The following is a 141,939-nucleotide window of genomic DNA, read 5'->3' as shown; positions in this document are numbered from 1 at the left end:
ACCACATAATAGGATAAATTTTAATAATAAAAGGTTAAAATTGGATTCAAAAAATGATAAAAATGCAAGTCAAATTCACCTGAAAGATATTTTTTCTAAACAATAACTTTTATGACTCATGTTTATGAAAATAAAATTTAATGTTCCATGTAGCAGACAACAATATTTAAATGTCGCTAGACCTAAAGTTATAAATATACTGTCGTGTGTTAATAAAACTGTGATATTGATTTCTAAAAATCATTTTGAGCGACATAAATCCGTAACAAATTCACGGCTTGGTACACATATATAGACAGTCCAACATCAATTCTGTTTTACAAGTATCACAAAAGTTATCTTCAAATAAGGAAAAAACAACAATATTAATATACATACAATTCCTGCACACGCATTCCTTTTACAAGAACATACATGAAGCACTACAAGTTACAACTCATTGATTGTAATATAATGATTCTGTCATTCTCTTTAACAATATTAGTCTTATAAGGAAGAAATTTAAACGTCGTTGTCCTACAGAAATATCCACAGAAATATTTTGTTCAAAAAATGTCGACCATTTATTATCTATCAATTAACTCGGGATCTTTCAACTAGTCGTCGCTGTGGTTTCCTCGTTTCGACATGACATTGCGAGAAAAAAAATAGCTTCCTTTAACCCCTAAACAAGTAGAAATTACAGCATCTGGGAAAATGTCAGACATGCTGTTTTGTGTGCAAACACTCATTTAGACTATTATCAGCTGATCGGCCAAATTAATTAGAATTCACATTCAAGTCTCGCTGATCCACTCAAAGCCATTTCCAAAATTGCGAGTACGTGTAAAAATGCAAGAGTTTTTAGCACGGCTTTTTAATTCCTTCAACTGGCGACTGAACTGAATTTTCGTGTTTCTTTGAAAATGAAATGAATCGAATCAACACGAAGAAATCGACTCAAATTTCATTTTGTCGAGATGGCGGTTGAGGTTATGTTGACGCTTTGGGTGTTAACTCTACATTAATGTAATCTTAAGCTTATTTTACATCCACAAAAACGTTCTTAGGATTCATGTCTTTCTGTACAAAACTGTGGAATGTAATTAAGAGCGCAATCTCCAGAAAATTTACAGCAGTCGATTCATTACCAGCCGTTGAACACAAATTGAAAACAAACATTCCGACGTACGGTTGATTTGTAGACGAGTGGAGCGGCTGAAGATTTCTCTTGAGATAACTTGTATTACTACGAAACCGCGAGAGAAAACAGTGAAAATAAAAACAGTGAAACAAATAATATAGATTTACAGTGGAAACTTTCAGTAAATTTAACAGCAGCATGCCATTTTAATACAGAAGCGACAACAGAACACATGAAATCGCATACCTTTTGACCAATGACTTCGCGGACTTTCGCCGCCTGCTCCCGAAATTTCTCGAGTTGGTTTTCCAAATATTTACATCTTTGTTTGTAGTCAATCTCATTTTCGCCGCCGACATCTGTAGAAAACACTTCTGGACCGTTACTTCTCGACGAATTATCCATCCTTCGCAAAGCTTCAAAACCAGAAGTCGTGGTCGAAGAACATTTAGTTCACTTTCCTGGGCGCGAGGGAAGACGTTTTCTGTTTCACGAAATAATTGCGCTTAATGACTGAACCTTCCTATTTCCAAGTCCGTTTTTAAATCCTCTTCCAATGATGAGAATGTTAAGCATTTTGTTTGCCCATCATATGATGGACAAACGGAACTATAAAATAATTCACACCGCGTTGTGTCAGTTCCGAATACAAGATCGAAAAGTGTGTTGACTTCTTGACCCCACTCGTTCTCGCCAGTCGGGCTGTGATGTCATCTGCTCGTATTCGGCGTGACAAAAATGTCTTTTAATCCTTTTAACAACTTCCAAAACAAGTGGGCCTATTCTTTTAAGACAAAAGAAAGAAGGTGCGTCTATGAATACACAATAGAACAAAAATAATAAAATAATACCAGATAAAAGACATGAAACTGATTGCTCGTCAAGTCACGAACTTTTACGAAGAACACACGAGTTTTCACAGACGCTTAGTCGGTGACTTCGTTAACAACGTTACTTCCGGTTATGTGGGCGCGCAATATCCATGGCTTTAGGCTATTTCCGCTTGGCGGCATTGTTTGGGGCTTTGGATCAGACACTTGTTTGCGAGTACGTGACCACAGCTTCTTTATTTAACTTGTAAATGCAGCCATTTGGTGACTTTGGAAAAAGCTATTTCCGCCCATTAACCTCATTTTAATGCTACGAAAAGTCTCGAAGGAAAAGACCCGGGAAAAATCGACTTCAAAAATTCACCCAGTACTGACTCCTCAAGCACTTTGCTATGACTCGAAACAAAGCTCTCTTAGTTAAATTATTCTATGCTTTTATACAAAAAGTATTTTGAAAAGTTTGTAAATAATCATTATCAAAAGCAGATGTCTCTGTAAATTGTAAATCAACGCAGATGTTTATAATCTCTCTAGCAATTGTTATGTGCTTCCTTCTCAATTTAAAGTTACTTAAACCTTGTAATAGACATCAGTCGCCTTTGTTCAGATTATCAGCACATCCTTGCATAATTAATTATAACAGCCAAATGTCTGACTACAAAGACCTCAAACGCACCAAAGACCACCCATGAATACAATATTGCTGACTACTTTTCACAGTAGTGAAAATGAATTAACATACAGAGAAATGTTTTCAAACTGCACCAGGCTTCTAAACTTGGTACAAGACATGTACAAGAGAAATCTCGAGAAATTGAAACCTTTTAGCTTTTTTATTCAAATACCGGTACTGCTGAAATATAGAAACCAGTCATGTGAAAACAGGTTCATCGAAGAAAAAGACGAATAACATGAAACGACTCAAATTTTACATGTAGAAGTGGGAAGCCTGTAGAATAAATACGGGTTTCAGTTTTTTCGATAATCGCGTGTTTGTTGTTGTTGTTGTTTTTTTTTTTGCAAAAAAATGAAATCAAATAATTAAGTTTTCAACTGAAATAATTGCATCAATTGAATTATTCAAATATTTCTCACTATTCTTCCTTAGTCACTGACCCGAAAATCCCTCTTTCGACTTCACATTTAACTAAGAACACAGAGTTTGTACAATTTCTTTACTCCTATCATCAATTTTCCCTCCCCTTTCCCCCCTTTTTTTTTTTTTTTTTCTTTTTTTTACCCCAATTCTTAAAATTGAAATTCACTGCGATGATCATTTATCACTTTGATCATTTATCACTTTTATTATCAATACTATTGTCTGAATTTTTTTTCTTGTCTTCAGTTCCTGTGATGACATAAGTCAAATTATCAAAATAAGCATCAAGGGAAAATGGTTGTCAATTAACAATTTGGCGCCACTTTGACTCGCCTAACACTTAGTTTTACAGATTTTACTCTCGGTTGTCCCGATGCAGTTAGAGGGGTGTCGAATGGTAAATGCGAGACTTTGCGAGACGGCGAGACTGATATCTTTTCTGCGAGCCCGAGACCTTTTTAGCCTTGTAAAGGAATCGAGACTCCGAGAGGCGTCAAAGAAAACGGGACGGACCCCTGAAATAGCTAAAATTTTGCGAGACAGGGATGTTTTGAAGGACCATTCACCACCCCTAGTTAGATGTCATCACTTGAAAATTCGACGCGAAAGCAAACCCAAATGGTTCTTTTGTTGACTTTTCGGCCTGTGCTGATTTTTCTGGGGCATGGACATGTTTCGACAGAGACTTCTAGAGAAAAGAAGAAGCAGTGAGCTATAAAAAGAGTTAAAAATCTACAAAACAAGCCCGACATCTGTTGTCAGTTGCACCCTCCTTGGCCAAAACGGATGAGGTTATTAAGATTATTAAACACACCTTCAGTCGTTTTGGCAAACGACGAGGTCGTACATGTCTTCCCGGTTTTCTCTCCTCCTTTCTTTGGTGGAGGATCAACACATATATTTTGAAAATCTATTCGTTTTTTTTTTCCAAAAAAAGGTAAAAAACAACAACAGCAGAAACAAAATCCCACTGTATATCCTTCTCCTAGTAGTAGCACAATGAGATTACAAGGTAAGTCTCTTCGCGAAAAAGCCGCTGCCGCGCGTGTTGTTGTTGAGGGCGGGCGCGACTCTTACGAGCATTGATTGACCCTCATGTGCGGCGCTTATTTGAAGGCCTAGAGGCGCTTTATCGCGAGAGGCACTTTTTTTCGAGTAAATAAAAGCCATTACAACAAAAGTGGGTTTAACCTAAGAGAAGCTATCTTCAAGGGCAAAATCAGGAGCCATAAGAGGGGATCCGATTATGGCTACTGGCAAAAATCCATTTGGCGTTCAGTCTGAATTTTTTAACCAACGTTTACTTATCATCAAGAGATCTGAAGGACGAGACATGCTTGACACCCCGAGACCTTATTACGGCTGACGGTCCCTGGTGTCTTCAGCTGCGAGTAAAGCGATTTATTCTTACTTAGGTAAGATTCTGGTTAAAAATTCGCCTTACTAAGGGAAATACGACATATACTACAGGTGCTTGACATCATAACCTGTATCTCGCTGTTGCTATGACAACGTTTCGCCCCCGCCCCCTCGCGGGGGCCCGCGCGCGCTCAAATTTAATCGAGCCCGAGTCACTCATGCCAACGATCGAGAATAGCGATGATGATGTAACGCAATACATTATCATCATGTGATTTTTAAAAAAAATATATTATCATACTCTGGGAATTTTCCCTTTGATTGAGGTCACGCTTGATTGGGGTAAAGTATTATATGGACCAGAAACGATATGTAAAATCGAAGGAAAATTTGCGTAGGCTTCCGACTTCAAGGCGTAGCTGATACTGGAAAAAGGAAAGATGTCTCCATTGACCATGTTGCAGGGGATATTTCTTGTGCTTCTCGTTCTGCAAGAGGTATGCGCCTGTCCAAACCACCAACACGACTTTCGTGAAGAAGGCTTCGGTGTTGTAGCAATCTCTGTGTACAGCTCGGTCAAATGGGTGACCGTAGACAAGAGCAGACTTCTTGGAATAACCGTTTCCTCAAGCAAAGATCAAGGCGCAGTCGAGATCTCCAGACGACTTTTTATCAAAAGTTCTGTTACAGTGTGTTCCAAGTGTCGAATGGCGACGGGGATGGTGTTTATGACACTCGAACAACTTAGACAAGTTGCTGCGTTACAGCCAGCATTAGAACCGCTTCTTTCAAAGGCAATTGCTACACAGTAACAAAATAATCAGTCTGAGATATGAAAGCCTTGGAAATCCCTCTCAAGACACCCAAGAAAGTATATTTCGTACGTTTTCGTGGCGTCTCTACACTTGGGGCTTGGGCTCCATACCCATGAACCGGAGGGACAAATACTAGAAGGGCAGAGCCCCTTTTCTCGACGCATTCTTTAATATTAGGGAGCTTGCAAGTTTGCAGTCGTCTGAAAGATTAATACCGTGAGATCGTTTTTTAAAGAAGAGACTCAGGTCGATCGTAATTTTGGAAAAGGGAGAAGACGTGAAAATCTGCGTAAATCCATGAACTGTTCATCGAGTTGATTTACAAGGCAAACATAATTTTGAACGACTAATCGTCACTAATTGTGTGCGAGGGCTGGATAGAATGTCACTTAAATATATGTAATATTTGTAAAAGCTTCTGAACATATTTGTAAAATACAATTGCACACAAACTTATAAAAATCTTTAAAAATTAAAAATAAATATTGAGCCAAAACTTGCAGAATTTGTTTTTTTTATTTATAATCTTATTCACCCTTTCAAGCGTCGACCGCGTACGAACATTTATAAACGTGAACAAATTCCCCCCAAATCTGGGTGTAGGCCAATAATCTACCGAAGCCTTTGTTAATATCAGTACTTAGTCATAATAATTTTTCTAGGAAATCTGTACCGCGATCGTCTTGGATCGAGAAAATCAGTGAAGGGAATCTTTTCTTAGCTACACAACTAAACAAAACCTTCACATCTTGCGATGGCGGAGCCGGGGTGGTTAAACAAATATCAATCCTTTAAAATGATTAAAAGATGAAACGTCTAGTTATTAGTTTAGTGAGTAACTATAAGATACACGACTACAAGATATTCAGCACTAAACAACCTGGAGGCTCTAGGGATCACTAATTTACAAAGTTTTTTTTTTTTTTCCTCCGGGCGGGGTATAAAAAATTTTTTTTTTATATAAAGGGTGTTGTTATTTTTTTTTTTTTTCTTTTTCCCCCCCAAGTTTTATTTTAATATTTAATTACTACAGTTGTCTTTAAAAATAAAATGTCTTCTTGAAAATTGTCCGTCTGGGATGGGGACTTTTTCCACTTGATAAGAACTTCCGTAAAAGACTCGGAAAACACTCTTCTTGAACCTCTGTAGGTCTTGCGGACTCTCTTGAGTCCTACAGCTCTCAGTACAGATTTGACCGGCTTCTCAACTACTTCTTTGAAGACTTTCTTCACTGGTTTGACGACTTTTCGAACTGCTTTCTCGACTTTCTTTAGGGCTCTGCGAAGGCGAAACCCGGAGCTTCTCTCTGGGACAGCAACAAGAAACACAAGGCAGACGACAGCTAAAAGGACACAAGTAGTTCTCCTCATCGTGCGGTAATTTTCACTGAACAGATCAGTGTCTTGTGGACGAGGAAGGGGTTTTAAAATTTATACTTCATTTTTTGGGAAAATCCCCTTCACTGGTGGGGGAATTTAATTTCCTGTATATGTTATGTCACACAACAAAATAGAACAGTATCTTAAACAACGTCAACTCCCAAAATACTTTTCTCAATCACAGCTTTCAAACACATTTCCGAGAATGGCCTCCGTTTTGCCTCCCGAAAACCGTTTGTTCAAAATGCTTGCTATTCTGTCTATACTAAGTTTGGCGAAACTGTCTTCTTGTGAGCTAGTTCCTGCAATGTTCGATCCAGAAACGAAGCAAGTGATTTACAATCCGAATGCCCCGTCACAGGTGAACGGTGCAAACAAAGATTTGGTCGTCACCATTGCACAAGACGTGAAGACAGAGGCCAGCAGTCGAGAGAGCAAATCTGAAAGCTTTGGATTAAACCTCGGGTTTGAAGGCACAGGGCTAGGAATCAATTATCAAAAGGTGAAAATTCGTGAACAGAAACAAGAAACCCATCATCAAGTGAACATCGCTATAAATGTACCCGGTGATTGCAACGAGGGCTGCAAGGAACAGGCGGATAAAGCGTTCCAATTGGCAAACAATGCTCTACACAGCGGTTCACATCAGAAGCGAGTTAACTGAGCACCTAACAGAGAAGGGAAAGACGGAACACTGTTTAATCTTGCAGTAAAGGAAACAAAATTCACAATGACTTTGCCGTGAGAAATTTGGAACAGCTTTTATAGAGAAAACTTTATTCAGAAATGAGAGAGAGCAGGTTTCACGCTAGCTTGTACATTGGGAAAGCAGGGAGCACATTCAGACCGTTTTGCTTTTAAGAGAAAGAGTTCGTCAATGTCCCAATCTATACAGTGGAACTAATTTTAGCTATCTCTTTTCGCTTCTGGAAATTGATATCTGGTTTCTTGTCATTTCCGGTCCAAGGTAAACTACATCCAGACGCATGATCCTTTTTTGACGGTTGAGCTCTAGAGGCAAATTAAACCGGCAGTGTTCTCAAATATAGCAAAAGTTTTAATTACGTATACTCTAGTTATAGTAATTTTACACCGGGTTAGAGCCCTGAAGCTTTAAATAGAGATTTGAATTGAAGCAGCAGAGAAAAGTCGGAATTATAACCGTAAAACAGTTTCACTTTCATTTCCTAGTAAGTTGAACCACCGATCACGCGTTCGTTGTCACGAAAAGCGATTTGCAAAATAAAGACATGAAATCGTCTGAATGGTACTATTACATCTCCTAGTCCATTACTTTTAGATCGGGATTCTCATTTGCTCGCACTAGCTCGTGACGTCTCTTCCGTTACTACTATACGTCACGCAATGATCAATCGCGTGAGTGCTTGCCTCACTTGCGTGACCTAATGTATCACGCGAACTACACAAATCACGCAAGTACTTCTTTTCGGAAGCTTCAGCTACATTATCACGAGCTTTACCTCTTGCACAGCCTCCTTCTCACCATATTACAGTTCTGTGATTTCACCAGATAGTCTAATAACGCCATTTTACCGCCCAAAAGTGGCTTATGCGCGCCTTTCGTGCCTATGTGCGTTCCAGGCTATTCAGCAAGCTGGACCCTGGAGTCCGAAACTCCTTTGGGACCCTAAATTAAACAAGAACAAATAATAAGCTTTGAAGCCGTGTACATGTTAGCCTGCGTAGCAGGCGCCGTAGTTTCGAGTGCGCGTATGGGAAACGCGAAAGGCGCGAGGGGGCCACAGAATTTTTCCTCGCGCGGCTTTCTCGCGATCGCGCATTCTTTTAAACGCTCTTAAAAAAAGGACGCAGACACCTGCTATGCAGGCTATGTTTTCGGTGTTTGGATATCTCAATGAAACACTGCCTCTCGTGTTTGATATATTACTTGTATTACTTCAAAGTTTAGTGCGCCAGTAATGACCTTGGACAGCAAAGACACGCACGGAGTTACGCGCGCACGGTGCCAATGGGAGCAATTTTTCGAATGTGACAACTTTTATTTGTCACATAATAGCTAACACGTATATAACACGCCAGCTTCTCAGCACGAACAAACACAACCAATCATGTTAAGATGCCTTTACCAAAATATTCCTTTCAGAAATAACATTATGCATTAAATTAACAACTCAACTGCGTGCTTTTTTCGCGACATTTTGCCGAATACTCATTATTCAACGTACAAAAATCTTTCCGAAACTATTCAGATTTAGCTAAGCGCACTTATCGCAACTGAAATGAATTTTTATCGCGTATATAAAGAAGTCTCAAAGGACGCACTGATCATTTTGGTGTTGGTCACCGTTGTATATGCTTTGGAAGCGAACTCTAATCTTCCTCGACGTAGTCTTCAGGTAGGTCTCGGTTTTCTCTTCTCTTAGTTGCTTAACCATCCTGTTGTTTTATTTTTCTTTTCGATTAATAAGCTTTCCAATTTTTGCCGTTTAACTGATAGCCATTCTGTTGTGAAGGTCTCGGCCTGCTTATATCGGTGACGCCCAAACATGTGTTCTCTGATGTTTCATTTCGTTCGGCCAGGCAAAGGAATTCTTACAAATTAATTTAGGTAAAAATGATTTTAACCTTTTAGTTCGTAACTTGAAGCTGTTCTGGTCGGAATGCTGCCGACGACATCTTTTTCTTTCCTAACAACTCACATTCAAATTGTCCAGAGCGCCAAGTGAAGAGGTGTTGAAGTTTATCTTAACAGCTTTGTGGTGAATATGCCAGTATAAATTTCTAAAATTCTTTTACAAAGTTTATTCCGCAAGTTGAGAGAGCAAACGGCTTCTAGGAGCGAGTGTATTACTATAGGCCGTGATTGTGATATGATTTATGTTTGAACTACAAGAAACGAGAGAGAAAATACGAAGCGAGAGTGACATAGAGCGGAAAAAAGAACAATGCAAGAATTCCAAAAAAAATCCATTCACGATTGGTTGTGATCATCGTTCAAACTACGCTGTGTGTTCATTTAGTTTATCTTTTATTCAGTCTCGCGAGATTCGCAACAAGCAACTGAAGCCACCGCCTAGTTTCTGCGTTATTTCCTTACACTGACCCAATGACAGGACTACTTAAAGGTTACTAAATAATCAATAATTGTCGTTTTCCTTGCTGTTTTCCTCAAGAGGTATGTCTAAAGGAATTCAGCGCAGCCATTTTGGAGTGGTCATGTCCAGCTTTGGCGCCAATCGCCAATAGCAAGTGAGACGTTGTTCGTTTCCTCTCGCCCGGTCTCTTCACGTCAAACAGATCGGTATGCTCATTCCGTTGTTTCTTATGGTCTGATTTTGCTATTAAAAGAACTTAAATTACAATGTTTCTGTTAGAGCGGTTTTCACTCGAGAGTCGAAAGGAATTTGCGTTTGCTTTGGTTTAACATTGTTACGCTTTGTGAATGGTTTAAAAATCTCCCACCACTTTCTCAGCCAAACAACTTAAACTAAAACCAATCGTGTCTCGCTCGCACACATTTTCCCGCCCTTCGTCCTTGCCAGCTACACGTATTGCTTCGAGATTTTATTGGTTCACAGGATTGTCTGTGTTCTTTGTTATTGGTCAGAGCGATTACTTTGCTTTTGGTTTTACGACGCTCAGTTGAAAACTGCTCTAATAGTGGCAGATTAAATGATTATCTCACACGCTACTTTTTCTTATGTGTGTAGAAAGTAATTTGTGTTTTGGTTCGCATCACTATGCTTAGTAGTTGTAGCTTGTGCCACTTTCTGAGCCAATCAGAAGTAAAACCAAAACCAATGTTGCACAAATGTTTAGTTTACGTACACTGGACCGGTTATTTGAAAGTTAGTTTGTTAATTTAAAAACTTTATCATGTTTATGGTGATAACAGTGGATCTAAGACATTGAAATTCGGTCTTTTATGGTTACCAAATTGTTCGGTACCCATTTATACACCTGGGTGGAGAGAGGCACTTGAGAGTTAAGTGACTTGCCCAAGAACACAACACAGTGACCCCGGCCAGGGATCGAACCCGGACCGTTCGATCTGGAGTCCGGCGCGCTAACCATTAGGCCACTGCGCCTCCTAAAGCAAAACAATCAAGCTTAATTTGTTGCCTTTTTTTCCAGATTGAATACAGATATGTTGAATGAAAGAGTTGCCATTTAGAATCACCGTGTGTAGCTCTTGGACCTGGTGCAGCTTGACTACTGAAAACATCTTTATACTTCAGGTAATTTGATGTACGGTTTTCTTATTTTTCTATCATTCACTTTTTATTGATTATTTAAGTCCCCTCATTTTCTCTTGTTTAAATCCAAGAGTATCTTTTGACTCATTACTTACAATATTGATACATTGTCAAGTATGCCATGGTAAAAATCGTTCGACTAAGGGACATTGTCTTGATGTAGTACCAATTTCTCACAATCTACGTTTAGAAAAACTAAGGCAATCTAAGGATAATTTATATTTCGATTCTGGGACTGAAAGGGCCCCTTGAATCTTTTGCTATTTTGTTCCCCTGCTCTGAAATCAGCTGAACGAATCTCAAACAACATGACACATGACACTGTCAAATATTTATTGCGGGCCCAAGAGAGGCCCGCAACCCTAATCTTGACAGTGACCAGCGGATTGCGTTTTACGCGTGCGCGCCACGTTAATAAAAGGCAAACAGAAAACGGAAGTTGAAAATTTTGTTCTTCCACTAAGAACGATCGGAATGCGAAAAATGTGTCAATCACGACAGTTTGTCGTAACACCGGAAGAGAAAAATCTGTTCTCCAAGAACGATTGTCACATAAGATCTAGGCTCCTGTCACATGGAAGATTGCAAACATTACAATTTGCAGACTTGTATTACAGGTGTTGCTTTTGAGAAAATTTGCTCTGATTGTATCACACATAAACCACGGCAAAGCGAATGATTCCAACAACGGTTATTCTCGAGAAATTCGTTATAACACTGACAACATAGCGAGTTTATCGACCGAGGAAAATCACATCTCATTTCACACCGCGTGCTCGTCTACACTTCAAAAAAAACTGTCAATCAAAAAACAACTCTGACTGGTTCGCGGCCGGTTCGAGGCAATTAAGCGTGACGCGTTACTCGGAATAATTGTCTTTTGTCCAGTGATTTATCATTAATCGCGCCACGTTAATAAAAGGCGAGCACAACATAGCGAGTTTACCGACTGAGAAAAATCACATCTCAATTCACACCGCGTGCTCGATTACACTTCCCAAAACGATAAAAACATGCATTCCTTGCTTGATGCGTTACTCGGAATAATTGTCTTTTGTCCATTTTATCATTTATTTATCGACACTGCCATCAAAAATTACGTACTCTCGTACCAGTACCTTTTCTAAGTACGTCAAGGCCCGCACTTTCTAACCCGTGGTTACCACTAGTTTTATTTAACTTAAATTATGAGTACATCAGAGCAAACCTGTTCGTAGAAGTTAAAACAAAGGAAAATAGCTTAATTTAATAATGTTTCATCTTTTTTTCTCGAGGTTGAACACAGATGTTTTGGAAGAAAATTGCAGCAATTTTGGATCGCAGTGTGTAGCTCTTGGACTCTGGTGCAAGTTGACTGTTGGAAGCATCTTATTTAAGATACGTTCATCATAAGTTTTCTTATCAATTTTCTGTAGTTTACTCTTCAATCTTATGTCTCTTTACTATATTGACAAATTGTCAAGTTACAATGAAATTTTTTTATTAGAGGGCATTCCCTACACGTATCGCTAAATTCTCACAACAAGCATTGAAAGAAACGTAAGATGATTAGTGTGGAGAATTATGAATTCGACACTGGGAATAAAAGGATTAAGGTTACTCCATACCTTCGTAGCGCTTCATTGGCGAAAAAATAATTTCAATTGATTTATAACTCAATATTTGATCGAACAATGTAAATGTGGTAAATTTTACAACTTAAGGCAAGCAGACAGACCAATCTAGGATCTCGACTGGGACATTCAAATCGTCCTCACCCAGATCTCCGCCCTCGTAGAACACGACCACGATGCCAACATCTGCTTTGAAACAATGTAAAGTTTATTGATTGGGAGTTGCAGTGGTACACAAGCTGGGACAAAGAAGCTTTTCATATAAGATGTCAGCCTAACAACATCAACAGGATAACGTAACTGACATTCCAGAAGGAGGATACCCACAGGCAAGAGACCCAACAACATGAGACTGGTACGAGAACGGACGTCCGAGGAAACAACCTACCGGAACGGTGAGGATCGAAATCCACCAATCACAGAAGACTTTCGTGCTACATATGATGACGTATAACCAGACAACCTCATCGCCTGGTGAAGACAAGCACTAAGCAGTTGAAACGTCGCGATTTACATCCTAAGTGACTACATCACGAAACAAATTATAATGCCTTATTGTTATTTTACCTTACAACCATAAACAACAATAAACTTTTTCACGGAACTCCGAGTTGCTTCTCGAGTGAATGCTTCCTCTTTTTGTTGGTTCACAATACTTTATAGGCAAACTTTAAACCATCCCGTCCTCGGTATTCTCTAGCTACCCTGATGATACGGCTGAAAATCGTTTACTGTAAACCATTTATCAGTAAACGCAGCTAAATCAAAATGACGTCAAACTTTGTTGCCATGGCAACGTCAAAAATGCCAATGATACACTCTTTTGGCTTTTTGACAGTTAAAACAGTTAAAAACTACTCTGTGAAAGGTTTTGTTTTTTTATACCTTTCTTTACAATAGACAAAACAAACATTTCTACAAACTTTAAACAACAGCTGTAGGTGAAAAAAATCTAATTTTTTTTTGTTAAATTCTAAAGTTCTTAAAACAGTTTGTTTGCATATTGACAGTACAACAAAAAAGGTAATTAAGATATAGCAAGAACAAATGACTCCAAAATGGCTGCAAGGAAAACGTCAATAATTAATTATTTAGAAAAATTGAACTATAAACAATTTTTCAACTACTATAAAACTTAAGACTTAATAAAACTATTAAGTCCTTAATAGTCCTATTAAGACTTAATATTAGAGTGAATTCGTGTAACCCGTTTTTTATATGCAAATGCGCCGTGTAATATTTAAATGAGCTGTACAGGAAAACAGAAAATTGCGGACAAATCGTAATAATTTGCATGTGGAAGTCAGGTTAAAATTCAAGCATTTACCAATATGTAAAAACCAAAACAGATAACGGGGCTTAAAATTTATCATGCCTTGAATTGTCTTGCGATTTTAGACAAACATTTTGTATTCAACATCCCGTAAAGAAAAACAAATTAAACTTGACTGTAACACAATTCTGCGCGAGCAATCCAATGGGGAGCTTTAGCAAATCACGATGACAAACAACTTTTGTTTAGCAAACAAAAGGTTTAAGGTCGCGGGGGACACCTTAGGCTCATCATTATGCATTTATTTAAAGCGTATGCACGAAGTGCAACGACTGACATCGACAACTTTACGAGATATTCATGACTGGATAAAAATATGGGTGCGTGCGCGTGATTTCTTTAAAAAAATAAATTCCTGTTTCTTTGATATTTTAACCAATTTAAAACAACACTTGGCGTTATACGTTTATATAGATTGTAGGAAGTCTATGCGCTAATTTTTTTTCAAATTTGAATGTTTCTGCAACTCAGAGTAATCACAATAATATTCGGCATAAACAATCGTGTCCTTCATAAAAACTCATTGTTCTCACCATAAAAGCGTGGAATATTATTACCATAATTACATCTCTCCTTTGGAAAGTGATCGTGTTTTGGTCGGGACACCTTCGGAAATCTCAAAGTTTGGACTTTTCCGACAATTTTGTGGCAGAGAATACAGCGCGGATACAGAACTTCATGACTTGCCACTGCAGATAGGTAAACTATGGATATTGTAGTGTGTCATAACAGAAGCGGAATTTTAAAAGAGCGCTTTAAGAAAGAGGTAGAAGGCATTAAATTCAAATTTGCGCATTTAAACCGCAATAACTTGCTGGTAAATTTTAAATTAAAAAATCTGCTTCTGTTATGACACTCTAGAGATATTGACTGATTAGTTTTTGACAAGATCACAGTGTGCTGTCTCCTACTCGTTCCGCAAACTCTGCCACAAAATCATGTTCTTCCCAATTTGGCACTAACGTGGCTATTACATCGCCGTTAAGTACAATCTACCAAATAAAAGATGACATACATAATCTTTTATCATTTCTTACTGTCTCTGTAAAATTTGAGCTTAATCGCACCCATAACAGCCGAGAAATAAGCGTTTTAAAAGATGCAGGTCAAGCAAAATTTCGCTTCATGAATTTATTCATGCTGTAGGTATCCCCCGCGACCTTAATGAGCAGGAAAATAGCTGTGCACGTGTTCTATTACTCTTGGCAAATTTCTTTCCCATCTTCTGAAAAACAACAATGTGAAATGACTAAATCCTGCGTGATTTGAACCAGACCGCTAATTTTTCGATTTAGGTTGAACATGTTCTTGAAGTGCTTAAAGAAAGACACCTCCTGTTTATACTTATTTTCTGTATAACTATTAAAGTGATTTCTTTGAGGTTTTCTGACCACTCGTGTATTGTTTTATTGTACACGAACATTATTATATTATACGACTCATTAACATATAAAAAACGGGTTACACGAATTCACTCTAATAAAACTATTAGGATCTCAACTTAAGACTTAATAAAACTATAAAGCTTAATAAAACTTATAAAACTATAAACAATTTTTTTTTTCGATTTTTCAAAACCGCGACGGTTTTGCTTTTCTAAAAGTTTCTAAAAAATTTTACAATTTCTTTCGGTGTCAAACATTCTCAAAAAATTCCGTAATTTTGTATTGTTTTTAGGACCTTAGGGATTTTACGTTATGTAGATTCGACATTTGACCAAAGCATTCATTTGGCAGTTAGGAACAAAATTTTGTCACTGATTTGTTTTATTTAAACTACTTTCCTCATTTAACAATTTCTCATTACTATTCTGTCACTTTTTGAGATTTTGATGCTTTGCACGTAATTAACGGCTGTGCAGTTATCTTGCATGAGCGATCGCATTCGAGGACCGATTTATAACTCATTGGAATCCTTATGACAGTCGGTTATTTTAGCGTTTATCCAGTCTTGTGCGCTAAATAGAAAACGACTTATCTTATATTTTCTCAAATTTTACGTGCAATAAGCTTTCTGTTGATATTTAGTTTTGACGATTTTCCTTAGAAACTGCGCGCGTACGATTTTTCAGAAACGCGATGGTATGGAGTAACCTTCACATAGAGTTCGTTATATTCGGGGATCACACGAAACTGACAAATATTGCTCGAATAATTAGCAGAATATTATTATATCGTTTTGATCAGTAAACGAGAACTAAAATTGCTTCTAAAGATTGTACTAAACAAAGAAAAATAGCTGAAGTTAAGGATGTTTCCTTTTTTCCTTTTTTTCCCTGGTTGATCACAGATATATTGAAAGAAATTATACAGCCATTTTGGATTGCAGTGATTAGCTCTTTGACTCTGGCGCAAGCTGACATTGGAAACATCTTATTTAAGGTAAGTTCACCGTAGTTTTCTTGTCTTTTTGTTCTGTTGTTTAATATAAAAAGTTCCAGTACAAGAGTGATCAAAATCTAATATCACCTTACAATATATCTTATGAAGAAAATTAACTAGGCCGTGAAATATTGTCTTGATATACTAGCCCCAATAAAAGGTATAAAGTAGTCAATATGATCGTGAAATGAATGAAATGATCCTCGCAGGGTGTAATTAGTTGCTTTTGTAGCCTCTAGGAAAAGTTCAAGGCTAAAATGGTACTCGAACCCATGGCCTTCGTGCTATCGTTTTTTTTTGGGAGCAGGTCAGTTGTAGGTTCAAGAATTGATATTTCGAGTTGGTTTATGTGAAACTGCCAATATTGCTCACACGATCAGTAAAAGATTAGAGTGCTATTCTTATTGATATTTCTCTGTCGTATTGATCAGTAAACGAGAACTAAAAAATTGTTCCAAAAATAGCTTTTAAAAGTTGACGATGTTTCCTTTTTTCTCCAGGTTGAACGCAGATATATTGGAAGAAAGACAGTACAGCCATTTTGGATTGCTGAGTAACTAGCTCTTGGTCTCTGGTAAATACAAGTTAGCATTGGAAACATCTTCACTGATTTAAGGTACGTTCATCATAGTTTTCTTGTCGTTTACCATGAAAGGTTTCAGTTCAAAAGTGACCAACATTTTCCTTACCATATATCTTGTGAAGTACTTATGAAGAAAATCGTTAACTAGGAAACAGTCTTGATATACTGGCAAAAAAGAGTTACAAAATAATCAGTATGGGCCGTGAAATAAGTAAACATATGATGAAATCGTCGATCCTCGCAGGGTTAAATTAATTGAAGCAATTGCTTTTTGAAGCTTGAAAAAAAATTCAAGGCTTTACCAACTGAGCTATGAAACTTTGACACTTCACGAGCAGGTCATGGTTAATTTGAAAATAGCTGACAAATATTATTCGCACGATAAATAAAATATTAGAGAATGATTCGTATGTCGTATTGATCAGCGAACGGGAACTAAAATCGTTCCTAAACAACGTTCGACTAAACAGAAAAAGTAGCCTAAGTCAATATTGTTTCATTTGTTTCCAGGTTGAATGCAGATGTTTTGAAGGAAAGCGCAGCAATTTTGGACTGCAGTGTGTAGTGGACTCTGGCACAAGTTGACATTGGAAACATCTTCAGTATTCAGATAAGTTTACCATAGTTTCTCTTCTCTTTTTTCGTTTGCCACAAAACGTTTTAGCCCAAGAGTGGTCAAAATCTATTATTTTCTTACCATATCGATACAAAGTCAAGTATCTTATATAAACAAAATCGTTCAGAAAAAGGAAATATTGTCTTGATCTACCGGTAACAAAAGAGATTTAATTAAAGTACTTTGTAAAGATCAAAAACTTCATTTCGATTTGGTTTTGAGGATCAATGTAAAAAAGTCAAATATTGTTGTTTCTAAAAATCAATGCAAAATTGAAATTCTGTTCCAACTAAACAGAACTTGTTCGTAAAAGTTAGACTTAACAAGAAATTTTCAAAAAAGTGGTCGCTTATTTATTTATTTATTTATTATTATTATTATTTTTTTAAGTATTCCAATCATACAGAATACACAAAAAATTTACCCTTTATTTGTGAAACAAACTCGTGATTGGCTTGCATTGAATGGAAATAGAAGTTGACAAAGTAGAAAATAATGGTGCTGTAACTGTTATTAATACCAATGTGACAAGAATTGGGTTTTAGATACCGATTAATTCCAGTTTACGCCGTGCAATACAGTGATCATTACAATCCTTATAAGAGGCCGCAAAACAACGCAGTTTCAAGCTGTGACTGGATTTTCGTAGAAGCATGTATTTTACTGCAAAACGACTACGCAATATGAAGCGACTTTCAAGGATGTTTGAGTGAATTTCCCTAACATGTCACTATAATAACGCCTACAACATATTCGCTTTCTGATAACCTTTATTTGGAATGAGACAGAAAGTCTATTTTCTCCTTGCATGATTTATGCATTCTACAAAACCGGTAGGTGAAGATAAGGGAGAAAATAGTCAACTACTGAATATTGTCTTGATGTAGCGTTAAATTCTCAAGTGCAACATTTTTTTAAAAAAAAATATGGCAATTAAATTTAAAATAAATTGTCTTCCAAGGACATTTTCAAAGATCGATTTCACTGACATGTCGATAATAACAGTGCCTATAACAAGTTTGGATAACCTAGAATCGAGATGAGGCGAAAAGTCTATTTTCTCCTTACAATATCCAATCATTATCCAAAAACAGGTTATGAAAAGAAAGAAAATCTTCAACTAGAAGATATTGTTTTGACGCAGCTTTAAATTTTCAAATCTAATTTTTAGGACAACATGGCAATTTGATAGTATGGAGAATTGAAAGAAACAATCGCGTTAGTTGTAGTCTGTCGTGTGACCAGATATGATGAAATTGTTTTCATTGCATGGCATAGGGTAGGGAGAACACAATTTGATAAGATTGAAACCTTACAGAATTCTTCCATCTTTTAATATAAGTTCACTGAGACAGATCTGCAACATGGAGCAATCGGAGCAATCAATTGAAACTAAATCTCAGTGATCAAAATCATAAAATCGCCATCTTTACCATCGATGCATTGTCAAGTATCGTGAAGAAAATCATTAACTAGGAAATATCGTCTTGATGTACCAGCAATATTAAAATAGATAAAGAAATCAGTAAGGATCGAGAATTAATATTTGAGCGGTTAGCATTATTTCATTGGTGAATTTTGAAATCAATGTGAAGCACTTTATTAAGTATGCAAATTGTCAAACATAGTTTTTTTTCTCTAACATTAAGTAAAAATTAAGAGTACTTTTTGTATGATGTATTTGATCGATAACTCAGAACCAAACGTTCATTTAATATGAAGGGGGAGGGGTGTGGGGGGTATGAGGGGGAGGGGAGGGGAGAGATGCAGTATCATTAACCTGCGTCCCTTTCACGCTGCCACTGCTTTTTTAAAGCCTTCTCACAAACAACATTACTGAATTGCCATAGTCACGCTAGCTAAACCGCACACAAACAAATTATTATAAGTGCCATACGGTAATTAGAGGCGGATAGAATTGTTATCATTAAAAAGTATGATTCGAATCATACACCTACAAACTTGCTTTCATAACAACATAGTTTAGGAACAGTTGAAATACTGATTAGGCAAATCAGTTCTTTACAATGCTGTGCAATTTATACATAAAAATACTAAGTAGTCATTTCATTCGGGATGGCTGCTGTTGAAGAAAGGAAAGAGTCAAGACAAGAAAGAAAGAGCAAAGGAGAAAAACGTTAACGGAAGAACGATATGGAAAGAAAACAACGATACAAATTACAAGCCCATGGTGAAGAACGCGCAAATACTGTCTTGCGAGGAGATGTCAACCAAAAATTGTGCGACAAAAGCCATATCCCAAGGTTTCACATCAAAACTCTGGAATATCTTATCCAAGCAGATCTGATGGATGACGTGAAGCAAGCCACAGTATGTTTAGAACTGCTAAGAACAAGGAAACTGGTAGACGGCAAAAAAGACAAATCAGACGTTTTCAATGATCAAGAGGCAGACTGACCCAGAATCCTCTGAAAAAACCAGTGGAGATGCCAGTGATGTAAATGACAAAGATCAAGAGGATTTCACTGAAGTGTCAGAAATGATTTAATAAAACATAAAAGCTCAAATTTTAAATAGAGTTTTTGTGTTAAGGTTATGAACTGAAAATTTGTAAAGTCATTATCTATAAAAAATAAAATTAAAACTCATGTGTTGATATCAAGAAAAAAACTTTGCGCCTGCCCCCCCCCCCCCCCCTTGTGACCCCATTATTGTTCCCCTGCCCCCCTTCACACAACCAAACAATTTCAGGGTCCCCGCTCAACCCACCCACCGCCTCTCTCCACTTTTCATATTAAATGAACGTTTTCCTACAAAACTTTTTCACAAAATTCCAGTAGTTTATTTTGGAACAGTTTACTAATTATAAAGCAATGCTGATTGAAAATGCGAGAAACACAATTTTTCTAAATAGCGGCAAAAAATCTCTTAGCGTGACTAAATTTTCTGACAACAATGTGCCAGTAACTTACAGTGATTTCGGCCAGTAACATGTTAACACAGCGCCTGTAACATATGTTCACTTTCCGATAACCTGGGGTAAGATGAGTTTCAAAGCCTATTATCTTGCAAAAATTCATTTATAGCTAAAAGCCATTTCCTTATAACTAATGTAATTGGGGGACCATCATGGTACGCTCAAAAGAAAACAATGTATTTCAGTTTCATTTTTTACTCAAAACAACAGCTAGTAGAGATAAATGCTAATTTACGATCACAGTACAGTTACACACTGTATCATCACTCCGTCAGCGTTGATGTGATCAATGGTGAGACGGCGGTAACACTTAAAAAGTTTCTTGGTCTCAGTTTTTTTGTTTTCCAATACTATTCTGAGAAACATGGTATAAACATAACGATCACTAGTATAGCAAGCAAAAATGATTGTGCCTTTATGCAAGTTTAAATTGTTTAGCGTGTGCACTGCGGTTAAATGTGTTAACAGCATGTTTTTTTGGTTTAACGATTTCTATTGATATAACGCCTGATGTTTATCTTAATTTTGTTTCTTGCCAGGTTAAAAAATTGCCATTGCTCGAAAAAAAAGATTTTGATCACTCTGACTTGGGCATAACATAAAACTATAACAATAAAACTATGTTTTACTTTAATATAAGCAAACAGCAATGAAATATATGAAAAAATATGAAAACAAAAGCAACACTATACAAGACGCCCGGTCCATTCGACTAGCTGTCTACATTAAAGATAAATTCTTACATCAATAACGTTTATTTCATAGTCGTATTCTAATACATTGTCAATGTTTGATCCTCTCGTCAGGTACTCAGAGATTGAACAGTCGAGAAAATGAACAATAACACTCAGCGCCTGAGTGAATTGAAGACAAGTACATGAACATTTGCAGACGTTTCTTATTCGTGGAGCGGCCATTTAAAATAGTTTGTAATTTCTAAGTAATGATACAAATACTGAGTGTAAATAAAGAAACGTTACAAATACTTCATGTGTATGTACATTATAGAAAATTGTTTAACGCATGGATCATTATTACTATTTAAAACGATGTATAAAGAAAAAAATGATTCTAATCGAATGCAAAATCAATCAGAAAAAAAACAGGAAAAATTACACAGAGAAAGATGTTCCAGTAGACCCTTGCACACTAGGGCAAGTATGATGTATATGGATAAATAAATTTAAATAAGAAAACGTTTCATTGTACTCGGAGTCGTTCTCAATTCTCACATTTATCTGTAATCACTCTAAAAAGAGAGACAAGGAAAATTTAGTTAACTTCACTGAAAAAAATAGATGCTAAGAGCAAATTAAAGGCTAGACCCAAATGCTCTTAAAACCTTTCTATAATATAACATTACTTAGTAACGAAAAAGAAAGAAGGATATAAAAATGCCGCAGCACTTGAAAAGTGTATGGGGTGAATCTTGTGTCGTTGTCCTCACTTTTACATTTAAGTTTGGTTTACTTCCATAAACAATTCCTCCTTTAATAGTAAAAAAAGGGATACCTCCCAGGGATATCTACGGCCACCGTGGGGGAAGTCTTTCTTTCCTTGGGGACCCTTGGGGAAGATTATGGAAGGGAATTTACTTTAAACCATAATCTTCCAGCTTTCCAGAGGAGAAGATTGTGTGTTAAAGTTTAACTCTCTGCCGCAATCTTCCACCCTCCTAGAAGTGAAGATTATAGGAGGAGTTTTACTCCAATCCACAATCCTACACTCTCCCAGAGAAGACTTTTAATAACTTCCACCATCAATCTTCGTTCTCCTGGAAGAGAATATTGTGAGAGTGTTTTACTCCCATTCACTGTCTTCCACTCTCCCAGAGAAAAAATGTGAAGAAAGAGTTCATCCCCATCCACATTCTCGACTCTCCTCAAAGTAAGAGAGAAGTGGATTGGACTGCACTCCTTTCCAACTTATTTTCTTCAGGGGCAGTGAAGGACGCCGGATGGGAATAAAACTCGCTCTCCCAATCTTTTAATCTAGGAGAGGGGAAGATTGTGGATGGAATTAAAGTTTTTCCAACAGTCTTCTATTCTGGGAAAGAGGAGGATTGTGGGCAGGTGTGAAAGTCTCTCCAATAATCTTCACATCCAGGTGGTTGGATGATTGTGTATGGGAATTAAATTTTAATGTGCAATCATCTCCCGGAGGAGGTTGGAGGATTTTGGATAAAAGTAAAATTTCCTTCTACCATCTCCCTGCTCAGGGAACGTTTGAGAATTTGAGATGGAAGTAAGGCACACTACCACTGTCGCAGTAAATGTCTACGGGAGACAATCCGTCTCTAGCAAGGAGGAATGCAAATAGGAAGCAAACGAAATTTAATGTAAAAGTATAAAACACGAGACACTAACATAACACCTCACCCCAATCTGAGGTGACACCCAGGGTAGGGTGTGTGGGAGTACCTCCCCCTCGCTCTCTCCTTCTCCTCCGGAGGGGGAGTAGGGTGTGTGGGAGTACCTCCCCCTCGCTCTCTCCTTCTCCTCCGGAGGGGGAGTAGGGTGTGTGGGAGTACCTCCCCCTCGCTCTCTCCTTCTCCTCCGGAGGGGGAGTAGGGTGTGTGGGAGTACCTCCCCCTCGCTCTCTCCTTCTCCTCCGGAGGGGGAGTAGGGTGTGTGGGAGTACCTCCCCCTCGCTCTCTCCTTCTCCTCCGGAGGGGGAGTAGGGTGTGTGGGAGTACCTCCCCCTCGCTCTCTCCTTCTCCTCCGGAGGGGGAGTAGGGTGTGTGGGAGTACCTCCCCCTCGCTCTCTCCTTCTCCTCCGGAGGGGGAGTAGGGTGTGTGGGAGTACCTCCCCCTCGCTCTCTCCTTCTCCTCCGGAGGGGGAGTAGGGTGTGTGGGAGTACCTCCCCCTCGCTCTCTCCTTCTCCTCCGGAGGGGGAGTAGGGTGTGTGGGAGTACCTCCCCCTCGCTCTCTCCTTCTCCTCCGGAGGGGGAGTAGGGTGTGTGGGAGTACCTCCCCCTCGCTCTCTCCTTCTCCTCCGGAGGGGGAGTAGGGTGTGTGGGAGTACCTCCCCCTCGCTCTCTCCTTCTCCTCCGGAGGGGGAGTAGGGTGTGTGGGAGTACCTCCCCCTCGCTCTCTCCTTCTCCTCCGGAGGGGGAGTAGGGTGTGTGGGAGTACCTCCCCCTCGCTCTCTCCTTCTCCTCCGGAGGGGGAGTAGGGTGTGTGGGAGTACCTCCCCCTCGCTCTCTCCTTCTCCTCCGGAGGGGGAGTAGGGTGTGTGGGAGTACCTCCCCCTCGCTCTCTCCTTCTCCTCCGGAGGGGGAGTAGGGTGTGTGGGAGTACCTCCCCCTCGCTCTCTCCTTCTCCTCCGGAGGGGGAGTAGGGTGTGTGGGAGTACCTCCCCCTCGCTCTCTCCTTCTCCTCCGGAGGGGGAGTAGGGTGTGTGGGAGTACCTCCCCCTCGCTCTCTCCTTCTCCTCCGGAGGGGGAGTAGGGTGTGTGGGAGTACCTCCCCCTCGCTCTCTCCTTCTCCTCCGGAGGGGGAGTAGGGTGTGTGGGAGTACCTCCCCCTCGCTCTCTCCTTCTCCTCCGGAGGGGGAGTAGGGTGTGTGGGAGTACCTCCCCCTCGCTCTCTCCTTCTCCTCCGGAGGGGGAGTAGGGTGTGTGGGAGTACCTCCCCCTCGCTCTCTCCTTCTCCTCCGGAGGGGGAGTAGGGTGTGTGGGAGTACCTCCCCCTCGCTCTCTCCTTCTCCTCCGGAGGGGGAGTAGGGTGTGTGGGAGTACCTCCCCCTCGCTCTCTCCTTCTCCTCCGGAGGGGGAGTAGGGTGTGTGGGAGTACCTCCCCCTCGCTCTCTCCTTCTCCTCCGGAGGGGGAGTAGGGTGTGTGGGAGTACCTCCCCCTCGCTCTCTCCTTCTCCTCCGGAGGGGGAGTAGGGTGTGTGGGAGTACCTCCCCCTCGCTCTCTCCTTCTCCTCCGGAGGGGGAGTAGGGTGTGTGGGAGTACCTCCCCCTCGCTCTCTCCTTCTCCTCCGGAGGGGGAGTAGGGTGTGTGGGAGTACCTCCCCCTCGCTCTCTCCTTCTCCTCCGGAGGGGGAGTAGGGTGTGTGGGAGTACCTCCCCCTCGCTCTCTCCTTCTCCCTCCGGAGGGGGAGTAGGGTGTGTGGGAGTACCTCCCCCTCGCTCTCTCCTTCTCCTCCGGAGGGGGAGTAGGGTGTGTGGGAGTACCTCCCCCTCGCTCTCTCCTTCTCCTCCGGAGGGGGAGTAGGGTGTGTGGGAGTACCTCCCCCTCGCTCTCTCCTTCTCCTCCGGAGGGGGAGTAGGGTGTGTGGGAGTACCTCCCCCTCGCTCTCTCCTTCTCCTCCGGAGGGGGAGTAGGGTGTGTGGGAGTACCTCCCCCTCGCTCTCTCCTTCTCCTCCGGAGGGGGAGTAGGGTGTGTGGGAGTACCTCCCCCTCGCTCTCTCCTTCTCCTCCGGAGGGGGAGTAGGGTGTGTGGGAGTACCTCCCCCTCGCTCTCTCCTTCTCCTCCGGAGGGGGAGTAGGGTGTGTGGGAGTACCTCCCCCTCGCTCTCTCCTTCTCCTCCGGAGGGGGGAGTAGGGTGTGTGGGAGTACCTCCCCCTCGCTCTCTCCTTCTCCTCCGGAGGGGGAGTAGGGTGTGTGGGAGTACCTCCCCCTCGCTCTCTCCTTCTCCTCCGGAGGGGGAGTAGGGTGTGTGGGAGTACCTCCCCCTCGCTCTCTCCTTCTCCTCCGGAGGGGGAGTAGGGTGTGTGGGAGTACCTCCCCCTCGCTCTCTCCTTCTCCTCCGGAGGGGGAGTAGGGTGTGTGGGAGTACCTCCCCCTCGCTCTCTCCTTCTCCTCCGGAGGGGGAGTAGGGTGTGTGGGAGTACCTCCCCCTCGCTCTCTCCTTCTCCTCCGGAGGGGGAGTAGGGTGTGTGGGAGTACCTCCCCCTCGCTCTCTCCTTCTCCTCCGGAGGGGGAGTAGGGTGTGTGGGAGTACCTCCCCCTCGCTCTCTCCTTCTCCTCCGGAGGGGGAGTAGGGTGTGTGGGAGTACCTCCCCCTCGCTCTCTCCTTCTCCTCCGGAGGGGGAGTAGGGTGTGTGGGAGTACCTCCCCCTCGCTCTCTCCTTCTCCTCCGGAGGGGGAGTAGGGTGTGTGGGAGTACCTCCCCCTCGCTCTCTCCTTCTCCTCCGGAGGGGGAGTAGGGTGTGTGGGAGTACCTCCCCCTCGCTCTCTCCTTCTCCTCCGGAGGGGGAGTAGGGTGTGTGGGAGTACCTCCCCCTCGCTCTCTCCTTCTCCTCCGGAGGGGGAGTAGGGTGTGTGGGAGTACCTCCCCCTCGCTCTCTCCTTCTCCTCCGGAGGGGGAGTAGGGTGTGTGGGAGTACCTCCCCCTCGCTCTCTCCTTCTCCTCCGGAGGGGGAGTAGGGTGTGTGGGAGTACCTCCCCCTCGCTCTCTCCTTCTCCTCCGGAGGGGGAGTAGGGTGTGTGGGAGTACCTCCCCCTCGCTCTCTCCTTCTCCTCCGGAGGGGGAGTAGGGTGTGTGGGAGTACCTCCCCCTCGCTCTCTCCTTCTCCTCCGGAGGGGGAGTAGGGTGTGTGGGAGTACCTCCCCCTCGCTCTCTCCTTCTCCTCCGGAGGGGGAGTAGGGTGTGTGGGAGTACCTCCCCCTCGCTCTCTCCTTCTCCTCCGGAGGGGGAGTAGGGTGTGTGGGAGTACCTCCCCCTCGCTCTCTCCTTCTCCTCCGGAGGGGGAGTAGGGTGTGTGGGAGTACCTCCCCCTCGCTCTCTCCTTCTCCTCCGGAGGGGGAGTAGGGTGTGTGGGAGTACCTCCCCCTCGCTCTCTCCTTCTCCTCCGGAGGGGGAGTAGGGTGTGTGGGAGTACCTCCCCCTCGCTCTCTCCTTCTCCTCCGGAGGGGGAGTAGGGTGTGTGGGAGTACCTCCCCCTCGCTCTCTCCTTCTCCTCCGGAGGGGGAGTAGGGTGTGTGGGAGTACCTCCCCCTCGCTCTCTCCTTCTCCTCCGGAGGGGGAGTAGGGTGTGTGGGAGTACCTCCCCCTCGCTCTCTCCTTCTCCTCCGGAGGGGGAGTAGGGTGTGTGGGAGTACCTCCCCCTCGCTCTCTCCTTCTCCTCCGGAGGGGGAGTAGGGTGTGTGGGAGTACCTCCCCCTCGCTCTCTCCTTCTCCTCCGGAGGGGGAGTAGGGTGTGTGGGAGTACCTCCCCCTCGCTCTCTCCTTCTCCTCCGGAGGGGGAGTAGGGTGTGTGGGAGTACCTCCCCCTCGCTCTCTCCTTCTCCTCCGGAGGGGGAGTAGGGTGTGTGGGAGTACCTCCCCCTCGCTCTCTCCTTCTCCTCCGGAGGGGGAGTAGGGTGTGTGGGAGTACCTCCCCCTCGCTCTCTCCTTCTCCTCCGGAGGGGGAGTAGGGTGTGTGGGAGTACCTCCCCCTCGCTCTCTCCTTCTCCTCCGGAGGGGGAGTAGGGTGTGTGGGAGTACCTCCCCCTCGCTCTCTCCTTCTCCTCCGGAGGGGGAGTAGGGTGTGTGGGAGTACGTTACCGTCCCCTCTTTTGTTATTATTATAGTAAGTAACATGGACACAGGTTTTTGCCGTGCGTACCTATTAGGCCGTGCGGCTACTTTATTCTTCTCTGTTAAGTTAGTTAGTTATTAAACTTTTTGGAAGAAGGTTTTAAAGAGCCTTAAATTGACGACCTTTAATTCGCTCTTTTCCCCTCTTTTACACAAGTAACGTTTTGAAAATCTTACTTGAAAATGGAACGGATATCTTATCTTTAAGACAGTTCTTGTTGTCCTTTTACGGTTAGTAGCTAACTTCGATGTGACAATGAAGATTGTTTGATACTTTAGAAAACTTAGAAAAGAGTGAAAATTGCAGTTTTTGAAAGTTATTGTTGACGAGCTGCTTACTTCATGATGTTTTCCGCCTGACTTGTTTTTGCAAGTTGAGGCTGTTGTTGTTGTGACGTTTGTCTGTACATTTGTGGTCTTTCATCTCTTTCTTCGTGCCTGTTGACAAAATGAAACAAAGTATACATTGGAAGTCGTATTTAAGAAGTTGAGGATGTTCCAATTTTTTATGAAGAGTTAGCAACTATTTGCTGTAATTGGTAGTAAAAACGGAATCCGCCTTGTCTTCGAGTATAAATTGGACGATGTACCAAAATTATTTACATATTGTTGTAAACGTCTGTGTTGCTGTTGAAAATATCTTGTCAAAAGAAATAATTTCTTACAACACCAAAGCAAATTTCGAAGTTCCACTGAATTTCACTGAATTGCCCAAAAGACCATTTTACAAAATTGCCACACATGAAAAACAAACAAACAAACAAACAAAACAATAAGAAAAATAAAAAAAATTGCCACACTAGATTTTACGTTAAGTTTACATGGCTCTTGTAAAATTTGAAATTAATCGTTTTCTCAGGCTCTGATAAGAAATTGTTGTTTTTGTGTTATCATGTACAGTTACTAAAATCACGCAATAGGATTTAATTTATTAAATTATCCTGATACTCGATTTTTGTCCAACTTAAATTGATATTTCTCGATTTCCTGATGAATTCCATTTAATTTTGTTTGCTTTGTTACATTATTACTATTTTTATCAGTCTTGCTTTAGTTAAGTTTTATGCTTTTGCAATACTATATGTAATTATTGGAATTATAATAACGCAAAATTGGTTCTTGTTGTTTGTGTTTGTAACGTGTTGCGTTTTATTTTACTTCAAAATAAAAACTATACCATATGATCGATTTCCTTATTGGCAAGAAGTTCTGCAAAATTTTAGTAATCAGATCCTTATGAATAAAACGAAATTTTCTGTGCGATTATAGTGCAATTTAATTTTTAAAATGAGCGGATTAATTTTGAATTTTGTTCTAGCTAGGTTAGCAGGTAGAGATGATATGCTCTTTTTTGTTTTGTTCAGATTTTTAACCACAGCTAAGTTGAAAAGGTATTTTAATATAAATTAAGCTATAAACACACTTTATTCGGAAACTTAAGTCATTCTAACGAAGTTGGTTTGTGAATTTGTTCGCAAGTCCCTCTTTTCCTCGTTAATTTTCACTGCTCAGCAGTAATAAAATAACGTGATAACTGATATTCAACAAGATAAATAATTACAAATCCCACCACTTTTGTCAACTTCTGTTTGCATGTCAAGATATGTAAGACAATAATCCTGTGTTCATCCATCGTTGTGATCTGAGCCTAATAGGTGATTATAACACTACAACAAATCGCAATAGTGATTGAAGTCTTGGATTTTTATCATATCCTAGTTCTTAAAGCGGGATTAAGCTAATTTGGAATTCTGGAGTTAGTTCACTTTTATTTTCATTTTTCAGTTATATGGGTAGTATTTTATCTGAATCCTTTTTGCTCTAGAACATAAAATTAGCAGCAATGAACGTAAAGAAACAGCAAAAATATAAACCGTAGATAACTTGTAATCACAGCCTTAATCTGCTCTCGAACAACTTGTTCCTGTCTGCATCGCGGTCATTGAAAATATTTGGTCTTTGTCACATTTGAGAAATGAGCAAGGCTTTCCCAAATTAGAAAAGGCTTAAGTTATCAGTATATCCCAAATGAACATCATGCCTTGGAGCTGCCTTACCGTCTAGTAATTAACGCAAACCCCAGCAAGGTATATATTTTCCGTAAGCTTAGGAATTGCAGATTACGAGATATATTTATTTTAAGTTAAAATATTAATGTTTTCCAAATAGAGCGTGTTATTTCCGAAAGTACCGAGGTTCATAAATCGGGTTCATTTCCGGACACAGTTGAACGGGAAGAAGCGATCAACATCGAATGTTGCTGAATGCGTAACAAAGACAGTTTGTCCGGCCTGTAGATTATCTGTGCAATTCAAATTGAGGCTAATTTAAGAAGTATTAAGTTAATTTGTTGGTGAAAAAAAATGAAATTATACCATGCATTTAAAATGTCTGAATCAGTTGAGAACTATACGGCATGAAGAACATTATGTACAATTTAAGCAAATTTTACTGATTTTTTGACACCGAATTAGCTTTGGTTAAATTTAGTCACATGACTGCAAACAAACTATTGATAGTGTTTTGTGGCGTCATTTTTCAGCCAATCTAAGTGAAAATGAGCTTAGCTATTTGCTATCTTTTCAGTATTTATCCTTTCATATTATATTCATTGATTTTACTGACTCATATATTTCTAGTTGGTGAATCAGAGAACCTAATGATACAACAAGACAATACATACTAGTTATGCAACGCTTTCGAGTGGTATACTATGGAATATCCCACGAGTCACTTGTATTTTCTCGGTATACACGCGAGCCTTTAGGCGAGTGTGTATACCAAGAAAATACAAGTGACAAGTGGGATATTCCATAGTATACCACGAGAAAGTGTTGTGTAACTATTTTATACCATGCCATAGAAAATACGCTTACTAAATTTCGTCGAGAATACAGTCGCAGCGCACTATGGGAAGGTTGGGTTGAATACCGTCGAATATACAACGGCTTTCCTGTATTCTGATTGGCTGTATTTTCTATGGCATGGTATAAATAAAGTTACTTTATGTGTCCTAGTTGAAGATTTTCTTTATTTTTATCACCTGTTGTTTGACAATGTATTCATATTGTAAGGAGAAAATGTATGTTGGTCAGCTTGTTGGTCATCAATCTTGATAATTAAAAACGTTCATTGCTATTAAACTGGCCCACTTGTATTTGTTCACTATCTTTCCGGAAATCTATTCTACAGGTTAATTATCTGAAAGCGAGAGCCTTTAGCATGACTTAGTAATAATAATAATAATTCTGTTGCTTTACAATTAGATCTTGAATTGACCTGGTTTGACATGTTTGAAGTAGCTAGAGCTTCAGCTAAAAAATGATAAATTACTGATAAACTTGAGTAATTCCTGGCGCAAACTGTCTTGTAGGGGTTTACAAACTGGCCATTTTCTTAAAATTCTTGGAGTTGAAAAAATCATATATATTACAAAATAACGAAATGGATTTTTCAGTTATGGATTCCAAGCTCAAATATCAGTTCTATTCTTCTAATTAAATGATTAATATATATGCCTTTCTTTTTATGCTATACTTTATTAAACACACAGAACATACTCTTCAATTTACAAGAAACGCCAACAATATCTTTTATCTGCTGATTTTGATTTGAATTTTGTAAATTGTTCTGGACACTGAACGACCATCACTGCTATTTTCTGAATTTCTTGTTTGGTTGAACAAATTGATTCGTAACTTATGGGAATGAACAAGTTTTTTGTTTACGAGCAAGACACTTATTTTGCACTGAAGATTTACATGTAATACAACAATATTCGACAGTTTTACTTAAACCTCCGAAAATAACGATTTAGATATTTACCTTTCCCCCCCAGGTTTAAAGGGACTATATGTTACGGATTTTAACTGATTTTTGAACAGCCAAAATTTATGTTTGTGTCGTGGGAAATTTAAAAATAATGGTCCATTTTTATTAGCAATTACTATTTTCGAGCAATAAAACTGTTTAAAGCGCGTTTGGCTGCGGATGGCTCGGATGGAAACGGATTGCAATTTGACACGTTAACCAACGTTTTCAAGTTGTTTCCGCGCAACTTCAAAAAAATTGATATTTACAGCCGAAGATTTATTTCTGTCCCCAAATAAAGGTTATATCTTCCGTTAAATGTTCAAAGGTAATGTTTTTCGTAGTAAAATTGTCTAAACGACGAGTTTCTACACAAGATACTTGTCAATTTATCAATATTGAAGAAAAATATTTCATTTTGTTCACTCTGAGTCTGAGATACTGAGATGGCAAATGACAGGAAAAATAAAACTATGATGTACTTATCTGAATCAAGCCCTGAGTGTTTCCAATAGTCAACTTGCGCCAGAGTCCAAGAGCCTCACACATAATCACTTCAATCCAAAATGGTTGCACTCAAGAGTCCATAAACCTTCTTTGATACATCTTTGTCTGTCCTGGAGTAAACAGAGGAAACCTCAATATTAAGCCATTTTTCTTTTTTTTTCTATGTTAAAGTTTGTGTATCTTAATTTCGCGGTTTTTTTTTCCAGATTCCTATGTCGGAAGGACCAGTTTGCGTCGATTGTTCTTTTGTTTGCAATATACGCAGGCACTTGATGGGTCTCTCATTGTGGCTATTTACTTCAGTGGTTTTACAATATCGAAAACTGATCAAAAACTAACCTGAACAAAATGCTGTCTTACCTCGGGTGTGGCTTCACGATATACAAAGTAAAATAAAATAACGAGCCCGTTCCTTGATAATGTATACAACACTTGCCATGTATGGACTTCGAAGGTTCTTTTATCGCCCCCCCCCCCCCCCACTTTTTTGCAGTGATGGGAGTATCCCTCCCTTTGCTAGGCCCCTTTATTGTAGATGTAGATGTAAACAACAGAAAACAAAAAACAAACAAGAAAATCATGATGGACTTACCTAGAAAGAACGGATGCTTCCATTAGTTAACTAGAGGCGACCAGCTCAGGCCAGACTTCGATCGATTCAAGCAGTTGTACTCAAAAATCCAGGCAATTTCTTCAGTACTGATCCCTGGTTAGCCTAGAGAAAACAGAAGAAACGCCATTAGTTACTGTGTATTTTTCAGTTGAGGTATAATTGTAAAAATTCGCTCGACAAACTAATAGAAATTGTGCAGTGACTTTTAAAAGCGCTGCCCACAAAGTAAAATTAATTTAAAAACATACCCCAAGCAATCGACAGGAATATGTTGGTAGTTTTCTGGCCTCACTTAGATCAACGGATTATAAAACAGTTCTCAAACAAACCTCCGAGCTGTATGTCTGAAGCGCAATACCACAAGGAATGTCAATGATCCGTCGACCCCAGCTGAAGCCAAAAACCAGAAAGACATTTCTTCACAACTCACATCCTGTGCTGAAATGAACAACAAACAATTAACAAATTCTAACTTGCTCGCTCTTTTTAAAACAACTCTCGGCTTAGCTTGTAGAATATTTTTTGAACAACTGCTTGCAAGGTTATTAGCCAAATTCAGAATTTATTTCTCTCCATCTCAAAGCAATGCATGGCAATCGAAGAGTTTCGTTTTTATCAAAAGAATGAAAAGTTCACTGAATGTAGCAGCGCTTCGAGGCGAACGACACATACCTCGAACGAACCGAACAAGCCAGCAGGTATGAAAGGTCAACAGTAGGTTAAATAACTTCGTTGTATGCAATCACTGTACTCATAATAATAAAAGTGTTTTGTTGCCCAGTAATTCCAAGAACTTATTAAACTAAATCGTTTTCCGTGGCGTGGCCGATGAGTTCATCGAACTTAACTTCACGGCTAATATCGGACCGTTTAAAGGTCAAAATTGAAAGGCTAGCGAAATTTCAAAACCTAAAGCTACATATGGTAACTAAATGAATAACACTGATACAAGACATACAAAGAAAATAGAAAACGTGGACTTATCTTAAGGAAGCACACGGAGGGAGATGTTCGCAGTTTCGCCTCAACGTACTTCTACGGACTGACCAACAGCAAAATTATGGGTGTGTCGTTTGACACTTCTTTATATACGACATAAAAAATTCATTCCTCGCAGCTATGAGAAATAGTGATTTTATGTAACCCGTGAAACAATATTTAACAATGAGTCTAAAATAGCCAAACTAACCAAAAGAAAACAATGCAATAAGTGTCTAATAGTATCTAATTGTGTAGTAACTATTTCGTGGGTTTGATAAAATCACTCTATGTTTTATTCAAACAGAATCCCGGCATTAAAGAATTTTTCAGAATTTTTTGTGAAGATTTTTATGCTTTGAATCACTTCAACAATGTCGTGAGAAAAGCACGCACTCCAATCATTAATGAGGAATGTTTTTAAAAGTACAAAGTTGTGCGTATTAATTATTTTGTCTTCTTTTATATTAAAAATAAGACCGCTCAGGCCTTATTTCATCCAATGGACAGAGCTGATTGACAGTCTTGACAGTGAAGTGTCAGCCGTCCAAATATGGGATGGTGTGCAGTTGCACCTGAATCCAGGCGAACCGCAATGCTGGGATTTGAGGCATTGATTTCTTTCTTCTTTCTTTCTTTCTGGAAAATTCAAAAGGGGGTGTGGATTGTTCGGAAATTTCTTGGAAAAGTTTGCAAAAAAACCCGAAAATTTCCGAAATGTGAACCATTCAGCCAAAAAATCCGGAAACAAAATCGAATGGAACGGAAAATCTCCGGGTAATTTATTGACGGATATTTCTGAAAATTTTTTATTCAACCCGGTGCAGTCAACCGAACAAAGTTTGGTACATACAACTCTATGAGCACTTGTAATTAGGGCTTTCCACAAGTTGCTCTGCAACTTTTTGGCAACTTTTCATGTTTCGAGCAACTTTTCCCCCTTCGAGCAACTTGTTACATTTTGAGCAATGTCCAAGCCGAATATTTCCGGACATTGTCCGAGTGTTGTCCAAAGGCCATACGAACGTTTCCAAAGATTTACGAAGGTTGCCGAAGATTTTAGAGGAACATCTGAAGACGTTTCAACTTTCGGCTCATTCTGCATTAAAACATTGCGAAACTCGTCAGGAAACATGACGTCATCGATATCTTTACGATTTTTCTCAGTTAAAGAAATCCTTGTTATTTAACAAATTTTCCCCTTAATACGCTATTTAGATACTTCCTTTGCTGTAAAATTGCATAAAACTGCTTAGAAATCTTAACCTCAAAGGGAAATTAGCATATATTTAGAGAAATTCCTTTGATTAGAAGCAGCGTTTTGGATTTTTTGGAGCAACTTTCGAGCAACTTTTATTATCAGAAGAAATTTTTTTGAATTTTTGAAGCAACTTTTGAGCAACTTTTTGAGAAATGACGGGCAACTTCTTGGGAAATCTCTAGCAACTTGTGGAAAGCTCTACTTGTAATCTACGTACGGGGCCCTCAGGTTCCCGAGCGAAAACTGGGGAGAGTGCAAAATGCCCGTGGGTAGGGGTACTGGTAGTCTCCTTCGCAGCCGTTAGTGACATCCCAACTAAAGGCTGCGAAGGACACTAGGGTGCTGGAGCAACTCACTCCGCGAACACGAGACGAACGGATGGAAGATGTTACAGTCGCCCTATTTTTCTGCTTCTCCATCCCCACGCTATAAATACCTTATTAACACCCCGCATCCCCACAACATCCCCACCCACGGGATTTTTGTACTCTCCCCAGTTTTCGCTCCAATCACGAACCAAGATGGCGGCCCGTCGAACTCGGTGACTTTCTTTACTGTGAACAGTCTACGATCGAACGAACTGGTAAGCTTACTCAAGTTTGTACGAATTTTACAGTAAGTTAAGAGTTTTAAGTTTTACTTGTAGTTTGTAACTAACCTGTGAGCACAAGCCGTCTCTTTTATCGCTGCTGGCTGCTTTTGGCGTCCGAAAACTCTGGTTCGAAAGATGCCAAACCAACTCGTAATAATGCACCTATCAATGTTAAGCCCGAGGGGGGGGGGGGGGGTCGGGCTAACCACGGGAATTTGATCGTGAGGTAGGTCCCCAGGGTAGGGATTTTGATCGTACGTGATGGCCCCAGGGTAGGGATTTTCGGGTCGTATATGAAGGTTTGAAGGACATCTGACCACCTTTCATGGGGATTTTGACCAATTATTTTGTCCCGGGAGTGGGGAATTTGACATTTTTTTATAGAAAATGTCAAAATCCCCACCCCTTGCCCGACCCCCCCCCCTCGGGCTTAACATTGATAGGTGCATAAGTTTTCAGCAGTTAAGCTTGTCAAGCTTATGCAACAACTAAAAAGTGAAGTTTTCGAGTTAATCTTGATAGCATTTTAACAGTGGTTGATTAAAACTACAGTACTGTGGTCTGGTAGTTGAAATCTCCGAACGTCTAAATGCACCTATTAATGATTTGCCCCATGGTGGGGGGGGGGGGGCAGGGGGCAACCCCAGGGGAATTTGACATGTTCAGGTTTTCAAATGTCAATTTCCCTACCGTTGGGTCTCGATTGAGAGCCAAATTCCCACCCTTGGCCAGCCCCTCTCCACTTTCCAAGATAGGGACCGAGTCAAGAGTCAAATTTACCAGTGAGGGGGCCGTCGTGGATGTCAAAATCCCTACCCAGGTAGGGTAAAAAGTCTTCTGGCTTGGAGCTGAGTTACTGTACAGTAATGCCTGAATGACTTCCTGAAGTCCCAGAAAGTGTTTGAGCCCACTGTTCAGTCATTTGTACTTGGTTAACTCGAACTCAGATTGTGTGGTTCCAGAAAATATCCATATCCCCCCCACGGATGGTTTTTTGGTTTGCATCCCCCCACCCCTTAGGAATTTCCGTTCCAAAGGGGTCATTGATGACCCCCCCACCCCCCAGGAATTTCCATTATTTTTCAACATGGACTGCTCTACCCCCTGGAAAATCCAAATGGTTTTGTTCTTTTAAAAATGAAAACTACAACTCAGTTACACAAATACGATAGCCTTTAATCAAACTTTATCTCCATTTTAACAACATGATGCGTTGACATCATTCTACGGATACACGTAATCTACAAACTTTAAACATCCTTGCCATCCAGTTTGAAATTACTTCTATGTTGATAAAAATGTGTAAAACTTAGTATTTAAAGTTGAAACCGAGTGTCTTGCATTTTTTCTTTCTTTTCTGTTTTGAGCTGAAGTCTAATTCCCCTCCATCGCAGAAGCATTTCTGGTTTGCTTTCAAAGTAACTCTTGGCGAACTTAATAAAAATCGCAACTTACAGCATTCCTTGCTGTCTTAGCCATTCCTCTAAAATTCTGTCTTGTAGTCTACTAAAGCTTTTCCTTTTAAGATTTCAGCAACTAAAACGGCGCCTTCGATATCGTAAACATGACCAAACATCTTCACGTTCGCGCGTTCGGTTCGGCCGAAGTAATTTTACTGGCTGAGAAGCCGGACCTTCTGAGAGGCACAAGTGGGAGTGTGGGGATGAGTTTCGCCTGTCACGTCCGCCATTTTGACTCGGTCACGAAGAAGAATGTCTTTGGAATTGTAGCGCTAGCAAACGCTAGAAAACTCAAATGAAACACATAAATATTAAAGCTTATGATGTAAACCTCATCTCAATGGAAAGGAGCTTTATTATTTACAAAACAACGTACGTGAGTATGCTTTGGATCGATCGCGTGCTGCTTCAATTTTCTTCATGTTTCTTCACGGTCTTCACCCTCTGGAAAAGAAACCGCCTGTGAACCCCCTCCTCCCCTCGGAAATTTCTGGGTTTAAACCCCCCTCCCCCTTGGAATTTCCAGTGACCATCCGTGGGGGAGGTATGGATATTTTTTGGAACCACACATTACTCGATTTCCCAGCTAACTCAAACTAAATTTTGTTTCCCTTGTTCAAAATTTACCCTGATAACTCAAATTCTGGTTCTTGCAACTCACCACGGATGCCCATTGAAATATCCCATTAGTTCTTCTTGTCATGTTAACACTACAGCAACTTGAATTTAATTTCTTTAACCAACAGATCACATATTTGACAGTCATTTCTTAATCTTATGAGTCATACATACATTCACAGTACTGTATTATTATAAGAATGCATAATTATTGTTTTAAAGTTTCTGAGGAGATAAGTTTAATTTGCACTGTACTGTATACTGAAGTGCTGAAAAAATAATTAGTAAACAATCAATTATTAAGACGGCAAATTGAATATTCAGTTGACCCCAATAAATCGAACCCCCTGCTAATTCGAACTGTTTTTCATTTCGCTTCAGAGTTCGAGTTACCTGGGTTCTACTGCAGTTTAAATAAAACCAATTTGCCAATTAATTGCTAAGCTTTTCAGTAAACAGTTTTGATGATTTCTAATGCTTAAAGAGTTATGTCACAGATAGCACATGTTAAAAACTTTATGTAAAAAAATATTGTTAGCATATAATATTTACATCTAAATGTCTGTTGTTGTTTTCCATCAAAAATACAGGGATTAGACAAGGAACACAAGACAGTGGGTAGCCGTCTTGTAAACACAGGTGGATGTAAACAGCCAGCTGTAAAGGTCCAGGAAGGAAAAGAAGGAATGGAAGGAAAGACGAGGGAGTGGTTGGAGCTGTATTATTCTCCCAGTAGGTGGAGCAAGCGCATGAATGCCGAACAAGTAGTGGAACATCATGTGAAGGTCTGTACTGATTATAGTGAAACCACTCGGCAAGGTTCAAATGGTGAACTAAGCATATGTTATGGTGAGAAAAAAGCCAAGATGGACATATTTTATCCTACCGCAAAGAATGATATTCCTGCTGGGTACAGCTATGAAGACAGTACCGCACCAGTTTTGCTGTTTGTTCATGGTGGATACTGGCAAGAAGGCAGCAGGAAGATGTACAGCTTTGTAAGTAATGCCTGGACACAGGCTGGATGTGTTGCTGTAATTGTGGGCTACAACCTAGCACCAGAAGCCAACTTGGAAGAGATGGTCGCCGAAATCCAAGCTGCAGTGACATACACTGCCAACAGATTTCCTAAATCAAAACTGTTTTTGTGTGGCCATTCTGCAGGAGGGCATTTATGTGCTATGATGATGGTTGCTGATTGGAGTAAAGATCCCTCAACTCCTCAAGCCATTCATGGTATGTTTCTTATATCTGGAGTTTTTGATTTGTTACCTTGTGTTGGCACTTACGTCAATGATGCAATAAATCTTGACGAAGAATCTGCCACAAGAGTCAGTCCCCAAAGGATATTGATGAAGACATCACCAATAATTCGCTGTCCTGTTGTGGTTGTGGTTGAGGAGCATGGGTCTCCAGAGTTTATTCGGCAGTCTAAAGAATTTGCTGAGATCTTGAAAAGCCATGGTGTGCAGAGTTCTTTCCTGATCTTGCCTGGAGTAGATCACTTTGATATAATTGAAAACATGGTGAATCCCGAAGATTGCCTTCGTAAGGAGATTTTAAAAGTTGTCCAAGAGGAACAAGGAAAGAACACAAAAATAGACAAACTACCAAACTCTGGCCTTTGATTTTATGCGTGTGCTTCATTTTTAGTTGTACATTTCTAAGGGATTGTGTTGTAGCATAAACTTTAGTTGGTTTTTGTAGAGGTTCCACTATCAGTAAGGGCTCTATACAAAGTGGGGGGATCTAGGGAGATGCCCAAAGGGCCTGCTTCCCATTTTATTTTTGAAAAGTAAAAGGCCTGAAGGGCCAAAATAATTTAGGATTCTCTCTCCAGAGGTAGACCAGAGGTAAAAAATGCCTACCTGTGGTCTCCCAGCCTTTTTTGGTCACCTCTGGATTCACCACTGCTATGGATACCTATTTAGTATATTTTTTGTTGTGTGTATTTTTTAAAAAAATGATTGATTTAACATATAATTAATAAAACCAAATTCATTTTTTTTTGTCTAAACAGACCTCTGGGTAATACAGACTGTAGAACAATCTCTTTTTCTTGCCGTTTTTCTCTTGACATGTCAAAATGAGACATGGAAGCACCAAGCATCTCTTTCCAGTCCTACTCATATTTTCCAGCTTATTCTAAAATTCTTTTTGAAGCCTTGTTGCACCCAACAAAACTAAGATACGTAACAATATTAGACTTCCAACTCAAGTTTTCTATGAGCAGAGGCGGCGGGTGTTTTGAAACATGGGGGGGCATCCCCCTACTCAATTTTTCAGTTTGTCCGGTGTGTCCGATTTGTGACATGCATTACTAGAAAGTTCCAACAATCCTGTTTCATGGTCCTTTTTGAGTTGTTAATTAGACGACGGAGGGCAAAAAATATACCCTCTGACTGCTCCACAGGTAATGTCAGATACAATCGTAACAAATTGCGGACCTCTCCTGGTACCGTTTTGGGGAAATGAGTTTGTTGAAAGTCCAACACCACATTATGTTAAAACGATTTGTGTTTTGACAAACCAATTTTTTATTCTGCGCTAGCAATACTTTCGACACTTAAAATGTGTGTGTGTGTATGTGTGTGTGGGGGCATTAAACCAGTCATATAAGGCCCCTCCTGAGAAGGTGGGGCCTTATATAGGTGATAATTATTGGGGACAAGGCCAGTGTAGTCACTAAGGCCCACTTTTCTTTGAAAGCCCGCCACAAAGGCATCTGAATCTGATTGGCTGTTGAAAACTTGTTCGTTTCAACACAATTTCCGGCGCACACGCACAATCAAACCGGAACCAGGATTTCCTGTTTCCGGTTTTGGATTTGTCCAGAGCCGTTGAGTTTCCCGACCGCTGGTCAAGAGGAACGCGCAGGCTCTGGGAACAAGATTGGGACTATTGCCCGTTTTTTAAGCATGCACAGAGTGCTAATTTTCGATTATCATCCAAAATAACGTGAATCGCAGACTTTCAAATCGGACTTGGCTAGAGTTCTCGTTCTTGGAACTGACCAAGAATATGGCGGGTTCTGGGGAGAATAGAGATGACAAGGCAAGACAATGAAACACAGGCTGAATAGCAAAAATCAATAGTTACTTTATTCGAATTTTAGCCAAGTAACCATGTGTGTCTACTTATCTCTGTAAGTAATTGAGTAATATAATAAATCTCAGTTTCAGATAGAGTTGAGGTAAATCAGAAACATAAATCATGTTGTTGTTTCCTGCGTGACTGCGTCACTTTCTAGACCTAAGGGACAAAAAAATAAAAGGTTTTAATTTACTCTAGTCGCTTTTTATTGCTAGAATATAGTCTGTCGAGAATTTAAATGAAAACATTATTGAATTTTAAAAGGCTCTGCGTCACTTTGCTGTTTTATAGAGTTAACGCCCCCTGTTAAATATTGAAAAAAAGATTGTTGTTTGTAACAGTTAAGCTAATCCAGAATTAGCGTGTAATTTGATTTCAGTTTTACAACAACTGTCCTCCAGTTTTGATGTGGACCAATCTCGAACTTCACAAAACATTTGCTATGGAATATCCTTTAAAACAAGAGAAATTAAGACATCGATCAACTTTTAATCCTGGACTAGCGTTAATCGCCTTTGGACAACCAAATCTTATACAGGGTTCTGGGCGCAGTTGATGAAAGGGCGGATAACGCTATACACCGGATAAATCACTATCCAGTGGGTAAGTGCTGACAAAACAGCTACGCCATCCACTGGATAGCGTTTTCCAGCCTTTCAACAACTGGGTTCGCTGTTTATATTGTTTATTGGATTATGTTATGGATTGGCAATAAATCTATACGGTATCACCTATGTAACTACAATTTTAGTAAAATTTGTCAGGACATTGTTAATTTTTCGTTTCATCCTCCAAATTATATCGATAGGCATGGCTTGGGCAGAAATTTAAAATAAAGTAACATGAAGTTAATGTGAAATAGTTCTTTTTTTTTCAGCGTATCTTAGGATCCTCACCTTGGGCTTTGGCAAAGTCTCGGCGGCTTCTCACTAAGAAAATCTTTTCCTTCATGCAGTTTCTACAACAAAATCATTACAGTCTTTCAGTGAGTGCCACTTATGGCGAAGTCAGTCAGTCAGTCAGTCAGTCAGTCAGTCACACGGTTGGTCTGCCGGTCTGTTGATCAGTCAGACAGCCAGTAACACAATTAGTCGATCGGTCAGTCAGTCTGTGGTCGATGTTCGGTTGGTCGTTTAGTCCGTCAGACAGTCGTTCAATGAGCATGACGGCTCCTATGACTCAGTTAGACCGGACTAGGTAGAGACGTTATTACGTTCAAAACTTAAGGTTAAAAAGTATATGAATAAGCTTTTACGATAAAACAAACGGCATGGTTGGCATTTAAAAGATATGCAATGAGTGTACAATAAGCGATTTGTCTATCTAAAATACTCACGAAAAGAATGGCCATGAAAGTATCACCAATGCTCTCAGTTTAAAAGAGGGTTTATAGAACACACAGCGGGTCAGTCTGTTTTGATAGCTGTGATAAAGAAAAACAAAAATTAAAAAAACAAGGAGATGAAAACTAACTGATTAAATTAAAGTAAACAGGTTATCAAACTTGTTTCAGAAAGGACTACTTCTTTGGGTGATAAGGTGCAGGTTGAGTAGGGGATGGCCCTGTTGATGTGCTCTTCAGACTAACTTAAAGAAGGAGCTCCTGCTTAAAGCAAGCTTTTGAAGCTTGAGGAGTCCGAGCCCCAATTAAACTTGTTCTTAGGATCTTTTTCAGTCTACTGATCTAGCTGCAGAGATGAAGAAAGTCACTTAGTAGGGAGCTTGAGCAAACCACGACGGCAACACCAACGAGAACGTCGCCGAACAAAAGAGTTAATGAGCATTACTATGGCTTTGCACGTGCGTTATAAATCTTTGTGCATTTCCTTGTCGTCCTCTCAAAACTATTGTGAATTGGTCGAACTCTGCATCTTTTGGAGAACGACAACCACGACGGCCAATTTTTCGAATTTCTATTTGACACAGAACGTTCAGTTTACAAATTCAGTTAGAGCTAGTTCTTAGATTAATAGACAATACAATACAATACAATACAATACAATACAATAGTCGTTTAATGTGTCATACACTTAGCAATAAGGTGTGACATTGCAGAAATGTCACACCAGCTAGTTTACAGGTATTCCACCTAAATTAGTTAAGAAAAAAAAATAAAAATAATGATAATAAGTGAATATTATCATAAGACAAACTGAATAGATCTTGGTAATCAATTAGAGATTCTTGAGTAAAATCAAAAAACCATTAGGGGAAGCCCTAATGGGTTTAATTTCTGGTAAAATATAAATTCACTGCCAGTTTACGCAGTATAAAAAATCCTCTTCATATTGATTGGCATCCCGGCGTGTTTTAATGCTAGTGTTCTTGTGTTTTCAGTTTTATTTTATTGCCTTAAATTTTCACAATAACATCTTACCGGTCTTTTAAAAACTTGTACAATTCAGTGGCCCATTTGCGGGACCGCAGCCGACTTCTCCGCTGTGTCACAGCGTGAACTGTGACGACAAACTTCTCAGTCTTCACTTTTTCTTCAGTAAATTTCTGAACGTACCTGAAAACATCAGAAAGTTTGAGCGAGGCCTGAGCAGAGAACGACTTCGCAAAAGCAAAGCAAAGTATCTCTCCCACCCCCACCTCAGATCAGCCTCAATGCAATAAATCAACCTACAATTTCCTCTAGAAATTCCCTTGAAATTTTGTGAACTTTCGACTAAACATTGTGCTGGTTTTCTTAATTATTCACTAAATCAAATAACTTTAAACCGTGCTTGCAAACTCGACAATGTACGCATGGATCACTGTGAAGCTACGCCACTTGTATGGAGTTTTACCGGTCGAATATACTTATTTCTTATGTCCCTTGAGGCTCTTTGCTCAAATGAAGGAAAAGAGAGGAACTTGAAAACGAGGCTTTGTATGCGCACCTATTCTCTTTTTTGTTGTTTAGAATCTATAGTTTCTTTAATAATACAAGCACCAAACAACATTACGTCTAAACGGAAAAATATGCAAACAAACTTACAAGAACAGACACTCCATGATTTCGTTGTATTCTTTCCTTCCAGTAAATTCCCTTTTACTAGGAATCTTCGATGGATTCAAAACGACAATATCCTCTCCGTCTTTAGTTTTGGCTCCTGTAACATGCAATTAATTTTTACGCAAATATTTGAAAAGTGCGTACACTGTACAACTTAAATTTGGATTTCGACCTTCCTCATTTGAAGTCTTTTCAAAAGAACACTTATCCTAACTTTCATGTAGTGTCTTTGGCAGTTTTGTTGGAGTTATTGGCGCGCGAGCAAGCGGCGAAGCCGCGAGGGAACTAGGGTACTTTGCCGCCCGTTGACGCGGCTTCCCGCTTGCTCGCAAGCGTTTTAACCCCAACAAAACCGCCAGCTACGCGGGCTATGAGTGTCAGTTTTTCAACTTTCAGAAATTTGCCCAACAAATCTAGGACTTCTATTTCTTATACGGGAGAGAGAGAATTAAAGATTTCAGAGCTGTCCCTTTACTTTAGTTCCTATCTTGCCCGGCGTGCATTCTCGTACCTCGAGTAATCGTTTCTTACTGCGCAGGGAACGAAGACCCTGAGGATGGCCCGGCGTGCCTTCCTCAATTTCTTAATCGAGCCTCTATGAAGGAAAGTATTGCCATAAACTTAGTCAAAAACTCTAAATAATAACGTGTTACCTCCAAGCACAATAAATTCTTTCAGAGGCGTTAGTTTATCTTCGTCCACTGCTGTCTGGCAGCGTTCGTCCACAGGTTGACAAGCGCCGTTGGCAAATTCGGATTCCGCTTAAAAATAAAAAAGTCACCTTTGTTAGATTGGACACAACTAGATAATTTTTTCGTTTGGCGATCTTACCTTAATTTTTAAGTATCAACTATAATCAGATTCTGACAAGTTTTCTGACCCTTCTCTTTTGGTTGGCGGCTAGAAAGCATTGAGATACCTTTACTGTAACCTGCTGTTTCATCTGATGATTTCTGCAAATTCAGCATCTTTCGTGCCTCCTTTCTAGCTATAAATGATTTTCGCCGCTTCTTTAATCCAGCCCACTTTTTCTGACCACTCTTAAATGAAATCCTCTTTCGTGATCGAACATCACGTGATGTAACTAAAGACGCCGTCTTTGATTGGTCTGTCGAGCAATTTAAAGTCTCCGCCCCAGTCTCTTCTGTCTCTGTATCGGTTGTCTCTGGAACAATGGAAGCTATCCCGTCAGTCTTTGTTTCCCCTGGAGTGTCTAGCCCACTACTGTCTTGTTTTGAGATTGTGAACTGTTGAAAAAACATTTGATTGATAAGACTTACATTAATGACCAGTCAGTAGAATCATTATGTTATTGAACATTTTCACTGTAACGAAGCAAGCATCTTCAACGGCTAGTTACATTAGTTGAGTCACTTGAAGTCACTAACTGCTGTGTGGCACTCTCTAACCCTAACAGGAGTCATGCATCAAACAAATTAACATTGCCCTAGGTTTATTCTCTGGTGGGTTATTTGCGATACTAAATATAACCATCCAAGCATTCGATTATTCAACCCTGGTAACCTTTCTCCCTAACTACGCAGAACTTAAGCTACAAACTTTTTAAAATCGGGTTTAAAAACTTGATGATTTACTATCCTAACACCAGACGTGTTACAGAAAGGTTGGAGATCTAATTTTCAAAGTCTTTGGGTTTAGTTCTTCGCACACAAAAAATGTCTTAAAGCATTGATCACATTGAGGAGGCAAAGGCAAATCGGTGATGAGTCTGCTTGTTAATTAAGCTGGGGATCTGGACATTGTTTTTATGTTTTTTAGATAATAACATGATCAAAGAGAAAAGAGTAAGCTTAATCTTTAATAACATTATTGTACCTTCTCGTACGGTTCAGTGAAGCTATAAGCCATTAAAATGGTGCCCAGATCCCTTGAACTACTGCTCGGTTCATTAGCCCAACTGGCGCGTCGGACAAAACTTTCGTGGCAACCAATGCGAGCAAACACATCCTGGACGACAGTTTTCGCCATTTCCCGATAAGGATCTTTATCTCTTGAAGATAGCTCTGTAGAACAGGGCGGTAGCTTAACATAGCCACAGATAGAGTTTCCATTGCTAAGTTTTTTAAGACCCTTTTGCTTTGAATGAGATAAGGTTAATGCCGCAGTTTCTGCAACACTATCACATTTGCGATCAAGTGTCTCATTGGCTATCTGCTTGTCAATCATTGTCTCTGCGATGGGTTCTTGTACTTGTAGCTTTTTCTCGTCGTCGGAGCGTTTGATCAGAGCACAACAATCAGATTCATTTTCATCGATCAACGCTTCGCGTTCACTTGACGTCGCTCCTACATTTACTTCACCTTCTCTTGAAGAACTCGTAGAATTGAATTTTGTATTCCCACTTGATTTATTTCTGTGGCTAGAGTCAGGTCTTACGTTTACAGACTCTGCCTAAAATGAAAAAGAAAAAAACAAAAGATGTAAAATATTCATGTTGATGTAATGGCACCATCACTGGAACTTAGACAAGTAAGTATGCTTCAGTAAGTTAGGTTTATGTGCAAATGAAATGTTGAGAACGGGGAATAAAAATTGTTCACGATTTAATGATCTTAGTGCTTTACTGAGTTTTTTTCTGCTCTGTAATCGATTTAAGTCTCGTGCACGTGCGAAACATGCTATAACCAATGTGTGTGACCCAGTGCCCACTACTCCTGTTGGCCTGCCTGAATTTTTAGGCTTGTCCAAATTCATAAGACAGTCGCTAAAATTCGCTGTACACGCTTAGAAAACAATGAATACAATATCTTTCTAAGCTATTTATCAACTTACTTTTTGCGCAGTAGATCGCACTAGTTCCACGATCCTTTCAACTCGTTTCTGTATCTTTTGAACTTGCTCCTGTGGATCGATCGCCGACGACTTTTGCCCATGCACATCATTCGTAGATTCCGGTGAAGTGTCATTAACGAACGGATTATTTTCACTTGAGTCCACTGAATCTTTATCCTCACCAATAACATTAACCGACTGTTTTATAACTTCCATTCTTTCCATAATGCTCTTACAATGTAACTGTACGTTATCAACGAAATCTGTTCCGTTTTTCTGATGGACAGATTCTTGATGATCTCTTGAGAAGCTTGAAGTAGAAGCACATTGCTCAGCGCTGATGTTGTCGTCTGTTCTGTTGGACTGTATAGAGAAAAAAGTTCCAATAGAGGGTTAATTGCTAGTTTAAGATTCTGTCCCTTTATTCTTGGTATTTGAGGGATTCTGACCTTAATTTTGCTTCCTACTTCTCCTTGAATTCGGCAAAGGTCTTATAATGTTAATATATAAGCTTAATGTAAAGTCTGCGGTCATAGAAGGGTCATCTCCAACAATTAAACCAACTGAAATGAAGTCGGCTTGAAAGATGGTATAATTTTTCAATGGAACTCTTCAAACAAATGCAAAAGAAAGAAACAGCTTTGGACACACCTATGTGCTAATCATGTTGTACTGATTCTAGAAAGTAAATTCTCAGACTTCACACGCTAAACGTTTCTGCGAATGTTTTTGAAAACATAAAAGCATTACTGCCATTCAGCTGTTTTCCCGTCTTCAGAACAGAAATATGTTTGGCTTTCAAATCGGTACCTTATCTTGCCAGATCAAAGAACGCTCTATTATTTTCTCATTTCATTGTTTATCACAAGAATCATGTAACGCGTTTTCCGTTGCCAGGTTTCATCCAATAGCGCACGCAAATCACTAATTTGTTGGGACGAAGACTAACGCTTGAAATGCAAGCAAATCCAACTTGAAATTAACACAAATTTAGGCTAATTAGGTTCTTAATAGGTTCTTAATTTCTGAAGAAAAATTTTTAATGTTTTTAAATAGAGATTTTAATGGTATTCAGCCTTTTTCTTGTATAAAATTTGCATTACATTACATCTGGGGTAATAAGGCTTCTAGGTTACGTATCTCCAAAGAGGATCCAGAATGTTGACTTATTATATTTTCCCAAAAGTAAACATATTTAATCAATTTTACAAAATAAGAACCTGTTTTCAAATTTTAGGCTAAATAGGTTCTTATGAAAATGGTATCGTAATTTGCAAATTTTAGCCTAACAGGTTCTTTAATGTTAGGTCCTTACTCGCGGGTTTTTACTGCATTTCACTTGCCCGCCGACGCTATACAACAGCTTCTTTATTAAAAATACTTGTTTTTTTATCTTTACAGTATATCGACTGAGGTTATAAACTAAGTTTTCCTCGGTGAAAGTTTGGATGCCTTGTAAGGACTGACACGTTGTATTATATCTCCGAACCTTTATTTTTGTTACATTATAATACTGACCGTGAAGAAAAACAACTCTGCTAGTTGAAATATTGGCCAATTAATTTTGTCCTTTTGCCGTAGTACCATGCAGTCTTGCAATAAATTTGATTTTATTTAAACTTAGAGTGACGTCTGGTACTAGCATTTCTTGAGCAAGAGATCCGGCAACGGACAAGTCAAGTAGTTTTATTCTTCAATAACTTGTAACTTTTTGCGTGGTCCTCTGCATCCAAACGGTTTTTGTTGTCGTAATTTTACCTAAGCACACTGTTGTACAATTTATCTTTTTATCTTAATACATTAATCATTAAAAAATGTTAAAAAACGGTTTTTTTCTAATTAGGTGTTGTATATTTCGAGGGCGAATTTGACAGCAAAGTAAAACTGTTGCCATGGTTGTCATCGGTAGTCGGCTCTAGGTTATTATTGTTTGAAACTGTTGTGGAAATTCAGAAAAATACAAATATACAAGCTTTAAACGCTAGTTTCTCACCTCCATGCTCTTACGTTTACGCCAGAAGCGCAGTTGTGGTGCTTCCTCTATCACGTGCCAATGTTTTTAGACAAAGCAATTTTTTGTCCAAGCCCAGTCAGTTCGCTTGGACCTGAAACACATACTCAGTTTCGTAACAATTGTTTTGTTCTCTTGCGCGCGCGCCTTCGGATTTCTGTGTTCTAAAAAACGTCCACCTGAATGTTGGGAAGCATGTCTTGATGTTAACCACAATTAGAGGCGTTAAATCTTTATTTCAGTGCTATTCCAAAATCTAACTCCGGAGAGTTGCTGAAACAAAAAGCTCTATTTTTTCCCGTCTTATTTATGGAAGATAATTTTAATCAAATAGAATTCTATTTGGTGCCAGCTAGAATTCTATCCCGCGCCGTTTACAACGGCTATATTTTAGATGTATATAAAAGCAGACTAAAGAGCCAAAATGAAAAAAAGAAAAGAAAATAGCACAATTTTTTAAACAACTTGAGTTAATGTAAAATAATTCTGCATTTTTGGTGTTTGAACAGCACTTGAAGCTACAGTAACAAATTGTTTAATATTGAAGCCTGTTAACGAAATTTAACAAATTAAACTCGAAATAGTACCAGATTTTTGAATGAACATCCACTTCTACGCGCGAAAATTTTTCGTGTAAGTTTGTGTATTTACACCCTCTATATTATAACAATTATCTCAAGTTACAGTAGTTAATTTATCTTACCATAGCCACCATCAGAACCTCACTGATAGAGTGTTAACTAAGCTGCAATGTTTTACGTTGTTCTTGGGCGCCGAGCCGTGGATATTATAAACTCGAATAATATGACCTCCAGTATAATCCTTGTAACATTTAAATCTGTGTCACTGAACAATCATTGCGAGCATTTTTTTCTTCTCTATTGTGATTGGATTTTGTTAAACAAGCGTCCCTGGCGATGTTGATTTTTCAATCCTTGATTACCAACATACCACAGCAGGTAGCCCCACAGGTGACCCAACCTCAAATCCTGGCTGGCGGTCTGCGGTTTCACGCTCTCCCCAGGCGCTACTCGACGTTCGGATTCAAGATAACAAGGCCATTTGAAAAAGCAAAACATGTTTTAGAACCTCTTTTATATTTTTTACCTGTTCTAAAAGAAAAAAAAATTCATACTTTCAAAGAGACAACAAAAAGTTAAAGTAAGTGTTGGGTAAAATTTGAAATCGCAAATTAGTGTTCAACGAAGTTTTCATGACTATTTCGTTTTCCATTTTGAGAGAGGGCAAAAATTAAAACAAAATAAACTTGGGAGTACCCCCTATGGAAGCAAAGCGTTATATTTAGTGTTTGTATATGGGATTTCGATAACGAATATTAAGAATTTTCAAAAGGTCACGATGGCCATATTGAAATTTCTCCCCTGTGGAAAATGAGTTTTACCAATATGACCACTGACGCTGGGTACCCAGAGTTCAGGTTTCATGAACAGTACGTCAGTACAACTTATTCAACATTAGTGCATTTAATCAAATTATTAATCAATTTATTTCAAGTGGTCGTCGATATAAATACATCGATGTAAATACCTAATTTACGGGTACGCCACTGATGGAGAATAATGTAAATAAAAGTTATCGTCACAGATATAAGTTGAGGTTCAATTTTACTCCCATTACAATCTGGTATTTCCCTTTGTTTTAAATTCTTTGTGATATATTACCTCATAGCCCACAGATTAATTTTCCTGCGCGACCAATTCAAAGATGGCCGAGAAGCGAACAACTGTTCATTTTTCAGACAATCTTTTAGCCTAGGGCATTATCCTCTAATTTACCAGTCGCCTGATGGTGTTTATTTACTAAATACACAAGAACAAAGGAAAATACGAAATTGTACAAACCGTAAAACTGAACCACAACACATGTATTGTCCATTAACAAAGAAACATAACTTTATAACCATTTAATACAAAAATGTAAAATAGCACTATTTTTGACGAATGCCTGGAACATCGTCTTTCCTTAGTTACGTTTTACTGTTATCGCAGTAAATTTAATGATTAAATTTCATCTGTACTCGATCTGGCGTTCTCTGTAAACAAACACAAACCAAACATAACAGATAAATAGTAAACTTAATTATTACATTTCACCTGTACATTAATTCAATGGAGTTCATGTCGGTCTGTTGTCGATTGTTAAATCAGACGACCGCGTAGCGGAAGTCTGCTTCTATAATAATTTGTAACATTCGATTAAAATAGAGATTTTCAAACTAAATTACCACACCGTGGTGTTTTTCAGTATTCTTATTATTCAGCGAGCAGATCTGATTTTGCCTTTGATCGTGTATCCTTGTGAAATTTAATTTGTATTAGAGCAACTGCTCGCCCATTTTATTTATATTTTAAAAGTATGATAACTCGCCGCCTAAGATTTGTGTAATTTTTTCTAAAGGTTGCTCGAGTCCTTGTCCGGCTTCTCTGTTTCACTGTCTTTGCTGGTCGACTTATCAGCCCCTTTTTTCTCACCTGCAACAAAAAGAAATAAACGTGTCTTTAGTGGAACAAAAAAGGAAGAAAAAAAATCTCAGTAATTGACGAGCCCGTAGATACAATCCTTGCATATCTGTAATCAAAGTTTGAAAAACAGCTATTTTTTAGGTAACCGAAATATTGCAGCTTTTGATATTACCCGACGATAGTATCCCCTTCTCTTCCATCAGGAAATACAGTAGAACCCCGGTAACTCGAACTCTGAAGGGAAACGAAAAACCGTTCGAGTTAGCAGGGTTTCGAGCTATCGGGGTAGATTGAATATTTAATTTGCCAAGTTAATAATTGATAGTTTACTGATTTTACAGCACTTCAGTAAACAGCACAGTGCAAATTAAACTTATCTCGTCAGAAACTCTAACACGATCATAAATTCTTAGGATAAGAGTGGAAAAGGCTGTCAAATACGTGATCTGTTTTGTTGCTCTAATCAGTGGGCAACCGTGGCGTCTTGCAAGAACCGGAATTCGAGTTACCGGGGTAAATTTGACCCAAATTTTGATCAAGGGAAACGAAATTTTGTTCGAGTTAGCGGGATTTTCGAGTTATCCGAGTTCGAGTTAACCGAGTAAAAATGACTGAAAAGTGAGTTCAAATCCAAGGGAAATGGAAGTTTGTTCGAGTTAGCGGGGTTGTTCGAGTTATCCGAGTTCGAGTTACCGGGGTTCTACTGTAGAACGAATGAAAGCAAGTATCCTTTCAGTTGCCGGCGGTTCCACCGGATTCTCGGCGAAAAAAGTGCCCCGAAGGCCGAAACATTTATATATATTTTTTAGACAAACAAACTACATACTCTACAAAAGATACAAACCGGTAGATTGTGATTCTTGTTCTTTAGCACTGGCTTCATCAATTCTTTTGTGTTCTGTCTCGACATACTTTAACAGTTCGTCCTATAAGAAAAACAAACAAAGAAAAATACACTGACATTTTAAGTGGATTTCCACTGACGCGTAATTTTTTACGTGCGTGAAAAAAATTAGAGACAATGTATGAACGGCTTGCGTTACGTGTACGCAAGTCGTTCATACATTGTCTCTAAAAAATTTTCACGCACGCAAACGCACGCAAAAAAATTACGCGTCAGTGGAAATCCACCTGCACACTCTATGATTTTCACCACTAGTTTCCATCGTGTTATTTTGCCATTAACTCTCCTCAACTTTCGCAGCCATTTAAATGGGTACACACGCACCTTCCATCCTAGAAAGTCAGCCAAAGCTATACAGCCGTCATCTGTAGTACCTTGCCACATGACATCTCTACAAAAAGAAAAACACGCAGCAATATGAGAACAGCCGTAATAAAATTCGCACTGTGACTCCTCAATAGGGATCTTTAAAGCTGATTATTGTGAAAAACCGCGCTGCATCCCGGGGGTTGGGAGAGGGGGGATTCAGATGACAGGGAAACTTGTCGTCTCACTTAGGGGTGCAAATTTCGGATTTTGGTCTCAAAGTCACCTATGGTGTTCCGGGCAAAACGCTAATATTTTTAGCTGCCAAGGTCTCGTTTTAGGTTTCATGTGAAGAAATATAGAAATATAAATTGTATTTTAAGCATTTTGGTATCTTTTAGGGGCCAAAAAAAGCTTGAGCCACACCCAGATTGGTCTCCTTTGGAGGTTTTATTCAAAATATCCAACGAACACCCCCGTCCGCTTCATATGTCCACGATTTGAGCATGAGTTAGAAATGCTGACAAAGATACCTAGACTGCTCCAGGACGACTTGTTTTTTTACCTTGAAAAAGAGTTTTAAAGTGAGTATAAAGTTCCGGCGAGTTTTTGGCGGGAAAGAACTGGAAGTTGCGACGGACGTGTCATGCTATGGCGGGAAATCATCATTGCATACAACTCGTAGGATAGCGTGCGCCAGATACACAAAGCCTTCAAGCCTTTTGACTAGCTGTCGCGTACATGGTATATAATAAAATAACCATACTTGTTTCTTGGTATTCATTACCTGTAGTTATCCTCGCTATCGAATTGGAATCCACTACTACCGCCCATTAACAACCTGAAGAAATCAGGCTGAAAAAAAGCAAAAAACAAGACGTTTTATATTAAATAGTTACACATACAGATGTAAGATTTGAAAAAGAAAAAACTGACAAACTTGGTTAAATTTGGGCAATTCTGCTGCTACATGTATGCCAGATTGTGCTAAAATCTGTTAATATTTTCATTCAGGAGTCCATGTATCAAAGAAGAAATGTTGGCGTTTGTTCACTGGTAACGCAGACAGGGTTGCCATGAGTTGTATGTTAACCTTCAGAGGAATCAGCAACCCTCCAAGTTTATTTTTTTTTCCTTAGTGGCCATTTGGCCACCAACTGTTCAAGTTTGGTCGCCAGTGAAAAATATTAGTCGCTAAATTGAGCTCACGCTTTCAATCCTTCTTCTCAATTTTAGTCGCCAGGCTGGCGACTTCAATTAAAATTTAGTCTCCAGCTCCAAAATTTTAGTCACCATGGCGACTAAAATGGTCTTAACTTGGAGGGTTGGAATGGCAGATCAATGTCTCCTAAAAGTGACGGCAAAAAAATATAAAATTCATTGTACCTGATTTCCACATTTCTCTTTATTTATTAACAATCTTGGAGTTGTCTCTGGAACTCTAAACACAATGCAATCAACAGTTTAAGATAGTCCTATCACGATTAGAAACAAATGCTAAAAAATGTAATTTAATTAAATATACATGAAAAATTTTCGATATGAAGTAATAAAATTTATGTAGCAATGCACTGAGATTCCATACTAATAATGTAGCTCAAGAGAAGTCTATGAAGTGTCTGATTGATGTTAAATCTTCGTGTGCAAATAGAACCAAACCAATAAGACACACGTAATCTCTGTAGAGATTAAGGTCCTTAGTTTCAAGTCATAGACCCTTTCTTAAGTGGGGAAAGAACAGTTAGAGCTCAGTACATGAATAGGGATGTCAGTTTACTCAGCTGGCTAAATGGGCCATATCACTGACAAAATAGGCCAATTTTTAGCACGTTTGTTGTTCATAATCCATCACACGGCATTCATGGAAAGCAGGCATTTCTTTTATTACAATTAATTATCACATCCTTTCTTAATATCATTGTAGACGACTAATGCAATTTAAATTTATTATGTAAAATAGGTATTAAGTAATTTTAAATAAGTAATATGTAGTTTAAGTCCTGATGATTTTACCGTGTTGAAATAAAGGTTAAATAAATTTTAATCTTTCTTCTCTGCAACCTAACCATCCATGTTTATTTTGGATTTATTATTACTTTTCTTTTACCAAAGAAAACCATTATTTTTGAGGTTCGTTCAATTTGAAATTAATTTTTTATGCCAGAAAAAAGACTTAAAATATTGCGACACTGCTCCTTTAAAGTGATTCTCACCTGTCTACTAAGGAAGCAAATGGCTGCACAACCAATGAAGTACCCATCACTATCAGAAGGTCACATTTGGGCATATCCTGGACAGATCAAGAACAAAACATATTCAGGATTGCAAAGCAAACAATAGACAATAATTTTCTTTGAAGGGGGTTATGGTCATGAACTTGCCAGTCTGCGCACTGGGTTTCTTTTATGTGCCAAAAACATGTTCATGATCTATCATCAAACTTGGCAAGAGACAGAGTGCGGTAGGAGCATACATTTTGTTTTCATTGCGAGTCTCTTAGGTTTGTGATTAGTGCCAAAGAAACAATGTTCAGTACTCTACAGAGGCATGTCTTAGGATGCGTTTCTTTGGGAAAAATCCAAATCCGGATTCTTGATCCAAAAACGGATTTTGCGTTTCTTTACCTATATCCGAAAATGGATTAATCTTGGATCAATGATCTGAAGAATCCACACTTCGAGTGGATACATCAGATCATATCTGAATCCGGATTTTTAGGATTCATGATCCGTGCGTTTCTTTGGGAAAGGATTCGAAAAAAGTACCTTGGCCCAGCGGTCTTTGCTGTGAAAATACAGGTTCGCTCTTTGTAAACACTGCCATACGGAAAGTTTTAGGCGGTTATTTCGATCAAAATACAAAAATATTTCACGATAAAAGGAAACGGTAGCTTCAGATAGGTATGTAGTATCATTTTAAACGGGATACAGGTTTTCTAGAACAGCCAGTGTGTGCCTACGGAAGTTGTATCCTTTTGAAATTGTCACGAGTGAAATTTGCACTGATCATTTCGCAATCATTCTTCGCTCTCAGATGCTTTCTCGCCACATTGTGCTTAACACTAAAGAAGATCTACTTCGACGTGTGGTTTTTGTAAAAGATTTTGTATGCTTAAATTATTTTAGCTAGGATACATTCGACGAAAAATAAATTTGTGCTGATATTTTATGTTCTGTGCGAAATGTGTTTACGGGGTTGTCATGGCAAAAAATCCGTTTTCGGATTCTTCGTTTCTTTGGGAGCAAAGTATCCGTGTGATCTGAGATCAATGATCCAATTTTGGATTTTCCCAAAGAAACGCACCCTTAGTACATGCATGATAGAAGTAGTAACTTACTATAAAATAAGAATTAACTGACTAGCATTATAGGTCTGCAATGCATGCAAAGGGCTATGCAGTTGTAGCCCTTTGCATAGATTGCAGGCCTCCGAGCCAAGAGCTAAGAATCTTTAGATATTCATTATGTGCAAATCATACATCACAGGTCTATGTGTGTACAGGTCTTGTATGTTAAATTAAACATCGATAAAACATTTATAACAACAAAAATAACCACCTGAGGAAGGCACTTGTGAAAGACATCTGGCAAGGATTCACCAAAAAATACTATGTCTGTATAAAAGAAATCAAGAATTTAATAAGAATAACAGATGCCAGTGGTAGAGTGGCCTGATGTGTTATTTCTTGGGTGGCTCATGATATAAAGGGTGGAGAATTGTAAATTTGAGACTTGGTGACACCAACATCTTTTCTGCAAGCCTGAGACCTTCTTAGCCTTCCAAAAGAAACAAGACTCTATAGCAGCATTGCATTGGTGGGCGACATGAAATTTGACTAAAATTCTGCAAGACATGTATTTTTTTGAAAGACCTTTTGGCCCCCATGACATGATATAAAACATCAGTCAGAGTTTCCTGCAGCCAGCCAGTGACATGTTTTCAAGTTCTAATCAATCTCAGTGCACTGGTTTCACAATTATTTATAGATTTTGATTCTTCCAACCTGGTTTAACAACTCCTCCACAGTCAGGGCATTCTGGAACCTTGTCTGCAAACACTTCATCTGGAAGCAAAAAATACACAGCAATGTTCTTCAAAGAGAACCAAAAACTAAACAAAATACAGTTAAACTTCTTTAAGCAGCCACCTTTGGGAAAATGGCAAGTGGCTGCTTGATAGCTATTCATCAAAAATTACTGGCAACATAAGGAGCAGTAGAAAATGTCTCATATCTGCATAATTTGGACAATAAATTTATAATTCACTGTGACATCTGAAATTTATCAACTGATAAAGATCAAATATTTTTGATTAAAACGCCTTTTACATTGTTTTTTTTTCTAGCATTATTTAAGGTATTTAAGGGCCTGCCAGGGGGGGGGGGGTCCCATGTTGCTTGACTGTCTAAATTTAAAAATGTCCCATGTTGCTGTTTCATTGCACTTGATCCCGTTGCTGTCGGTTGTTGAATTGAAGGAAAATTGCTTGTCCTCGTCAGAATTTAAGTTTTTACCAAAAGGGTTGTCGTTTGTCGTGACTTTATTTTATGTGCTGTTGCTACTTTCTGGGCCGTGTTGCTTGTTGAAATTTACCCTGGAAGGGCCTCTTATTTTGTGAATAGATTTTTGTTATGATTATAATTCTAATGTGCTTTAGCTTTAACCCATTCATGAGTGTATTCCTTTCTACAGCCCAAACAGTGTGCTGTGTGAAATGATCCATGTGCTTCAACAAGTTTCTCTTCTGGAAGGCCAGCCACACGTTCTAGGGTGTCAATATTCTAAAAATAAAATATTATGATAATGCAAGGGCCGGCATAAGTCAAGCGTGGAATAATACTGACTGGCTCATTAATAGATGTCAATGATTAATTAATTAATTTACAATATCGACAAACAAACAAACAGTCCACTGTAGATTTGTTTCTTGATAATTATTGTTAATTTATTGATTAATGAACAGTTTTTGAGAAACAAACTCCCCTCTGTGTTGTTTTCACCCTGCTACAATACTGACAAAGTTTTTGGTTACAACAATGAGTGAATAAATATTCCCCTAGAGGCCTACATGTAGATGCCTAGATACCTAGCCCAGCCTTGTGCTCTTAGGATCGATAAATTTTAAAAATGTACGTACACTCATATATACGCGCATGGAATCCCTGTGATGGGTGTGGCCTTATTTGGCAACAGGAGTCGCAAAATTCCTTTAAAAAATAATTCCCACTTATTATTGAACTCAGAGCTGATTCAATGCTGGCATAGTTTAATAGTAGAAGTCTTCCTCTACCAACTATGAAGCTGGTTTTTATGATCTACATGTATATTATTATAGATGCCATAACATGCTATACCAGATTTAAGCAAGCAGGTCAATGATTATAAAAATATATTTAATACATATTAATTTTCAATGAATTTATAACATCAGCCATTTTACCTGAGTGTAATTGCGTAGTAATAACCCTTTGTCATTTAAAAACTTGATAAAATAGTGTGTAATTGTAGGCTGTAGGTTAAATGAAAATGTAAAATCATTAAAACTTTGAATTCAAAACACCTCAAATAGTCAGAAGTATTAATTTCTAGCATATTTAATAATAATTATAAAATTATAAATATAAAAATTGTATACAGCATGATAAATTTTTGCATTTAATAGAAACTCAAATAAAAATCCAAGCTCCAAGTGGGATTTGAACCCAAGACCCAGTCTGTGATCTAGTCGGATGCTCTTAGAACCACTGAGCTACTGGAGACTTGATCCATGGTGAGCAAGGGTGAAATGTGGGTCTTGACTAGAACCCCATCACACAGACACATAGTCAAATCAAGACAGGCACGGCATATGACTAATAATTGCATCGCGCAGTCGCATTAAAGCATATCTGAGATGCAACTATCCAACCACCAAGTGAGTGTTTCTGAAGAAATACGGCATGATAATATTTTTCATTAATAGAAACTTGGAAAAAAAAATCCGAGCAACAGGCTACAGATGGGATTTGATCCCATCTGGAGTTTCTATTTAATGCAAAAATTTATCATGCTGTATTTCTTCGGAAAGAGTCAAAAAAGTTTATGTAATGAAAATTAATAAATTGGTTGAAAACTGCAACAGCCCCTTTTTTCTTTGTCTGTCTTTCCTCTCACATTTTTTGTTCACTTCATGCTTCATGGTTTAAGAAAAAAGAGGAGGACATTTATAGTTGAAAACTACATTTTCAGAAAATATTAATAAGATAATTTTAATTCCATTGATATTGGCTCCACTGGTGGGCTTTATTGTACTTACTTTGAATTTTCCAGGGTAAAGCTCCTTAGCTAATGTGAAGAATGGTTCTGGGTTTGACTATTGATTGAACAAAACAACAAATTGATAAACTGTTTATAATAATAAATACATGTCTATTATTTCCAAGAAAGTAAAATAAAGGCAGCTAATGTCAGTGTTTTGTTAATAAACAGACTTGCTTAGCTTACCCTGAAGAAACTGATCTCAAATACTGCCTGGGGACGTGGTAAGTCATATTTTTGCAGGTTGTCATACAGACCAGTGCCCGGAGATCTGAAGTCCGGAATTCCTGCTGCAGTCGAGATGCCTGCTCCAGTCATGACAATGATATTTTTACCTACAGGTTAATAATCAAAGGAGACACAAATATTATGACCAGTGCTATAATGCTATAATCAGTTGCAAAACTGTTTGTGAATATTTTCCCAAAACAATGCGTATCCATACAAAACATGCCCACATTTAAAAAACAACAACTTACTTTGATTTTGACCAAGCAACTATTTGTGAGAAGAAGCATTGGACGTTCGACGGAATGGACGAGTATCACATTGATTGCGATATTCATCAATTCCATCCAGGCCAAATGCAATAATTCAGGCACTTTAAGGAAAAAAATTGACCCAATAGGACACCTATTGAACATGTAGGAAACAAAGAAAGTACATAACAATATAGTACCGGTATGTGTATATGAGATGAAACATTAATCATAGCCTACAAACTAACCAGGTCTAGGTAAAAGGATGTTTAAATTTCTTGTATGCTACTCACACAGTTCATATGCTTCAACCAGTTGAAACTGTTTGAATATTTTCCCAAAACATTCCTCATCCTTACAAAACATGCTCACATTTAAAAAACGACAACATACTTTGATATTGACCAAGCAACTATTTTGGAGAAGAAGCATTGGACGTTCGACGGAATGGACGAGTATAACATTAAATGGGATATTCATCAATTTCGTCCAGGCCAAATGCAATTGCATCCAGGCCAGTTGCAAACAACAACTTACTTTGATTTTGACCAAACAACTACTTGTGAGAAGAAGCATTGGACGTTCGACGGAATGGACGAGTATAACATTAAATGCGATATTCATCAATTCCATCCAGGCCAAATGCAATAATTCCTGACAGGCACTTAAAAGAAAAAAAAAATTGGCCCAGTAGGACACCTACATGTAGTGTACATGTAGGAAACAAAGAAAGTATTGTGTATATGACAATAAAGTGTGTGTATATGAGATGAAACAAAATCATAGCCTACAAACTTACAAGGTCTAGGTAAAAGGATGTTTAATTTTTGGTATGCATATTGCTCAATAAATTACCAGTATTCTTGCCTCCATTAGGGATAACGTTAGGATTTGGTCTAAAACAATTTGACATATTGATGATAACTTCTATAGAAATCAGGGTTGTGTTTTGGGATGGTGTTAATTCAATTTATTCACTTAACAATTATAAGTAACAACCATAAGTACCGGTATGACATTTCTAAGTCCAAAGGTCCTTCAAAACAACCACTTTCGCACCTACAATACTAGAAACTTTCATTTCTTACATCTACCTTATAATTTGTCAAACAAATGTTAAGAAATTTTCTGTTTTTCCAAGGTCCCAAATTCAATAACTCCCTTAACAGCGAAATCACCAACACTAATTCAATATGTTCTTTTAAAAAAGCCCTTAAAATAATAATACAAACTATGAAAAAATTATATTTTCTACATTACTATTTTTACTTATTAAGCAACTTAATCCTATGCTACCAACCAATTTAATTATTTGTTAAGTCAACTTAGTTAACTGAGGAGGCCAAAACATGCATAAGCTTTGTACTAGTTTCTTTTCGGTCTCCCCACCACTTTTTCTTTATAAATTAATTAAATTACTTTATCGTATTCTTCTTTGTTATTACATGTATGGCAAATGAATAAAATAAAACAAAATCTTAGTTGTCTTTCAAGTGGAGGGGGAAATAGGCATACTTTAGTTAAGAGAGATGCCAAAGAGATGTCGCAGGCTACAGACTCCTCCTGATGGCAAATACAATAGGCCTTCCAACTTAATACTCACACTGCCCTTTCTTGATGTAGTTTGCAACTCCTTCAAATGTCACATTCTCTAATAACTGTTCTGGCTTTTCTTTTTCTGGTAAAGTCTCATCACTTGATTGCAGTTTAAACTTGGCCAGTAATTGTTGCAAAAAACCCAGTGAGGCTAAATTTAAATTGAATACAATAGAATTAGTAACAGGTGTAATGTTTTGCTTACTGTTGCCAAGTTAGCATGACTGGCAATGTGCTCACTTGGAAATAATGGAAGAATCAGATTAATAAAGAAGTTAATTGCATAGTGTACCTTTACATGAAATTTTGGCGACACGTTAATTTCGTGAATTTCGCGATTCCAAAAAAATCGCAAAATTAAATTGACGCGAAAAATAAGTGTCGCGAACATAACATGACACGAAAATTAAGTGACTCACATACAATAATCAAGAAAGAATAAGTTTAGTGCCACTGAATGAAGGAATCTTCAATGTAAATGGATGTTGTCGTCAATTGACTCAAGAACAATAACTCATGCACGTACAAGCATGACCTACTTGTAGACATAGTGGGAACTTTGCTGTTGCTATTACTGAGATTTAGTCCCGTCCTTGCGTTTTTGTTAATTTTGACGTTATTGTTCCTTTGATGAAGTCGTTTTATTTAATTCAAGGGCATGTTAAATAATACTGCCACAGAAATGTATATTGTGTCTTACTCAAAAACGCAAAATTAAAGTGATTCAAAGTACAAAATTTCCGCAAAATCACGAAATTTAAGTGTCGAAATATGCACACCTCAAAATCGCGAAATTAACATGTCGTGAAAATTTCATGTAATAAGTTACATGATAATTGTCTAGAAAGGTGTAAGTCTGGCCTATTATGTCACTAGCTACATTAAGCTCTGGATACAGAAATAACATTTGAGCTCTCATTCTGGCCATCAAATACATCTCATTTTTTTTAAGAAACAGACTGTACTCTCATGGTACACTCTGGTCTATGTGTATAATTATAACCTGGGAGGAGGGGGAGAGTGGGGGAGGGGCGGGCCGGAGGGAGGTACTCGGCAGAAAACTGAAAGGGGTGATGGTAACAGACTGGCCATATCAATATTGTGCATAAAGAGATAGGCAAATCTGCTGATCTTTGTTCTTTCAGTTTCTTGGCCAATTCCGTCAATCTGCCAGTATTTTCGTTAAAATCTGAATCCGCATTACTTGAAAACCACATGGTAGATGGATGGATGAATGATGGATGATACTACAGTACTAATCGATACTAACGTCCATCCTCTCCCTGTTTGTCTTCTTCCTGTCCTCCTATGGCTCCATCACTGTTTTCAGGTGGAGGTTTATCTGCAGTTCAAAGAAGTTTTAATTGTATGACATAAGACACCTTGATTGCATGTGAAAAGGAGGAAAAATCTTGTATAGGAAGCACCTGATTATTAAATTCACACACAAATAACCATTCACCTTCTTCGTTGGAAGACATGTCTGACCTCAGGTTTGAAAGATGCTCTGTACTTCAACTTTCGAACACAACAGGCATCTATATAATCCACTATACATAAAAATTTCACGGTTTTTGACTGCACCTGATTTCCGCATGCAACTTCGACAAGGCGTTGCTAAAGAGCGTTCAATGACCGCGTCAAGGACTGGGACGTTCTGTTTACCATATATGGTATATGTTCTGAGATTTGGAAAAATGGCGGATGGAATGTTTTGGTAAAGACAACTGCACATCAAGAAAAGACAAGTACATTTTCTTCTGGGACGTTTACCAATCTGTGTATTTGTCATGTTTTAAGGTAAGAACGTTACTTTGAGAGTATTTTGGTTGCGTGATACATTATGATCGCACGAAGCTGGGCTGGTTGGCCGTGGCAACGGACGCGATCAGTGCTCGTGATGAAATTTATTAAAAGTTTATATTAAATAAAGCTTATATAATCCTGAACTGTTTGTTTATGAAAGTCCTGTAATTATTATGTTAAACTACAAATATGCGGGTTATTGCCGTCCCTTTAATTTGAACCTAAAAAGTAACTCGTAGCAAGCAGAAAGCAAGCTTTCTTGGCGGTTTCTTGTAGGTAGCAACATTGCCCAAACTCAGCTGTTTTTCGATATGCCGGTCACCTCGCCACCAAACAATCTCGCCACCAACCAACTCGCCCCCAAGCGAAGTCACCTCGGCTCATGGATTAAAGAACGAAGAATACACCAGTTTTGGTGGCGCGTTGGTTGGTGGCGAGATTCCCTGGTGGCGAGATGACTGGATACCTTTTTCATATACTTATAAGCATGAATTTTTTCCACAGCCTGTCACAGGTATGACACAATGAAAGCTTCCAGTACAGCTGAAAGACCTGGTTTATTTGATGCTAATTTTGTTTCCCATTTGACTTCTAGCCAGCAAATGTAAGTAAACTCAAAACGTTTCTATGAAGTCTAAAATGTAGCAACTGCAGTACTTGAATACAGTATATTTCGGTCAGCTGTCTGGGACAGTTGTATTGTCCATTAGGTCACAATGCCCCCGGCTCCCACACATTTCTGATTTTGTAAAATCATAACTCTCACATTTTTACTGTACAGCTACATGACTGTATACTTTATACAATTCTGTGCTCTTCACAATGTTTTTTTTTTTATGCAGAAGTAAACTGGAAGCAAATAGGTTAGAAATTCAATGGAAGAAAATTTGTGACCATGAAAAAAGGAGCAAGGAAAGAAACAGAGAGCTGCTTAAAGATTTTGAAAGGGTGGAACAACATGCTGCTTTATTGGCTGTGAAAACAGAAAGGCTTAAGGTCTACAAGGTACCTCCAGACCATCCTATGCCAATTTATGTGTATGTTGTAGTTCAATTTTTACCTTTGGTTTATATTTTTCAAACCAGTTCAGTTTTTTTGAACCAGTTTATTTTTTTAAACCAGTTTATTTATCAACTGTCTGAAAAGGGCTTTCATCTTTTGGGGTGTGGTGAAAAATAGGGGCACTCTTAGTACCTCATCAGCAGTTTTGTTGATAAGTGGTGAAACATAAACATATTTAGTGTGATGATCTATGATGTTCATTGCCCATGTGTGTGGCATTGGCATGGACAGTTTCTGAAATCCATTAAGTCAATCTCCAAAAGAGAAAGAAAACCAGGAGAGTGAAGAGGCTTTTCTACCTTTTTTACACATGTGGTTTCCCAAAAAAGATTCTTTGTGACAATGGAAAGGAGTTCAAAAACAAAAAAATGGAAACATTCTGCCAAGAAAATGGGATCAAGTTAGGACATGGCTCTCCTCGTACTCCAACAACCCAGGACGTTAACGTTGTTGAAAGATCAAACAGGTCATGGAAAGAGGACATGAGGGCGCTAATAATCTCCACAAATAAAGAAACCAGCAAGTGGTGTGAGTCTACCAGGGAAGCTGCCTATGTGAGAAATATTTCCTACCACCGTGCTATCAAGCAGAGTCCTTATGAGGCAGTTTATGGCATTAAGCCACATAGGGAGCAGCTCTCCCCTTCAATGGCACCTGACGAGGAAACTGAAGTTGAAGCCCCAAGTACTACACACATGGAGACAGATGAAACTGCCCAATCATCTAATGAACAGGTCAAAGAAGCGCAAAATGATCAATGAAAGTCAGGAACAATATAACACGAAAATGAAGAAACAAACAAGGCAGCAGAGCTTGCGAAAGAAATCTTTCAAAGTGAATGACATGGTGTCCATAAAGATTGATAAAGTTGATAAGATAACACCCTTGCATCCAAATTTGCTCATTGGAAAAATCACAGCCATCGAAAATAGCCATGCCAAAGTAGTCACTCAATTTGGCCAAATTGAAGGGTATATGGCAACCACTAGACTGGAACCATGCACAGCAACAGGAGTCCAATTAAATTATGATAAAGAAATTACATTTTCAGCTGCTCGTAAGGTGGCACATAATTTCAATTGAAACTTGCTTACTATGGACGCATTATAGACAGAACTCGAATAATTTGAACATTGAAAGTTATTTATTATGAACTCATCTTGAGATAAATATTTATAGACTTAGATGTACTTTGACTTTAATACTTTCTACAAAAAATGGAATTTGTTTTGCATTTTGTTAGCATGTAAAATATTTATGATTTGCATTATTGTTTGAATAAACACAAAAATCAAATGTCTAAACACCTGTTGCTTTTAGTGACTGGCTGAAAAAGCATAGGGTGACTTAAGTGTGTAGTGCCCCTAAACTCAAATAAAAGCTAACCGCAAGCAAACTGAGTGCTTAACCCTAATCACTAAACTGAGTGCTTAACCCTAATCACTAAACTGAGTGCTTAACCCTAATGACTCAAATATTAAGTGGTTAACCCTAATAAGCATATACAACGGCCCTAATGTCAGACACTGCAGAGCCTCAGTCTTGGTAAAGAAGCATTACTGCAAATGTTAACTCTACTGTGTGATAGCCATAGTCATTTGAAAAAATTGAAACCAGTACAAAAAAATGAAACCAGTTTAAAAATTTCAAACTGGTTTGAAAAAATTTAAACCAGAGGTAAAAATTAAACTACAACATGTACATACCATTTAGTACAAATATGTAAATGTTGTAAAATGCAAGTCATCCAATCTAGCAGCTAGGTAACGAAGATTCAAAATTAAACAACGTCTTTAACAATCATTTGCTGTCACTTGCATCGTTATTGTCTTTGTCAGTTTGCTTGCATGAACAAACATGTATATCACTTTCAGATGAATAAAACTGTAAAGTTCATTATAGGGTATGTATTGTTTTTTTTTCTTTTCCTGCAAATGTGGAACTTACAGCAACAATATGAAAATTACATCAATAAGATGTACCCAAGGTGGAATGAGGAGTTGGAGAATTATAGACTAAGTCAAGAGCAAAGCAGAAATGCCCCAACTAGAAGTGTAAGTAATTTAAATTTTTTATTTTACAGTGATGTTTAGCTACTATGGTACAGTACAGTGTAGTGCAGTACAGTACTTGATACTGCCATTTAATATGTTTAATTCTTTGGGTGGCTAAATGTTTAGAAAATTGCATGAACTTATGTGTGAAATTATTAATTTTACATGTAAGCTTACATTTTGTTAACAGTATCTGCAAGTTTTGGCAAAATGGAGTGGCATGTAGTTGGCAACTTTGTTTGTTTGTTTGTTTTTTTTTTTGTTTTACATTGATGGGAAAGAACACCAGTCCTGTAGATTGAAAAAAGATTAAACTTCTAATTTTAAAAATATATGTGTACACATTTACAGCAACTGCATAAAAGTCAATTTATTTTTTTTTTCACAGGTTTACCATCCAATTATTTACAAGTATTTAAAACTTAATATATTCTTTTAGGTATTAGGTGCACCACAGATACCCTCGTCATCCCCTTTGAGAACTGCTAGGCTAGAGCCACACTTTACTGGGAACACCCTGTTGTCAAGCACACCAGCTCACCCTGCTGGCCCAATACCAACAGTGTACAACAGATCTCCTCCACAAGCAGGTTACCCTGTCCATCAACATAAGAGTCATCTTCAGGATCCTTATGGTGAGTTCTCTTACCAGGATTCATCTCACATGTATGGCCACAGTAATATGCCACCATCCGGACATTTGGCTTCTGACAGCAGATGGCAAACTCCTGCTTATTATGACTCACATAGAAATTTTGATGGCAGGCTAAATCAAGGTCAGTTTGAGGCAAGCAGTAGAGAGCCGCAAAATGTCTACTATAGGTCCCCAGATCGTTATACAGCATCACCAGGTGGCCTGTTTTATGATAGAGGACCACATACTGGAGAGTTTCCAAGGAATGCTCCACCAGATTCTAGGTACATGCATCCTGATATTCCTCAGGGAGCAAGACCAGCAGCACCTTATGAACCCAGGACAGAGTTACAAAGGACATACCTCGGCCACAGACAACAACCGGGACCTTATGTTCAGAATGGACACCATGGGCATCATTATGATGGAAGTCACGGTGGTTACAAAGGTTATGAAGATCAGAGGCCAGCTGGGTTTGAACCACACAGAATGGAGAGAGGCATTGTCAATGGCAGGGATGAACCTCATGTTGACAAGGTTTGTTTTCAGTGATACTGACAAATTCATGTATTTTAGAATGTCTGGTTATTGCTTTGGCTCTGTGAATATTTTGGGCAGGCTTTTAGCCAGGTGGGAGTCCAGGAGTCCTATGGAGGGCCACTTTTCAGAGAAAATTAATAAGAATAACTGTATGCAGATGTTTTTCAGCAAATTTGGAAATCTTAAGATATCTTTGCTCTCATAACTGCAGAAAAACACCTTGAATGCCCCTTAGGCCCTCCCATGGGTTCAAAGTCAGACCTTATAAAAATTAATTTTTTGACTCCCACTTTTTAAATCCTGGCTAAAAGCCTGATTTTGAGGATCTTCAAATGACATTCAAAAAATGAATACTTATTGAAGGAAATTATTGCTTGTGTTTTACTTCATTAACATAAATTAGCCCAAATGAAGTTATATGTCCTGATGAAGGTCGGAAATTCATGAATGCAATTGACACAAAAGTTAGCACTTTTTATCATGATGAAAATGGAGCAAAATGGAACAGAGCCATTTCGTTTGATATATGTGGAACAAACAAAGATACTTCTGAAAATGAAGTGAGACTAGAAATCTTGCAAAAGACCAATTTGAAGATTTAAATAAGCAAACGTAGAAATCTGGTGTTAAGGTAAATATCACTAAAGGTTGAATCCAGTGTTGCTAAGAACTAAATACTCAAGTTTATACACACTTTCCTTTGCATGTAAAGCTTTCCACTTTTCTCTGGAGGAGAAGAGTTTTAAAACATACATAGTATTTACTATGTGCCCATCTAAAAGTAATTAAACTAAAACTGATACTAATATAACTTTGATTTGAATAATTTTTTCACTTTATTCAGCAAACTTTTATGAGTGGTTTACCAACAAAACCTGTTATGGCAAATCGCCAGGATACTGCTCAAGATACAAAGCACCTGCCACCAGAAACCTATCCAGCTAATCAACCATTTGCCCCCCCTGAAAAACCTTTGGAAAGAAGCATTCCTATGTCAGGTTTCCCAGATCCTTCGCTATCGTCAACGGTCATTGAGACGTCATTGGGAAGTAACAATGTTGGCAATCAAGATACCAAAGAAGATGAATCTGTTACATCGCCAACAACATCCCATGCCACTCCAAACGCAGTTACAGAGAAACCAGAGAAAGAAAACTTACTGAAACATCAAGGTCTACCAAGCGATGACGTAACTCATACTGAGTTGTCAGAAAAAGCTCGAAAACTTGACCTGGAACCTGCTAAATCAGTGGAGATTCCAGATTATGGAGAAAAAGAGAGGACAGAAGTTGATTTGGAAGATGTAAAGAATGAGAAACTGAAGGATGAAGTGCCACTGGCGCCTCAAGAGTCAAATAAGTTGAAAGAGCTGAGTGATGATGAAGATGAAGAAGAAAGCTTGGATTTAAGTGATCTTAGTCTACCAGATGGCAACGAAAAAGGAGGATTGTCTTATATACCTTCACAGCTTAGTAAACAGGAGAAGGAGAATATCACGGTATTTCGCAGGGATTCAGAAGTTTCCGCTGGTCCCAGTAACCCTGTTGCAGTACCTGATGCTACAAAGAGTGTCACTGAAGACATTAGTGAGGATATCCCAAAGTCTGTCACTTTGGAAGGTGACGAAGATTTTGGTGATGTTCCCATCCGTGATGAAGGCAAAGAGATACTCTCAAGCAGTGGTGAACAAGTTGCAGAACAACACAAGATGTTGGATGTTAGTAACGATGTAAAAGATGAAGCAGAAGAGGATATAGATGAGGTGTTGGCTGAAGATGAAGCAGAGGTATCTACACAGAAGACAGAAAAAGAGAAGGCACCATCAGTGAGTGTAGATGGTTTCTTGTGTCTTCTGCAAGCTGTTGATGCTGATGTTGAGGTGTCCTTTAGTCCAGAGGCTCTGTATCATAGCCCTCGCTGCAGTCCAGACACTCGAGAAGAGATAACCAGGTAAGTCAGTCACATGTAATTGAGTATGAAAAAAACAGTATCACGATCCTCTTCGGCAGTTCAGTATTATGAGAGAGACATCAATATTTCGTGGTGTTTGTTACTGATGAAGGGATTTAGTTGCAACCTATGTATCAACAACTTCCGACAAGAAACATTTCTTAGTTATTATCCAAAAAGCTCATGCACTAAAGGCCGTTAGAATAGTGAAAGATGAATCTGTAGTTTATTATCCACACGAGCCTTTGGACGACTGTGTGCGCAAGGGATGTATTGACGTTTTACCGGGAGAAGGCAGTACGTGATTGCGTTTTCCCTCCCGCCAATTGACGGACGTGGTACCTTTATATGGTGGAAAACCATTGAACTGCCTTTCGTCATATTAATATCCCTGATCCTGATCGATCCTGGGGCCAAAATTATTGTCCGTGCTTAGCTTCGTTTTTTTCTTTTGTAAAGAGCTGCAGAGGTTGGCGATAGTCTTCAGTCCTTTGATCCAAACACGGTGAGCATGATTGCCCTCGATGAGTTGCCACTTTTGGTGTCCAGCTCCCCCGCTGGTTGCCTCATTCCAGACCGAGTGTTTTCAGAAGATGCTTCCTGTGAAACAGAGAAAGAGCTGAGGTGAGAAAACAAGCTTAGAAATACTGTATAAGGCTTTGTAATTAATTTCCGTGTGCGAGTGTGTTTCATTTATCTTTGAAAACATTTCAATTAAATGCACTGGAAACCAAATAAGAGGTTTTAAATTCATGAAAACTATCCGGTAGGGAAGCCGGGAGCCTGGGACTGCAAGTATCTCGATTCCCGCCAAAAGTACCAACTGCGTCTCGGCTCCCGCCAAAAGTGCCACCCGCGTCTAGATCCCTGCCAAAAATTCAGTCTCGGCGAGAATTTTCACCAACACGTCCACCAACACAGTAAACCGATAAAACTACCGATTTTTGAAAAAAACATGTAGTGTAGTAGCTTAAAAAAGGACTTTTCGGTCAAGGCAGAAACAGTGAAAAGATAAGAGACTGTAATGGAAAATATAGGTAAGGTTTGGAATGTCTTTATTCGCAGCCTTTCGGCCGTATGTATCTTATCTACAAGCCTAACCCTTTTCGTCTTTATCCGTTTTGTTTTTTTGCGTTTTCATTTCTTGAAAATATCCTCTCTCTTTCCTTTGTCAGACCCTTTGTTGAACCTTCGCTGATAAAACTGTGGAAGGTGCTCTTTTCCCATCTTGTTAATGTGGTTAAAAACAATGTGATGACTGCAGAACAAGTTGGAAATGTCTTTGGGTCTCTTCTCATCGCACAGTCTTCAAAGCATAGGAAAGAGGTAGGGAAATACTTTTGTTTTCTCAAATTTAAATTCAGCAGTAGGAAATATTTCCTTATCAGATAAAATTACAATCTGACTGAAGTATGTAACGGTGCCGAAGTTATCACGAAAAGTTTCTCATAATTCTCGCGTCATTCTTTTTTTTTAATGCAAAAGTTCCGCCTACAGCCCGTATCAAATTGCAACTTAATTCTTCATTCAAGTTTTTGCTGGCTATCCTATTTTGACGCTTTGAACAAGGTAACAAAATAAAAACGAAACAGCTTTTGCTAGGGAATCCACTTACTATACATGTATCTGTGGAAGTTTTCGCTTACCGCTTTAATTTGCGAAATTTTGATAGCTGTGTGTGAAGTCGATAATCTAGCAAGAAATAATCAAGCAATAAGATTAATCCAGAAAGGAATACGTCTCGCAAGTTGCAAAGACGAAGACTTCTTCCAGCAGATAGCAAGAATATGCCGATTACAACTAAGAAATAGGTAATGTCTCCTCATCTTTCACTTGCACGCATGTTCTTCATTCATTCAGACGCATTGTTTGTGCAAACGAAACACTCCGGCCAATACATATAACGTGTAATTATTTCAGCCTGAGTTGACGATTCATTGACGGGGCTGTAGCTAAGAAAAATGTCGTTCAGGTCAGAAATTTTAAAAATCCAGATGGTGATTTGAGTTTGTGTGTTTAAAATTGTCAAAGACCTTTGTATGCGGGGGTATCATTAAGTAATAAGCTATCCCTCAGTCAGTGACCATTGACCAAGAACATCAGAGAATTATTGCTCTTTTACCATAACTTGAGTGTTAGTATCAATTCAGTGACAGGTAAACTGAAAACCTAAAATCACGCGTAATTCGCAAAATCAGAGATGTAGCAGAACTAATCATCAACAACAATAGCAACAACACTAACATAGCCCCCGTCAACAACAACTGGTAAGAATAAGAGAGGACTAGTAGGTATGTTAATATAGCATTTCTGGCACTACTGTCTGGTGGCCTAAATTGATAAAAACAAGTGTTTTAGTTTAAAATTAATAGCCGCCATCTTGAAAACGTAACAAAAATATCTCTTTGAGATTCCGGAGACACCAGCAGTATCTCTCTCATGGGCAACTTATAGTTTTAATTTACTTTTCACTTTTCTGCAATAGCCGCTCTTCTTGCTGCTGCACATTTTTGCACTTGCCAAATAAAACATTCGATATGATAGTGAGAGAGTGAACCTGACAGAACTGAAGAACGATGGATTGACCTTATACGTTCTTTAATAAGCCGCAAAAAGGCGTTGTTTCAAACGTATTTATAGGTTCTTTAAAATTTATATGCACCGTAGGAAAAGGGTTTAGAGTTGTTTTCCTGTTGTGGTGAATATTCTAGTGTTTATACAGTGTATATGTCACTTGACACACACTACTTAGAAGTTTAGAGATGTGTCCAATTTTATCTTCATTAGTTCGTGGTCGGAAATACTTATAGTGTTTAATAAAACCGCAGGCAGCCAGATTTTTAACGATGAATTCCACCAAATCCTTGCTTAGAAGACTCACATCCTAACTGAATTTCCTTTTTTGCGTTAAGATTTCTGCTCATCTTTCTTATTTTCGGTTTCCTATTACTTATTTTTATAGATAAAAGCATTTCCGATCATTTTCACTTTGGCACGCGTTCACTGCTCAGATGATTGGGAAGTAGGGTAATTGAATAGGTCTGTGCACTTTTTGCGGCTTTTTGCAGGTACTGCAAATCAATCAGTGGTTAAAGATAAACAATGAATAGGTATTTAGTTAGGTATCGATAGGTACAGGCAAGTACATTTGTCAGAAAAGGTACGTTCCGTTGTTATTCGCGAAATGTCACTGTCAGAGTTATCGCTTCATAGGGTAACTAGAAAACTGGAATTTCAATCTTGTTTTATTTTCCACCACATCTGGAACCAGGAGTCTCACGAAAAATGTTCTCAGCCCATAACAGATAGCACCATAAATTTCACGATTTTTGTGTGGTCTCTCCCTTCCCAATTTATTTTAACCTGATTTGTTCTAGACCAAATAAGAAACATAAAGAAACAGCGTCGGTGCCACTGTCATTTATTGTTTTTTCCGTAGTTCTCTTTGCTCTAGAACCTCGTAATGCGCGTTCGTTGATTGATGACATGTTCGAGAAAGCTGATTTATTTTCCAATAATCACTTAACATGCAGAAAGTCTAAAGTGGGTAGTAAATATTTCTGTTGAATTCCATCACGGTTTGAAAACTCGAAGATAATACATCGATCCCCTGGCCAGGGCAATTCAGAGTGTGTGCCATATAAAGAAACTCAAAAAAGTGTGTCGCTAAGTTGAACCCCAAAATAGATCTCTCCTCTGCAAATCTTCAATTGATAAACTAATCCCGCTTTAGCCTTATCATGTACACTCGGTCTAATTAATCTTCATTCGTGACAATTTGCAGATGTAACCAATTTGCAGTTATTATTGGATTAAAAACGATAACTCTTGACCCTGCACATGATATATTTTTCCTAAATTGAATTCTGTTACCCGACAATATAATCCAAGATTAGTAATGGTATAGACACTTTACACCGCTCAGTGATCCATTCATGTATAGTGTGTTGTACTTGTTAAGACATGCCTCTAGCGCAAGTACTGTGTTGTAATAACATTAATACCTAATACCCCACCATAACCCCAGCATTTTGTCAAAATAAGCATGGAACGAAGGGGGTAGAGGGACTGTTCACATGATCACAATCACTGCCTTGATCATTTGCTAAACAGGAAAACGTTTCAGTTTTAAATCCTTTCGGGTCAGCCAAACGGTAAAGATGACCATATGCGGAACTCGGCTGTTCACCTGCCTCATATATATCTCGAACCTTCTCAAAGTTTAGTCGGGGCGCGCAACATAGTTAAAAGAACTTCCGGCTCGAGCCGATTGAAAATTAGACCACTAGAGTTCTCATACCCTTCAGTAAACTTGCAGTGAAACATTTTAGAGTGAACGCAACGTAAAATGACCTACATTTTCTACAGAACCAAAAGAGGATGCATACTTCATTACCCCCCTTCCCGGGGGGTGGGGGGGGGGGGACTTAATCCTCTCTTGACAGAACTAATTCAATCATCAATAGCTTTAATTAACTAAGGTCTTACAGGATCCGGTGTATAAAAGGGTCACCCATTATCATTTAATAGAATGACGGATTGACTATCCGCACCAAAATAGTGTTAACTGTTATTTGCAGCACGACAATTGTAGTTTTACATTGCCCAGAATACGTAATGAAGACTAGCTGTTTCAAAATGCATGGGGTGAATATTGTTGCACAAAATGTCACTTCGCACGTACTTAGTACTTGTTGTTTTTACACTTCTGAAATGCGCTCAATTTTATTTCCATTAGCTCAGTGCCGGAAATAGTTCTAGTTTCTCGGAAAACCGCATCCAACTTAAAACCAACATTGCCATCACCTGACAGTATTCGAAGCAGTTAAAAGTTCCATACCACCTTGTTTCCAAAACTAAAAAAGTAGACATTTAAACAACATTTCAGGATTTAAAAACTAAGGACGTTCAGATTAATCCCAAATAGATCTTCTTATATAAAAAAAAAATGTGCAGCGTCATCAATCATTTTCACCCTGAATTCATAGTTCGCATTCCCATAAAGTCAAATGTTGCTGCAGGCATCCACGCTGGCTGATTTGAAAACAGTAAAATGAGAACCTAAAGAGATGTGGTTTTCGGCAGCCTTTTACTATACTGATCAATCAACAAATTAATGCGAAGGTAAATTGATTTTTAAAGAGGGCACATTCTTGTTTTGTGTGAAAAACGTTGTTTTATTACTTGTTCATGATGAGCAGCTAAAAACAATGCTCTAATCAAAACGGGGATCTTTATTTTTTTTCTTGTTCAAGAGCACAGTGATGCAATTTTTTTTTAAGGACGGAACCAGCAATATCACAAGAAATATATTTTTGTTTTCTCTTCTTCCTGTTTCATGGAAGCTATATTATATGACTCCAAGTGTGTTGAACATTCTAGTGTTAAATGTCACTTTGCACATACTTAGATGTCGCTGTTGTGCATTTGAGAGATGTATTCAGTTTTGTTTTTGATCGTCGCAGCGCCGGAAATAATTACAGTTGTTATAAAACCACAACAAGCCCCTAACGATGGCTTCCATCGAATCCTATTAAATTAAAATGTGTGTGGTGTTGTGTAGAAAGTCCACGAAACATTTCTGATCGCCAGCATTTCACATGGTTTTTGTTAGTAAAAAAGCCTTGAAAATCAAAATGTAAAGTGAAAAATCTATTGTACCATAGTATGGCTTATAAATCTTCTCCTTTTATTTTGTAAAGTGTTGATTATCAATAAAAAAAGGTTGTTGTTTGTGTTCACATTCCAATCATATCGCTGGCAGTCGTCCATGCAATCTACAGCATTATTTTGAGTAACACAGAAGAGGTATAAAATTTTAATGACAGCCAGAATGAGCGTGTTTGTTGACAAACATGTACATGTACTTCAAATCAATCAGTGCATAACGATAAACGTCGAATTGGCAGTTATGCGCAAAGTAAATCGATTTTTAAAAGGCACGTTTCTTTGTTATGTCTAAAGAACTTGAACATATTGAACACGACGCCAGAGTCGAACACCTATAAAGACCACCAGGAAACTTTAATTCTAATTTCCGGAAACAAATTTACTACTTTGCATGTTTTTTATTTTTTGCGGATCATTCAAGAGTGTTTTGTTTTCTGGTATCATTTTTCGTTACAAATTTAATCCGAAACGTTTCCTGTTTTAGTTTTATTTTTTTTTGTTTGGCAAGTTCTTTCTGGCTGTAGAGTGTGCCAGATCATGATAAACGAACTTTGAGCATGCCCGCCCAACGTTTTTTTTTTTTTAAATAAACGAATTTTACACAAAAATTTAACTTAATAAGCTTTTATTTCTCATTGACTTGGTAAATATTTAAGAGCAGTTGAGAAGCTGAGAAGTGAACAGTACAAAAAAAAATGAAGATTAACGCATTGTTTACCTGAAAAAAAAAAAACGCTGCGAGATTCGTCTGTAATAGATAAAGTTATCATTGAGGGGTCTTTACGCCCTATAAGCCGATCCAAGTACCTTTTAAAACTGATATCGAAGCAAGTTGAGATGTGCATGTCACGAGACTAAAGGATGTGGAAAATTGTTTGAACAGAACTTATAACAAGATTATCGCATAGTTCTAACTGCTATATTTGATTTTCATTGCTGCTGGTATCTTCGTCGACTGAGTAATGTGCAGATGCAACCAATTAACCGTTATTAAACTGATTTAAAACGATAATTCTTGACCCGGAATACTTATATTTTTCAATTAACTCCATATGAAACACGAAACAGTTATTTTGCCCCCTGTTTTTTTGTTATGACATGCGCATGGTCTTTTGTTATGTGCCATAGCCGAGTCATAGGATTGCAAATGAGCATCTGTGATTTTTTCAGAAGTTTTTCTCATTAGGATTCACTCCGTAACAAATTCCGGCGATGGTTCTGAATGGAACTTATTACTGCCCATGAATTATGACTTTAATTGGATGTCATCAAGGTGCAAGGCGCATACAAGGTTTACAAGGCATTGTAAATAAGGTTTTCTCTTGTTTCTCGATGATAACACCTTTAATTCGAAGTTTCAAGCAGTTACACATCCAAAAGTGAAGGTCATAACAGTACAATTATGAAGTAAAGGTTTAATTATGTGTTTACCCCAAATATTTTCTTTACATCGAGGCACCTATTCTTAATCTCATTTTTATCGTTTCTTAAGCCATTTATAGCTAAGGATCAGAGACTTCGATAAAAGATTCATGTGTTTTGCGTAAACTCAGCAACTGTTAAGGTTACTATTCTCAAAGTTCAATGTTAACACTTGTCCTTGTTAAAACATTTAAAACCATCTCTGTCTATTGCTGTACAAAATTGTGTCGCAAACTCGTTCTTGATAGTAACAAGACATGTTGATGTCCCCTAGTGATCTGGTTTTTGATGACTAACTATATTACCTATCCTTATAATAAGTACGACGCCCGATAGTTCAGATACTCTAGGTCATCCTGTATCTTTTGTACAGCAAGTTCAACTTCTTATAACTTGCTAGTATTAAAGCAATGTTTTTCAGTCGGTCACAGCCGTAGCCTTAATCTTGAACGCTGTCGGCGGTCCCGTCGCTAGGCCGCAGACTCACTAAGGGCGTAACATGCCATTCAGCCACGAGCGGCGAATGTATTCCTTCATGATGTGCCATGGTGGAATCATCCTGACAACACGCAGGAGACCTTTCACATCAGCCACGCGGTAAAGATGGGCATCTGTGGAGCTCGCGAGCCCAACGATCTCTGAGATGCCCTTGAGGTACTTTCCAATTGCAATAACGAAGATTTGTGTGCCCGTTAGCTTGATCTTAAACGCTTCAAACAAAGTCTTGTGTTTGTGTACATTGGATTGTCCATCTGTGACAATAAGAACACGCTTTCTGTAACCGGGTCGAGCGCCACATTCACGTTTTAAAATCAGCTCCTTTCGGCACATTTCGAGCGCTTCCTGGGTGTTCGTCTTGCCTGCTTCGAAGGGTATCTCTTGCAGCTTTGCTACGGTGTCTCCTCTGTCTGTAAAGTTAAAACGGACAGAAGCATTATACGAGAAGGTGACGGCTGCATATCGTCTGTCTTGTTGAGCTTTTCCAGTCAGAAGCTGCAGGGCTTTGAGTGTTCGTTGGAAGTCTTTAGGTAGTATGGACGCTGAAGAGTCGATGATGAATATAGCATCAAACTGCGCGTATGGTCTGGGCATGGAACTCTCTACAGACCTGCGTTGTCTTCTTTTCATGTATCGCATGACTCGGCTATCAATGCCCAAGAAATACCTCATCAGCTTGTCGGCAGTTTCATGCGCGGGCGGTACCCTCTGGTATCCTGTAATGAAAAGAGAATTCAACTTAGTTAGTTACACCTTGTTTATAAACAAAACCTCGCTTAAAAGTATTTTGAATTGTTTTCCTGAACGTTAAACTATGGCAATTTAATCATCTGGACTTTGCTGTTTCAGAAAATGAGCTCAGAAGGTTAATGACTTTTGCAGTTTTACAGTTTCATGTAAAAATGTAAGTCGGGACAGAAAATGAACTACAGCAAAGTCTAGCTGAGTTGTTTACAGCATCAACACAACTTTGTTTACCCACATAATTGATGTAGGCGATTAAATGCTAATTGCTTTTGTTTAAACGATTTCTTGTGGAATATTTTATTTCTCCTTCGCTAGTTTCTTATGTCTTACCCCCTTTACCCCGCGTTTGCTAGAATCGTGAAATGGAGAGTACTGTTACAATCGGTCTTGCTGCTGTTAAACATGCATTGCACACAAACATAAAAACTTTTCAAAGTTGTTATTTCTACTTACGCGCCCAGGGATCTAATCCTATCCTCTTGGTACGCTCCCAGATATAGGCAGAAGAACGCTTCTCTGCGAAATGCACCGACAGTATCACGGTCAACAACAACTTCCACATTTTGAAAGTGCTTGTTTGGTGTGATGCTCAAGTGATGGGCAGTACGCTCAACTGGCAGAGTATCTGAAGGACCTTAACCTTTGAAGGCCAGCCTACTCCCTTTCGCGATTGATTAACGCTTAGCCTTTTATCTTTTTGTCGACACTTCTGGAAGCACTTAGTGTCAACTTGTTTAAGCAGCAGGTGGGGGTAGCGAAGGCTCGAGGTTGTAGGCGTGGTGTGAGGTGACGTAAATCGTAAAAAGAACCATCTGTTTGTGTTTTTAAAATCTAAGAGTTTGCATGAGTAAGTGCATGTGCTGAAAAGCTATAAAATGAGTAAACTTAGTATTATGTGCAGCTACTTGACAATACCATTTCCCGCATAATTTTTCCTTGTGTAACAATAAACTTTTCTTTGGATTGAAAAACAACTTTCTCTGGTCAGTGAGCTTTTTTTTCTTTGGTGGCATGCTTTCGATGTGGTTGCATCTTTGTCTTCCTTGCTGCTAAAAATCTGCATTCAACCGAGTTGCTGATCGGTCATGCAGGGAGGTCCGGAGACAGTGGGGTTAATCGACATTGGATTCCCTTTTAGCTTAATCTTTTTTACTGTATTAGCATGGTATTTTACTGTGTTTATTTATGTTTATTTGTGTTTCTTTTATCAACATCACGGTCTACATTGTCTTCGTTTTCAAAAGGAAGCAGTTTTCGGGATTCTAGAAACCTCCAAATTTTCTTTCATTATACTTTCTGGTTAGTTACTTGGAGCGGCATGGTATTATGCTGTGTTTATTTATGTTTATTTGTGTTTCTTTTATCCGCATTCGCTCTCTACATTGTCTTCGTTTTCAAAGGCAACTGAGCAGGTATTTTGGATTCTAGAAAGCTCCAATTTTCTCTTTTGTTAAATTTTCCGGTCAGTTACATGGAGCACTAATTAGTTTATTGTGACTGCTCAGTGACTGAAAATCGTCTTTTCCAGTAGGCACAGTCATACTGTGTAAACACGTTCTAGAACTTGACCCTGTTCTATCGACCCTCTTGCCAAACACGTATGCTTAGGAATGTTCCACTCGCTTCGTTTTCATGGTACTTTTGGAAACGATACTATTTAACCCATTTTCAGCCTTTCATCTGGGTGTCATGCTATTTGTCATGCCCTCAATTTATATAATTTACCGCCGACAGTGTGCAAATAGAAAAATAATTTTCACGCTGCGTCGCCGACGTAAATAACAGTTGTAGCCTTGTAGGAAGCGTTGTCGATTGTATTACTATTTCAGATTTGTATCTTAACTACGGAACAAACATCATTTTGGCGGATTAGACAACAAGATCGTCTTTAAATAGCAGCGATCACGTTCTAATCTTATTATCAGCCACTTTTATTTTTATGATTTTATTTGTAATCGACTAGGCCAGCTTCAAGTGATAAGGTTGTGATCAGATCGCGTGGGATTTTGACACTTGAGTGTTTATTACTTGAGTCGCATGCTATATTCTTATCCTGTTAGTGGGCGGCTGATGATAACACAGTAAATAGTCGGATTAAATCAGTTTAGTGTGTCGATACTGATACGGGTACATACAGCGGTTCCAATTCCGTTCTTCGCCTCAGAACGTACGATACAGGCGATACAGCTCGCAAAGGCAACCGCCAGAGATATTAGGTGTCTTTGATCCGCTTTAAAACCGGGCGTAATAATCTTTGGCTGCAGGCAGATGTTTTTGAATGATTTGATGGTGTGTTATTTTTGGACAATCGCTTCTACTTTGCTGTGATCTGAATGAGTGTTTTAAAAGGGGTTTATTTGTTTTTATAAAAGCAAATGGTGGTTGCAGCGGGTTCATATAATTGAACAGTAAGTGTGAGTGAAGTATTCTGACACGTGGTAAATGGTTTTATAAATAGGGTGCCAAAGAAAATACTCGATTTTAAAAAGGACGACCTGTTGAATGCTTTGCAGGGGTAATTAAATGCTATGAAAAACAGGCGTACTGTTTTCAAAAGCAACTTAATATGCTTTTAGTCAGTCACGATGACACATTGGAAAGAAAGTGCGAGAAGTGCTATACATGTGTAATACCATTTACCTCTTAAAAAAAAGATTTCCATTAAAAAAGTAAACTACAACGACTCATGTCCCGATTTGCCTTGCCCGATGTGTCGAGGTAGACATCCGGACACATTACATTCAAAGGAAACGACTCGGAAAATTAAAATCTTCGGACGTTTTTGACCTATACCAGCTTAGAAAATCAAAGCTAAAGTTATATGCCTAAAAATAGTGCGAACCTTTACTCGATTTGTTGTTTTCTTTATGGCTTGTTTATGAATTTAATAACACAGGAAAACACAGAATAACACAAGTACAGTATTTCCCATTTAGTTTACAACTATACGTTTTAATAAGGTTAACAAAGTCTATATCGGTTGGCTATATCATTCTGACACTGTCATATAGCAAACTTTGCTTATTGAAAGGGATTAAACATCTTGCCACTAGCGGGTTTTGTTCTCGGTAAACCCGAGATTATTAATAACTTTTTGATACGCCATGCTAGCCAACAAGTCAAAGTCCTGTAAGTTTGGATTTTAAGCTTCGTTAATTTACATTATTACGCGCTGATCCCCCCCCCCCCCCCCCCCCCCCCCATCCTGGGGAAAAACATCGATAGGTACATAAAACAGCTGACAGGGCAAATAACTACAAGTAGCCAATTAGAATGCTATGTTTTTGTTTACTGAGTGTGTGGTGGCCGGACACTTTACAAATATAATACAAATGTTACTATTACAAATTCATCCACCACCGCACTACACTTGCATCTCATAAGCTGAGAAGGCTTAAAATGTTCCAAACCAGCCTTGACATTGATTTAAATCAGCTACAGTCTCTTCTTATGATGGTGGTGTCTGTGCTTCCTCTGCCAGTTAAACGGTTGTGGCTTCTTACCAAGCTGTCCAGCCAGCCATGTGCGTTGCATGTAACTCTTGATCATTCTCCAGGGAGGTATTAGTTTCACGATGCGTAGCAGCCCATCTGTGTCTCTCACGCGGTATAGGTGACCATCCGTGGAACTTGCCAGGCTTACGATCTCATTGATCCCTTCAATATACTCACCGATTGCAATGACGAAGACTTGTGCACCCGTGTTCTTCAACTGCAAAGCTCGATATAATGTCTTTGTTGAGTGAATGTTAGACTGTCCGTCTGTGAGGATCAAAACACGCTTGGGTATGCCATGACGAGCTCCGTTACGAGGATTAAGAATAAGTTTGGTGCATTTATCTAGTGCGTCTTGGGTGTTAGTGTTGCCTCTTTCAAAGGGAATTTCTGTGTAGTTCAGCTTCTTAATGGCTTCCTTGATTTTAGTGAAATTAAAACGAAGCGTTGCCTTGTCAGAGTAAGAGATGACAGCGAGCCTTGTGTCAGGATTGACCTTTTCCATCAGCAATCGAAGCGCTCTGAGCGATTTACGGTGCCCCTTTTGAGTGACTGACTTTGAAGCATCAATAACGACGACGGCATCGTAATTGAGTGAAGCCGCATTGACACCTCTTCCTTGTAGAATCGCTTCGGGGTCAAACCCGAGGAAGTGCTTTGCAATTTTTAGGCTTGTTTCATTTTCTGGTGGAACTCTCTGAAAACCTATCGCAAAACAGCAGAGACATAATTATTTTAGCTATTTATTTAAATGTTTAACAAAATATGTACGCGTTTTGCACTTGGTTGAAAATTAAGAGTGATCAAAATATATGTTCCTCTTCCTCAATACACTGGCAAACAGACAGAATAAGAAAATAAACTTGGAGACATTGTCTTGATGTATTACTGAATTCTCCGAACTAACATTAAAAGGAATGTATGAAATCAGTAAGGAGAATAAATATTTTGACCAGCCCACTAAAACGGTTAAGCTGGCTGCATTTGTGTGCATGCATGCATGACACAGCTAACTTCATGACCAACAGAAGATCTATTTGCTGATCTCGTGGCTTTAACTAAATGCGCACTTCTAAACATGAGATGTTTTAATTACTGACTGCACATTTGATAATATGTATTTTTTGGCCTAACAGTATGGTGCAGGAAAAGGAGATTTGTTTTTTTATCGATAATTAACCTGTGTACAAACAAGGCGCAAATTCTACTACATACCGATGGTACTTACTTTCTTGTTCCCCCACTTTCATTGTTCGTTCCCATATGTAAGCACATGCCCCTTGAACAAGAACCAGTAAAATAGCAAGAGCAATCTCAATCTTCGCCATTGTAAGATGTTTAGTCGTCAAGTTAATGCTCCTCTACTGTCAGTGAAGTAGTGTTAAATATGGCAAAGCCTTAGCCCAAAGAATGTAATTTAAAGGCTCAGGAGTACGAGTGGAAACATTATAAGAATGTCGCCTCTTTTATTATTTTATTATTCCCCTGAACATTCTGGATCATGAAAAACCTTGTGTTTTATTCGCGTCAAAATCGAAATTACCAAAAAAGGTATAGTGATCAGGCTAATAAACCGTTTCAGCATAGTAAATAACTAGTTTCTTGACAGCCTCTGCCAGAAGAATGAATGGGCAAAGATGAGATAACGGTATTAACAAATCAACAATTAAACTTACACATTTTTGGATCATTCTAGAACAAGTGTAGCTATTTTTATGTCCGGATTAGTGACATTTAAAGATTTATCATCGTCCGTAGATCTTTACCTTTTTAATTAAGGCATTTCACTAGATAGTTGCTTCCTTTAAACTTGTGTCTTAGTTTTTATTTCAAGTATCAGCACTTCGTTCGCTTGTACGTGCTTAAACGTTTTCATACGGTGATTATTTAGCTTTTATTTTGTGAATTGATTGTGTATTATTGTATTGTCCTTTGTGTTCGACTGCTGGGATGTTAAATAAATAGCCCAGCAGTCGAACGCAATGGACCATACAAGAATGCACAATTTATTCACAAAGGAAGAACTGCTTTTATTTTATACGCATAAAATTATATAGTGACTTGTTGAAAGAGACTGGTTCTTTAACCCTTTCGGTGCCGAATTTCTCAAAAAACCGCGTTTTTTAACCGTTTAACTGAATTTTTGGTGCTACGATCCTAAATTTCCCCGAACTTTGCTCAAAATTCACTTTGTCACACTGCAGTAAAAATGTACAATATGTTACTTTGGCTCATGCGCATAAGCCAAAATTTGGACTTGCTAAATTTGAAGAACACCGCTCTTACATTTCTAGAAATACTCTTGATTCAGTGTTTTACTTTTTTGTGGAACACTTGACGTCATCACTTTCATCACTTGCTTAAAACAAAATATTTTTAAAACGAAAAAAGATATTTAAAAAGAAAACGTCATTTTTCTTTGTTTTGAAAAGCCTATATAATAAGCAGCAATTATTTTTGACTTCATATGCACTTTAAATCATTCATTTTTTCAATGTGAAGAAAATATTCACGGGGTCTCACCTGAGGTAGAAAAACAACCAGCCTTTTTTATCGAGAAGTTACTTTGCTGTATCTCGAAAACGCCACATCTGATAGAACTAAGCTTTCCAAAATGCTTTAAGTAAGAAGTTTCTATTGCCCCTCTGGACCCCAAACCTCGTTGCTTCCGCTAAACTAACCACCATTCCAGTTCCAGAATTCTAGTCAAAGGTTGTTTCTAGAGCTCGACTGAGCTAGAATGCAAGCAGTCGTCTATTTGGAGACTCAAATTGAGGACGCAAACACTAAGTGAACGCATAGATCTACAGCTTAAACAGACGCGATCCGAGTGAGCTGCGACATTTTCCAGTGGACTTGTAAGAAGCATGTTTAATACTGAATTTCGCAAAGCCGGTGCGCATTTTGATGACAAGTGCGTGACTTGCGCTCAGTAGTCGGAAGACTGTTCGCAGGCTAGTGGAAATACTGCTGGCAAACTCTTATGCTATAGCTGCAATATTTCCCCCCCCTCACAAAAAACTCTCTGCTTGTCATTCTCAGGTTTCTGTTCGGCCTCCTGTTGTTTCTTCAGTTATCATGCAGGGCTAAGTGACCATTCCTTTCAGCCCAGGACGCAGGACGTGTTCATCGGGGCTTCAGTTACGGTAGAGCGCGTAGAGCGCGATACGCGAGCGGAACAGCGTGATGCACGATATACGAGCGCAAAGCGTTCACTACCGCCTTTTGCTCCTCCCCTTCCCCCTCCTCCTCCCCCTTTTATTTGAGCTCAGTTGAGCCTGCAAAGCTTGACGTTAACAGCTTTTAAAAAGATTAGAGATTTTGTTGAAGTTGCGATGATACATTTTGCTGGTGGTGATATGTGCTTGAAAGGTTTAGGGTTGAGTTGCATTAATCAGCAATGTTTTTACAGATTTTATTACATTTTATTGTTGCTGATTAGTAAGTCTACTGGTTCAACTCTGACGAACAAATCAATATTGTTAACGCGGTTTCTAAAAATTTTAAGAAACATTTCCTACGAGAAGCAGCAAAGTTGATGCAGTAAAGATCTTCAAACTTTTTACGAAATTTGTGAGGTTTGCTGTGTAATTGACTTCAAGTGCCTAGTATAGTAGCCTTACCCCTTGCTGTGACTAAATTTAGAACTGTTTGTTTTCTGTTTCTTTCCCCTCACTTTGGATGGTAATTGAATATTAAAACAATTAATGCAGAGTATGAATGGAACTCGAAGATAGAAAGCAAACCACTTAGCTCCTTATGACCTGAGTCATTAAGACAGTCATACTACGATTAGGTACGAAAAAAAGTAACAAGCCATCAGCTATGTATTACTAGTGAAAATTGAGGTCCCATTTGGTAACTAAACCAAACACCCCTTGTGTAGATACAGTGAAATGTTAGAATAGTACGGTCGTTCGTATTCTGATTTTATTATTATCGGTTATTAAACATCTGATTTTATTTTTCTTTGACATTCTTGTTATACTTTTTTCGTAGTGTATTGTGTGAGTGGTTGCGTTAATGCGCACATCAATTCACCAGAATAGCTCAGTTCATCCATTTGCGCTCCGTCAGTTTTCTGCCTTAACTTCGTTTTGGTGTATAAGATGTTAGGCATGAATTCATATTGAGTCAAATATTTAAACTATCGCCGTAGCAAAGATGTGGATCGATCGAGTAGTGATGTTGATCGATGGTTGTTATCCCTTGCTGTTTGACACGGTGATGACGTTCTTCCATGTTAAAAAGTCGGTACCAGGTTAAAAAAATCAGGGACGAGAAATTATGTAGTCTGCTTTCTATAATTCGTCTCGCTGTTTAGGAACACTAATTAGTAACCTTTTGGCTTTGCTTGTCGCGGTACAAGACTACTAACACAGTAGCTGAAATTTAGCAGTCATGCCTTAATTATCCTACTGGAATGAGTGGGAAAATGTTTCTAAATAAGGGTTTAAACAGAATACCTACCAAAATCGCACTCATATCGTTTGTTTTATCAGTTTTCTGCTAATTGCTATGTCTGATTCCGCGGCCCTACAGAACCGCCCGTTCTTCAGACTATTAATCGGTCACTTTGCCAACCCGCCAGTCAATAAGGTCTGCAAAACCAGATGATTTGAGCAGGCCTTACCTGATCTTGAGGATATCCTAAGATACCATTTTCACCTTAGATTTACCATCAACTCGATGTTGATACAGTATAGAAGAAAATTAAACCCCAGAAAAGGTGCTTGCTAGAATTTATTTGAATGTGCGACAAGTGTATTCACCAATATGGTAACCAAATGTGTTTTGTCGTTTGCCAAAATCGTAGCTTAAGACTTATCCCCGCATTTTGCCCGCAAGGCACTATCTTATTACGAGGTTCGAAATAGTACAGGAAAGTCTTTCCAATTATTTTTTTTGTTATGTAAGTCAGATAAGTCACTGCTTTGATGTATTTTATCAACATTTCGTCTGTTTTCTTCACAACTAAAGCTGGTAATCGTATGTAATTGCCAAAACATGGTGTTTCGTGTCTTTGTTTATCGCACAATTTTGCGGCGCACAGCAGAGATTATTTTTCAACTTCTTTTCATACCTACAATAATCCTATAATTTTCCAACCAATATATATAAGCCTTGTTTACAGGTGTTTAATTAATATATGTCAGGAGCCGAAAAATTAAACCAGACAAACCAGAAATGTCAGTTTTTTAATTGTTGAGTGTCACATTTACCGTTTGTTAACCTTTGAAAATTCCTTTACAATTTGTCTGCGGATAATAGCAAACTAACTCGTCGGTCTTGTCGACTTGAAAGCAAACCACCTTTATTGATGAAAGATTTTGCGATTGATCTACAATGTGTTGTAAACATGGGTGTCAGAGATTTTTCTCGCTCTTTCGTGTTGTGAAGAAACTCAGAAAACTCGAGATTGAAAAACCTCTGGCTCCCATATCGCCAGTTCTGCAAGGCACGTTAGAAAAATACCCACACTAATAAAGCATTGAATAATAATTAAGGCAAACGCACTAAGAAATTCTCGTTGCTTGTTCAGTAGCATTTGCTTTTCAAATGCTATTCCCAAATAACCTGTTTTGCCTGAAGAACATCTGTATTAGCAATACTCCTTTATTATTTTTTTAACGATATTTGAACAATGTGCCAAGCTAAGTGACAAATGAAGTCAGGTTTTGTGTTGTACAAAATTACCTACCTACCTAAAAAATTAAGGCCAAATGTTTTAAGATTCGCCATCCGTTAAAAGAAGGCACTGGCTTGTCGGACTCTACGATCGAAAACAGAGTACATAGAAATGTCATAATTCATCGAATTGAACCTGCTGCAACAGCTTTTTCTTGCACTCTCCAGCACTTTAACACAAAATCACTGGCAATGAACGTAATCTGTGTTACTGTTTTGAGCAACGCAAAAGCGCGTCTGACGATTTGCTTCAATTACAGACAACGATTACCTTGAACCTTGCTGTAAGCTATCAAATGTAATGAAAAGAGCAGTGTCTGAAAATACCATTATGTCAGCTCTAAAATACACTTATAATATTTTAATACCCATTTTTTTTTGGGGGGGGGGAGGGGGTGGGGTGGATGGGAGAGGTTTTATCGTTAACCAATTGTCAGGCGGTGGGGCTTATTTACGGAAGAAAGGGAAGATATTGTGGCTTTATGCTGTATTGCCGCTTAGTTAGACTCCGCAATCAAACAAGAATTTTCACGTAACCTCTTGAATTTCGATGCCGAGTACCGATTGGTAAAGCAATAGCTATATCCCTTTTATTTCCGTTCGCGGTCGTTTTCCGGTAAATTCTTATTTGGAAATCGTTCAATTATTTCCGCACGCGAAGTGTCTACACCAGAAATCCTAACTTGCCATTAAGCCCAGCATTTTTTGTCCTCACTTTCTCCGGTGAGAGATCTTATTCTAGAGAAACTTAAACAAGTTACTGAGTGTTTTCCATGACGATAGAACAACTTCGAATTTCTCAAAACTTAAACTAGCGTGCAAATGTTCAAAGAAGCTACGCCGGCTACCAAAAACCTTTCATTTTCTTTGCCAAAAATACTCATCGAGTCTACTTGAGAATTGAGGTGATAACAACTACAACATCCACCCTTGTGGAACCTAGACTTCTCTAGACCTTTACGGTTACATCTAAAGGTAAGTTTTTTTCATGTATCTTACTTCTAGCGACTTTTTTATTATACACTTTTTCTTTTTGAAATTTGCATCTTTTCCGAAAAGGCGTTCTGCTTCTAGCCTCCGGTAGTGAACTGTAATCAGTGTAATGATGTCAGTAATGATCAATGGTGTATTGAAAAGAGATAACACGGACCGCTGAGTGATGTCGAGTAACTTATGTGAAAAAATTTACGCGAACAAAATGGAACTTTATTATTCTAGCCCTTTCATTGTTGATGATTCGTGCATGGCTTTTCATTTCTTTAACGTTTTCAACACTGTTGTTGGCCTTGATGTAATTAGTCTTTGAAAATCTTTAGCGATGCTATTTGTTGAATATTCCATTTCGGTGTGCTTTAGTTTTGGGATTCGAAACAGGAAGCAGGTAACACTAGCTTGCAAAGATTTTCACAAATATTCTGACCTATAATTCACTTTCCTCATGCCGCAATATTTTGGCATGCCACATCTATTGTCGCACTCAGGCTGTGAAATAAAAATTGATGTTGCAGGGTGCCATTTTGTTTTGAATTTAGTCAGTCCCTAGTAGAAAGCACACTCTTCTTATACACGGGCGTATATGGGTTTGAAGCAGTTGGGTTTTGGATTCGAAAGCGGCATGATCTTGACAGGAATGTTATGCAGACCGCACGTATTCATTTATTTTATAATCCTGTTAGTTTCACATTGACCTTGTTGACTCTTCAAAACAATTCGAGAAAGAGAAGCAATGATGGCAAAAAGTAATTAAATTAGGTTATGCGATTTAACGCCCTTTTCAAGTGGTGCATCATGATATGGACTAAAAAAGATTAATAATGTTGAAACTGGATCTGTAATAGGGTACAGATTTTTGTAGAAAAAAATAACGGCTAAAAAATAGACTACGTGTTTTGGGTTGAGGTTTATAAAAGGGTTTGGAAAATCATTTATTTTTGATCTGAAATACAAGCAAAGGGTTTTTAAAAGACGCGTGGCCCTTGCAACCCTAACTGTCGGAATTTGAATTATCTACCAGGCACTTATCGAACCTTATTTTATTCCAGTGCCCAGAATACTAGAGTCCATTAAATTCAAGGCGTAGACGCATATGGCAGACTTATATTTGTAGCAAAAACAAACGTCGTTTAGTGAAAGCTATCAGCTGACAGTTTTTCTCGGTCAAACCAAAATGTAAGTTGGCGTTGCAGCAAAACAAAACTCGCACAAAATAGTGCTATCTGCGAACCACGAGTGGCGAAATGGAAGACAAGTAGCACGTTTACTTCACAGTGATAATGTTTATTATTACAACAATCTCCTTACAATCCTTACAATACCGCTGATGTTAAGTGCCTCTCGAGTCAGGTTACTCGAACTTTAATCGTTTTTGCCTGGACTACCGTTATCTACAACTAGAAGGCAAGATGTAAGCTGCAAAGCTTTACTTAACATTAGTAAAATACTAAAGTACCGTATTTTCTCAATTAAACGCCCCCGGCGTTTATTTCAAACTTGGCTCTGTGGATCCGGCGTTTATTTGAATGGTGCAGTTTATTTGAGCAAAATGTTTATTAAACAAGGGTTTTTAATCTTTATTTGTGACATGAACGTATCTTGGCATCAATTATAAAGCATATTACACCTCAAATAAATGCCTAAAAGGCTTACTTACCACTCTACCTTGGAGACCCGGCGTTTATTCGGGGCCCGGCGTTTAATCGAGAAAATACGGTATGTCAACTTTGAGGTCTTTTACACAGCAGTGTAACAACTCTTCTAAGCTTGTAATTCTACTGTAGCACTTGCTATTGTTTTGAGTGCTAGGGACATTGTTCCTGTTGTTTGTTCTGTTGTTCCCTTGAAGGATAGCGAGCCATTCATGTCAGACCTTACAAGAGCTGTTACCCAACATTTTATAAAGCGTTTTTACTATCAAAGAAAAAACCAAGCTTGTATGTCCGCTTAAACGAAAGCTTATATCTTGTACTTAGCAAGCGCAGCTATCTTTCACGATCTGACGTACCTAGTTCAGGATATCGTAAGCGGTACTGTACCTGTCCATAACCCATGGTAGTTGATGCTGCTGCATGTACTTCCATGGTGGAATAAGCCTGGCAATGTCCAGTAAGGACATGGCGCTTCTCACACGAAACAAATGTCTGTTGGTGCTGCTAGCAACACCAACCAACTCCTGAATACCAGGCATGTAATTCCCAACACCAATTACAAACATTTCCACGCCAAGGATTTTCAGTTCAAAAGCGCGGTACAAAGTCAGATGGATGTTCATGTTGGAACTACCATCAGTGAAGAGAAGAACACGTTTTTTGGCCCGTGGACGTATATTTGAGTGTTTGTTTTGAAACAGCTCTGTGCGGCATTTCAGGAATGCTTCCTGCGTGTTTGTCTTGTCACCAATAAAGCGTATTTTGGTGTGCAGATTGTGTTTAGCTGTCGCAGGGTCGGTGAAATTGAAGGCGACGGTTGCTTTGTCGGAGAACACGATTGCAGCATAATGCGTGTTCGGGCTTGCTTTATCGACGAGGCTCTCTAGCGCTTTGACGCCTTTGTAAAAGTCCCGTTTGCGAATGGAGTTGGAAGCGTCGAACACAAACACGACATCATACTCGGTCTGGTCGGCACTTCTCCGGTGTCGTCTCTTGGTCTGGATAAAAAATCGTTCAATTTTCTTGGCGGTGACACGTTCCTTTGGCACTCTTTGAAATCCTGTTAAAACAATTGTCGCGTTAGTTATGCTTTGTTTCGCCTAAAGCTCGAGCCAAACGAGTCGCCGAGAGTTGATGAAGTATGAGAGTTACGGACGATATTTTTCTTCAGCTCTCAGCGAGCGTGGGCCAAACAAGAAAAATCTCTGGACTATTTTCAAGAAAAACTGGAGCAGGTTCAAATTCGGTGAGGACGCACAACATTCGACCACTTTCTGCCGAGAGCGCATGCGAATTTGGGGCCGAACGAGATCGAGAGTGCGAGAGTTTGAAATGATGACAATTCTCCTCGTTTGGTCCAGGCTTAGAAAAGGATCTCAGATCTTGATATTCAATATTAGTCCTTACATTTAACTACAAATACAGTTAATCGTTCGTCGTTTTGGCAAGCTGACTTTACAGTGGGCTGTATTTTTTTCGCCGTCAATCTCACACGGGGCCAATGTTTACATATTCTACTAGACATGCAAAAATAGAGTAATTTTCAGACTTGGTATGGATTTCGTGCAGTGCGACCTTTATTCATGGATAGCTCATCACCTCACGTTTTGTAGACGCATAACTTACACACATAATTTAGGTTAAACAAGTTCTAAGTCAAATTGCTTTGAATAATAAGCACACGACAATTACGTATTCCACACTTGGAGCCGATTGTGTATTCCTACGTGCTCCCGCATTTTTTAACCTTTTAATTATACTAGGTTTCATGATGACTCAATTTCATCGTCTCCCAGTAGAACAGGCGTCCTTGAATTTTTCGTGATAACATTGGAAACTATTTTTTAAACTATAATTTAACGAGCTTAGTAAAGGTTTCCTTGCTGAGCGCCGGTGTTAAGCGTCGCGTGTGTGTTCGATTCCGGTAAATCACCTTGGCATTATTTTATGTTGGGTCAACTAAAGTAATCACTGCATCATGTTGTTTCTAAATGGTTCGGCAATGAATAGAGAGCGTGGTTCTCTGCATGCTTATTAAGGTGGTCTATATTTCTTTGCTAATTATAGGCATGTTAAGCAATTTTAGCAACATACAAAAAGGGTGCAGTTGCACTGTGGCATAAAACGGAAGTTGTCTTCACTTCAAAAGCAAAAAAAAACGAACGAGTGTATATTAACAGTATTAATGATGCTTGTTACTGAAGAATGCTACAACTTAACCTGCGATCAGGCTTTTTTTTCGCGGACCCTTCCGCCGTGAGAAAAATAACGCCTGATCACAGGTTAGCTACAACTCACTTGACTGATGAGAAATTCTGCTTTTCTTTGTCCTCTCCCACACAAAGCAGTGTGAAAACATAACCAGAAGGAGAACCAAAAACATTTTAAGTGCTAGCATCTTATCTGAAATTACCTTAGTACCTACGTAAAAAAACTCCGCTCTGCTCGAATCGTAAACTTCGTACCAAGAAGTTCCCGGGCCCTTTTAGCGCTCGCCTGAATTTCAAATAATGTTTTTCGGGAATTATCCTTGTTTTTATCTTCATAGATAGGTGTTAACAGATTAATATAACTCAATGAAAGTGCCTTTAGTTTGGTTTATATTTCACGCCCTTCGGTGTTGAAAAGTAATTTGCGGTTAGGTCTAGAAACTCCCGGTTCACTCTTTGAATTTGTCATCTTTCGGAAATATCCACGGTCTTTGACAGTAGAATAGACCATACAATGAAGTTATTTGCCCGTTTTGTTTATTTTTTGTTTGGTAAAAAGACGCGATTCCGCTTAATTAAAGAATGGCGTAGCATCCGCAACAAACGAGTTTTGGTGCTCATGGTATTTTCCATAGATATGTTGATTGTTTCCAACGATGAAGACTACTATTTACGTCCGTTTTTTGAACTAGGATATTACAACTATAATGCCCTGAAGATAGACTTAGTAGTGTTTTGAAAGCGCTACCGAAGCAAGTTTAACGAACTTTGTTGATAGCCACCAACTCGGGTTTGCTTCACCTCACACTGATGCATTCAAAAATACGCATATTGCAGTTATCACTTATGCATTCTAAAACTATTGTTAAAAACTACATAAATGTATCGTTGTTGTATGTGTGTATATATTTGCGTAAAGCTACCAAATGGACAGTTGCTTATGCAGTCGATCTGTTGCTTAAAAGAGAATATTCTACCTCCTAATGAGGTGGTTTTCGATCCTTCGGGAATACCACCCCAAAGCCGGATTTTCTGCTCTTTCGTGACGACAAACTTTTTTGTGTGTGTTTCAAACATCCCACTAAAGGGATTGTATCAGTTGTGTTTCGAATTCTTAACTTAGTAATATCTCATTTGTTCATATTTTCTTATCCCTATTGTTATATATTACTGATAGAACTGGCCGAAACCTTATACTAGAAAGTGGCATTTAACATACAGAATTTAAAATCAATTGTCATTAAAGAAAACTGGATTACTATCAATTTTTTTAGGTGAAGCTAGGAAGTGGACTATTTCTCATTTTCGAATCACAGTTTCAGTTGAGTTTATGACATTTGTGAAGAACAGGTGCTTGGCATTATTCTTAGTTTTCATCAGCTGCGGTAGCCAGTACTTTCATACGTTAGCCGTTAAGTTTAAACACGAATTTTTTGGGTGCCTACATGTATCATATCACACGCAATCTTTTTTCAACATTCTTCAAGTCTCTTCTCTACTGACTAAGCGTTGCTAATTACAATTTCTCCTGCAAATGAGGCATTCGTCAAAATGGAATTAATTTGCGTTAACCTAAGTACTTTAACATGATTAAATTAACTTCACTTTCGTGTGGGGTATGTTAATTAAAATACTTGTTTCCGATTGAGGAAGTTAAATACACACCCGTAAGAATGTGTGAACCAAAGGAAAGAAGTTTGTTGTTTCCTTGTATTGCCTTCTCTTGAATGGCCGGCGGTCTCGTGCTGTTTATGTAGTGAACTGTAAGTGATCTGAGAATAGCGCTGACAAATAGCTTTAAACCGCGAATGACTGACGAAAAGGCTGCATTTTCTAGATAATCCCTTTCCTGTTGTTATCAGAAGCACTTTTGTGTTTTAATAATTTAGTAAGGGTATTTCGAGTGTCCCTTCCACGAAAGGTGATCAAAAGGTGCTATCTGATTTTGTGCTTTGGGACGAATTTCTGCGTAAGTGTAATTTGTCTTGTTAAACGTTTATGATGGCGCTAGGGGGGCAGTTTGCAGCTTTAGCCCTCAAATTGTAAAATAATTGATGTCGCCCTGCGCTATTTTAGTTAATCAATTAATCGCTTTTTCATATGTCCAGAGAACAATAAATTCACCACTTTGTATTTGATAACTATCACTTGTGAGCACTAAAAGGAGACCTACAGTCTGAATGCGCACCCTTTTGTGTTTGTCAATGTTTATGTCCGAAATAAAACTTGATGATATGATGAATTTCACTTTATTATGCTAAAAAAACGTGCACGACGTGACATGATTTCAGTCACTTATATTTAATTACCTCTTGAACTCTACAAACAAGGCTCTTGAGGATTTTTTTTAAAGTGAAGGACTTTCTCGATGGTTTTCAATTTCATTTCGCATCCGAGCACACATTCCAGACCCCCTTGGTGGGAGGTCGTGTACACTCTATCACGTAAAAAAGGATGATTTCTTTTGTCTATTAATTTTTTGGTGTTAGAAAACGCTATTTCATTAAGGAAAAGCAGATGTTTTGTGGCATAAAACGGCTCAAATTCTAGCACGATTTTAGGTTCGATGGAAAAACTGTACTTAGTTTTAAGTTTTTTATATTCCACTTCTTCCGGTACTTAAATCAGTCGTTACTTGGTAAAAAAAAAAATTCGTTTCGGTACAGACGCTGAAAATTATATCCTTTTTCGAATATAATTGCCTCCTTTTCGGTTAAGAACGAAAAAACCTAGAGATTCAAGGAAACTGCATTCCCAACCAATTGTGAGAGGGTTTATTTGCTTAATCTGTAACAGATTGTGGAAGGTATGCCGTAATTTCTAGACCAAAACTTCAAAGGTATTTTCTTTCAACACTAACTTAAAAAGCATGAAATATAAACCATGGAAAGTTATATGTGTAGCCTGCAAGTGGCACACTTGTTTGGGCTACACAAACAGCAAAGACGTCTGTCAACATGTGAGTCACTATGTGTTTTGCATGACAATCTGCTAAATACACTCACGGGTTTCAGGCGTAACCTACAAAGGGGGGATAGAATTTCGTCTTCCGTGTATTCAGGGGTATGGTTTCAAGCTAGCGGTTTTTCTTTATGGCCATAACTAAACCAGTTTGTTGACCATTTAGATAAAAGTAAACCAGTGTGCATTGTTTGTATTTGTATCAGGAACAACACTGCTGTATTAACATCCACAAGTTGAATACTATGTTAGTACACGTGACTTTTCAACTTCTCGTGATATAACTAACCGGTGCAATTAGACTGCACGGCGAGGGGTAAACCCGTGAGAAACTTGCCTTTGTGCAGACGCCTCCCATTTCCTCACGCGTGCAACAAAGGAAATTCAGTTGAATCCCGATAACTCGAAACCTCAACAACTCGAACCTCCCGCTACCTATTTCCATTTCCTTTGATGGTTCGAGTTATCGGGATTCAACTGTAGGAGAAGTCTTCGTGCAGGCTAGCGAAAAACGTCCGTCACGAGAAACAGACCAGCAGATCACGGGCTGAAAAGGTTCTTGTTGATATTTTTTTTTTTTTTTGCAAATATACGTTGATTATCTCTATTAAAATGGTTGCTGACCGATTTTATTCCAATGAAGACAGTTGCGTGTGAATTTTGTGTGACGTGACGTGAGTAAGACGTAAAGTTTTGTGTGGGTGGGTTACACATGTATTATTTTGCGGCAGTGTTTCCTATAATAGTTTCCATCACAGCATGTTAGACACAGGACTTGACACGTGGGTTTATGATCAAACAAATGTTTATAGTTTGATCGATTGTGGTATTTTATCGCATTGTGATGTCAATTTTTCTGCAGGTTACCAACCGGATTCAATTTGTTGCCCCCTTTTCATGGAAGTTAGGTTAACTCAGTTTCTTTATTATTGAGTAGCGTTCTCTTTGGGATATCTCAGCAAGGGGTGAAAAACACATTGTCGCCTTGTTAACAAGTAAAAACCTTTCAACTCCCCATAACACACAACAGTTAGATAAGAGTGGGTGTATATAAAGTGTACACAGTTGGATATGCCCATTTAAAATTAGAGAAATACTGTGTAAGATTACGACTGCATGCAGTTTTTGTGCCGTTAGTTGACCATGCCGTATGGCAAAAATACATTCTTGCACGAGACGCGGTGAGTTTCGATCTTTCAGGAAAACGCGATCTACCGGTCAAAAAATTTAGAAAAAAAATTTATAAAGTGCAATGGAGAATTTTCACAACGTGGTGCTCGTTTTAACAAGTTAAATGCACACATGCGTCAAATTATGAAACAAACATTTCTGATGAACACAACACACCGGTAGTTAAGAATCTCAACTAGCAGTAGAAGGCTACCAGTTGTGTTTTTACTAGCCGTGTTCATGGAGGAGCTGAACTCGGGACTCCAAGAACGAATCCTGCTTTATATTGTTTTTCTTTTTGACGGATTTATGTACGTCAGCACGACGCACAAAGTAGATACTGTTAGCCAGCTTTTGTTTCTATATCAATTATCCACTTAACGAAAAGTGAATCACTTTTAATGGAATACACCTATGCTTTAAGTTCAACGATTTCAGAATAACCTGGTACTACTACAGACTTACTTTTTCAGTAATAACTCAGTTTCACTCTACTGTCGTTTCTTGAACTCACCAAAATTACTTGAAAACGAAACGAAGGTTATCCATATAACAACTTGGCCAAGCGTTCAATTTCAGGTATTTGATGTATTCGTTTTTAAAGAGTTCCGAAGAGCTAACAGGGTATTGCCTTACATGCTTCGGGTGCTTCTGTTTTTGTTATGATCACGTACAGCGTAGTTATATGACTACGAGCATTCCCTCTTTTGTTTAGTCCGTCGAGCATGTGAGACGAAAAAAAGTGCGTGTAGAAAAATTGGCCTGGGAAATCGCGGGGCGACATGCTCGCCCCAGATTACTCACGGTCATTTTCCACTGGCACTCTTTTTCGCTCTACGGACTAAGAAGAAAGAGGACTGCTCATAGTCTACTGCGCTGTAATTGACGAAACGGTATTCGAGAAAAAAATTAAGTGTTTTTTTAGCCTCTCTGTGAAAAAAAAGGTACACAAAGAGTGCATGTGTCTATAGCTGCATTATTTGTATGAAGGTGTACAGAGAGCGCAATAGAGATTATGTAGAACGCAATTTTGAAGGGAAAAATGAAATGAGACTATTGAGACTACAGCACGCTGTTTCAAACGTCATTGGAAACTCCCTACCGACTTATAAACGCTCCACGGTGTGTCAAATTCTGATAGTTTGTGCGAAGCCTTTTCGTCTCGCCATATAACTAATCCCAAGATAATGGGGACACTTCTGATGTTTCTGATCGTTTATCAATATGTTACAGTAACAATTACTTATGTTTATTAAAATACTGGTTATATTACATTACACTTAATCTCGTTTTAAATGTATATTCCGATGTACTTAGGTTTGCTCATTAACGATCATTTTAACCTTACACTGAAAATTACTAACGAGCATTACTGCTACGTTGACATACATAAACGTATCTGTCTCTATTACGCCAAAATACCTAAGATCGTTTATCGTGCAAAATTTTTCCACGGTGTATCAATGTTTGATAGTTTTGTGCGAAGCCTTTTTGTCTCGCCACTATAACATAACAATATAAAGATGACACTTCTGATAGTTTATCAATATGTTACAGTAACATTACTTATTTTACTAAAATACTAATAATATTACATTACATTAATCTCGTTTTAAATGTAATTCCGTGTACTTAGGTTTGCTCAAATGATTTTACCTTACACCGAAAAACTAACGAGCATTACTGCCACGTTGACAAACATAAACGTATCTCCCCGATTATGCCAAAATACCTAAGATCGTTTATCATGCAAAATTTTGCTCGGTTCTGATAGCTTTAGCTCGGTCCATAAATCAGATTTACATGAGGAGAAGCACGTTTTGAAATAAATTGCTCTTTTCTCTTAATACTGCACCGTTTACAATGTGATTACTATGCGGAGTAACCACAAATCAGATTAGTTAGCGGTGGGCTCTAAGAAAATCTCAGTGGAATACAGCACAATAAAATACTTTTAAGTAACGATCGCCAGGTCAACAACATCAAAATAATATTAAAAATACGTGCTCTCTACCCAGCTGAAACTGAACTTAACATTTAGTCACGTGACTTCGGCTTGGCGAATCATATCGTTGGTCTTTATCTCCGCACAAACCACTGTTAATTTGTTGCTTAATACGAGTTTTTTTACAATTTACAGTCAAACTTGGTCCCTAGCTCGGTGCATGCGTCCAACAACTATATTTACTTCTTCACAGAAACCTGTCAGCTGCGCTTTAACTAGCACATGTGCTACTTTCGAATTCGTTTATAACTGTGTCCAGCCATTTTGATGGCACGCTGTGGGCAGGTTATATTATATAAAGTGTACTCAGTTCAACCGTCATCTAGCTAAAAGATCAGCTGAAACAAGGCGAAACACTCACACCTCGTTATTCTCACTTTGTACACAAAGGCAAAAAAGAGCAGATGTCTTTCAGGACGTGCCCAGATTAGTTGTTTATATCGTAACCGTAACTGTACCTGTCCATGACCCAGGGGAGCTGGTACTGATGCACGTATTTCCAGTCTGGTATAAGCCGAACAATTTCCAGTAAGGACATGACGTCCCTCACACGAAACAAATGTCTGTCCGTACTGCTAGCTATACCAACCAACTCCTGTATACCAGGCATGTAATTCCCAACACCAATCACAAACATTTCCACGCCAAGGATTTTCAGTTCAAAAGCGCGGTACAAAGTCAGATGGATGTTCACATTGGAACTACCATCCGCGAGGAGAAGAACGCGTTTTTTGGCCCGTAGACGTAAATTTGAGTTTTTGTTGCGAAACAGCTCTGTGCGGCATATTTTTAAAGCTTGCTCTGTGTTTGTCTTGTCACCAATAAAGCGTACTTTGTTATGCAGATTGTGTTTAGCTGTTTTGCGATCGGTAAAATTGAAGGCGACTGCTGCTTTATCTGAGAATGTGATGGCAGCAAAATGGGTGTTCTCCTGAGCCCTCTCTATTAAATGCTGCATTGCCTTGACGCCCTTGTAAAAGTCTCGTTCGCGAATGGAATTGGATGCATCAAACACAAACACCACGTCATAATTTGGTGTTTCGTGATTGGTTGATCTTTTGTGACGACCACGTTGACCGAGAAAAAACCTTTCAATTTTTCTCGCTGTCACAGCGCGTGAAGGTACCTTTTGAAAGCCTGTCCGAGAAATGACAAAACTTTTAAATACCTTGCAAAGCGATAACTTCTAATCATATAAAGTGAGGTGTTTTTTAACTTGTCTGTGACTTGTCGCTTTAAATGACTTTCGGGTTGTTTTTGCTTCACTTTTCGCTAATTTGCTTTAAGGTTACAGTTGATCTTGAAATAACAAAACTTAAATTACTATACAAACTTGCTGTAATTTGCAGCATGCAGATACTCTTTTCCGATATTGTTAATATGAATGACACTGCTCTAAAGAAAATCAACTTTTCTAATCTTGTTCACAGTTTTTCTTAATTATCTGGTGAATCTCTCGGCTCAAACTGACAATTAGCCTGAAGTAAATTTGAAATAAGTACCACTTGGGCAACAAAGACATTGCAAAACGGAGACAAAACATTCCGACTCTACGAACTAAAACCAAAGCTGGAATGCTTTGTTTTTAAGCAGCTTTGAGATTGGTTGACATGGTTGTCTAAATGGCCTGCGTACACAAGTAAGCGCGGTAATTGCTTCTTTTTTTTTTTTCTAGAATGGCCTCGGTATGCACCGTATTATGACTATTAATTTCTGCTAATGTATCTATTTTTTTAATTAAACAAAAGATGGGAAATAAAATTTCATGTTTTTTACTTTACTTCTCGTCGCAGCCTTTGGTGTTGCAGATTTTTAGTTACAAAAAGCAGGACTAGGTGTGAGCCGTTTGGACTTCGAAAAGAACAAAAGTCTATATAAAATCTTCGACTTATATTGAGTGAAATGTGTTTTTCAAGAAACAGCAGTTCAAATGTTGTCTCAAATTATTTTCTCTTGTGCAGCTATGACGTTAGCTGAAAAGTACAACGAAAAGAAGCATGTCAGTGGCAAATGTAACTGAAAGTCAATATAAAAACTTACGATCTTGATAGTTGTGTTGTCCCGTGTCATGCCGTTCCCATATGAAGCCCGAGATAACTTGACAAAACGAATAGAATAGGATGCAATGAATAAACCAGGATGCCATTCTCCCGTGTAAACTTGAGCAATCAGAAGCACCGTAGCTCGTTGAAAAGCCTTCTCTCGTAACCTGCAACCCGTACCAAAAACGAGTTAGCAAGTCTTTCCAGTAAAGGTGGTCAGTTTAAAACTGAAGCGTTTTACGCTGTGCGCGCGACCCTCAGGGTTTGCTGTTCTTTGGCAATAATCAGTTTTCTTCTTGTGACCCTTGATAGCGTCCTTGCACCGAAAAGGATAAAAATATTTATTCAAATGTCAAAAGGCTAAAATAACGCATCAAAACCACATGTAAAAAGCCGCAACTAATGTTTTCCATCTGATTTGGGGCTGATTAAAAGACCCATTCTTTTGATAAGTACAACTGAAAAAATCGCCAGTTGCTTCATTCTCTTCTTATCGTTATATTCTCTTTCCTTTTTGTCTTCAGTTTCTGACATGGAAGGTCGTGTTTTTTTCTTTGTTTAGAATTGAAAAACGTTATTTGCTTTAGGCAGACTAGCTCATTAAGGATGTTTGTTCACATTTTGGAAGAGAAAGAAACTAACTAATTTGTTCAAGCTACAGTTTCATGGAAAGTTCGAGAAAAGCCACATGGCTTGTGCACCGGATCTTGTCTAATATTTCTTTCTGTTTGATTAAATAACAGAAGTAATTTAAAGTTGAACGAGGATCCGATACTGTTAATTGAAATTTAAATTGAGTTGCCTGCATATCATCAAACGATGGGAAACCCGTGTTCTTCATCGTGCTGATAACAAGAAGTGCTCCCCTCTTCAACGATAAGATCTTGAAGAGATTGCTGAAATTTAGTGATAAGAAAATCAAATACTGAATTTGTCCAAAAAAGATTTTCAGTGAACAGAGAAAGACAGTAACCGAACACCAGTTTTCAGTTGCGGCAGTTGTCGCCCTTCATAGCGCATAAAACAAATTGAGCTATTTACTTCTACTTCTGTTAATTAAATGTAACTCCGCGTTGTTTTACTAATGCACCAGGCGAAAAGGTTTATTTATCAACATGCAAATCCTGACTGTGTAATATGTGCAAGACGGCGCATGGGGCAAATTGCACATCTAACCCGCACTAAAATTAGGTACGTAAATTTGTCACGAAAGGTAATTACTTCTTTATTTTGCCATTGAGTGTACATTAGGGGGTTTAATCTTGCCCTTTGCAATAGTTGGGATCATACAAAAGTTGCTTTTAAGCTATTAGACAAGCCCTAATACACGGCGTAAAATCCATTGGGAACAACGTTTGTATTGATTGTTAATAGGTTGTTGTCTGATGACACGCATAATTAAACATAAACAAAATCATCTTTCTACCGCCAGCGCCAAACAGAGGATTACGTCGAGTTTTGCTTCATCTTAGTGCGTCTTAAGAAACACAAAAGGTTGCCAACTGACGCAATTCACGTCTGGCCTTACTCATCCAGTGCTATAGTCACCAGAAACAAACCTAGATTCAGGGTTGATGTCCGGGGGAGGGGGGGGGAACTCTCATACAAAAGTGACGGGGGTGATAGACCTATCTTTTAGGAGTAACAACCCATGTTTGATACGGCTTTAGGTTACAGTTATTTATCCCTGTACGCTATTAAGCCAGATAGTAGTTACTGTTTTTTTTATTATTGGAGACTGATTTGAGCCACACCCACAAAAAGATTTTTTCCTAGCACCTTTTAGTGGCTCCATTCAAAATTCCGATGTTTACCCCCGTCACTTTTTTTTTCCCCCCCCCCCCCTCCTTGTAGGAAGGGGAGCGCGTAGGGCGAGTCAAGTTAAAATGTACAGCAATACTACACATTAAAACAGGAGATTTATTATCCAACGTTTTTCTTACCTGAAATCAAGACTTTGAACTGTGGTTTGCGTTCTCGCACGGTCAGAAGGAATAGGAATACTACAAAGAGTAAGAATAAGAAAAAGAGGATAAGAATTTTGAGGAGTACTTGGTTTGTGCTGGTTTCATGGCGAATTTGTGCTCTATTGAGTGGAGCAGTATAATAATAATAAGGGAGAGGGGAAAACCAGAAGCGTACAGCCCTCTCCAGCCAGCCACGCAGGCAACAGGGATGAAAAACTAGAGGTCATGAATCAGTCATTTACGGGACTCGATCATGCAGCCAAATTTGCCGCTTATGTCAGTGCTCTTTCACAAAGTTTGCTTCCCGCTGGGAAAATTTAGTGAACAAAACATTCCTTCTTACTACATGCCGGTCGACTTCAATATCTGTGATGTGGTAATGGAAGTTAAATGCTGCTGTTAAAAATATTATAAATAGTTTAATTCTTGATGGCTTGTTAATCGAGAACTTAACTTCTCTTTACACGTCATTCGACTTTAATTTGTTATGATGTAGTAATGGAAGTTAGAATTGCTGCTCTATTTTTCCGTCTTTGTTTTATTATTCTAATCGTTAAACAATAGTATTTTTGAATTGCTAAGAACTGCGTTTTCTTTCAATTTTTGGTGTTGTAAATATTAAAAGAACCTCCATACCATAAAATTCCACCTACCTTGTTATCAAAACGAAGTTATGGAACACACCAAAATCGCTGGAGACGTTTTTGTAGATTTGTGGCTAGTTTCACTGACCAACTACAGTTTACTGTGTCAATACAACTATTGTCTGCAGCATAACTATTGTATACAGCAACTGGAACGCTTAACAAACTCGGGAACAATCGAGAACTAAAAAGAATTTTAAATATATTTTTATAATGTGGCTAGACAAGTGGCTCCAGTCAACTTAGGGAAGCCCTATGTTTATTAAACCAGCAAACCTATGTTTTCCTAGCCTTGTAGCAGACAGTTGCTGTTTGCAGTTCGTAATAAATCTAATGGTAAAGCTGCCTCATGCTGAGAACAGAAGTAAATAAGTTCGTGGACTCTGTGTCTGTGTCTGTTTACAATAAATTTTATCCCCCACTTATTTTCCATCATGACTTGGGCACTCAAAAAAACAAAGTCTGAATTTCAGCCTTTCCTCGGGAGAAGGCAATCATTGGAGAAGGCTGAATTTCGCGCTATATGAAACTCAAAATAACGACAATTCGTATATATTGTTGGAATGTTGCACACGCTTGGTAACATGCAGATGTACCAGAAACTTTCTTTTCTTTCAAGGAACTTTATTCTTCTCCAGCTATATAAACTGACAACTTCTACTCTCAATGCAACTTCTACTTTCAATCTACAAACCTAAATACACATATATAGTTACAGGTAGATATCTAAATTGTAGACATGTTTGGGTTTTCGGACCGTTGGGACGTAGTGTTTGTCAAAAAGAAACAAACTCTACAAGCCAAAGTACACCCACGTGGACAATACGAACATAATAAACAATACATAAGAATCCCAATTTCTCGAACCCTCAGTTTCTCGAATCTCCCGATGACTCAAACCAAAAGTCGTTTCCGTTGGATTTGCTTCACTTAGTCGAACACGGTAATTTTTACGCCCAATATCTCGAACCAACTTTTTCCCTTGAAGTTTCGAGAAGTCGAGCCTCTGTATTATACGGAAATAATCGAAAAGAGAAGAAAGCCCGGCATAACTTTAGACTCTCGCGAAGGTCTCAGCCAATGTTGAGGTAAAATTTTCAATCGCGAACACCGTGGAAGTTAGTGTTGAAAGCTAAAACACCGACACTAAACGGGTAACAAAACTAAGAATCTAAACAAGATACGGGTGGGTTGGCTGACCTTAACTACTGAACCGGACAACCGCACAGCATCACAAGATCGATGCAAACAAGAACAATTTATTTGAATCAATTGAGAAAACAAGTAATTGACTATACAGTAAAAACCTGCAAGTACCTAATTTTTCCATTACACTCTAATAAGGGTGCAACACGATAAGGCTATTAGGTTCTTAATAGGTTCATATTTTCTGAGAAAAATTACATTGTGCTAATAAAATTTATAGGGGTATTCAGATTTTTCCTTGATGAAATTGCATACCATTTTATGTTTATTTTATTTGATTGCTCAATAATAATTTTACAATTTTCAACAATGGCATTTACATTGCAATTTTTTAATCAAAAATATTTTAGAAAATAAGAACCTGTTTCCAAATTTTAGGCTAAATAGGTTCTTATAAAAAGGTTCTTAAATGTAAGGTTCTTACTTGCGGGTTTTTACTGAAGTCATCTTCTCAACAGTACTTTCCATTTGATTCAATATTTTAAAGAAACCACGTTTACTTTTGTTTTTGCAGAGTCAATTGCTACTGTGTAGAATCGTTGAAGCTGCAATCTCAGGTGTCAGCAGTCGCTCTGCTTCTCCTCCACCATCTCCTCCAGCGCATGACTTGGAACTTGAGACTCAGTTTGAAACCGAGGCTCCATACGAACAAGATGATAAGGTGTCAGTCGCAAGTGAAGGCTCTAGCAGTACTCTAGGATCAACCCCGCCTAAGCTTGAGCTAAAGTAAGTAATGCGCGTCCATGATTTACCTACGTGTTTATTTTCTTCGTTTCTCATTTACGTTTCTCATTTATAAATAAGTTTTGTTGGAAATGAATCAATGTCGCGGTCGTCCAGTTTTGCACCGCAATGTCGCCCCGTATGTACACAACTGAAATTGCTAGCCTGTGTACAGCCGTCCCGCTCAACGATTTTTTATGCGAAGCAGGATGGCTGTACACAGGCTAGAAATTGCGCGCAATAGATTTTTATTTCGTTGATACCTCATGAAAATTCTACTTAATCTGAGGCTAAGGGACTTCAACAATAGAACTTCTAAGCTACTTCTAGTCATTCAGCTGACCTAGGCATGCAATTAACTCCAGCTTTTTTTTTTAAAGCAAACCCAACGAAGAAAATCGCAAAGCGACGCCAGATCCAACAGTTTCTTACGAGGATGATTTTGAAGATGACGTGCCGCTGACCCAAAGTGCTGCGTACCTCAAAATGATGAGCAGCGCCCACTCGGAGCCAGATGACGATCATGACATCAGTGATCTCCTGGGGAATTCTGGGCCACAAAAACAAGAAAGCGAGGCTGACGACGACGTCGAGAGGGAACTGGCACGAAGCATATCCCCACCGGTGACGTCACCTCGTCAGAGATCACCGAGCCATTCAAAAAGCGGGAAACAGAAACCAAAACTTTCTCTGTTTGAGACTGGGGCGGAAGGCAAAAGCTGAGAAAGAGTTAGTGGATAGCTGGGGAGGGTCCTCGCTGAAATCTATCAAATCTGACATTTCAGATTCCGAATCAATAGTGTCGCCACCATTGTCCCCAGATGGCGTTGTTGGATATACACCCACCGCTCTAGAACACAACGAGCAGAAAAATAAACAAGACAAGGAGAACGACAAGAGCGAACCCAAGTCCGCAAATGACTCCAAAGCTAAGCGAACAGGTAACGACCCTTTAAGCCCCGGGCTTATCATATGAAATAGGATTACATGACGTCCGATTTAGAAATAATTGGATTTAAAGAATTCCGATGATTATTACGGCCTCATCCAGTTTGGCAGCCCTTGGAATTCTTTGAATCCAATAATTTTTAAATTGGACAAGCTCACTGGACCTCATGCTGTCCGATTTGCGGAAGTATTTGAATGAATGGGATTTTTGTGTAGCAATGTTGTTTTGTTGCCAAACATTTCTTTTATTTATCTAGAGAATTTGGCTAGCTCTTGGGAATAGAATACATTGAAAGCATTTTTTCTCCCATTTTGAGGTTTTCACCTCAAAACGTGCCTTTTGAAACACCCACAGAATGGCAACTCACTATGGGAAAATAACATCACTGATCAAGTTTGAGTAACACATAGACTTGTAAGAAAGCGCGTTTACAGTTTCTCGTGCGTTTACATTTCCCACCCGGTCACTGCAATATGTTTAGTGATCTCATTACCAAAAATTACTGTGACTCAGACAGGTTCATCTGCTTTGTACCTTTAGATCAACACTGATTTCTGTTTTGCTTTGTAGATTTTTGTGGCTCAGGCTGGTTTATCTGCTTTGTACTTTTAGATCAACGCCGATTTCTGTTTTTCTTTGTAGATTTTTGGAATGCTTCTGACACGGAATCGGAAGTTGATCTACAGCTGAGTACCGGGGGCATGGATCAGGAGGATGACGACTTTGATTTTTACGGTTAAATCACAGGCTAGAGTCATCTACCAGAAACATTCGTCGGGTGATTTTCTGTTATCAGACAGTGCTGTGTTGTCCAAATACATACAAAGAAAACTGGGCGTGATATTACCAGAGTGTCAATACAGTAGAATCTGTCTTGTGGTAACTGCTATTTCGGCCACCTTAAAGAAACACAGTTCACACAATATAGTATATATCCGCGTTCACTGAGGCTCTTCCTTAAGAATTTCAAGCTCGTGTGCTAGACGTTTCACAGTCGCTCGCCCAAGCTATGTATGTTTATCATTCTGAATACCCGCCACGACATGTGAAAGTGCAGTTGGCATGTCACAAGTCGAGGGAAAAATAATGTCATCGAAGTCTGAATCCACGATTATCGTTTGTAATCAGGGGCGTTGCTGACACGGCGAATCCGCCTTTTAAAACTATTCAGCGACTGAACATCAGCAACTGCCTGTACTTGCATCATTTTCTCATTGGAACGCTGTGTAAATGTTTCCTCCACTGACCTAAAGACATTCATATATGAGGCTTGGGGCCACATAGACATTAACCATTTTTGTTTGTAAGTGTTAAGAATAAAATGTTGAAAAAACGTTTAATGTTACGCCTGTTGCGTATGTAGTCTAGCCGTTAAACGTTCCAAAATATATGAATGACAAAATAGGTAAATACTACGCTGTAGTCAAAATACTTTTCCCGACGTTTCGGCAATGCTGCCTTCTTCAGGGGAAACAAAAACAAATGCAAATGCAAACGTTCCAAAATGCCGCCCCTACCAAATGCAAGCGTCTCAAATTTATGAAGTCCTCTACATTCGGCCAAATCTGACCTAATTAATATTGGTACCCAGCCTCGTATTTTGGTTTGTGACTTTATTTTTTATAACTTTTACACAACGTCCAAATGTGTTTGCATTACGTTTCAGATCCTTACAAAGTTCAAGGAAACGAAAACCCATGAGTGTGTCGTGGTTACGTTTGACTGTTACTGTGCAATCATGTGGTGGTTAAAAGCCAAGCAAAGCCACTTTAATAGACAACCGAGTAAGAGCAAGACACAAAAAAAGTTGATCCATTGCATGATTTATTAAATATTTCCAGTGTCAATATTTACTTCTCAATTCTTACAAATAACAAGAACAGCTTACTATTCTGTCTGCATGTGCAAGTGTCTGGATTGCCACGATGCGGTTTTGTCTTTTTAAATATTTCAAATATCAAAAAATATTTACTTCAAAAATCTTATCCAGTTATAAGCAGAAAAAAATAACATTCATTGATTGACAATTATTTCCTTTTCTTTAAGACAGGCTTAGACAGTTCAGAGGTCCATATATTTTCAACAAAGTTTTGGGAGAATTGTATTATCTGGAAAATTCCTAAAAATTTAACATTTGTGAATAATTGTGAATTCAATTGATGCCATGCCCATGGGTTCTGTGGCTTGGCGTTCTAAAAACTGACTTGCTAAGGGAGCCATTGCTTCACATCCCTTGATGTTAATAATACACGGAGTTATACCAAGATGGGTTTGTAAGCGGTACAGCGAGAACCAGAAACAACACAAGTCCGACCACGAATGAAACGCTTATAACTGCAAGAAACAAACAAACAAACAAACAAAAGATTTAAAATTAAAACTGTTCCAGCGTTTAGTATCGGGGGGAAGCCACATGGCTCATGGGTGCCGGCACTGGCAGCTTATCTCCGCAAACCAATCGCAGGATACCCCCCCCCCTCCTCCTCCCCCAGTCCCCATCATTTGGTTGCGGTACCCATTTATGCTCCGAGTGGAGAGAGGCACTGTGGGAGTGAAGTGTCTTGCTCAAGAACACAAACACAATGATCCCGCCAGGGCTCGAACCCGGACTGCTTCAACCGGAGTCCAATACAAAAACCAAAGAGTCTGGTTGGGGTTTTATAACTGATAGTAGAGAATTGGTCAAGATTTTAACTGTCAGCTGAAAAATGACGAGTTTTTTAACTGATATCTGAGATTTGCAAAAATTACTGATAGCTTAGAAATGGACTGAAATTTTAACTGATGGCAGCTGGGAAATCGCCGAAAATTTACGGTAACTGAGATTCAAGCACCCTATCCAGACCCTTAAACCATCGGCGAACAAAAGAAAACGTAATTAAAACTTTATCTCTTTCGACTGGAGGCTAGAATAAGATTCAATCTTTTCTTCAGATTATAGGATCTACAACATGCAAAACGAAGGAGGCGACAAACACCGTAAGCAACATTTCCATCAATTACCAGGGACTAAAAAATAATAATAATAATCATTTATATAGCTCCATTTCCATAAGTTCAAAGGCGCTGACAATGTTAAAAAGTAAAATATGAATTAGATAATTTACAATTTACTTTGATTAGAGAAAATAAAATATGATGAATATAAAAAGGCCTCTCTAAGTTTTGACAATTTTAAACTAAACCTGGTTGATACAGACATTCGCAGAGACCGCGGATTTGTTGGCTTTCCACAACTTTCTAGAATCGCTCCTATTATCTTCAATCAGATTGGAATAATAATGTTTCTTTGCTTGCCTTAAGTTCGGCACACACTATAGGGGACTAGTCGCAGGGACTTGCTTCGGGGATCAGTCCCCTAGTGTGTACACGTATTTTGCATCGAAAGTCTAGTCGCAGGGACCATTGCGACTAGTCCCACGAATTAAGCTGGTTTGATTTCTGGGACTAGTCGCAGGGACCAAATCGGTCAATTTTCTAGTGTCTACACTCTAAGGGATAAGTCCCTGCGACTAGTACCCTAGTGTGTCAGTGTGTGCCTAGCCCGGCGGCTTTATGCACGGAGTCACCAAATTACGAAGACAACGATAAGCGTTCCAGTCATTGCTCGAGCAAAATTTAACACTTTCTTGTGACGGAAGTTTCTTTGTTACTTAACAATTAGACTACGAGCCCGAGTTTTCTATGAGCAAAAAGTCAACGAGGCGCAGCCGAGTTGACTTTTTGCTCATAGAAAACGAGGGCGAGTAGTCTAATTGTTTTAGTAGAAACTCTAAAGGATTGCAGTCCAAAACCTACAATATTGTGCACTTTGAAGACAAAAATCAAGAAAATTTACCGCTAATTCTATCAGCGAATTAGATTCGCAGATTTCTAATAGAACACAGCTGAGTTTCTACTAAATTGTATTATCATCCTCGTTGCAAGTTAGTTGCGACAACGCGTTGCGCGAAGTAAAAACGAGTTCAACTTGGTGCGACACGCCCCCGCAAAAGTAAACAAGTTGGGGGAAAAGAATTTATGGTCCTTACTAAGTTTCCAATACTCTTCGGCTGTAATCCACGAGAATTGCGACAATTAAAACATTAGAAAATCCCCAACGATTGATTTCTGCGTGTCCGTTCTTTCTTCGTCCCTAGGCCCCTTACCACCGTTATGACTGAAGAGAGAGCCTAGCAACCGAGAAGGATCTACGTTACATTTTTGATGCAAATCAAGGAGATTAGATCCCAACTGGTGCTTTGTTTTTCAGACTATTTTTCAAAATAGAGAAGTACCGTAATGATTCGATTTAGCGCCCTCCTTCAAATAAGCGCCCCTATTCCAATAAGCGCCCCCCTTCGAATGTGTTTTTGTCAATAAGCGCCCCTATTCCAATAAGCGCCCCCATTCTTATAAGCGCCCCTTTTGTGGATAACTGCCCCTACTGAATCTAAGTCATCGACGTGGAATAGATAAACTCATGAACATTCACCGTACCGTACATGTATATATTTACTGCTAAAATGAACGATTCTTTTTAAAGTAACTGAACTTTCAACAATTTGTTACTGTTACAGTTTCTGTTATTGTCATTATTTTAATAATATTTACTAAAGTTTTGTTTCGAACATTTGGTTGTTTCTCAAAAAATTAAATAAGCGCCCTGTCTCGAATAAGCGCCCTCCCTTGAGGTGCCAAAAGTAAATAAGCGCCCCGGGCGCTAAAACTTACGCCGTGGATACTTTGAGCTCGGCACTTGATCAATAGGAGGAAATCCCATGAAATTACAAAAACTATGGCACAGTACTGGACCAATTAGATGACCTACAGTGGAAACAGAAAAAAATATATACTTAAGGAGGAATAAAGAGACAGACAGACTGATTTACAGACAGTGACAAATAGACGGAAAGACAGATAGGCACATACATGTACTGATGGACTGTCAATGAGGCAAGCCGAAGGCAGAAAAACAAACAGAAAGACATAGAGGCGAACGAACAGACAGATGAACAGATAGACCAGGCGGGAAGGAGGAAGGCAGACAGACAGACAGACAGACAGACAGACTGACTGACTGACTGACTGACTGACAGACTGACTGACTGACTGACTGACTGACTGACTGACTGACTGACTGACTGACTGACTGACTGACTGTATAATTTGCGATCAACAAGCAAAATCACAAAAAGTATGAAACTTACCAGTTCTTAAAAACAAGAAGGCTGTATAGCCTCCAAAAACGGTTGTGTAACCAAACTGAAAGACTAAATATAAAACAACAGGGATAAACACAAAAGTGGCCAACTGAAATGAAGTTCTTCCATAATGTTCAATGGATTTAAAAAGCTACTAATACGTTAAGTGGGTATGATAAGATTTTCCTTTGGAACAAGTTACTAAACACAGTTTTCAGGTTTCCGTAGCCCCGGGGGGGGTACTCCCTATAATGGCCTATACGGGGAGGCTCCGCCCGAAAGGGGTACCTTTTTCAGGCTTCAGGTATATAAAAGGGTAGGGATTTCACGAGTTTAAGTATATGAAAGGGTATGGAAATCTGTCATTTGGCTATTTAAAAGGGCCTTTAATTAAAATATTTCGAACAGACGCAATTTATGGCTGTATTATTTTAACTTATTAAGCGCTACATAAAAATGACAAGAAAACGTCCTATTTTAAGTCCAGCCATGTCTCTTAGGTATATGAAAGGGGTACCTTTTTTCAGTTAAAGGTATACGAAAGGGGTACAATTTCTGTCAAAAATGGTATATAAAAGGGTAAGGGGTTAGAACTTGGGGCGGAGCCTCCCCGTATAAAACTTTTTGAGTACCCCCCCCCCGGGTCCGTAGCTTAAAGCAAAATGGCTACTATCATTGCTACACCCCCCTGGATGAAATACTATTCAAAGGTGTCCATCAGATTGCTGCTACTTACTTGCACTAAACCATACATCTTTAGGGTTTTCCCCAAGCTGTAATCTTTCAATGACATGGTGAATATGAGCTGACAAAAAAATACCAACGCAGGCATTATTAACTATTATAATTATAATTCCAAGGGAGAAAATTATTACATTTTGATAAAACTTAAGCTATGATTAAACATTAACATGAGTTTACGAGAGTTGGGAACACTACACAGAGGATTTTGAGAGTGAGAGGTTTTTATTATAAATAAATTGCCTGTACTTGGTACTGACACCTTACCTACTCCAAAGAATAATGGACATATAAATATTGGTAGCAGAGTTCCAAATCCTGGAACAAGCATTGGTACAAGACAGGCTCTGTACACAAACTCTTCAGTAAGGGGAGCCTATAAAAATACGAAAAGGGAACAATTTGATTTGGAAAAAAGTTAATGCATTACCAGTCTTCAATACTCACAGAGCACACAATCAGGAAAAATGTGAATTATAACCTCGCACCTTTTTAATATAAGTTCAGTGACTCCCGAAATGAATGCACCTTTATGTGGTACCTACAGCTGTATATACAATGTCTGTTGACATATTATTGGGATCCAACTGTACTCCCCACCCAGATGAAATGCTTCTCTATTACAGGAAAACTCCGTCATTAGCCAGGTTTTTCCAGCAACTGCCTTAGCTATACTTCATTGTTTACTTAAATTGTTCAAAGGCCAACTAATTATCTGGGATTTAAATTTTTCCAAGGTTTTTTATTGAATCTCTTATTTCATAGCATTTTATTTTATTGCTAATTTGAAGAATATTTAATCCCTCAAACTATATGGATAAAAAAAGAAAAAGAAAAAACGCCTTACCACAAGGTAATTCCGCAAACTAATGGAATTAACCCAACTAGATGGGTATTCTAAAAAACCAAGAAAAAACAAAACTTGCATTCAACTGAAAGTTATCATTATATACTAACTGTTATTATGCAACTATTGTATCACAAGCTGGCCAGTTAAAAAAAAATGATCGTGAGTCATTGACAATGCTGGTAACATCATTAAATGATGTTAATTTGACAGTAATTAAATGTACAGTCGAAACCCGATAACTCGAACCTTCAAGGGAAATCGAAAAAGGTTCGAAATATCGGGAGTTCGAGGTTATCGAGGGTAAAATTAGTAAGAAAATGGCCTGAAGGGGAATCGAAAAAGGGTCGAGTTAGCGGGAGTTCGAGTTACTAAGGGTTCAAATTATCGGGATTCAACTGTACATTGCCTTAAATCTGTTATAAAATAATCATAATAATTTATTATAATTCCTGTTCCTTCCATGACATTGAAGCAAAACTATACTATTGTAATATCAATTTTAGTTACCTTTTACGTTCACAGACTCTCCACTGAAATACAAAAGTATGATTGGTCCAAGGAACAAAACCTAAAGAAAATAACATCAATGTGATCAGCTGGAAAACAAATGATTTTTTTTTACTTCAAGAAGTTATAGCTTTACATTGTAAAAAGGAAGATTTTTATAATATTGTAACATTATATTATTAATATTAATTTTATTAAATTGTATCATAACTAATAATTTTTTAAATTTAAATATTTCCCCTTACCACAGTCAATATCAAAGGAAATAGAGTTGCAATGAGTATATTTTCCAGACGAATTCCCAGGTATTTCCAGAGTGAAAGAACCTAAAAAGCAAAACAAACTGATTACATGCAATTATTATGAACATTATGATCGTTGTTATTAAAATGAATCATTGGTCAGTTTCAAAATTTTGAGTTGTGTGCATGCCTGAGCTAAATTAAAATGTTTTGAGTGGTTTGGATCTAATTTAGTTCACAACTGATCAGAAAATGTCAAAAATGTCTAAAAATGGTGTTTTCAGAAAAACTTCAGGAGTCAATGGGTTTATATTGCCCAATAATACGGGCATAGGCGTACGGGCACCTTCAGACCTGGGGGGGGGGGGGGGCGGAGACCTCATTGCCCGAAAAAAAAATGGAATGGGTTGAAAGCCGAATAAACAGGCATATAAAATGGACAACAAAACGTGCGTTGAAATAGTTGTGTACAAACCTTGCCTGCTTGCTTGCCCTGGATCCTTTTTCTTCGGAAATATATTTTTTTATTCACTTTAGTTCAGCAAAAATAAAAGTATTTTTGGGAGGCAATTAACATTGTTTTCCCCCACTTGAAAGTTATATAAAAGCGTGTGAAACATTTACGGATGAATGGGTTAAAACATTTTGTTGAACGTTTTGAGCTAGCCCTGAAAACTTACCATTTGAGTCAAAAGCATTAGCTTCATTACATTTGTAACCGTATCACAGCCTCGTTTCAAGGTCTTAAATTGGTTCCACTGCGCGCAATCGTTCAAGCTATAGAAAAGCTGATTGCAACTGAATCAAACTGAGGGGTCACGAAGAAGATGATTTGAGTTATAATAACCATAACCGACACACTTTCCAAAAAATGTAAACTTAAACCAATGAAAGAAACGAAAACTCCGTGTAAAATGAGTAAATGATGATACTTTCCCATGAAATCTTAGAGTTTTGACAAGAAAAACATTGAGAATGAAGTCGTGTTTGGCAAAACACGCCCACGCACTGGGATCAGGATATGTTCAGAATGTCTTCGGAATACTTCGGACATCTTCGGAAAACTTCGGACATTTTTGTATCAACTTCGGAAATCCTGGCACTCTCAGGATAAAAATGTCACGCTTTTGACCCAGAAAAACTTGGCAGGTATACTATGTATACTACCACCCATGCTGCAAGTTGCAGCAAAATGTTGTGCAAAGTAGACATAAGTTCAACTTTCTTAAAAAAAATTATGCCGATTCTTGTTGCACAGTTACCCATTTTGCTGCTACGACACTGTGAATTGATCTTGTTTTGTTTTGTTTTTGTTTTTTTTATTTTTTTTTTTTTTTTTGGGGGGGGGGCAGTGCTTCATCAGACATTGGCAAGTAATGGATTATGTTGGTGACTTTACTTTTGCTCCCTTTGGTGTTATCTGACAGTACATGGACATGTATCAATTTTGAGCAGTTTTTACAAAAGATGTACTTACATTGTGATCTGATGTTCCATCTGCCCAAAGCCAAACATATAAAGGTGCCAACAGAGATATGACAAACACACTTCTGAATCGCTGCCTGATAGTCTTAGGGTGATCTCTGAAAATAATCAACAATAATAAAATGAAGTTAAAAAATTATTATTATTATTAATTATTATAATTATTATAATTATTATTATTATTATAATTATTATTATTATTATTATTATTATTATTATTATAATCATTATTAAATTTGTATATTTTCTTTTTATTTTCTTTTTTTTTTTTATTTTAGATCTGTGACATTTGTACTTCCCTTTAGATTTTAATACTTTTTTATTCCCATTTTTAACCTTAGTTAGTACTATTTTAATTCTTGTCCTAGTTTTTAATCTTAGTTAGCATACAACATAGGTTTTGTCTTTTTATTGTATTTTAGATTTTAATGTATTTTAATGTTTAACATTTATTTTCTCAGAGGACCCTCCTGAAAACCACCCCCTAGGTGATTGGAGGCCTCCTCTTAAAATATTATTTATTATTATTATTATTATTATTATTATTATTATTATTATTATTATTATTATTATTATTATTATTATTATTATTATTATACATTCTCGTCCCCATAGCCCTTTCGTTTCTCTCTGCCGGATTGGCATGAGAAAACGGAGGGCTCTGGGGACATAGGATTTTTGAATTAATTCGAATTTTTTTGATTGGCTGTTTGAAACAAAGAATTCCTAAACGGAAGTCGAAAACGTAACGACTCTCTCATACATACTTTTAAAACTTCATGACTGCATACATGAAGACCGGAAGTCCTAGAATCTAGGACTGGATATCCTGTGTCCCCAGAGCCCTTCGTTTCCTCGTGCCAAGGCTCAGCCGGCTAAGAGAAACGAAAGGGCTATGAGGCCCTGTTAGGGTAAATTCCGACAGGCGACACGGCCCTGAAACGGCGACATGAAGGAGCTGAAATGACGACGAACGACAAGATGCTCCTGTGAAATAACGACAGCGACAAAGAAAAGAGCAAAATCGACAGCGACATTGGCGCATTTTAAAGTGGCTTGTAGGCAAAATAGCCTGACCTTGTAAAGACCATCCCTTCTCGGTGCATTGAACGACTGCAATCTTACGCTCTAACAGTTCATTTTTTAGGCTGCTTAATTTAGACAAGTTAAGTAACTACATAATGATCCATCATTCTGAAAATAATTCACTCCATGTTCTCTTGTATCGGCTCAGAATAAAGGAAAACATGTCTTAGCTACTTCAATTTTTTCAAATTTTTCTGGGGGAGCATGTCCCCAGACTCCCCTAGGAAGGTGTCTCCTTCGTCTGTGCCAACAGATCAAATTGAGAGATCCAAGAATAGGGAATATTTTGGCAAAAGAATTACGAGAACGCATTTTTTTAGGTTATGCACTCCGGACTCAAACATTTCTGATATTATGAGTGGCTATGGATGAATTCGAAATTCCGACAGCGACATGCGAGCCTTTTGAAATTGCGACATGAAAAGATTCGAAATTCAGACGGGGGACATGAAGACCCCCCCTAACAGGGCCTCGGCTATGGGGACGAGAATGAACCAGATACACCTAAGATTCAAGTTTGTATGAAAAGTACTCAATAAAGTTTTTTAATTATTAAAAAAAAATTTAAAAAAATATTATTATTATTATTATTATTATTGTCATTATCATCATCATTATTATTATTGCGTTCGACGGTAGGAGAATGCATCCTAATCTTATGGTGACCTGTGGTCCTGCGGTTGTCCTGTGAACGCGCAAGCGAAAGTCATTCTATGTGTCTATCTATGTATGTCGGTATGTGGCAGGTTGGCCTCGATCTCATGTGAGAAGACATTAGAAAGCAATTAATTGCGTCACAACAACGTCAACAATGACACTGAGCTGCAAAGACAGCGCACGCAAAAACAATTCAATTAAGCCGATACCGCGCCGCTAGGCTCTAAACAATTTTTGCGTTCGACGTTGATCAGTGGTTGATCCCGCGGTTGTCCTGTGAACGCGCAAACGAAAGTCGTTCTATGTATCTTGGTACGTGGCAGGTTGACTAATTATTGACATCACAGTTTCGTCCCGAGAGACCCTGGGAACGAAGTTGATTTGATCTAACGATCTTCTTCGGTTTGCGTTTTCGAGTTTACCTCGTGAAGTTGTACTGAAAACTAAACGTTTCGCCAGTGCTCCCTTCAGCAGTAGTAAAAAAATTGCTGTGCTTCCTCGTGCGCTGTTGGATTGAGATTGTTTCGCTGATAGTTTAATATTGGACGCGCGCTTTATGTTGCGCGCATGGTCATTTCAAATTTGTATGACGATATAAACAGACGCGTAACTCGGTTTACGTTTGCTAACCTTATCTTGGGTACCTATCTTGGGTCGAATGCACTCCCCTAATCTCTGATTATAACTAGTTAAATTTTTATTTTTCCAGGGGGTAGCCAACTAAAACAATGGATTTCGTGATGTGACCATTTTATGAACCCAGAACAGTCAAACGAACAAAACTGAACTAAATTCCAATCAAATTCGGTCCATGGATGTAATTTTGATTGATTTCAGTAACTGAAATCGCAGTTAAACTCACAAAACATTTTGAGCAATCAAATCCAGTCGAGACATTTTTATCGAATCATTCCTGAAAATAAAATTGTTCGGAAACTATAAGCTTAATCAAACTCGATCCATCAGTTGTGACAATGTAAAATTTTTTAGTTTGATTTAATTCGATCACCCAGAAAATAAAGTCATAAAAAATTTCTATGAACTCAAAAAGTTCATATATTCAATTGACAAAATACCAAACCCACAAACCGCGGCAGGTTGATTTCAATTGACTTGACCCAGATGGTCAGAATATTAAATTTGCGCTCACGATAAGCATTCAAATTTCATTTACCTGGGATATGGAGATTTCAAAACATACAAGCTTCCAACATATGCCATTGAAAGAACCAAACACGAAATAATTCCTCTAAAACGAGTAATCGTACTGAAACTTACAAAAGGACCAATGTGATCCGTCAAGTCCGCCATGTTGTTTATTTCAACGCGCTACTGCTGACCAGCTATAACCGATGAGCTGTTTGTTCATCCAAGCATTTGGGGAGGGGTGGGAGGGAAGGGGGCGTTGCAAGCAATATCCATATTTTCACCTGTCATTTCATAAATTTGTTTCTCCGTCGCGTTTGCTGTTTTCTCTCCTAGCATAAGCAATCGTGGTAGTTGCTCTCCTTCAGCCTGCGAATAGAAGTCATTTTTCACCTAGTTCTTATAAGAAACAACCGTACAAAAAAAGTAACATAAAATGCTCCCGCCCCAATCCCCTCTGATATCGTTCTCGACTCGCCAAAGACTCTGCCATCGCCATTCCTGTGTATCAACACTCCTTTAATATCACAATTCTGTGGAAAAAATACTGCAAGCCCTAGCAACTACGCAGTGTAGAAATCTGCGTGCTTCTCGTGTTATAAAAGTCAGGGCTAAAGGTCTAAGCGTTCATTTCTTCAGTCTACAGTCCGCAGTCCAGTCCACGGTGACGGTGTGTATTTCCAGTCGGAGATCATCCGATCTCTCGAAAACAATAGTAGCACACATGCACAATGCGTGGAAAAAACTTGCGCAAGCTGCACAGTTCGTCGAATTCGAAGTTCTGATCAGTTCCTCTTTCGACAGAACTTCAATTATCATTTCCGGATACAAGATATAATTTACTTAGTACAAAATGAACGATTATGTGAGTACCGTCAGCTAATTGTTTACGTTCAGCCATGGAGCCCTTCGATCTGGATTTGTTAAAAGAGGGAGGATGGAGCGATGTTTTGTGGAGTATGAAGCGTTATGCTCCTCAAGGCTACAAATTCGCCCAAAATAGAACGCCTCAGCAGATTAAATCCGATGTTCTGAACTCCAGACGTGTCCAGCATATCATTGAAAAGGTAATGTATCATGCTAATTATCAAATTTACCTGGAGTTTTGATTTTGTGACCCGAAGTTTTTAAAATAAAAATGTAAGCTTATCTAAAGGGAAGGATGAAACAGCTGTTAGACTTTCTATAAATAGATAAAACCTTGCTAGGACTTGGGCATATCTTTGATATAATACTGAAATAAACTTTGAGATTTTCTTGCTTTATTCCTGTGACTATAAAATAATTTTTTTTATGATTTTTTTGTGGAAAAAAAAAAAAAAAAAAGGGGGGAGAAAAAATATGTTTCATACCATCTTTTGGACCTTTTGGCTTTGGATAATTAACTTAGCAAATAAGTAAATATTAGCAGCTTATTTACTTACGGGGAGGGCTGGGATGAGAAAATGTTTGACTGGACTGAGGTTATGACATACTACATACTGAGCACGGCCAACTTTGTGCACAATTTCCAAGAGCCAAATATTTCCTTATCCAGCCTTACCTAATTATACTCAGTCAAGTAACTCTTTTAACATACTATTTTATTTGAGCTTGTTTTTGTTGGAAAGTTGTGAAAATTTCTCAGTGAATGTTTTGTATGGGTTGGACAGCTTCTTCCAGATTCAGGTTCAGATCAACCTGTCCGCTTGCAGGGTATTGTTGTTGTTGTTTTTTGGGGGGGGGAGGCAACAGATAGCCTGCATGCAGCTGTCTCCTATTGGTCAGTTGCACACAGGCTAAGCAATAGCAAGCTGTATAGTCGACAGAGTGGCATGGTAAAAAAATTGCTATACTTAGAAAGGAAGATAGCGTGATAACAGTAACCATGCCAGTTATTCAAGTTGCTATTCTTGAGCAAGATGCTGATCAGTTAGTGACACACATGCTGAGCTTCTTGAAAAAAAAAACTTTGAGTTCTTCCCGCAGTAGTCAAACCAATGAGCTGCAAACTGTTTGTTTGCTCTAACAATGAGCTACTACCCTGGGTGCCAGAGGTTTTTTGTTTTGCTTTGCTGTGACAATGAGCTGCAATCGGGAGAGAGCAGGGTTTTTTTTCGCTTGTGCATGATCACAGCTTGGCCACTCACTCACTGTCACCGCAAAAATCAAAAATAAGCATCTGGCACCCAGAGTAATGAGCTACAGGAGACTCCTGGGAGCTAGGCTAATTGCTTTTTTTATTCAATGACTTTGGCTTATTGGATTTAATTTGGAAGTACAGTTAATTTTAACCCTTTCATCATTTATTTGCAGACTGCTGAAGAAAAGAATGCAACTGTTGATAGCATTACAGATGAAGTGAAAGCAATTCTAGAAGAAATGGGTCATAACTTTAATCTTAGAAGCATAAGAGTTATGGCATTGATGCTGCGTAAAATTCTTTGCACACTCTTCCGTAGAGTTCTCATTAACAGAGAAGGCCTGGAGAGGGTATGTAATTTCAACAAAACGTAATTTTTGCCACATATAAACATAACCCTTTTTATTGGAGCACACTCATCCTTGTGATTAATAATTTTGTCCAGTTAAGGGACGCCGCCAAGAACAACCCTGTGGTCTTTATTCCATCACATCGAAGCTACATGGACTTTCTTCTTGTGTCCTTCATCTGTTTTACCATGGATATTCCACTGCCGTTTATTGCAGCTGCAGCAGATTTCATGAACATGCGGGTTGTCCGGACCTTGTTTAGGAACAGTGGAGCATTTTACATGCGCCGCTCTTTCATGACTGACCCACTGTACTGGGTTGTGTTTACAGAATACATTCAGAATCAACTTCAGAATGGTGATCAGCCTCTAGAATTCTTTTTGGAAGGAACAAGAAGTAGAACGGGAAAGTTTCTGCAACCAAAACTTGGTAGGTGTTTGTTTATTTTTTATGAAATCATAGGCAGTAATAGACTGCAAAACAGTCATATCTTTTGGGAACGTGCTCGGTCAGCGAGAGGTCTGGAGCCAAAGTCAAATCTGTGAGTGAGGCTGGGTAGAGGCGCTAAAGGATACTAAAATGTGGGCGTGCGAAGCTTGCGAGACAATCAGCGCTTCAACAACTTTTCAACGACTTTAGAGAAAAAACGACTGTTTTGCCGTCTATTGCAGGGAGCTGATGGGGCAGCTGGACCAAGGCCTAATCTTCTCCCTTGAAACCTGACCCAGCCTGACTGACTAATTAATCAGGATCTTATGTCTTAAAGACTTCACTGAAGAACACTTTTGGGACTTGTGCTTATCAACCTGGGAACAAAACAAGAGTGTGCCTAAGGACTTGGCTGATAGTCATGTGTCGACATGTTTGATAGGCTGACCAGGTTGCGAATCCTTATTTCTCATTTTGTAAGCTTGAGTAAGCTTATCTGTCACTGTGGTGCTTGTTTGGAGTCACGTTTGTAGCCGTTGTTTCCTTTTTGAGCACACATGAGTCACATGCAAACATGAAGTAGGGAGGGTACTGGGCTATTTTTTAAATATACATTTTAATAATTATTATCCTTAATAAATAATGTGTTGTTCCAGAAAATATCCATTCCCCTCTGACAAAAGGTTTTTTGGTTTGAATCCCCCCCACACCTTTGGAAATTCCAATTAAGCCCCATACTTTCCTTTAAAAAAATTTGGATCTTGATACTGCCCACCCTGTTCGAATTTCCAAACACCTTCCATGGGGTGGGTATCCATGGATATTTTCTTGAACCAAACAATCAAAACAACCCAAAGAGAATCGCTATTGATATTTATCCTACTGCTTTTTGACTTGACATGTAATTGCCAAGCTGATTTTAGAATATATTGTTTACCAGGTGTCCTTTCCATGGTTGTTGACTTGTACACCAATGCTCGGGTGCCAGATGTTCTGATCTGTCCAATCAGCATTAGTTATGACAGAATACCAGAAGAATCACTTTGTGCATATGAGCTGCTGGGAATACCCAAACCAAAGGAATCTCTAAGAGTGAGTCCACTGATTTTGTAATGCAGTGTGTTCAACCCAGGGGAAGATTTTGTTACGATACTCTTGTGGAATTGTTGTCACTTTAATTTATTGATATGGGAGATTCCTTCAGTCCTATTTCAAAAGTTATTATTGATGCCCCATTTCAGGGCTACCACTTAATTGTTTTAGGAAGGCTAATAATTTTTTTAGGTTAATAAACTTTTTCAGCCCCCTAAATGATTTGTTTTTCTATCAAAAGTTTTGGGTTTAAAATCCATAGTAAATATCCCTGCCTATGGGCCAGATTTTTTTTTTTTTTTGGGGGGGGGGAGGGGTAAAGGTGCCACATCCCCCTTTTTTTTCTTGGAATTTTTTTTTTTAATTTTAATAACCAACCGTCTTCCAAGTGGTATTCTGCAATCAGGGTTGTGTTGTGGGTGGGGCAAAGTTTTGCTCTCACCAAAAATTTTTTGCTCCTCCCCCTTCCTTTCTGTCCTAAAGTAATAGTCCTGGAATTTAAGAGGGTTATTTCAATAAATATTCTACGTTGTGATAATTCATAGTCTGTCTTGTTTATATTTTTTGTTTTTTATTTTCTGATAGGGTTTAATCAAAAGCAGATCTGTGCTGACAGAGGACTATGGAAGTATCCATATTCACCTTGGAGAGCTCACACCACTAAGCAGATTCACAGAAGGGAGGCTCAATAGAGCGGAGAATGCATCTATACCAAGGTAAATTTAAGGAGTGTCTCGCACAACGTTAAAAAACACAGGGTTTTGTCATGGATAATAACCCGGTAACATTGATTATTTGTTACTGTGATCACTATCTTTTTTCTGCGGGGCTGGTGACAGGGCTGTTGTACGTACCAGTGGTTAAGCTCAAGCTGGTTATTTTTTAATTATCTTTTCATCACATGCTTACAAAAAGATACTTAAAGGGGAGCTGGTTGAATATGAAACACCTCCAGTAAATTATTGGCTCACATTGTAGGCACGTAATGCATGCAGACAGCTACCGGTATGTGCAGAGTCACTTTGCACCCATTGAGGACCTTTGAGGCAAGAAAATATTTATAATTTTATAGTACCAAGTGAAGAATCCAAATTTAATGCCATTGTGACTTATGAGTGGTCCAAAAAAAGTACAGACAACTTTTTGATTGCAAGTTTACGGGATACCATAATCATCTCAAATAGCTTATACTGGTACCATCATACCCTAGCCTGGTGAGGCACTCTTACTATTAACAAACACTCAACGTTGTTTCTCTATCAGGCATTTATTCCATTTTTTGTCTGAAGAAGAGAAGAAAGTCGTCAAGTCTCTTGGTTACAAAGTCCTCTGTGATCTTCAAGCAGGAATGATCAGTTCTTCAAGTGTCCTTGTGGCTTCAATAATGCTACAAAACTTCCAAGGACTGCATTTTGGTATGTTTGGTGTGAGTGAAAGGGTGCTGATGTGGTAACAGATTGAACACATTAATTATCAGTGGTCTGTACTCTCATTTGATCGTGTAGAGAAATTTGAAAAATTATGAGTCTTCCAAGATAAACTTTTTAACATGGAGCTACAAGCTCAAGTTTTCTACAAGTGAATAATAGCCAGGGGCGTAGCCAGCTTTCCGGTTGTGGCCGCCGCTTTGTGGGGGTGCGGGGGGGGGGGGGTGGTCGGGGCATCCTCCGTCGCCCTCTTGCTGTCCCCTGCTTTTTCATTTTTTCGTGGGCCTTTCACTCCCTTTCGCACTTGTCTTTACGGCACATCCCTTCACTTGGCTACTTTGGTCTCCGGTTCTCTTGCTTGGCCCTCGCGAAGGTTGTTACTCCTTCTTTCTTTTCTCTTGAGTGCGGCCTGCCTCACGTCGCGGGCTAAAATTTGGGCCCGGGCCTACGGGCCTATGCTAGCTACGCCCTGATAGCCAAAATGCCACATTACATCAATTTTACTTTTTTAACAAAAATCTTGAAGCTAAGTAGATTCACAAAAGAGTGATCTCTGCTCTGCGTTACATAATAGATAATAATTATTGTATTTATTTGTTACTATTGCAAAACATTGCAGATAAATTGGTAGAACAATTTACCTGGCTGAAAGAGTTATGTCATACGTGGAGTATTCCAATCAAGTCTGCAGGTTTGGAAAAAATGTTCCTTTTTGCCTAACATTGTACATTTAGCATGATTACAGTGGTGATTAATTTATCTAAATTCTCCTTACATCATCAAGAAGACAAGTATTTTAAAAAATGTGAAAATAAAGTGCATCATCAACTGGAGGATATGGTTTGACGTACAAAAAGCCTGCATGGAGCCTAGTGGCCCATCAGGCAGGAGCTTAACCTGGTTTCTGTAGTATGAAGTGACTAGGAGTATTTATACTCCCCCCTAAATGGGATGCTCGTCCATTGCAGGGTTACCCCCAAGCATTAGTTCACCAGTACCCATTATTATGCCTGGGCGGAGAGGGGCACTATAAAAATAAAGTGTCTTGCCCAAGAACACAACACAGTGACCCTGACCAGGGCTTGAACTCAGACCGGAGTCCAGTGCACTAACCATAAGGCCACCGCACCTCCCACGGCTTAGGTGAATCACCAACTGAAACAATTTTCTCAAAATCTTTCTTGTGTAAACTAATTTTTTACCAATTTATCCATCTAGGTGATTCTGATAATGTGACTGTGGTCAATGAAAGCATTAATTTCTTAAAATCGTCTTTGGAGAAAACAGAAAATGGATTTGTAAAAATCAGAGACAATAAAGCAAGCAGGAATGGAGGGCAAAGTGCTCCCATAAAAGCGACAAACAGCAGTGTGGGTCTCGATACTTCTGCAACAAACATCAAAGATGAAGCAGCTACACACATGTTGCTGGCCTGCAAGAGGAATGTTATTCTGTTTGATTTCTTCAGACCTGGAATGTTTTCCTTAGCTGCAAACAAGCAGCCATCTTCAGAAAAACAACTGGGTTAGTTGAATGCGTTTTCATTTTTCACTAGTTTACCAATCTCTCTTTTTTTTACTGGTAATTAAATGATGTATATGTGTATTACTAAAATTGGATTCAAACGTAGCGCAGTTGTTTCCTTCCAACCTAATAATAAACAGTCAATGCAATCGTCTTTCTTCGCACGCAAGTTGCAATCTGTCTACTCGGGTAGGCCGGCCTTTTTCGGGTTGAGGAGGTTTTTGGTTGAACCGTGCGTCTTAGTAAAGTGTTGACGTATTTATGAAGATAACGATGGAAAAAGAAATCAGAATGAGATTTAAGTTTAAGTTTAAGAATGAGATTTAAGTTTAAGTTTAAGAATGAGATTTAGTTTAAATTAAGCAGTTAAGTGTAGTTAAAGTAAAAAAGGTAAAGTTGCCTTTATTTAAAAACACGATGTAGATAAAAGCTGACAAGCTTGTGTGGTCGTGTAAATTAAAGGTATTAAAAGTTAAAAATATTTACAATTAATTAGGCTATTTACATTTGTAGTTACTTGTCGAAAGTCCCTTGTGAAAACCTCTGAGCTTAGAGCAGGAGCTCTGACTTTGCCATTTTATTAACTGAACACACCATCAAAAGGAGAAAAATTTGAAAGTACCGCGGCCGCCCAAAAAACCGGGGAAGAAAATACGGTAATTAGATTGCCTATAGATAACGTTTTAATTTACACAAATGTAATGATAATGATAATGCATTTATGTAGCGCATTTTCCATATACACGTTTTTCTTCTTCCTTAGTTCAATTGTTTGCTGACTTTCAATTCCTTGCGAAGCTGCTTGTGAAAGAGGTTCCTCAAGTGACTGAACAAAAATATGAGGTTATCATTACAAACTTTCTGCTATAAATTTCCTCTTGTTATACTATGCTACGTTGCGTGCAACTTGTTTTAAAACTTGTTTTAGTGTTGTAAAAACTTGGTTTTTGCTCGTTCAGGCCTATACGATAGTTTTAATTTTGCCACACACGGTACTGAGTTTTACACAGTTTTCACTGGGCAAGAACAACGCAAGTTTTTTTCGAAACAGCCCTTTTAAATCGTGCTCAAGTGCGCAAATTTGCTACATCACAAACAAGACTTGAATAATTGAGTAGCGAGGCATAAAAACACGTTTTAAGAACGAATGATATTTAACTTAGAGGTTCGCTAAGGACGGGTGATGCATTTGTGAAGTTATTTGAATTCACTTATTTTTTAAATATTTCTTATGGCTTAAATCGTTAATCAGATTCCTTTTTTTCAGACTTTCGAATTCTTTCGGGAGACGAAAGAGTTGCTGGAGCAGAATGGCTCGATAAGCGTTCGGAACGGTAAAGTTGTGATACTTCAAGAGAAAGATGTCAGCTTCAGCGCCAATATGTGGAGGCCAATTTTGACAGCATACTGGGTGAGTAGCATAAGCATAGGCGGCGGAGCAGGGGGAGGGGCAGGGGGCTGTAGCACCCCCCCCCCCCACGTTTTGGTGCCGAAATATTGCGAGCGCAGCGTAAAATTGGTTTGTCAGATTCCGTCTCGTAAGTGAGTTCAACCTCTTCGCTTCTTGGGTCTGGAACTTCGTTTCTTCGGACTCGATTCGGAAACGTTCGTTGGCCTTCGAACACATCGGAGAATCTTTGGAATCTCCGGTCTAGAAACCTGAAACAGTTGCTGCGGAAGAAAAGTTGCTACAAATATGAAAACCTGTCGAGTATTTTTGGGACAGTCTTAGCCACCCCACGTTCCAAAACGCTCCGCCGCCCCCTCTGATAAGAGAGACTTAACTTAGAAAAGAGATGTTAACTAAAAATAAATCATTTTCTTCCGTCTAGATCACTTGCCAGTTTTTTGTCAATTACCCTGATGGTAACCACGAAAAACCGCTGGCTGAGATTGTAAAGCAAACTCAGGACAAGGCAGCAGAGCTTGTTCTAACTGGTAAGTCAGTAGACACGCCAATGCCTCGGGACAGCTCTCGGAACAACCCTCGGGACTAGTGTCCTTCGAGACCACAATTAATAAAATCTAAGGAATTAATCCCGTCAATTTAACTCCGTCATTTAATGGTAAATATGTTTAATTGACCTATTTGTAAACGCGTCTTCAGATTTCGTTCGCTTTCTCACGCCCCTCGTCCTTTAGTCCTTGAAAAAGCATACATGTACGCACTTTTCTTAGAGCTTGATTTATGGCATAGAATTATACACTGTAGTTATTCAAGTTCATTATTCCAGCTTAAAAGGTACTCCTTCGGGCGGGGCTTCCCCGTGTAGTCCACTTAGGAAGTACCCGCTCGTCGTTAACCATCCTTCTCTTCGATAATGCGTCATCGTAACTTGCTCAGTAATACGTTCTTATCAAACCAAACTGTGCTAAAGCAAAAATCTGGCAGGTTGGTGCTCTATGACAGTATGTATTGTATGTTGATTCTACAGGAGATGTGAAGTTCTATGAAGTCCTCTCACTTGACGTATTAAGGAATTCTGTTATGGCGTTGGTCGATCTTCGAGTCCTTAAAGCGTCCAAAAGGTAAAACTACATATCTTCCAGCGCTTACTACTTTTTTTTTAAATTGTTTTTTTTTTTTAAAAAAAAAAAAAAAAAAAAAAAAAAAAAAAAAAAAAAAAAAAAATTTTTAAATTATAATTTTTAAACCAAAATAAAACCCGCGAAAATATGTACCACTGAATAAGGTACTTGTAGGTTTTTGGCTGTCGTTCATGTTTGTTCTATTGAGACAAGCTTTCTTTTCACCGTTTGATCTCACGACTTAATTAAAAGTTTTCATCTGGGATCTCTTGTAGTGTTGATGGTGCCGTTTTAATATCAGTCCCGAACAGCGCAAAGGTTACAGAAACCTGCCAAAAAATAGGTGAGCATCTTATTAATGTTCTTGAACATTAGGTTCTTGCAACTATTGAATTATGCATGATAACAAATTCGAAATAATCAGGGCGAAACGATTATGAGAAACAATGTTATAGTCTTTTGCAAATTAAAGTAAGAGTTTCTTTCTTCTTTTTACTTCCCTGCAGGCGAATTTCTGGAATTGCCTTCCAGTACGATGCATGTCTGTTCGCATGTGTCCAAGCTTTGAGTAGCAACGTGCTCAGCAAACAACGGCAAATCCGTGGAGTTGAAAACATGTGTTGAAATCGAGCACGGAAGTAAACACAGTGGCTCAAGCGTCACGGAAATTGGACCAAAATGGAACTGGAGTTAAATTTCTCGTACGTAGTTTGGAATAAACTGGTCCGTTCATTAAGATAGTCGTGGAAAGTTAGCATCTGATCCAAACGGTCCCTAAGAGAAGAGAATTAACGACAGTTCAACTCTCGCCCACTTTTAATCCGGTTTGAAACTGAAGAAAAATTGCACCTTTCAAGGACAGTGAAAAATATTTTACAACAACCTTACCTAGTTGTTAACTAGCATATAATACAGACTCTTCCTACTATACATGGAACAGACCAAGAGTCTTAACAAAAGGGGGAAAACAGCGAAATTTGATAGTAAGCTTCTAGTGAAGCTCATAATTGCATTTCGTTAAGTGCAAAAGTGACTGCAGCTTTTCAGTAGTTACCGTGACTTTACTTTACCTAGCTGTGAAAAGAGCGTAGAGATTTTCTTAGAGTCAGTCTGCAGACAATGGGATTTTTCTCACTGGTTCTTAGACCAATGTCTGCAAAATAAACGCCGTGCGAGAAAAAATGTTTCTCGTGATATAATGTCTTCAACGGAATTGTTATTAAGATTAGTTTAACCTAGCTAATGTGTCTATTTTGTTCCTTCGAATATAATTTAATGAATTCCCAGTCTAGTTAGGGCGTAATCCAAACATATGGTATGTGGCACTGAAATGGTCACAAATTGTTGAATAAACCTCTAGAATCGATCAATTAATCAATTAATTAGATTCAATCATTTATAAGCCCTCAACGCCCAGGGGCATTCATAATCACGTAATCTGTACAATCTCAGTTTTAAATATTACTTTATAAAAAAAAACTACGTATAGAAACGGAAAGTTTGGGTTATTTAACTAACCGATAACAATATAATTTAATATAAGTACAAAATGATCTAACTCCAGAATTTGAACGAAATAAAAACTAGCAACTATTTTTTCGTCTGACCAACTGTTGTGTGTTCCTTCTTTTCTTAAACTCGGTTTCTACGAAAGGACAACTGCACCTTCAAAAATTATTGATGTACCACTCTTACTTTCAAAGTCTGAGATCATGCGAAAGGGCATTCAGACGTTGCCTTCTAAATCAAACATTAAATGAGGTGTCTGACATTCGAATGTCAACTGGCTGCCCTGGCACCAGGCAGCCAGTACTCTTACTTTATTTTTATTACTTTCAAAATCACGTCTTTCAATCACTTGCTTTAAAAATTGTTGTTGTCGACGAAGCCTTCCAAGGGATAAAAGTGACAAGCGACATGACCCTGAATACCTGGCGACACAGGAACATTTTAACAGCGACAAGTGACATCATTACAGCACTGAAATGCAATATCAATACCATGTGACAGCAACACAATAGCAGGAAAAACAACAGCTACACTTACAGCTGTTAGCAAGGCGACATGGGTTCTCAGAAACATGCGACACGGCTACCCCCTTGGAAGGCCTCGTTGACAACTTCACGCGCTAGCCGACAACCAATCAGAGACACTTCACGAATCAATGTCAGCTACGTCATCAGTATGGAATTTCTTGAACGTGAAATCTCTTGGCGCGGGATAGTCGCTGTATGTTTTAAACGGGAAAAGTTTACCTAGGTCACTCTTCTTGTTTTGTTGAGAAGTTTTAGTCAAAGTGTCTGATTATTCAGTGACATGCATCTCGGTTGCAGGCGCAAGCAACATCACAATAAGCAAGCTCCCCCAGTTTAAACTTTGTTCGGTTTTCCCAGCCCCAAAGTTAAACCGTGATCTAACGCAAGCTGGACTATGAATGCGAAAATGGCAGACTAGCATGGTTTACCCTGTTTGAAATTGATAGCAACCCGAAACTGATTCTGAAATAGCTGTTAGAACAGTACCTGATTACTAGAAACCATGTAACAATCCGTAGACTGCAAAATACTGTATTACAAAAGCTATCCTTTTTTATTTATAAATGATCAAGCGCACTTTTAGTCTCGCGCGCAAACTTCGTTTATTACGCGTACATAACGCGTCATTTTTTTCAGATAGCATTTCGATTCATCGTGTGATCTACGCGGAAAGGTGTTTTGTCGTTGTTTCAATGTATTTTGCCGTTGTTTGGACCTTTCTGTTCAGTATTTCGCTTCTCGCTGCTCTTCCTGGCGAGGGACCAGGTAAGACAACAACAACCCTTATTTGAAATACTAATTTAAATCGTCCTCTAAACTTCACACAAAAGCTTAGATTTCTAAAATTCTGCAGCGAAATTACCGTAAAAACTGTTTTATTTTCTAGCATTTTTTTTGCGAGTTGTTTGAAATACAAGTAGTTTTCTATTTATTACTTCCTCGAAATTGTAGATTTCCCAAGAAACTCGGCATGTCAGCAGCTTTCTTTGCTTTTTGTTTTTGTTTACAACTGTCAAAACTATACCTTTGTTTTTGCTTGTATTCGACTTTCAAATTGTTACAGTTTTTAGTGGCGTGCGAAAAAAAAAAACAACAAAACAAACCGTGACCTATGGAATAGGTACCTAAATTACCCTAACAAATTCAATCATTCAGTAACTCCCTAAGTAATCCGCAGATAACCGTCAAATTTAACCCTAATCAAACCCTTAATCTATACTAGGCTAATCACAAATCAGTGACACCACCCCTATCTAATCGCGCGGACTTACTGAAAATGATGACTCAAACCGCCTGTTTCCTCCCACACAATGCAATTTACCGTGTTTGTCTTCTATATTCGATTGAAAGGTCTTCAAGAACATCCTGGTGGATATAGTGGAGTGGTTCGAGACAGATTGAATCATCACTGGAGTTCTGCAGTGAGTATGGAAATGTATGCCAGCGAGGTTTATTAAACAGTGGATTCATTGTCCAGTCTTTACCATTTAAATGGCTCGTCCTAGTCCACAACACGATTTTATGTAGCCTTTGGTGGTGAACAGTCAATTTATAAAAACTGTATCAGCCAACCATGCGAGAAAGTTCTCCTTTGTGAAAAGAAACTACATACTGGCGCATGTCGAGCAATAGACATGAAATGCTTTTCTTACTTTCTTGCAAATCCCAATGACACAAAGAGGCAACATGATTTTAGAAAAGGTAGACTGAATACCTTTTGTTCACTTTGCATATCGCGCAAAGAAACGGCATGTTACCACATAATATTAATAATAATAACAAAAAAAAAAAAAAAAAAAAAAAAAAGGATATTTTGAGGAGGGTGTTGTCAACTAAAAACTGCTACCCTTTAGTGCCCCAGGACCATGGTTTGGTCTCGGCGCTAAGGACTTTAAGCAAACATTACATAAGGAACATAATAATAATAATAATAATAATAATGATGATGATAATGATAATAATGATAATATGGAAAAAAACTTAAAATTTCATAGCCTGGCTTGTATTTAGCTCAAAACATTTTTCTTTTTCTTGCTGACTTTCTGCTATATAGCGAAGCAAGTATTTCTGGTATATAAAAGACTACACTGGAGAGGTTTCCAATGGCCTTGACTGGAGTTTAGGCATGATGTTTCACGAAGAAATCAAGGATGAACAAGGTTGGTTCAAAATATCTTGCGCCCGTCAAACTAGTGGATATATTGTTTATTTTCCTGAAAAAAAAACGTCTGATCGCAAGTTAGCAGTAGATGGACAACCTAATATTTCTTAGTGATAGGAGCAAGGTGTATCATCACAAGAGGAAAGCCATTGCACTTTGAAACTGTCACGTTTGCACGTGTAACTGAATTTTTCTGCTTGATTATTTGGCTTGCTTTTGGTCCCTATTTGTCCTTTTCCCGAATTTCTCCTTTTGCCGCGGGGAAAGTAATTAAAAACTTTAAGCTCAAAATACAGCACCTCCAACTTTGTATTGAGTAATAACACCACACACTTGTTTATGTGGGAGACGCGGTGGCAAAATGGTTAGTGCTCCGGAATCTGGATCGAGCGGTCCGGTTTTGAGCCCTGGCTGGGGTCAATCTGTGTTGTGCCCTTGGGCATTAGAGAGAAGCACCGTGAGTGTAAAGTCTTTTGAAAACACTCTACTCACACCGTGCTTCTCTCCACCCATGTTACGTCATAAAAATCTGAAATCAAAATTCACTAGGCCTACAAAATTTTCGTTGTCATTAGACGTAAGATAAACTAAAAATATATCTTTTTGCAAATTTCCAGATCGATAGTGTCATTCGTTTATTAAACAGAGCATTTTGAATATTTGAGTTCTCCGTCGTATGTGACATCAAGCTGAGTGCCGTGACAAAGCTGTTTTGTTTGAAAAAAGGCCTTTCCTTTCCATTTTTAGCAGATTGAACATTTCAGATATAATAAGTGGTGTTTATGTGAAACTGTACTAGCTCATGAGCCAAAGATTGCCGCCGTTGTAAACAGAATTGAGTTCCAGATGGTTTCTCTGACATCACGGCGGCCATATTTGTGTCCCTCGGAAGGACACAGTTATGGCATCTCCATACTAAGCTTTATAAATTTGCGTGGAAAGGTTCGGCAAATAAATCGCGAACGGTACACCGCACAGACCTGAAACTTGGAGAAATTGTTTATCTATTTATCGTCTATAATATTTGAAATTCATAGCTTCTGTAGTTGAATGGTTCCGAAATTATTTTTTGATTGCGTGACAGTGAAAACCAGCAATAAATGGGTACGGGCAAATTTGGACTAGAGGCCAGGTAACCCTGTGATGTACTATCATTCTATCCAGGGGGGAGTAGAAATATTCTAGTCGCTTCACCTACTGAAACCGGAATAAGCTCGGTGGGCCACTAGGCCCGAACGCAGACCTTTTTGATATACTTATTTTTATTATTCCACTATTGCGCCATTTTATCATATTAGGGCAAAAGAACGCGCAAAATATGCTTATATTCCACGTTATTACACAGTAGAACAGGGCAAAAATACGGGCGGACAAACTTACGGAATACTTGCCCAAACAAAGTGGAAAAATTAGCGGAATAATAAATCCCTTCTTCGATGGTTTAACATATAATACGCGCGGACATTTTGCTCATTGCTCGTATTTTTCCTCGCCCCTATACGGGGCTCGGAAAAATACTACGCAACTCGCAAAATATCCGCGCGCATTATATGTTAAACCATCGAATAAGGTGTATTTATTCGTATCTTATCTATTTTTTGATCTTTATGGATAGGGCTGAGTTATGAAACTGAGACAGAACTTCGTCAAAAGCGTTTGAGTAAAGTTGGAGAACTCCTGGTCATTGTGATAATGGCAGCTGCATGTCTTACAGTGATTCGCTTGACAATAAGGAAAAGGTTTTTATCGTAAGTACTGTTAACGGCAGTAAAACTAAGCCGAGTGCTAAATTTTGCGTTCTTGTTTTCCTTTTTAAAAAAGATTTCGTATTCTCAATTCAATTGGATCCAGTACTTTTAAAAGAGGGGAAGCACTGACGACGGCCTAATGCATGCGTTGTGCGTGCTAGATCCTGGTTGGAGCGATCCGGGTTCGAGCCCTGGCTACGGCAAAAACACTCCACCCCCCTCACTGTGGAAACTGTCTCTCTCTTCGCCTAACTGTGTAAATGGGTCAACTGCATACAATATTAAGTAAAAGAAAACGAAAACGTAAGGAAAAACGGTTAATGAATCAGTTTCCCGACATTTTGGACCCTCAAGCTGCCCCTCTTAGGGGAATTTGTGGTTTACATGGGCACCAGTTAATGCTGGAGGGGTGGGGTTATACGCGATGTACAGGTATCTCATTAAAGGGGAGAAGAAATACTCCGACTCCGTTCATAAAGGCTGAACCCACTACGCATGAATGCAGATTTTACCTACCTACCTACCTACCTACCTACCTAACTACCTGCCTGCCTGCCTACCTGCCTGCCGTCCGGCCTGCCTGCCTGCCTGCGTGCCTGCCTGCCTGCCTGCCTGCCTGCCTGCCTGCCTGCCTGCCTACCTACCTACCCACCTACCTGCCTGCCTGCCTGCCGACCTACCTACCTACCTACACTATTGACAATATTTCGTCTCCGTATTCCACAGGCAGAGAAGAACACGCCAGACAGAAAAGCAAAGTTCCACAAGACGGCAAAACAACAATGGACAAAGAAGTATTAAACAAAACAATTTAACCTCTTCAGCGGAGCAATGATTCGAGCTCTCTACACGCTGAAATATTTAGCAACTTAATAGCATTGTAGTAGTCTTCTTATTCTTTGCACTTTATATAGTTCAAAATAAAGTTATAAATAGTAAATACAAACAATATACAAATGGCGAAATATATGTTACGTCTAATATAAAGAAGTCAAAGAAGTTTCACACGAATGGAGTCAGTCCGTATGTACTTTGAGATTCGATTGAGATATAGAGACTATCTCTGATCTCTCGAAACTCTTCGTGTACCGGCGGACATCGATAACTTTTTTTCTCCGATTGTATTTTCCAACGACCTAAATACTTTGAATTGATAGTGACGTTCAGCCAACGTCGGACATTGGCGTCAGTTTTAAAATTGTTAAAGTAAGTGTCTCAAAAGATCTCAAAAAGGTGCTTCTTATTTGTAGCAACCACCGCGTAAAAAGAATTATTGAAACATTACAATTTGGTTCATTATTTGATGCAGAAACAATTTTTTTCTTGAAAATAGGCATGATTTTGTGATACTCAAGTCACATGATGTTGCAAAAAGACTTTGGGCGGTAGACTTCCCCCTTCACCTTCCCCTCCCTTTAAAAGAGCAGGGCCGTAACCAGCAAGAGGCAAGACGAGGCACTTGCCTCGTCTTGATTTTAACCCAAAATTTAAAAAAAAATACGGTCAGGTAGAAAAATAATCCCCAATTGAACCTGATTGATTTAACTGAAGAAATATCTCAAGAAAAATGCTAAAAGTAGCGTCTCAAAGCTTATAGATTACAAAATTTTCTTTCCAGACCCCACTTAGGTCTCGTGCCTTCGACACTCGCAAATTATGCCTCGTCTTTTTCAAAAGTCTGGCTACGGCCCTGAAGAGTAGTCTCTTTGGCTTCTTCCGGTATCCTAAACAGCTGAACCTCGGTACTCATAACTTCCCGAGGTGTGAATATTTTGTTTAGTCTTCTTGACTGCTTGGGGAACAAAGGGAAGGCGCGTTTGAGCTATGAACAATTAATATTAGTGATCGACCGTGTACACGTGTGGTTACCCCGTGAAACAGTATACGGTATTGTTAAAAAAAATACATACACAAAACAATCACTCAATGAGTTCATCCGCTTCAGTTCAAACGGATGGTATTTCAGCCGAGTACCGTATATTTATGGCTTACGCAATTTTTCTGGATTTTAGGTAAGGTTCAACCAAATTTTTCCGTACGAGACTTCGCCGTTCGTTCATCACGTGAAAACGGGAAGGACAGGATTTCAAGGATTTCATCGGGGGATTTTACAGAAAAACGGGGCGTGTTTGAACAACGCAGTCCTTTTCTTTAGTTTTAAAAAGTGCTGTATTGTGCTCAAACAAAACAGCTGGCAGTTATTAGTCATGGAAAAATGAAGCCAAAATATCGAGCTTCAATTTCCCCTCCAGGAAGTATGTTTGAAACGATAAGCAGCTATCGCTGTAAAAATTGTCAAATCTGATTGGTTATTTGAACATATATGCTCGCGGGAAAATTGTTTTGACTCCAGTTTATAGAGAGTTCTGGAACATGCTGTGTTTTTTGCCGTAAAATGATACAGCGTACGAAATATCCTTTAACGCTTCATATTATTTTTGATGTGTTGCTTCGGAAGCTTATTACATCGCAAAGAAAAATAATTCATGACAAATTTGTTTTTATTTCACTTTCATCAAGAAACTAGTTGTACAATTTTACCCAAAATATTTCTCTTCTTGACATTTTCAAGCTATTAACCTTGGCTTTGGAAAATCGTTTCCAACGATCGTTCAAATTATCTAAAAAACTATTTATTCTATACAATCATCAATTTAAAAGTATAATGAATTTGAAGCTATTATCGACATTGATATTGGTCAAGTCTTTTTATCATGCATTGTTCAAACGCGAGGGCAAAATGATTTGATTACATTCACGGATTATTTATATCACCCACAAACGCGACAGAATATTCTTGCATGATAAACAGTTGTAAATGGTTTTAAGCCGATTAGAATGCCGTGAAATTTTCTTTGAATAAAACAAAACAACTTGTTTGTAGCAAGGTAAATCAAGCGCGAAGTTTTATGAGACCAGAGATATCGAATCCAACGCCGCAGAATAAATACTGTTTTGAATTAGAAATTGCTTTGTGTAGTCTCTTTGCTCACCGCAAAACCGCTAGTTATTAGTGAAAATGCTTGCCGTGTCACTAAGTGCCCACATTTACGTAAATATTTGATCTATCGGCATTTACGACATGAAAACGGCCGTCAATATACAATCGTGCTCAAGATGCGATCGCACGTTCGCTATAACTTTAAAATCGATATAGTGTTTACATTGTACTGATTCCTGAATCAAAACTTTCTGTTGTGTCCAAATCGTTAATATCATATCCATCCACCTTCATCATGTTCTTAATCCTTTTCGAAGAGCTATCATCTGCCGAGCAAGGTTCTTGTCTTGTAATTGCATTTCTTGGAGTTCCCTTCGCAGCCACACAATGGCGTTCTGTAGATCTACTTGTCTTTCAGCGATTGTTTATGTTGCCCCTTCACGTTGTATAACAGGGATCCACAGGCGGCCCAAGCTCACGATGTGAGGAGTTGATCGAAATAATACTCTTGAAATACGCGAAACGTGAATCTCGCCTGGTGGCATATGGAGGTGTTGTGTTACAACGATTCGTATTTATAAAGGTTTGTATGGGAGAAAACGCTTTCGAATTTATAGCTAAATATAATAATATTTTGACAATAAAATCAACTTCCCTCGATGTCTTGTTGTTATATCTGTTGTTATCTCGGTTCTCAGGTCGATCCGAGGCGTTTTAAGCGAGTTATGCCATTTCGGGTTTCCACTTCCAAAAAGAAGCAGCGGCGCAATGTTCCAACATTGATTGACAGTTTGCTCGTCGCAACTTGCAACTTTCAATTCAAATTTGCCTGAGCCAAGTTGCCAAGTTCCGGTTTTCATTTTTCCCGTATGAAACATAATAATTTTACCTCTGTCTCAAAGAAGGATGAAATAATTGTCCTATGGTCGACTGGTTATCAACAGACTGCGATAAATTAGCGACAGGCTTAGTTGAAATCGCCAAACTTGGAATTGCGCTTAAAAATTCAAATTTGCTCCGCAAGTTACGGCTTACGTTTGTAATTTTGAAGCGTAATTCCTAACTTAGCAATGTAGACTAACCCTGTCGCTTATTTCTCGCATTCTGTTGATGAACAGTCGAATAAGGGGCAATTATTTTCTGTTGCTTTGAAACAAAGGTGGTACAACCTCGTTTTATACGGCAAAATGAAAACCGGAACTTGGCAACTTGCTCGAGCAAATTTGAATTAAAAGTTGCAAGTTGCGACGAGCAAACTGTCAATCAATATTGGAACATTGCGCCGCAAGAGTTCCCATCAAAAGAACATCCGGTTTGACTGTAAGATCGTAATCCGTACAAGGTCACATGGAACCGGTTGAACCGGTCCGTTCCAGTCGGTTCCGTGTAAACAGAAGCCGATCCGGTCCGGTCCGGTTCGGAAAGGTTCCGGACCGGTTCCGTGTAAACGTAAGTGATAAAAATAGAACATGAGTGATAATAAATAGCCTTAATAAGTCTCTCGCGCGCAAACTTCGTTTATGAAGCGTTTACTTCAGTCGTCATTTTTCTTTACAGTTAGCATTTTGATCCAAAGCTAATGGCATTTACGCGGAAGTGTGTTTTGCCGTTGTTTACAATGTATTTCGCCGTTGTTTGGACCTTTCTGTTCAGTATTTCGCTCCTCGCTGCACTTCCCGGGGAGGGACCAGGTAAGACGACGACAATCCTAATCTGAAATCCGAAATCGTCCTCTAAACTTCACACAAAAGCTTAGGTTTCTAAAATTCTCATACGAAAGTTCCGTAAAACCTTTTTATTTTCTAGCAGTTTTTTCCGCGAGTACGCGATCGCGAGTTGTTTGAAACGCAAGTAGCTTTTTAATTACACTAGTAATAATCAGAGATTAGGGGAGTGCGTTCGACCCAAGATAGGTACCCAATATAAGGTAAGAGCAAAAAAGTGGCCCAGGAGTAGATGAGGTGGTAGATGGAAGGTAAGTGAAATAGCGTATGAAATGAACATTAAGAGATTGAACATTTATTTCTGTAATAGTAACGACAAAATGTTTTTCTGAAACAAGGTTTAAAAATACAACAGTTATTTGAATTTAAATTTAGTTTTAATATCGGAACCGTAGAAGGTAACACAACAGGATACCGATGAACATGTAGCTTTCAACAGCTGGAAATACAAAGTTAATGCATAACATACATACTGTGTCATATTGTGCTTCAGTGTAATATGTAACAGTGTAATAAAAGCATTACAGTGCGACGCGCCTTACCGTGGCCACCCAACAAACTTTTTTACAAGTGTGCTCTCGTAATATTATTATTTGTTTGACGAACACGCCTCCTTGCAAAGTTGAATACGATCAAATAGATACTTGTTACATCCTATTTATCAACAAAACGCAGTGAAAACGTAAAATATTACAAGATGACACTTGTAAAAAATTTTGTTGGGTGGCCACGGTAAGACGCGTCGCACTGTAATATTAGGAAATACAACAGTGTAAAACAACGAATAAAAAAAAATTAGAGATTACAGTATGTGGCCCTAAATCCGGACAGCCCTTGGTCCGGACATTTTCGGTTCATCGTGCATTTTTCCGATAGGAAACAAAGTTTTAATAAAACCGAACCTTTCCAAAGATTTCTCGTTCTGTTTGCTGTCTTAATCTCGCTCGAAGGCTTTCCTGCTGGCGGTGAAGTCGAAAATTTCAAGTCAACATGAAGGTAGGTGAAGTTTGTTTTCGCGATGTTTATTTGTTCATGGCGCCTCAAATTAACTGGTTTTCTTTATAATTCCTGTATATCCGAAATGAGCGCTCTAAAAGAGGTAATTTTTAATAGAATTGATGTATAGGAAATATTCTTTCGACTAGTGCAAAAAATTTGATTGACCGCTTGAGTTTCCGTCCAGCTTAGACCCCTCCAATAAAAAATTCCTGGATCTGCCCCTGTCGGACCTCTTTGAAGAAAAACTTCTCGCTCTTTGCGGTGTTGAGAAAACTGTTCTTCCCAGATGTTTTGATCCACAAATTTTGAAGTTCATACGTTTTATTGACTTCGAGGGTGTTTTAATACATAATTTTGACAGATGCTGTTGTGTCGCGTGCGATTACTTTAAGCTTGTCAAGTTGTCCACAGTATTGGGTATTTATTTTCTTCACAGTTGTGATACGTTTACTACCTCAGCTTTAGTGTGATCAGTTGCTCAGGGGCAAGTTTTTGTATTGCTGATATGTTTGTTATAGTTCCTTACGCCTGCAGTTCATCGGAGAATCCAAAATCGACATCATCACTTGCCAAGGGATAATCTTTGTGTGTTTCGTTACAATGATGTCTTGTTTTGTACCGCTGGTTCTAAAGTTCTCCAGCTTAAATGGGCTTTTGACTTTTTGTAATGTTCTCAATTCTGGCTGTTTCTCTGGGGCGAAGCAAACAGCTCTTGTGGCATTATTCCTACTCTGAATCGTGAAGTTGAAGTATTAATTTCCTTTTGGATAAGGAAGCTTCCTGGGTAGGAGAAACATCGTGTATAAAGCAGCGAAGTTCTTTGCATGGATGTATCCAAATCAGTGTCAGATGATTCTAGTGGAGAAGAAAATGTATAAAATTATGTGTATATTGTGGGAAATAAGGTTTGGCATAATGATTAGTAAAATAAATGATGCTTTTCGTAGATCATGCTACTGAAAACTTGTCACTTAAGGTACAAAGAGGACATTTCTTGTAGTTATGAAGAAATCACTGACGAATCAGATAAGAAGGCTGTATATTTTTCTTAAGTCATTTTTTCTGATCAGGTTAATGCTTTTTTTTTCTGATTCTAGTCACACTATTTAGGCCAAGTGAAGCTCTTTCTGCATGTTCTTGATTACTTGCATCTGAATATTATGAAGATATTATTATGGTTTAAAGTAATGATTGTCAAAGTATTTTTTACAGTGTTTAAGTTTCATCAAGAGCAAGTGAATAAAAGAGCAACGAAGAAAACGAGGTTTTAACCTAAAATAAAATAAGGTATTTATTTTTATATGTCTCGCTCAGGAGAAAAGAAAACATTTCAAGTTGTTGGTAAATGGTGGCGTGGTCACCAGCCACGTTTGAATGAAGCGCGTCAAAAGCAAAAAGACAGTGATTTTTATTGGCTTTCGAAAACGGTTTGCATTTGGCTCGTACTGACAACAATCCAAACTTCAAACGTTTTAACTTAACGATTAATTCTTTCACCCTTTCCGTGGAAGCATGAATACTGGATACGGTTCAAGATTACTTTGAAAGAATTTCTGAAGTGAACTGAAGTTCGTTAAACCAAGTAGCTCCAAGTAGAAACTCTACTGAGAATAAAGAACTGCGAGCAACTTTGAATACAACGTGTTCGTCTCTCTTTCGAAAACGTAACAATACTGCAGTATTATTTACAAAAAATACTGCATGAGAGAACGCTAAATTGACAAGAAACAACTGGCAAAAATTAATCAATCACTGCGCACATACTATCTGAGAGATATAATAAATATATATCAAAAAGTGAATATGAAACATACCTGCCATCTGGTCTTGTTCGTGAGTGTGCTGAGGTTCTACAAATTAAAATGTATTACAATGCTATTATTTTTTTTCCTCGTTTTGGAAGCATTAAAACCCTTAAAATCAGTAGAATGTGTATGAAATGGTGAAATGGATCTGCTTTAGTTTATAACCGATAAATACCTTGGTTAAATTATGTGTTATGTAACACAGACTAGACCAGTGGAAAAGGTAGCTGTTGTGTCATTTTCAAAGCATGTAAGAAATATGTTGTAGTACACCGTTGAAGATCAATGACATCTACTTTTGCTGAGATGATGTTTGCACAATGGACTACATGGGACATAAAATAACAAAAATTATGAAAATGTAGTGGAAAACTATGATTTAATCATATCATTTAGGACTTATTTAAAAAATTGCATCATTTAATTACATTTTTGCATGTTTCTTTTGCAAGTTTATCAAGATTCTTTTCTTCATCAAGTCTGAATTTTAAATTTGCTGACTTTTTAAGACTTTTAAGCCTTTCAAACGTCATAGGTTCAATAATGCAAGAAGACAGTGTTCTGACTCTGCTAATTGTTACATATGAAATGCCTGCAGATATTTCAGTTTGACCAATTTCCATCCATGCCTTTGGTAGAGTTAGCCCTTGACTCTTATGTAAAGTTATTGCCCAAGCCAGTGTTAAAAGGAGTTGTTGTCGCTCATGTAATCCATCAATAGATTGAGAATTAACTGTGATTGGGCATATAGGCACACAAGATGAAATAGAGTCACTGATTGATGGACCTGTGTAGTTGTCAAATTTCACAATGACAGCTTGTGGTAAGTCAGGAGGCTGCTGATTGTCTGCATAAATGAAGTCTAGAACAATTCCAGTTATACCATTGCAAAGCCCAACCTCTGTCCACAGATTCATAGTGAGCATAACATGTGCCCCTTTTGCGAGGAAAATACAAGGCTCCAGTCCTGCAATCTCATCAGGGTTAGCTTTCTTAGCTAAGTCACTTCAATGACGTGCATTAATACGTGCTATTGGCTGATAAGGTGCTGACAATTTTTCAAAGTTGTAATTTGCAACTTCTTCGTTGCCAAAATATAGCCTTGTGGCATCTTGAAATTCACTAACGTTATTTGGTACATTGATAGGTTGGCGAGTCAAAAGAGGTTTCTAGTCTTGTTCACTACATTGTCCTGTACGTAACCGCATAAGTAAATCTCTAAATTGAATTTGTTCTGGGTTTGTACCTAGAACTCTTTGGTTTACTGACAGTTTAATTACATTGGTAAACATGAGGTAAGCTAAATGACCTTGTTCCGGCTATGGAGCAGGTAGGTTTAGAATGGTAGAATGCTTTATCAGCCACAGGAGGTGATTGACCAGGATCACCAAATAATATGAGTGACAGACCACCAAAAAGTTTATCACTTATGCCTGTTGCTTGTCTACAACGTCTGTCAATCCAGCCAAGCATTGTTTGTCCTAGCATGGAGTATTCATCAATTATAATATAAGTAATGCCTTTCAGATTATTTGCAATCTCACGAGGGCCTGAGCAGTCAAGAACTCCTTAGTGCCTCTTGAGCCAACTGGAAGTTTTAATAGTGAATGGATCGTACAGCCATTTATTTTATAGGCAGCTTTGCCAGTGCATGGTGGCTGTCACTACACAAGATGTTCCAAGTAGATTTCCAGGCATAACTAATCGATGACATCAATGACATCAATGAAATCAATGAGTAATCAATAGGTAATCGATAAGTAATCAGTTGATTAGTCATTGATTATTGCTGATGATCAATGAGTAATCGATGACTAATCGATAGGCCACAAAATTTTTGGTTATCGATTAGTCATCGATTGCATCGATTAGTCATTGATTGCATTGATTAGTCATTGATTTCATTTGTTACACATCGATATCATCTCGTGGCTGATCATGAAAACCGTATCACGGTTACACATGAAAAAGGTGCGGCATAAACAGTAAAAGTGCTTGCAGCTGTTCCGGTGCGTAATGTAACTGCTTATGGCGGCTGTTTCCCTAAGCCGAAGCAGTTTTACTTTGCTGACAAACATCCACCAAACAAAATCTATAACCACGTAATCGATTCTTGTCAGCGTACTTGTACATGTTAGTTTCATTTTCAGACTGGTTGGTTCCTGTCCAGTTGTTATGTTATCAAATAAAGAGTTGGGTAAAGTGAAATATTGCACAATTAATCATCATCTGTATTTGTGATTAGCACCGTCGCGTCTCGACATGCCGGAAGGTTTGATCTTTTGTGAAGGCGTAATTTCGTCAACAGGAACGCCAGGTTTATAAATTACAAATGAAAATAATGGTACAAGAAAGCAAGAAATGTGTCTTTTGTGCACAGTATAATGGTCGATGAGTAATCAATGGGTCGTCGATGAGTAATCAATAACATCAATAGGTTATCAATTACATCAATGAGTAATCGATGTCATCGATGAGTAATCGATAGGCCACAAAATTTTTGGGCTTCGATTACTCATCGATTACTAATTGATCATCGCCAATAATCAATGACTAATCAACTGATTACCCATCGATTACTCATTGATTACCCGTTGATGTCATTGATCATCGATTAGTTATGCCTGGAGATTTCGAATGGCATTGATCAGATAACTTTTACCTGTTCCAGCTGCAACTCCGTTTACAATGAGGAGGCCCTGCCAGGATAAATTCCGACAAGCGACATGGCCCAAAAAGTAGCCACAGCGAATAAAATGAAATCGCGACAAATGACAACCCTTTTGGAAAAAGTTAAATTCCGACAAGGACAAGTAATTTTCCTTCAATTTTACTACCGACAGCGACGCGAAGTTTGATAAAACAGCGACACGGCTCATTTTTAAATTTAGACAAGCGACAGGGGAAGCCCCCTGGCAGGGCCTCGATGAGTAACAATGGATCTTTTGGAGAAGCTTTTTCTGAGTGTGCCGTTATCATGTGACTCATGTTGTATGCATGTGCTTGCATCTCACTAAAAGTACTAATGTAAATGTTTTGTTGAGACAGTGCAAGTGAAAATGTATCTTTTTTAGATTTTACCCAGGAAGGCATCTCTCCTATAATTTGGTGTCGATACTTGTACTTGTCATTTTGCCAGTCATAATTGCTATCATCATGCTGAGCTGTTTGTTCGGACCCAGGTATAAGATCAGCTAAATGCATCCACTCTTCCCGTTGCGGAAGTTGTTGTGAAAAGTACTCAGGGTCAGTGTCATTTTCTGATAGATTTTGTAAAGTTTGCGGTTTTTCATAACAATCAGGTACATGGTGTTTAGCATAATGTGTTTGAAGAAATGCGTTTTGCCTCCACTACACATCCAGACACACATCTCAGTTATAAATTGGGTGCGTTGGCCAGCCGAGCCACCGTCCCGTTTATTCAATCTCA

The 141,939-nt window shown here is 38.7% G+C and overlaps 11 protein-coding genes and 3 pseudogenes across 17 annotated transcripts in view; 6 read left to right on the top strand and 8 right to left on the bottom strand.

The window, feature by feature from the left end:
- LOC144635782 (pleckstrin homology domain-containing family H member 2-like) overlaps positions 1–1,867 on the bottom strand; it is a 24,532-nt gene extending 22,665 nt beyond the window's left edge. For both annotated transcript variants that reach the window (XM_078494878.1, XM_078494879.1), the window contains exon 1: positions 1,370–1,867. In XM_078494878.1, coding sequence (XP_078351004.1) covers positions 1,370–1,528 — 159 coding nt within the window. In that variant the 5' untranslated portion in view covers positions 1,529–1,867. The remainder of the gene's footprint in view (positions 1–1,369) is intronic.
- A 32,661-nt stretch (positions 1,868–34,528) lies between these two features.
- Positions 34,529–38,361, top strand: LOC144634835 (kynurenine formamidase-like). The gene is made up of 2 exons (XM_078493874.1): positions 34,529–34,589; positions 37,267–38,361. The coding sequence occupies exon 2, from the start codon at positions 37,363–37,365 to the stop codon at positions 38,302–38,304; it is 942 nt and encodes a 313-aa protein (XP_078350000.1). The 5' UTR covers positions 34,529–34,589; positions 37,267–37,362; the 3' UTR covers positions 38,305–38,361.
- A 1,526-nt stretch (positions 38,362–39,887) lies between these two features.
- Positions 39,888–47,683, bottom strand: LOC144637168 (uncharacterized). The gene is made up of 10 exons (XM_078496303.1): positions 47,557–47,683; positions 45,564–45,926; positions 44,607–45,182; positions 43,690–44,017; positions 43,424–43,531; positions 42,753–42,867; positions 42,147–42,281; positions 41,106–41,192; positions 40,666–40,727; positions 39,888–39,928 (listed from the first exon to the last, which is right to left on the bottom strand). The coding sequence occupies exons 1-10, from the start codon at positions 47,560–47,562 to the stop codon at positions 39,888–39,890; spliced, it is 1,821 nt and encodes a 606-aa protein (XP_078352429.1). The 5' UTR covers positions 47,563–47,683.
- A 1,707-nt stretch (positions 47,684–49,390) lies between these two features.
- LOC144635831 (NAD-dependent protein deacetylase sirtuin-2-like) lies at positions 49,391–61,238 on the bottom strand. 2 transcript variants are annotated; one of them, XM_078494948.1, is made up of 15 exons: positions 61,101–61,238; positions 60,909–60,980; positions 59,646–59,789; positions 57,750–57,898; positions 57,562–57,618; positions 56,707–56,775; positions 55,926–56,047; positions 55,271–55,332; positions 54,825–54,880; positions 53,481–53,557; positions 52,654–52,708; positions 52,055–52,122; positions 51,286–51,352; positions 50,902–50,983; positions 49,391–50,066 (listed from the first exon to the last, which is right to left on the bottom strand). In XM_078494948.1, the coding sequence occupies exons 1-15, from the start codon at positions 61,117–61,119 to the stop codon at positions 49,987–49,989; spliced, it is 1,179 nt and encodes a 392-aa protein (XP_078351074.1). In that variant the 5' UTR covers positions 61,120–61,238; the 3' UTR covers positions 49,391–49,986. The 2 variants fall into 2 exon arrangements, with proteins under 2 accessions (XP_078351074.1, XP_078351075.1); XM_078494949.1 differs by lacking the exons at positions 59,646–59,789; positions 60,909–60,980; positions 61,101–61,238 and adding an exon at positions 58,043–58,061.
- A 73-nt stretch (positions 61,239–61,311) lies between these two features.
- Positions 61,312–104,553, top strand: LOC144635787 (uncharacterized; annotated as a pseudogene). The gene is made up of 11 exons (XR_013567417.1): positions 61,312–61,438; positions 61,959–62,048; positions 62,287–62,449; positions 64,456–64,560; positions 65,000–65,731; positions 66,579–67,684; positions 68,144–68,308; positions 68,860–69,010; positions 102,568–102,779; positions 103,157–103,717; positions 104,368–104,553. The product of XR_013567417.1 is annotated as an uncharacterized LOC144635787 (transcript).
- On the top strand, positions 62,700–63,589 carry LOC144635622 (uncharacterized). The gene is made up of 3 exons (XM_078494709.1): positions 62,700–62,714; positions 62,770–63,219; positions 63,251–63,589. Exons 1-3 carry the CDS (start codon positions 62,700–62,702, stop codon positions 63,587–63,589), a joined length of 804 nt encoding a protein of 267 aa, XP_078350835.1.
- On the bottom strand, positions 74,812–76,782 carry LOC144635843 (von Willebrand factor A domain-containing protein 1-like). The gene is made up of 2 exons (XM_078494962.1): positions 76,475–76,782; positions 74,812–75,990 (listed from the first exon to the last, which is right to left on the bottom strand). The coding sequence occupies exons 1-2, from the start codon at positions 76,581–76,583 to the stop codon at positions 75,263–75,265; spliced, it is 837 nt and encodes a 278-aa protein (XP_078351088.1). The 5' UTR covers positions 76,584–76,782; the 3' UTR covers positions 74,812–75,262.
- Positions 79,325–80,969, bottom strand: LOC144635841 (integrin alpha-1-like). The gene is made up of 2 exons (XM_078494960.1): positions 80,744–80,969; positions 79,325–80,220 (listed from the first exon to the last, which is right to left on the bottom strand). The coding sequence occupies exons 1-2, from the start codon at positions 80,841–80,843 to the stop codon at positions 79,457–79,459; spliced, it is 864 nt and encodes a 287-aa protein (XP_078351086.1). The 5' UTR covers positions 80,844–80,969; the 3' UTR covers positions 79,325–79,456.
- Positions 87,919–101,025, bottom strand: LOC144635844 (collagen alpha-1(XXII) chain-like). 3 transcript variants are annotated; one of them, XM_078494964.1, is made up of 5 exons: positions 100,857–101,025; positions 100,180–100,239; positions 98,235–98,403; positions 96,653–97,331; positions 88,720–88,908 (listed from the first exon to the last, which is right to left on the bottom strand). In XM_078494964.1, exons 3-5 carry the CDS (start codon positions 98,338–98,340, stop codon positions 88,863–88,865), a joined length of 831 nt encoding a protein of 276 aa, XP_078351090.1. In that variant the 5' UTR covers positions 98,341–98,403; positions 100,180–100,239; positions 100,857–101,025; the 3' UTR covers positions 88,720–88,862. The 3 variants fall into 3 exon arrangements, with proteins under 3 accessions (XP_078351092.1, XP_078351090.1, XP_078351091.1); XM_078494965.1 differs by lacking the exons at positions 100,180–100,239; positions 100,857–101,025 and having other exon boundaries at positions 98,235–98,627; XM_078494966.1 differs by lacking the exons at positions 96,653–97,331; positions 98,235–98,403; positions 100,180–100,239; positions 100,857–101,025 and adding an exon at positions 90,147–90,248 and having other exon boundaries at positions 87,919–88,908.
- A 1,396-nt stretch (positions 104,554–105,949) lies between the features above and the next one.
- On the bottom strand, positions 105,950–116,293 carry LOC144637166 (CAAX prenyl protease 2-like; annotated as a pseudogene). The gene is made up of 10 exons (XR_013567676.1): positions 115,651–116,293; positions 112,726–112,831; positions 111,252–111,332; positions 111,007–111,067; positions 110,497–110,570; positions 109,917–110,025; positions 109,645–109,713; positions 108,915–108,977; positions 108,439–108,531; positions 105,950–106,059 (listed from the first exon to the last, which is right to left on the bottom strand). The product of XR_013567676.1 is annotated as a CAAX prenyl protease 2-like (transcript).
- Positions 116,294–116,333: 40 nt separating this feature from the next.
- On the top strand, positions 116,334–125,894 carry LOC144634848 (dihydroxyacetone phosphate acyltransferase-like). Its single transcript, XM_078493891.1, has 14 exons — positions 116,334–116,689; positions 117,918–118,094; positions 118,190–118,523; positions 119,464–119,615; positions 120,201–120,331; positions 120,879–121,030; positions 121,662–121,733; positions 122,261–122,566; positions 123,330–123,409; positions 123,834–123,977; positions 124,399–124,504; positions 125,002–125,095; positions 125,371–125,438; positions 125,602–125,894. Exons 1-14 carry the CDS (start codon positions 116,522–116,524, stop codon positions 125,661–125,663), a joined length of 2,046 nt encoding a protein of 681 aa, XP_078350017.1. The 5' UTR covers positions 116,334–116,521; the 3' UTR covers positions 125,664–125,894.
- Positions 125,895–127,793: 1,899 nt separating this feature from the next.
- LOC144636675 (uncharacterized) lies at positions 127,794–131,906 on the top strand. The gene is made up of 5 exons (XM_078495865.1): positions 127,794–127,896; positions 128,482–128,552; positions 129,185–129,290; positions 130,908–131,040; positions 131,767–131,906. The coding sequence occupies exons 1-5, from the start codon at positions 127,824–127,826 to the stop codon at positions 131,873–131,875; spliced, it is 492 nt and encodes a 163-aa protein (XP_078351991.1). The 5' UTR covers positions 127,794–127,823; the 3' UTR covers positions 131,876–131,906.
- Positions 131,907–135,534: 3,628 nt separating this feature from the next.
- Positions 135,535–141,939, top strand: part of LOC144637165 (uncharacterized) — a 12,800-nt gene continuing 6,395 nt past the window's right edge. Inside the window, exon 1 of the mRNA XM_078496302.1 lies at positions 135,535–135,672. Within this exon, the coding sequence (XP_078352428.1) occupies positions 135,561–135,672 (112 nt within the window). The 5' untranslated portion in view covers positions 135,535–135,560. The remainder of the gene's footprint in view (positions 135,673–141,939) is intronic.
- On the bottom strand, positions 138,926–141,652 carry LOC144635621 (ATP-dependent DNA helicase PIF1-like; annotated as a pseudogene).

This window comes from Oculina patagonica, chromosome 13, assembly GCF_052425735.1.
Source record: "Oculina patagonica isolate OP01 chromosome 13, crgOcupat, whole genome shotgun sequence".
NCBI lineage: Eukaryota > Metazoa > Cnidaria > Anthozoa > Scleractinia > Oculinidae > Oculina > Oculina patagonica.
Note: the sequence above shows the minus strand (reverse complement) of the source record. Positions and strands in the feature narration are given on the sequence as shown.

Coding starts and splice junctions, on each gene's coding strand:
- LOC144635841 (XM_078494960.1), bottom strand. CDS start 80,843: ATGGCGAAGATTGAGATTGCTCTTGCTATTTTACTGGTTCTTGTTCAA. Junction 80,221..80,743: donor GAAAGTGGGGGAACAAGAAA/GTAAGTACCATC, acceptor GTTTTGCGATAG/GTTTTCAGAGAGTTCCACCA.
- LOC144634848 (XM_078493891.1), top strand. CDS start 116,522: ATGGAGCCCTTCGATCTGGATTTGTTAAAAGAGGGAGGATGGAGCGAT. Junction 123,978..124,398: donor CAATTTTGACAGCATACTGG/GTGAGTAGCATA, acceptor TCTTCCGTCTAG/ATCACTTGCCAGTTTTTTGT. Junction 124,505..125,001: donor AGCAGAGCTTGTTCTAACTG/GTAAGTCAGTAG, acceptor TTGATTCTACAG/GAGATGTGAAGTTCTATGAA.
- LOC144636675 (XM_078495865.1), top strand. CDS start 127,824: ATGTATTTTGCCGTTGTTTGGACCTTTCTGTTCAGTATTTCGCTTCTC. Junction 127,897..128,481: donor TCTTCCTGGCGAGGGACCAG/GTAAGACAACAA, acceptor TTCGATTGAAAG/GTCTTCAAGAACATCCTGGT. Junction 131,041..131,766: donor ATAAGGAAAAGGTTTTTATC/GTAAGTACTGTT, acceptor CGTATTCCACAG/GCAGAGAAGAACACGCCAGA.
- LOC144635831 (XM_078494948.1), bottom strand. Junction 57,619..57,749: donor TTGAGATCAGTTTCTTCAGG/GTAAGCTAAGCA, acceptor TTCAATCAATAG/TCAAACCCAGAACCATTCTT. Junction 52,123..52,653: donor AAGAGAAATGTGGAAATCAG/GTACAATGAATT, acceptor GCTTTTTTTCAG/CCTGATTTCTTCAGGTTGTT.
- LOC144635843 (XM_078494962.1), bottom strand. CDS start 76,583: ATGTGGAAGTTGTTGTTGACCGTGATACTGTCGGTGCATTTCGCAGAG. Junction 75,991..76,474: donor AGGATTAGATCCCTGGGCGC/GTAAGTAGAAAT, acceptor TTTTCATTACAG/GATACCAGAGGGTACCGCCC.
- LOC144634835 (XM_078493874.1), top strand. CDS start 37,363: ATGGAAGGAAAGACGAGGGAGTGGTTGGAGCTGTATTATTCTCCCAGT.
- LOC144635844 (XM_078494964.1), bottom strand. CDS start 98,340: ATGGCATCCTGGTTTATTCATTGCATCCTATTCTATTCGTTTTGTCAA. Junction 97,332..98,234: donor ACAACACAACTATCAAGATC/GTAAGTTTTTAT, acceptor TTTCTCGGACAG/GCTTTCAAAAGGTACCTTCA. Junction 88,909..96,652: donor CTCCCCTGGGTCATGGACAG/GTACAGTTACGG, acceptor TTGTTTTAACAG/GATTTCAAAGAGTGCCAAAG.
- LOC144637168 (XM_078496303.1), bottom strand. Junction 42,868..43,423: donor AGAATTTATTGTGCTTGGAG/GTAACACGTTAT, acceptor TGCATGTTACAG/GAGCCAAAACTAAAGACGGA. Junction 42,282..42,752: donor ATCATGGAGTGTCTGTTCTT/GTAAGTTTGTTT, acceptor TGATGTTTTCAG/GTACGTTCAGAAATTTACTG.
- LOC144635622 (XM_078494709.1), top strand. Junction 63,220..63,250: donor ACATGGAGACAGATGAAACT/GCCCAATCATCT, acceptor AGGTCAAAGAAG/CGCAAAATGATCAATGAAAG.